This window comes from Lepidochelys kempii, chromosome 6 (assembly GCF_965140265.1).
Source record: "Lepidochelys kempii isolate rLepKem1 chromosome 6, rLepKem1.hap2, whole genome shotgun sequence".
Lineage (NCBI taxonomy): Eukaryota > Metazoa > Chordata > Testudines > Cheloniidae > Lepidochelys > Lepidochelys kempii.
Genome location: NC_133261.1, coordinates 122,259,726 through 122,364,479, shown reverse-complemented (window position 1 = coordinate 122,364,479; position 104,754 = coordinate 122,259,726). Strand labels below are relative to the sequence as shown.

Here is a 104,754-nt window from a genome sequence, read left to right as displayed (position 1 = left end):
GAGCCTGACTTAGCCCCGCTACGCCGCCAACCAGACTTTTAACGGCCTAGTCAGCGGTGTTGACCAGAACCGACAGGATCCATTTTCGACCAAGACTGGACGCCTGGCAACCTTAGTGCAAGCATGTGCAGCATGCTTTGCTGAACAGGAATAGGGGTGTTTAAATTTAAGGACATACTTAAGTACTTTGCTGAATTATGGCCTAGCGGAGTGATCCTGCTCCCACTGAAGTAACAGAAAATTTTTAGGAAATGATTTAAGTGCTTTTCTGAATAGGAATGGTTTTAAGCGTGTGTTTATTACTTTGCTGAATCAGGGCCCTAATGAACTGACCGTAGAGTAAGCTAAAGTAAAGTCCTAATGAACTGGATGTCTGCACTAATTCACTGAAGTCAGAGTATAAAACTGGGCCTGGCTCCAAAGCTGCTCTTTCCCACCCATGGATGTGACATGATACAGCCTTTCAGAAACATGTTTGTTTCTGATGTTCCATCCTCCTGCATGTCTTTGCAGCATTAATTTCAAATTCACCTTTCATTTTTTCCATACATAGAATAAACCGCTTGGTGGAAAGTTAATAGGTTAATAAGAGGCAGTTTCTGCCATTTTACTGTAAATATGTTGCAATATATGTTTAAATGCCTGTCGGATCTTATCAATGGCACCTGTTTTTCTGAGGAGGCCTATGATATAGAGGGGAAAAAATTGCAAACAGAAGCATTGTAAATGAAATGGCAAATTTAGCCCGTGTAATGTATAGAATACTAATGAGCGGTCTGATGGGGCTGCTGTGCATTCATGCATTACAGGCACAGAACAATGACCTTGTTGAAGGCTCTAACAGAAAAAAGTCCTTGCACTTGGAAACACATAGATGACTCTGATTAGGCTACAGCCACCTAACCTCTCTGGGGACCTTCACATCCAGGCAGTGTGAGATGAAAGGGCTTGCGCTGTAAACTAGCACCTGAATTCTGCTCACGTTCGGTGACACTTTTTTGCAAAAGCGATTGCCTTCGTTGTCACAATATGCTGGGTCCGTTTTCATATTAATAAAATACCAGATTGACGCTACATTCCCTGCTGCAAATGCAAGCTGGTCAAGTAATCTGCTTTAATTCTGCTTCTCTTAAAGAAGTGGTTCTTAGATGCATCTGCGGACAATGAAGTAATGTGGTGGTAAATTACTGCTTTCCTTTTTTAAAAAATAAGTATGACAGCTGTTTCTGTATACGTGGTGCTGTAGCACCATTGAGCTTTTGAAAAAGCAATTTTTCGAATGCCTTTGTTTCTAGCATTGGTGTTCAAGTGAATTACATGTTTTAGCATGTATCATACTAGCTTGCCACATGAACTTCTATTCTATTTTGCTGTGGTATATGAAAATGCTGCAAGTGTCCTCATTGGGCAGGTTCATTTTTCTCACTGCTGCTCAGAAAGAGATGATCATTTAAGAGAAGAGAATAAAAATCACATTGGGGAATATTAATCGAGCAGGAAATATGTTTACTAAAGGTGCTTTTTAATTTCTTTTACTAGAAAATTGAATGTTTGCATTACCTGAGATGAATAATATTAATGTTTGTTTTTCAGTTCATGTTTGTCCTGGATCTTTTTATAATTCCTGTAAGACACCTACTCCAACTCAAGGAAATTATTATGATGTCTTTCCATATAAACAGGGCAACCATGCCTTTCCAGTGAGAATGACCTTTATTTTATATTGAGGAGAACAAAACAAGGAAGAACAAAAGGAAGGTCTCCAAAAGAGAGCATGGTGTTTGTGTGTCTCTCCCATGTGGCATGCTGTATCGCTACACAAAATGGCATCCAGCTCTGCTGGCAGGGAGAGCAACTTCTCTCAATTGAAAGGTACAACAAATGTCTACAAGCTACGTACACCACCAAAGTGTTATGTGTACTGTCACACCTCATGATGGTGGCCTTTGGTCATCAGCCATTACATTAAGTTCTGCCATTATTCAGCCTGCTCTATTTAACCTGGCTGCTTAAAGAGAGGGATGAAAATCTCATGGTTGGTGCGGTGTTGCTGCAAAAATCAAGCAATTATATCTGTCTGTTTAGGTTCCTTCTTCTTTGCCTACTGGTTTTTGAGCCTTTTGAGTGCACTTGGGTCTCATGTTCATGTTTTTCACCACAACAAGGGCTAGACATTTACTTTTTAAATAATGAAAGTTAGGATTCTCACACATTCACAGTACTCCTGCAGCTGGGGCTGTAAGAATAAAACCACTTCCTGCTGCCTTTGTGATAAAACAGTGACACTTGGCAATAACTCTAGGTATCTTTAATTGGGGCACCTGGAATTACAGGCCACTTTCGAAAACAAAGGATTTCCCACACAGGTTGGGAACCATGGGATTGGTCAGAGTTTGGACTTGAGGAGGGATTTGAAGGAGAAAAGAGGTTTTACTGATCCATTCAGGAAGACTTTGGGCAATTCACTTAGTCTCTCTGCACTTCAGTTCCCCATTTGTAAAATGGGAACAATAGCACTGTCCTACCTCACAGGGATGTTGCGAAGATAAATCTATTAAAGATTGTGAGGCACATGGATACTATGGTGATGGGGGCCACATAAATATCTTAGATAGATAAGATGAATGTTCGACACCTAAGGGGTAGTGTGGAAAAAGACATGGAGCAGTCAAGCCCACTCAGAACCAGACATGGCTGACCTCCTTGGTTGGAGCAGAAGAGGTACAATGTGAGACAAGAGAAGAGGGCCATTGTTGCAAAAGGAGAGCTATCAGAATGTATAAGGAAAGTTTCTTTTTTTTTTTCCTTTGGGCCAGAGTGAGTTTATAGGATTGTTCCTTTTCATTTGAGATCTATGGGGAGGGGGGAAGCATTGTATAAGAGTTGGGTATTATTATTACTGATTATTATTTGTCAGCACATTCAGTGACTGTGCGCATACCCTTCTAACCATGCTATGATGGTATGGAGCATTGCTGGGTTTGGTATAGACTCACTGGATGGACTTTAAAAGCTGGTTAAAAATAAGGAAAAGCTGGGTTACCCTGGAGCCAAGTCAGAAATTTCCCTCAGAAATAATATCTGAATTCCTGCTTCTCCCGCCCACCCCTGAGCTGCTGAAAGAAGCTCTGTGTTTAAAGGTAAGGATGTGGCAAACAGCTATTGAAAATATGCAATGTTGTTGAAAATAAATGGTTTAGAGACGCAATAATCTCGGATCAGTTTATAGTTTCTTGAAACAGTCAGTTCATCATCATGGGGCACTGAGTGTCTCATTAAATTTACATCCACAGTATGTAGCTTTTCAGGGGGAACACAGAGGGGTTAGTTAGAAAAGAAAGCCGTGTGCGGCTGGGATGTGAAATGCTGATTCTTTGCAGTGTGAGTCAAGGGCATGAAATGGGAAAAACTGTCCCTCAAACTAATCGCTCTTTGCAAGTGCAGTCAGAGGGCTTAAGCAGGTGACTGGAGCTCTGAAAGCTAATCCCAATTCCACTCCACAGCTTTCTGAGAATGGCTCAGCGGTACGCACCAGCCGAACTCGGTCGCTTTGCACTTGGTGCCCTGCACCATCTGACTGCACGTGTTTATACACAGCCTTCTGTTTTATACTCCGGTGATTGTAATCGCTGCAAGTGTCCCTCTCGCTTGGCTGGCTGATCAGCTAGACAAAGGGACTTAAAGGCTGGTCTCCAGCTCCTCTTCCGTTGCAAACTTGGCAGGCAAGAAGCAGGAACAGAGGAAGGATGGTCTCGTGGTTGAGGCACTTCTGGGCTTTCCCCCTGTTTTCCTGCTTATTCCTCTCTTGCTCTGTTTGATATCATCACTGTGCTCTCTTCTCTCTCACGCTCCAGGCACTTTGTGCATCAGTGTCCATGCTTCTTGGCAGATAGTTCTCCTGTAGTTTGTTTCTAACTTCCTCATCTTCAGCTTTTAAGTCCCCCCTGCCTGCTCCACCTCCTCGCCCCTTCCTCAGGCCTTGTTCCATTTTTGACAGGAAGGTAAATTTTGTCAGCGTCCGGTGCCATGGATAGAGCTTCATCTTCAAATGATGATTTAACTAATTGCCTGGGCTGCTTTCTCTTCATCATGGAGACTCTGAACAGGGATGGGGAGGAGTTAAATGGGCCTGGGCTCCTGGCCAGCCTGCATACTGCGTTGGAGCTTGCCTACAAGATGCACTGTGTGGCATAGACGGTGATGGGTAGTGTTTCCCCTGGAGGGGGAAGGGGCGGGAGAGGTGGATTTTCCAGGATAACGCTGTCCAGTACCATGTAGGGCAATGAACCTTGTCCACTAGGTGTTTGTTAGGCTTTTCTGAGATCTAGGCTTGGGGGAGGGGAAAGATGAATAGGGAGACCAGGCCACACAACCCAACAGATCCTTTTCTTGAAGTGCAGCGGCCCAGACCATGCTGATAGCCCCACAGGGGTTGGATGTGGGAGGGGAGGAGCGGAAGCAGGCAAGATGGCTGCCACCTGAAAAGCTATGGAGGAGTCTGGCTGGTCAGGCCAGGAAAACTTCAAGAGGAGAGGTGGGTAGTGGCCATTGACCCTGTCCTCCAAGCGATGCAGTGAGCAACTTGGGGGAGAGGGGACTGTGAAGTAAAAGAAGTGAGCAATGTTGTGTGGGTTGGCCCCCTGGTTCAAGGGGGAGATATGAGTTCCATTGAAGGGGTCTGGGTCGGTTTGCTGGGTGCAGGGGGAGGTTGGAGCCCATGCCTGGGAGCAGCGAGGGCTGAGCTAGTGGGTAATGGGGGTTAATTCTGGAAGCAGTGTGGTGGGTATGGGGGGTGCTGGGAGGCCGTGTGCCAGCCGTATCCCTGGCAGCATTTCGGCTGAGTCAGTCCTAATGATTCTAGGGGGCACGAGGGTCATGCACTCCGGGGTGGGCGATGTTGACACACTTTAACAGGGTGTACTTACCCCCTGCTCATCACGTGTCCAGTGGGGCAGGGTTGCCATCTTTCCAATGGCTGGTAACCGGATCCCCGCAGCCCCAACCCCGCTCCACCTCTTCCCAAGGCCCCGCCCCCATTGCTCACAGGGTCTTCGTCAGCATGGCCGAAGCCACTGGGCTGCGCAGGGCCACACACTGCCTTGAGCTGCACAAACAGCCTAGCCCCAGAGGCGGCTGCTGTGGTTGCTGCTGCATTGCCCCCTTCCTTCCGCTTAGGGTTGCCACTTTTCCCCCAGACCAAAATAAATGGACATCAGGGCTTGTCAAATGGCACCCAGACACACAAATCTAAACTCAGAGTGTCCGGGTGAAAACCCGACAGGTGGCAACCCTCCCAAAGGGGTCCAGCTCGTGCCCTCACCGTACTGCTCCTTCATGGGGGCACTGGCATGCTGAGTCCTTGGGGACCCAAATCTCCCGGCATAGGATACAAGTAGCTTTCATTGACTTCAGTGGAGCTCTTCACATCCTGCAGTGGGGGAAATAAGGTCCCAAGAAGGCAAGACCTGGGATTCTGGCTTGTCCCTGTACTGAGATAAAAAAAGTCTGAATGGGCGGATGCAGCTTTTACCCTCTCCCCTACTTATGCAGCCGTGCAAGGCCAGCCACCATCTGCCCCGAGGCCCTGTTCCATCAGACTGCAATTTTTATTCAGCCCCTTCCACTGTTCCCCAAGAGTCCTTTCCTTTCAGTAACACAGTGTCAGTCTGCGTATGTCTGCAGTATTCGTAGATTCAGGGTATGTCAATCACTGCTAAGTCCTCTGAGGTCTTTCCCTGTCTTTTTTCAAACACAGCAGACTTGTGATCTGCTAAACCGTCTCCAGTTTCCACTACGGCTTGCTGCAGAAAACCCTTTTTCTCTCTACATGGTAAGCCTGTGGCAGGAGCCCTGAGGCACTCATTTGATTTAGCAAGGTCAGCGTCTCGGCCGGAGAGAAAAGTAGACTTCACATTGTTTGTTACTTCTTCTTTAAAGCATCTGGTTATTTGTGGATGCTTGGTTCCTGTGGAGGGGGAGTGCAAACCTGTTGAGATTACATATGCTGCTCATCATTATGGGTGCAGTTTTGAAGGTACCTCCATTGAATGCTATTCTACAGAAGCAACATCAAGCACAGCCTTTGCTGACACAGTGCCAGCAAATGAGAAGCCAAACTTGTTCCTCTCCACAACACACAGGAAAACCAGTTCCGGCTCATTTGTGATTTTCTGCAGAACAGGAAAGACCTTTTTGTTGTTTCAGAGTAACAGCCGTGTTAGTCTGTATTCGCAAAAAGAAAAGGAGGACTTGTGGCACCTTAGAGACTAACCAATTTATTTGAGCATGAGCTTTCGTGAGCTACAGCTCACTTCTTGGCTAGCTGGGAACTTAAAATGCTTTACCTGCCTGTTTGTAGAGGCAACAGATCCTGCTTGCACTGCTACTTTGCTCCTGTTGATTTTGGAATGGGTAGGACACCTCCTTTAATGAGAGCTATTCATAATGGCAGCCTTAGACATAGCTTTCTGTGGTCACAGAGTCCTGTGCATACCAGGCCCCTGCCTAGTTTAGGTGCTGAGCATCAGCAGAAACAGAGCAGCTGTCAGACCACCCACTCTCTCAGCAGCCTGTGATAGGCCCTTCTCTTTACTCATCGACCCTGCATCTTGCCTGTCCATCCGTGGGCACTAGTGCTGCAGGGTTCCTAATACCTCCTATCTCCATTTCTTTTGGTGCATTCTTGGAATAAGAACATAAGAATGGCCCTATTGGGTCAGACCAAAGGTCCATCTAGCCCAGTATCCTGTCTTCTGACAGTGGCCAATGCCAGGTGAATGTTTGCATACGCTACAGTAGCCTTTCATCCTGCACCACTTTTAGTAAATAGGAGCTTTGTCATTGACCTTAATGGGAGCAGGATCAAGTCTTCATTCAGCCACCATGAATATCCTGCAGCAATTGGAGGCCTAGGTCACAGGCAGGTAGCTAGACGGGAATCTGCATGTTTCACTCTGTTTAAGGTTCCACTGAACCTTAGGCCAGCCCAAAGTACCCCTTTGTACAAGAGGTGTTTTCAGAGATGCATATTGCACCCTGATGGTTACAACCTGACCTGCTGTGGTGCCCCTAGTATTCCTGGGGGGATACTGCACACAGGCAGAATTCATGTCCCTTGAAGATTTTTTTGTTTGTTTCCCCGCAGAATAATAGATTCTGACAGGGAAGCAAAGGGTCACCACAAAAGGGATCACGAACCCCTCCCTGGAAGAGGTCCTGAGTGGATGCATCGGTTCGGGTGTCAGGAGCAGCCGGGAGAGACATAAATTCGGGTGAGGGGGCTGGGCATGCGTACTAGACTCTGTCCCTCTCACTCATTATCGTGGTTTGCCTGGCATGGAACGACAGGGTCCCAGGGTGTTTCTGGGGCAAGCATGGGGTATAGGCCTGACCCTTGTGCTGCGTCAAGGTCGGTTGCAGCCTCACACCGAGTCCATGTCCTGGCGGGCGGTGTGCGGGTTGCAGGGGGATCCTCCATCTCTGTGTAGCCAGAGACCTGTGCTCTCCACTGGGAGGCAGGCCCCGTGTGTGCCCCTTGCCCCTGTCACTGCACCTGCCTGCCCCCCCGACCACACCCCCGGTTTTGCACTGGAGGTCTGCTCGTGGTGCACGGCCCAGCCCCAGCTCTTACCTGTAGCTTTGCGCAGCTAGGTCCCCTCCTCCAGGAGTCGGGGTTCTCTGGCTGTGGCTCATGTGGTCAGTTTCTTCTGCAGCACTAGGGCCTCTGGGGGTGGAGCAGCAAGGAAGGGGTCAGTCAGGGTGTGAGGGGGGAGCACAGAGTCTCCAGTGGTGGTGGTGGGAGCATAGGGTACCACGTGGTGAAGATGGGCGGGAGCAGAGGGGACCCGGTTGGGGTGGGAGGAAGAAGCAGAGGGTTCCCAGTGGTGGGAGGGGGTGTCAGTGGGGTGGGAAAGGGGAGTTAATCTCCCAGCAAAGGGAGAGTTGAGGGCCTAGGGCTGTGCCCTGAGGGAGGGGGCAGTGAGTGCGGGAGGAGCAGCTGAGGGGGAACAGTCCCTGGGGGAAGGATCCTGAGGGAGGGGGAGCTGAAGAAGGGTGGGGGGCTAGGAGCAGCTAAGTGGGTCTTGGGGTCCGTTTGTCCTCTGAGAAGCAGGGAGCACCTTCCCCTCTCACTGGGAAAAGACTGGGGACAGACCCTACTAAGCTAGTGCATTCTCTCAACTGGCTAAACTGCTTTCTGCCTTCTTCCTCATTTGTCCTACTTTAGGGTAATTCATACCTTGATCCTGCAGTAATTCATACCTTGATCCATGTGGGCATAGGGGTTTCTTTAACTCTGTACCCCTGGGGTAGAGTTTTTGTTGTCTATGTTGTTACAGATCTACTTGCTCACAGGTGTTTTGAAATTTCCAAAATAATCGAAACTGGCATGATTATTTTGTGTTATTTTGATTAAAATATGCAGAATTTTGCAAAATTTTAAATTTTTTACCACAGAATTCCCCCAGGAGTACAAAAGTACCTGGTTAATTACCTGGGCAGGCTACGTCCAGAGGCTTTACTGAGAATTGATCAAAGATCCTAAACTGGTAGGTGATATGAAAACTAAAGGAGATTATACTGGATTCTGGATAGCTAGCTGAGAACACAGCCAGTTGGACGTAAGAAAGGAAAAGTAATACAGTGTAGTTATTTAAGAACAACATGCACATGTTGCAAAGTGAGTAAATTAAAGCATTCAGGACCCTAGGGAACTCTGTGGAATGCATGTGAAATTCAAAATGCTTTCCACACACTCTGCAAATGCATAGTGTGCGGAGTATATCCCAGGTGTGCCTCGCCTGCCTTTGAATGAGCAGAGTCACCACATGTGTGCTGGACATTTCTGACGGATGCCAAGATCCCATAATTTGTGCAGATAGCTTATGCTCTGATCTGAACTGCTGTGTGACTTGGAACAGACTGCACATCTTTTGTAAGTGGGAGGTCTGAGTTGTCTGCAGACAGTCTAACTGGAGAGAAATCTTATTCTTGGAATATATCTCCTATATATCCAAAGTTACTTTGACACCTATGTGTATGCTGGAGACAAAACTTCAAAATACATCACTAAACCAAAGCGAGAGGGCTGATATATATATAAAAATGCAGAAAACTTCCTCCTTGCAGCGCACTATGGGAATCTGTCCTTTTATGGCTTTGCCCTGGTTGTATTAAATGGGTGTGTTTCTTTGAAAAATCAGACCTCTAGAGTGGAGTGCAGTTGAAAATGACCTTTGACTGGAGACACAAGCACCTTAGTAATCAGATGGGCAGTGAACATCACATTTGTGAGAGTGAAAACATTCCTTAAAGGTGACTTGCAAAGAAAAAGAATGGCCTTGTCTTTGTTTGTTTATGATGTATATAGAAGGCCTGAAAAGTTTTTCTAAAAACCAAAGCGGGGGGTGGGGTGGAGGGAAGCCTGCATATGTTGATTGATTTTTAATTGAGCTATGCTGATTTATACCATAAATTATTTATACCTGGCCCTGCCCACCTTTTATTTCTGCTTGGGTTTTACGTTAGAGATTCACAAAAAGAACAAGAGGACTTGTGGCACCTTAGAGACTAACAAATTTATTTGAGCATAAGCTTTCGTGAGCTACAGCTCACTTCATCAGATGCATTCCGTGGAAAATACAGTGGGGAGATTTATATACACAGAGAACATGAAACAATGGGTGTTACCATACACACTGTAATAGCCCACCTTAAGTGATCACTCTCGTTACAGTGTGTATGGTAACACTCATTGTTTCATGTTCTCTATGTATATAAATCTCCCCACTGTATTTTCCACTGCATGATCCGATGAAGTGAGCTGTAGCTCACGAAAGCTCATGCTCAAATAAATTGGTTAGTCTCTAAGGTGCCACAAGTCCTCCTGTTCTTTTTGCGGCTACAGACTAACACAGCTGCTACCCTGAAACCTGTCATTAGAGGTTCAATTATTTTTCGACACAGTGTTGCCTGGAAGATTCTATAGACAACTGGACAGCTAGTAGTTTTATTACCTCAGAAATGCCAAGCAAGGAGAAAATATTTTTATTCAGACTGTTTGCGTGATTGTTAACAGCAAGAATACTTGTGTCATTACACAAAGTAAAACTATTTCCCCATGTTTATTTTTCCCCCCTACTGTTCCTTACACGTTCTTGTCAATTGCTGGAAATGGCTCACCTTGATTATCACTACAAAAGGTTTTTTTTCTCTCCTGTTAGTAATAGCTCACCTTAACTGATCACTCTCATTATAGTGTGTATGGTAACACCCATTGTTTCATGTTCTCTGTGTATATAAAATCTTCCTACTGTATTTTCCACTGCATGCATCTGATGAAGTGGGTTTTAGCCCACAAAAGCTAATGCTCAAATAAATGTGTTAGTCTCTGCGGTGCCACAAGTACTCCTGGTTTTTTTGGGAGAAAACCTCTTCGTTAAAGCTGCAGTACCCAAATCAATTAAGGGCTGAAAAAACCATCAATCTGTATAGTCTTTCAGCAAGCTAGAATGTAATATTTCTGACATATTAGAAAAATAACATAGCTAGGGTATTTTTTTTTTTAAAAAGTCCACCTACATTATAAGAAGAACAACAAAAAGGGCACAAACCCAAACGTAATTTCCCCTTTGTGGGTTGCTTCTAAGGAACCAAATGTTAAAGGGCCAAATTCAGCTCAACTATACTGATGTATAAATCCCGATTTAACTCCATTGACTTAACTGGCATTAGTCTGTATTTATGCAGGTGCAGCTGAGGACAGACTCTGACCTAGGTTTTTGCATTGCGGTTTATATGAACTCATTGTTTGCAAAACAAAAATATGTAAGACATGTGACATGTAAGACATGGTGAAAAATAGTTAATGACTTAAAATGCAGAATTAGTATGCTTGAGATGGACTCTTTTAACAAGGCAGAGGTGGAGGTGTAATTATAGATAATAAAGCACAATGCAATTTTTCAAACAGAGAGTGCTCTGTTTTCCAAATTTCATATTGATTGCATCTGGCCCCAAATCCAGGGTTGTGTTTGTTTGTTTGGAGGGAAGAGCTGAGTAACCAAATAGTCCACATAAACATGTCACTAACATGCCACTACGATAGGAGCCTCTTCCTCTGTTGCCCTCCATAGATATGCACATGCCAAAAGCAATTTATTTTTCCTTGCATAATGTTTTTTAGACTCTTGAATGTGGGGTTTTTTAGCTGCTTCCTGGCAGTGGTAGATAAATACACAGCCATTGTTGGCAGACTTTCCAAAACTGCATCTGTTTTAACTCCATATAGAGACTCTATCCTTGTGGAGGACACTTTGAGGCATGACAAGTCTTTGGCATTTGAGTCTATATTCTGCGTTTAAAATTAAGGCCAGATTCTGCTACCCGTAACTCATGTTGAGTGGTACTTTACTCCAGGCGCAGTTCCATTCACTACACTCAGAGTAAAATGTTGCTCAGCATGGGTCCTGTGCTGGTAAGAAGGGCCCGATTGACAACACAGGTACCTGAAGTCCTCTCTGCGTCTCCAGAACAAGGAGAGTCTGGCCAATAGCAATTGTTTTTCCCAGACAGCTTCACTACTGTGCCTCACTCTTGCCCTGAAGGGACTATTGCTAGGCAGGAATCATAGAATCATAGAATATCAGGGTTGGAAGGGACCCCAGAAGGTCATCTAGTCCAACCCCTGCTCGAAGCAGGACCAATTTCCAGTTAAATCATCCCAGCCAGGGCTTTGTCAAGCCTGACCTTAAAAACCTCTAAGGAAGGAGATTCTACCACCTCCCTAGGTAACGCATTCCAGTGTTTCACCACCCTCCTAGTGAAAAAGTTTTTCCTAATATCCAACCTAAACCTCCCCCACTGCAACTTGAGACCATTACTCCTTGTTCTGTCATCTGCTACCATTGAGAACAGTCTAGAGCCATCCTCTTTGGAACCCCCTTTCAGGTAGTTGAAAGCAGCTATCAAATCCCCCCTCATTCTTCTCTTCTGCAGACTAAACAATCCCAGCTCCCTCAGCTTCTCCTCATAAGTCATGTGTTCTAGACCCCTAATCATTTTTGTTGCCCTTCGCTGGACTCTCTCCAATTTATCCACATCCTTCTTGTAGTGTGGGGCCCAAAACTGGACACAGTACTCCAGATGAGGCCTCACCAATGTCGAATAGAGGGGAACGATCACGTCCCTCAATCTGCTCGCTATGCCCCTACTTATACATCCCAAAATGCCATTGGCCTTCTTGGCAACAAGGGCACACAAGGAGAAGGCCTTCAGGCTCCATGCCTATTTAAGCCTCGGCTTCTCTGCTTGGTCTTCCAGCAGTGGCACCAAACATGACAATTTTTTGTGTGATGTGGGCACTTCTCCACACAAAACATGGTCAGAGTCCACCAACTCACCCACCTCTATACATCACCAAACAGCCATTAGATGGTAACCAACAGTCACTGGTGACCTGGGTAGGATTTGAAGCAGTGAGCTGGCAGTACAAAGCTCTTGTAGTGTATTGCTAATCCTCGCTACCCTCCTGGAAGCACTAGTTTGTAGAGTTAAACAAGCCAGAAGCATACCTGTATGTGTGAGCCTGATGCAGAATGAACTCCATTTAAAAGGAATGGCTTTATCACTATCAAGGAACTAAATTTGCAGAACACTGTTCAAAGATGCATGAGCAAGGCCATGGTGTGTTACTGATGTAGGAATATCTCAAAAGTGGCTTATGTTACTATTATGATGTTTGTATTGAGCAAAGTGGCTTATGTTACTTTGCTCAATACAAACATCATAGGGAAAATGTAATCAAATCTCCTTGCACGCACATGATATTAATATTACCATAGCTCCAGGAGCCCTCTGTTAAGAGCTGGGCCCCATTGTGTACTACATTCTGTACCTACACATAGTAAGAGATGGTCCCTGTAGAGCTTACACTATAAATAGACAGGCAAAGGATGGGGAAAGGAAGTATTATCTTTTCCATTTTCAGTGTGGACCTCAGGCAAAGAGAGATTAAGTGACCCGCCCACTGTCATAAGGAAGTCTGGTGCAGAGGTAGAAATTGAACTCAGACCTCCACTGCCTTAACATCAAGACTACCCTTTATCCTGAAGCACTTCACAAAGCAATGAGTTAATATTAGGCCTAGAGTAGCTATATAAAACAAATGTGGTAGTCATTATATCCTGAGTGGTAGTTCATAGCTTTGGATACTAGAAGCTTTTTAATTGAGAGGAAGAATATTGGCCAGAAGACTAGGATTATAGATCACCTCTTCTTGTCACAGTGCCATGGAATATCTAACTTTTCTTTGGCCAGCCATCAGAGAGATGCTACAGGGACTTGGTTTAACATCTCCCAGGATGACTCTCACTTGGGAAATACTGATTGGTTCTTCTGCAGACAAATAAAAGGGAGGATGGTGGTTCCTGGTCCCAAATGTGGAGAGATTAAAAAAACCATTGGTTTTTTGCACTATTCAGAGTGAATTTGGGAATTATTTTTTTAAGTTGTTTTTAATTCAGTGTCACCTTACCTTATCAATTCCATTGAGAGACAAGCTAACCCAGTGTGACCCTCCCTCCCACCCCCCGATTCAGGCCAGTGTCTCAGTGGTGGGGTTCTGACCAGTCTGGAAAATAAGTGCCTGGTGGAGATTGTTTTAAACAAAACATGGAGTGGAGACAGGCTGTGAAAAGAATCCTTCAGGAGTAATAAGTTCTGTTACCACGCAAAGGCTACTTGCTGCTTGTCCTCGGCAAACAGTCTCAGTGAAGCCAGAAGGACTACTCATGTGACCAAGGCAAGCAGGACATGGTGCTGACTCACAATGTTTGAGAGAAGGTGCAGGGATACAAACTTGGTCCCCAGTAAACAAGGGATTAATGCCAGCTCAACTTCCTCCTTCCCTTCCACAGGTACTCAGGGGAAGGGCTGTAGGCACAGTTTACCTACTTTGGGCACCACACCTTGGAGTTATAGTACTGGGATGAACCCCAAACAGGGCATTTTTCATGTTTCCCAGGGGCCAGCTTGTCCCTAACATGTCTCCCACATCAAAGGCTAGCACTCTAACCACTGTCCTATCCTCCTCGTCGCAGTCACGGGGGCAGGTGAGCGCAGGAGGTGTGTACCCGATACTCCCCAATGGGAGTGGGCAGGGAGAACTGGGCCATGAATCTGTCTTCCTCCAAAACTGGCACTAGTGTCAGGAATTAGGTGTGACGGGATCCCCAGGGTGCAGCCTGGGACCGTGGGACCGCTGTACCCCCTTAACTTTCTCCAGCCTGGGCTGCCTCTCACAATGCCTTGCTAGTGACAATCAGCAAGCCCCTCCACTCCAGGTGCTGTGATCACTCAGCACAACAGCATGTGGTGCCCCTCTCCCAGATAGATTGCATGAATGCTCCCAGAGCCACTCATGAATCACACAGGGAAAGGCACCAGCCAAATCCCCCCAGCTCCCAGCACGGTACCTCAGGGCTACACCATTTTGCACGGCTCATCTTGAGCCGTGCAAATTTATTAATTGGTTTGCCACTTCATCAGTGGGAAGTGGATTATACACCAGCTTTTGCAAAACTGAGAAGATTACCAAACACTTCAGGCAAACTCACTGGTAATGACAAACAGTTAAACAAATTTATTGACTACAAAAGATAAATTTTAAGGATTATAAGGCAAGAAGTCAGAGTTAGTTATCAAAGGAAAATAAAATATAAGCCCGTAGTCTAAACTTTCAACCCTATTAGACTGGGCAACATCTAGCTTAAGCAGTTTTTGTTACCCACTGGATATTGCAGTTCATAGAACGCAGATTTCACCCTTGAAACCTGGGCCAGTCCCCTCTGTTGGAGTGTTAAGTCTTCTCAGTGTCCTTGTTGCTTGCAGCATAAGTGGGGGCAGGAGAAAGACCAAGCATGGGGCTCCTGTGTTCTGTTTTATACCCTCAGTCCCATGTGTTTGGAGAACACAAGTCCATGTCTGGTGGCCATTGCTGAGTCCCCAGGCAAGGTTGAGCAATTCCCCTCGTGTGGCCTCATGCGGGTGAGTCACTGCATTGTAGCTCCCTTGCTGGACAATGGCTGTTGATGGGTTGTTTGACAGCCCGCTTGGGCGTTGGTTACTCTCCTTGCTGGTCTCTCTGGGGAGCTAATATCTGGGCTGATTCCCAAATTTACAGCATGTTTTAGTGACAACCGTACAACACACTTCTCATAACTTCATATGCATTAAGGATATACAAATATGGATAGAGAAATGACTTTCAGCAGATCATAACCTTTCCCCTGATACCTCACATGACCTGCTTTACATGCAAGATCACAATTATATAGAAAAATGAGGACTATGGGAGTTACAGGGTGCTCCCCCAAGGTACAGAATGTCACATCAGGGCCTGCAGCAGAGCCAGTCTCCGGACAACCTAACGAGCCCAGCTGGCCTGTCGTAAGCTGCCTGATTGGCTATACTGTCTGCCTGTGGGAAGAGTCAGCAGACCAGCTCTTCAACCCAAGTGCAGCAGCAGCAGCAGTTCTGTGGCTGCTCAAAGCATTTGACCACAGCTGGGATTGCTCCTGTTTTGTTCCTAGCCCTGTTCTTGCCTCCGATCCAGCCTTACTTCATTCCAGGTAACATGCTATGATCCTCCGCTCTGATATGTGACTTTGGCTCTGACTCTTGGCTCAGGCAGCTGGCCACTGACTCTGATTTCTGAACACTGACTCCTGCACTGACCACTTTGTATGACTATCCACATCCTTGTCACTGACAACCATCCCTTACTTGGTTCTTACCATAACTTGTTTTACTTGGATGCTATAAGTGCTAGCCCTTGAAGAAGAAACTTTGCTGACTGCAGTTGGCTTTTTCTTTCTTTTGCCCAGGCATTCCACCATCTTATGGGGCGGGGAGGGGAGGTTCAGTCAATTTTATAGCCGGAGTGGGACTTTAGTAAACAGTGAAACAATTTGAAATAGGAAATAAAACCTGGAATTAAAAGAATTGGGAGAGATTCTGCAATAATAAAATGCCATCTGTATTCCTCATTCATAAGCAGGAGAAGATTATTGCTATTTTTAATAACAATGTCTATGTTCTTTGACAGGAGGAGAATTCTAGCCGATTGACATGATACAAGGCCTAAAAGCATTGCTCTGGTACAGAGCGAGTATAAATCTTGCTATAAATTAAAGATGAACCCAAATGAAAATCGCAGGTCCAAATGTCATTGAACTTTGGCCAATGTTTGAAATCTGACCCAGGCTGTGGAACTGTACAATTTCTCACAACTGTACAATTATCTCACCATATAATGTGCCCGTAAATATGGGGTCTGGGTGTCTAATATTTACAAACATCCCTAAATTTTTGGGATGTTAAACACTGGTCAAAATTATGTGAATTTTAACTCTGCTATTTCAGATGTTATTACTAAAAATAGTTGGATTCTCTGCTTAGTAAAGGTGCCAGAGCAGTCCAGGCAGAGAAAGAATCATTCTGGAGGAATACAATGAATTGGTGGGTCGAATGAGATTGACTTATGTTGGAAAAAAAACCTGAGGCCACTGAACAGGGCTTGGCTTGGCACAACTGAATTAAATCTTCTCTTGATCACCATTTCTGCTCTCCTATCTTGCTTAAAACAAAAAGGTGGATTTTTTTCTTTTTTTATTCAATATGCTGTCTTCATATAAAGCTGTAGGAAGCTCGTTAGTCACCCAGAGGCAAACTAAAGGTTAAGGTGTGCCTACATTAGCAAGAGCAAAATACAGTGGACCAATGAGGGGAAGAAGAAGATGGGCCTTATTCACTGAAGTCAATACAATTACTTTGCCTTATGCCAGTGGTGAATGTGACCCCAAATCTCCGACACACAATTCCGTACGCTAGTAATTCAGGAATGAATATGGGATCTATTTGCATTTCAGGCTGCTGGGATTTGTGAGCATGGCTCCCATTGGAGTCTACTTGGAATGATGCCCGCAAATCCCTACTGAGATACATATAGACCATTGTGTATTGCACATTAATGCAATATAATTACGTTGCACTGGAAACCTTTCAAATTGCCATTCATCATTCAGAAATCATCTTAAACCAGTTTGTGCTGCTCCCCTGCTTGAAAGCGAATTGTGCAAAATTGGCAGCCATAACTGCCACCGTTATTAAGCATATAAAGGCCCTTTCATTGTAGAGTTAGTGGTTTTACTGTAGCTGCCTTAGCTCATCAGTGAGAACCATAATTCTTTGCAAAGATCTATAAATCTCCGGCTGGAACATCCTGAGGGTCTGACTCTCCAAGCATGTGTGACTCTGGCCATAGCTATAGGATCACTGCTCTATTCCCCCAGTGTACAATAAAGAGCCAGACAGCTGGACTAGATTGATAATCTCCATGAAACTCAACTCGTATTGCATTTGCACACTTCCCAGACAGTAATATGGCCCAAGGAAGAACCTCAGCAGGAGTGTTGACTCCTGACTATGAGTAATACTTGCAGTGGTGTTTGGAAAGGTCTGGTTGTTGTGCTGGGTAAGCTCATAAGGGACATAATTACAACAGCAATGTGAGAGAGCTGATAACTAATATCTCTTCTTTCCCATGGCCTTTGGAGGTTCCTGGGTCTATGGCAGAATTACAGTGGTTGCAGAGCAAACCTCTGTCCTCATGTGCCAAATTACGTGTTTAAAAATAATTCAATAATGACATAGTCCAAGCACACATTGGTCATAATTTTTTCCTACTAGCCATAGGGTGCTTGAAACAAGGAGGATAATCCCAGCATTTGCTAGGAAACGGTAAAAATAAAATACTAATTCAAATATTTAGGTAGGCATTGGTCCTCTAGTTCAAGCAAGCTTGAAAACAGATTCTATTTGTTCAATTTCCACTAAATCAGTGAACAAATATCCATATAGGTAACTAATAGTGAGAACTATAAAACTGCACAATCACCTCCAAAGGGAAATTGTTGAAGCGTCTTTGGTAATTTAAATGGAAAAATCACTATAAAATATACCCTATGGATTATATCCTGGCCCCATTGACTTCAGTCCCTGATTATAGTGGGACTGTTCACTTCTTTAAAGTTAAGTATGTGCTTAAGAGTTTGCAGGATCAGGACCTTAATTCACTGTCCCAGCTACTGGGGGTGGAAAAGATAAACTAGATCAGTGGCTCTCAACCTTTCCAGATTACTGTACCCCTTTCAGGAGTCTGATTTGTCTTGCGTACCCCCAAGTTTCACCTCACTTAAAAACTACTTGCTTGCAAAACTAGCCATAAAAATACAAGTGTCACAGTACGCTATTACTGACAAATTGCTTGCTTTCTCATTTTTACCATGTCATTATAAAATACATCAATTGGATATAAATATTGTACTTATTTTTCAGTGTATAGTATATAAAGCAGTATGAACAAGTCACTGTCTGTATGAAATTTTTGTTTGTACTGACTTCGCTAGTGGTTTTTCTGTAGCCTGTTGTAAAACTAGGCAAATTAGAGATTAAGTGATGAGTTGATGTACCCCCTGGAAGACCTCTGCGTATCCGCAGGAGTACGCATATCCCTGGTTGAGAACCACTGAACTAGGTCACCAAGTCTAACTTCTTGCCATGCAGATGACTGCTCTCTACACCACATTAATAGATTTTTGCCCAGTGTAACAGGATTCCATTTGCAGCAGTTCAGTATAACCCTGTAATCTGAAGAACATTTGTTTATTGTTAAAATGGATTCATGCCTTTAAAAAATGAGAACTTCCGGGGTGTGAGCATTGGTGATGAAGAGTACATTTCAAAGCTTTCTGTGCTTTGATTTGTTCTGCAGCTTACAGCAGGTCCTGATCAGCACTCTGCTGTGGCTAATGTGTAATTTAATTTCAGCTCTAGAAGCCTGAAACAGCAGGGACTTTTCATTATACATCAGAAAATAGTGGGTTGATTATGCTGCCTGGCGTACTCTCTCTCTCTCTCTCTCTGTGCGCACGCACTTATAAGCATAACTGGTAAATCTAACAATAGAGAAACGTATAAACAGCTGGGAAGTGTCTTGAGCACATGCAAAATTCCAGAAGAGAAAGAGCAACAGTAATAACTGTTGTGTTGACAATCATGTCAGCGTTGCTGCTTTCCCACAGCAATGATGAAATGATGGCACGGAAAGCACATTCTTAAAAAATCTTCTTATAATCAGGCTCCACTGTCTAGAATGCTTGCCACAGCCACCTGAGTAGTACAAGCACCTTTAACTGAAAGGATGGGAAGGACAGTCTAGTGGTTAGGGCCTCATCATTGCACTCTAGGAGCCTTGGGTTCAATACCCTAATCTGCCACAGCCTTCCTGTGTGACACTGGGCAAGTCACTTAGCCACTGCGTGTCACAGTCTCGGTGGTTCATTAAATAACAAACCACTGAATGTGAAAGTAATCAAACAAACGGGAGAGCATCTCTGGTGAACTGCTGCATACAGCCATGTGGTGTTCCCATCTCCAAATTCCTATATTCATAATACCGTCCCTTATGAGGGATCATCTCTAAATTATAATCTTCTACAAACATATCTCTACATCTTCCTTCTTTAAAAAAACAAATTAACTCTTTATCTATAAACAGCTAACAACTATCTAATAACACATGCATTAAATTCTCAACCCATATAGTACATTTCCATAAAAGCAATCTGTCAACTACCTAGAGAGGAGAGGTTACCTGCACATCACTCTCGAGTGAATCTTTCCCACTCACTTTCCTCAAATACCCCTTCTCCAGCCAGGTCAACAGGTTTCTATGAGACTTTCAGGATATGTAATCTCACGCTCTGATCTTCTCAGTATCAGCCTTTCATTAGAGTCTGAGTTGTTCTCTTGTTCCTTGACCGTTTCTCCTTTGTGCTTTGATGATAAAGGATCAGTCAGACGGGAAATGAGAGTCCACATCTACTGTCAATGTGTTGGAACTTTCTGGGATTACTCGTAGGTCCCTTTGACTATGTCTGTCTGGACTACAGGTGAGTCGTATTATACGCGCATTTAACTTACGCTAATTCAAGTATATGTGCTCGGCAAAAATAAAGAAAAATAACAAGATACCTGTAAATAGTTCCACCCACCATTCCACTCAATGAGCGTATGCCCCGGAGTGAGCGTGAGATGGGAGACGTGAATCTGCTGTTCCCTCAGTCAGTCTCAGTTCTTGCGTGCCTCTGATAGTGCGAGCATCTTGCCGCACTGAGTGTGATTCTAGTGTTTAAAGATACTGTACATATTTTTCATACAACATGGCCCCAAAACGCAAGCCAACTACTTCATCTGGTGCTCAACCGAAGAAACAGCGATCTGTTCCAATGCTGGAGATAAAACTGGCTGTGCTGGACTTATGAGAGACGGTATGTCGGTCTCCAACGTGGCGTGTAAATGTGGCTGCAACAAATCTAGCATCTGTGCCATCAAGATTCGAGAGAGAGAAATTCGTCAAGCCATGGCATCAAGTGCTCCAATAACTGCTAAGGTGACGAGCCAGGTACGTGATAAGACTTTAGTGAAGACTGAAAAGGCACTAAACTTATGGCTGGAAGACTTGAACCGTAAACGTGTGCCTATCGATGGCAATATGTTGCGAGAAAAGGCTCTTAGCCTCTACGCGTTGTTCAAACCTCCCTCCGAAGAGGGACAGCCTTCTGATGAGAAGGAATTCAAAGCCAGCCAAGGTTGGCTTAACAGTTTTAGGAACCGCTTCAACCTCAAAAATGTGCAGACTACTGGTGAAGCTGCATCTGCCAATGAAGAGGCAGCAAAAGCCTACTCCGAACAGTTACAGAAAATCCTAGAAGAAAAGGGCTATCTTCCGGAGGCTATCTTCTGGAACAAGTTTTTAATGCTGACGAGACTGGGGTCATCTGGAAAAAAATGCCCAACCGCACTTACACTTCAAAATCAGAAAGACAAGCCCAATTTGCTGAAGTGTTCCAAGCAGCGAAACACGTGAATGATTTAATTTCTGAATACGATCCCTCTATGGAACGAAGCCTCAGAATCACACGTAGTATTAAGGATGATTTGAGACCATATCAAGAAATGTTTGAGCAGCTCAAGAGACAACAGCAACAGTTGCCAATCACCATGTTTTTCCAGGAAAAAAACAAACCAGCAGCAGATGAGCCTATGCAATCGACTTCTTGAGCTGAACCAGAGTCAACCACTTCGTCTATGACTCGCAATCTGTCACCCAAGCTCTCTGTCACCTCTGTCTCCTGGATTGACATCAAGCCCTGACACCCCCACCCCCTGTAATTATCCCTCTGTAATTACCCCCTGTAATTAAAAATGCAGTACTGTAAAATTATATTTTGCATATGTACTCTTTATTATATACTGTACATTACTGTATACATTATACATTTATACATATTACTGTACAGGGTTGTATACACAAAACCATGTACAGTATACTGTACTTTATGGGCGATTTAAGGGATTTTTAAGGTTAATTTTGACTATACGCAATTTTAACCTTACGCGCTGACTTTAGAACCTAACCCCACGTAAGATGCAACTCCACTGTACATAAGACCTTGGAGATAGCTGTTCTTTAGTGGTACCCCTTTGGTCCCAAGTATTAGAGGTGTGATTCTTCAGGCACGCTCACCAAGGTTGAGAAATGGAAGATCACCGGCCCTTTGGTCAAAATAATATTTCTATTTCCACTTCTGATTTTCTTTCATCTTCTGTATGGCTTCATTGTTATGAAATTTCAGCAGGTTCTCAGTAATTGGTAAATTAGATCTGATCCTTCTTCCCATTAACAGCTGAGCTGGAGAAAAGCCATTCTCCAAAGGCGTACTTCCGTAAATCAGTAACGCTTTATACAAATCACCCTCACTGTAAAAAGTCTTTTTCGTAAGGTTCTTTACTGTCTATATCGACTTTCCCACAAGTCCATTTGATTGGGGGTAATTTGGACTTGATGTTTTGTGATGAAAATCCCAATCTATGGCAAATTGCCTAAAATCTGCACTGAAAAATTGTGGCCCATTATCACTTCATCTGGAATTCCACATCTGGAGAAGATTTCCTTCGTGCCGGGTATCACTAACTTACTGTTAGTACTGTGCAGCATGCAAATTTCTGGATACAGAGAATAATAATCTGTGACTATTAAATAAGCCTTTGATTGCCTTGTAAACAAGTCAGTGCTGACCTTCTCATAAGACCTTTGTGGAACTGGATGAGGTCTCAGTTGCTCTGCCTGTTGGCATGGTTTGTATTTCAAGCATGAAAAGCAGTTTCCTACCATATTAGTAATGTTGTGATTGATCCATGGCCAATACAGCACCTCTCGTGCTCATTGTTTGCACTTCTCAATTCCTAAATGACCCTCATGGATCTTCTGTTGCATTTCTTTTCAGAGGCTCGTTGGAATTAAAACCTTACTGCCCTTGAAAAATCACAGTAAGATCTTGTCTCAGTTACAGTAGTCTCTCATACTTGGACAGTAACTGCTTATTTCTTCAGGCCACGGGGGCAGGGTTCTGCTGGAGAATCCCTTAATCAGCTCCTGCCACTCCAGCCTCAATCCATTCTCCCTGATTGGGGCTGAGTGAACCGCCCTATGTTTGCCTGGTAACTGATTGCACCTGCCAGCCTCATTAGCAGGAGCTATAAAGGCTCGAAGGAAGTGAGAGAAAGGGGTGCAGAAACTAAGAGTGGGAGGTCAAGCTCAGAGGGAGTAGGAGTCGTCTAGTCTGTTGCTGGCCAGGTTTGTGGTAGGCCAAGCAGTTCTAAAGCCTGTATCTAGTTATAAACTGGTGGTGGGAAACTGATAGTGAACTGGTAGTGATCAGTGGCTCCATGTCTAGTTGGCAGCCGGTATCAAGTGGAGTGCCCCAAGGGTCGGTCCTGGGGCCGGTTTTGTTCAATATCTTCATAAATGATCTGGAGGATAGTGTGGATTGCACCCTCAGCAAGTTTGCAGATGACACTAAACTGGGAGGAGAGGTAGATACACTGGAGGGTAGGGATAGGATACAGAGGGACCTAGACAAATTAGAGGATTGGGCCAAAAGAAATCTGATGAGGTTCAACAAGGACAAGTGCAGAGTCCTGCACTTAGGAAGGAAGAACCCCATGCACCGCTACAAACTAGGGACCGAATGGCTCGGCAGCAGTTCTGCAGAAAAGGACCTAGGCGTTACAGTGGACAAGAAGCTGGAATGAGTCAACAGTGTGCCCTTGTTGCCAAGAAGGCCAATGGCATTTTGGGATGCATAAGTAGGGGCATTGCCAGCAGATCGAGGGACGTGATCGTTCCCCTTTATTCAACATTGGTGAGGCCTCATCTGGAGTACTGTGTCCAGTTTTGGGCCCCACACTACAAGAAGGATGTGGAAAAATTGGAAAACGTCCAGCGGACGGCAACAAAAATGATTAGGGCACTGGAACACATGACTTCTGAGGAGAAGCTGAGGGAACTGGGATTGTTTAGTCTGCGGAAGAGAAGAATGAGGGGGGATTTGATAGCTGCTTTCAACTACCTGAAAGGGGGTTCCAAAGAGGATGGATCTAGACTGTTCTCAGTGGTAGCAGATGACAGAACGAGGAGTAATGGTCTCAAGTTGCAGTGGGGGAGGTTTAGGTTGGATATTAGGAAAAACTTTTTCACTAGGAGGGTGGTGAAATACTGGAATGCGTTACCTAAGGAGGTAGTGGAATCTTCTCCCTTAGATATTTTTAAGGTCAGGCTTGACAAAGCCCTGGCTGGGATGATTTAGTTGGGGATTGGTCCTGCTTTGAGCAGGGGGTTGGACTAGATGATCTCCTGAGGTCCCTTCCAACCCTGATATTCTATGATTCTATGATCACAAATAAAGAACACGGGTGTGGCACCAGACTGAAGTGTCCCTGATTCACGAAGTAGAGGGGCCAAGGAGCTGAAACCGGAGGGGTGCTGTGAGTACTCTCTTTAATTTTCACTTCTTTAATGATTCCCAGTGATTCATCTTTCTCTGTTTCCTTTCTTATTTGTTGCAGTTTCCTGTTAGCTATGGGAATTGACTTTACAATCAAAACTATGTAGGCATGTATCTCTGTTTCTAAAGTCTTCTCTGGTTTCATTCCTTTATGGCATACAATGGTCCTCAAATTTAGTCAGTATTTTACTTAACTTCATGCTTTCACCTTCTTCAAACTTAAAGTTGTTATAAATATCCAGTGCTTCCTCCCCAACAACATGCAAGAAGATTGATGATTTCACTTTATCATTTTTTCTTCTCTACCCCTATAGCTGCTAAATACAATTCAAATCTGTCTGAATGTCTTCCAGTTCTCTGCAACATTGCCTGACAATTGCAGATTGGATGGAGGTTGCAACATATCTTTGGCTTTTTTCCCCTTCTTAAGCTAGTCAAACTACTATTGTGCTCACTAAATACATGCAAAAGCCTCTGTGCCTGGTCTGCCATGTGCTTCTCTGGTGCCTCCCTTGGTCTCTGCTTTCAGTTGCAAACACAGGAGTTAACTTCAAAATGACTGCAGTTTCCCTCCCATTCAGCAATTCTGACACCATGTGATGACCTTGGGGTTCATTAATAACAAACCGGTGAATGAGAAACAAATAAAACTTTACGAAAACAAACTGGGGAGCATCTCTGGTGAAATGCTGCATACAGCCATGTGGTGTTTCCAACCCCCACCTCCAAATTTGGGTACATCTCCAAATTTCTACATTCATAATACCATCCCTTATGGGGGAGCATTTCTAAATTATATTCTACAAATATCTCTACACTGTGTGCTTTAGTTCCCCCTTTATAAAATGGGAATGAGTATTTCCCTACCCCACATTGGTATTATGAGGCTAAATACATATGATAAAGATTGAGGTGCTCATGGTAAAAATAAATGCTTGAGATATATAGAAAATGAAAGCTCATTAGAATGACCTTAAGAAACAGGGTATTTTGCTGCTAAGACATCAGAACGGTTGCTCAGCTGTGGTGATGAAGAGCAGCATGTAAAAACTTTTTGGGTTTCAACTCTGTATCTCAAAGCACGTCACAAATTTTTCCTAGCCTCACTAGAGCCATTTTACAGATGCGGCAACTGCAGCATAGAGGGCACGTGGCTTCCTGGTGTCACAGCAAGTCATTGGCAGAGCTGGGGAGAGAATCCCGATCTTGACTCCCACTGCAGTGTTCGATCTACTGGGCCACATCGCTCCAAAGCAGAGAGGAGCCAAACCTGCTGCAAACCGTCTGACGGGTACAAAGGAGGAGAATACACCGGACCCTCGCTAGAACACATGTCTATATAGCGTGAATCTGCATATAATGCGGTCGTGGCCATGGATCCCAAATTTAATTACTTTAATTGGAATTCATTTTAACGCAGTCCCCGCTTTAATACTCCCCAAATAATCCCCGAATCCTGCCTTCTAGCAAGGGTGCGGTGTAGTTCCTTTCCTTCCCCTGATTCTGTGACAGTGTCTCCATCCCCTCTCCATGGTAGCTTGCCAGAGCGTGAGGATGAAGGCAGGGTGGTGGCGGAGGGGAGATGGCTACTGTCCATGTTATCATCTGCTCTTATGTTTCCCCCTTGATAACATGGGGGTGTTGGGTATAGGGGAGCAGCCACTGGTTAGGCTGTTGAGGGTGGGGTCAGGTAAGTGGTGTGGAGGTGCTAAGTCTTTGGGCAACCTTCCACTTTTCTCTGTGGGTGCCCTGAGCGGTGGGTGAATTCCTCAAAAATCTGAGGACATCCTGTTGTAGGGGGGGGTTTCAAACCGTTCTTTGTTTCTCTTCCATCAGGGGGGAGAGAAGGATTGTTCAGGAAACACTTGTGGCCTCTCCTGGTCTCTTTGAGGGTCTCTTCTGCTCTGGGGACTTCCAGAGAGAACAAGAAGGGGGTGGGGAGAGTATGGCCGAACTATGGATGATGGCTTCACTTGGGCAAAACCTCAGTGCTTAGGACTTTAAGCCAGCTGGACTCCTGGAGCTAGGGGGCACTTTAAATTTGAACCCCAAAGTTCTGGATTCAGGATCTATTGTTCTAGTTTGGGTCCGTCTCTACTTGAATTTTTTTTTAAAAAAAATGAATAAAATGTGTCTAAGAAACAATGTTAGAAATCCTTTAAAGAATGACTGTGTGTTTGCTTAAGAAAGTAAACTCTTCAGAAGAACAAGCTGTGTGTCAGAGGACACATCTGTAGAGTATCTGGCCATGGTTGCTATGCTAAACACTGCAGTGACTTTTAATGATCAGCAGTTGACTGAAACACACAGGAAAGTGGGGGTGTGGAAGGTGGGGGCTGGGCTGTCAAGCAATGTTATTTTTATTTTTATTTTTTTTTAATAAGTGCATCTGAGCCAGGAAAGTTACTTTCTTGGCTGCTTCTCCCTTTGCCCTTGAGTGTTTAGTCTTTATGTAGCCACCTGTATGGAGGGATTTAGTAAATAGTAACCACATCTACTTTCCATTGCATCCTACACATATTAAGGGGGAGACCGTCCCCCTCAGCAAATGTTCAATGCAGCTTTTATGCATTGGGTCCAGCATGTACAGTAAATATGACACAAAAGCACATTTGTGTTTTGCTGCCCTCAGAAGCGTGTTTTCTGTTTTTTGTATTTTTTTTTAAACTAGAGTTTCAAAGCTTCCTCCTATAGGCTGTCTTATTCCACATGGGATTCTGGGCACCGTGAGGCCTAGCTGGCTCAGGAAATGTATTTACTTTTGTAAACCAGATAGCCACAAGGCAGGAATTCAGAGTAAACCCAGCTTCTTAGTATAGAACCAATAAAATTATGAGCACCTAGGGCAGTTGCAAACAAGGGCTTCATTTACAGAAGGAAAAGTGTGATTTTTTTTTTTTAAATCTATCATAGCAATACTTGCCCAAAGGAAAAGGGAAAATAGCCCAGATGAATGTGGGGTAGGAACAGTGAACTGGAGTCTTTCTGGAAAGTCTAATAATCCTGCATTATTTTGCTAAATTATATTACCATAATTGGTCACTTTGCCTTCCTTTATTGTGTTAACAGTAATAAAAATCCCCCCTTTGTTTCTGGGTGTTAGACTAGTTGGACACAGTACAGAATGTAGTGTTGCTTGGATGCATCTCTTGCTTTCGTGGGGTTATTTTTCTTATCAGTGATGTGTTTAATTGAAACCTAGATCAAATAATGAGATATAATCAACAGTAATGAACTGGTCACTCAATCTGGTTTTGTGGCATCACCAACAAGAAAACTTGTGTTTGGAAAAACAATACATGAAAGTAAATCCAAATAAAAATTCCTAATACAAGAGGTTTTAGGTCGTTTTTTTTCCATAATCATTTACAAAGATCAGTGCTGTAAAAGCTTCTGAATTGTGATAATTGTCGTGATGGGCCAGTGCAAGAAGGCATAGTGTGTTTGCATTACTAAATGAGATTACACAGAGATCACCAAAGCAAAGTCAAAATTGGCTGGAACAAATGGCTCTAATATGTTTCCTGTCCCCTAGTTAGTCACAAAACCAGTATTGCCAACTTCATAGAATCATAGAATATCAGGGTTGGAAGGGACTTAAGGAGGTCATCTAGTCCAACCCCTGCTCAAAGCAGGACCAACCCCAACTAAATTATCCCAGCCAGGACTTTGTCAAGCCTGACCTTAAAAACCTCAAAGGAAGGAGACTGCACCACCTCCCTAGGTAACGCATTCCAGTGCTTCACCACCCTCCTAGTGAAAAAGTTTTTCCTAATATCCAACCTAAACCTCCCCCACTGCAACTTGAGACCATTACTCCTCGTTCTGTAATCTGCAACCACTGAGAACAGTCTAGCTCCATCCTCTTTGGAACCCCCTTTCAGGTAGTTGAAAGCAGCTAGCAAATCCCCCCTCATTCTTCTCTTCTGCAGACTAAACAATCCCAGTTCCCTCAGGCTCTCCTCAGAAGTGTTCCAGTCCCCTAATCATTTTTGTTGCCCTCCACTGGACTCTTTCCAATTTTTTCACAGCCTTCTTGTAGTGTGGGGCCCAAAACTGGACACAGTACTCCAGATGAGGCCTCACCAATGTCGAATAGAGGGGAATGATCACGTCCCTCGATCTGCTGGCAATGCCCCTACTTATGCATCCCAAAATGCCATTGGCCTTCTTGGCATCAAGGGCACACTGCTGACTCATATCCAGCTTCTCGTCCACTGTAACCCCTAGGTCCTTTTCTGCAAATTTGCTGCCTAGCCATTCAGTCCCTAGTCTGTAGCGGTGCATGGGATTCTTCCGTCCTAAGTGCAGGACTCTGCACTTGTCCTTGTTGAACCTCATCAGATTTCTTTTGGCCCAATCCTCTAATTTGTCTAGGATCCTCTGTATCCTATCCTAACCCTCCAGCATATCTACCTCTCCTCCCAGTTTAGTGTCATCTGCAAACTTGCTGAGGGTGCAATCCACACCATCCTCCAGATCATTAATGAAGATATTGAACAAAACCAGCCCCAGGACCGACCCTTGGGGCACTCCACTTGATACCGGCTGCCAGCTAGACATGGAGCCATTTATCACTACCCATTGATCCCGACAATCTAGCCAGCTTTCTATCCACGTTACAGTCCATTTATCCAGCCCATACTACTTTCACTTGCTGGCAAGAACACTGTGGGAGACGGTGTCAAAAGCTTTGCTAAAGTCAAGAAACAATACATCCACTGCTTTCCCTTCATCCACAGAACCAGTAATCTCATCATAGTAGGCGATTAGATTAGTCAGGCATGACCTTCCCTTGGTGAATCCATGCTGACTGTTCCTGATCACTTTCCTCTCCTCTAAGTGCTTCAGAATTGATTCCTTGAGGATCTGCTCCATGATTTTTCCAGGGACTGAGGCGAGGCTGACTGGCCTGTAGTTCCCAGGATCCTCCTTCTTCCCTTTTTTAAAGATGGGCACTACATTAGCCTTTTTCCAGTCATCCGGGACCTCCCCCAATCGCCATGAGTTTTCAGAGATAATGGCCAATGGCTCTGCAATCACATCCGCCAACTCCTTTAGCACTCTCGGATGCTTCAAGAGATCAAAAGTCATGAGCTGGACCCCCCCACAAAACCATGACATTTAAAAAAAAATTATATTGTGCTTTTAGGTCAATCTCTTGATTTTTAGATCAGTCTCCCCCTAACCCATCCCAGGGTGTGTGCATGTGACAATTAGTGACACCCGCTCTCCCACCTGAACTAGATAAGGTGATTTTGGCCCCCGCTGCAGGAGCTCTCACCCCCACATCTGCCTGTATCCGGCCCAGTCCCCCTGTCCCCCAGACCCGTATCAGTTCTCTCTTCACCCAACCCCCTTCAATTCAGACCCTGCTCAGTTCAGTCCCCCAACCCCCACCAGTTCAGCCCCCTACCCCATTGAACCCCACCGCCCTCAGTTCCCACACCCCATCTGCTCAGAACCCACCATCAATACAGCCCCCCTACCCAATCGGCCATCACCCTTCTCACTGCAGCCCCCAGCCTCACCTCTGCTCCTTAGGGTTCTTCCCCCTTGCCAGGCCTGAGGGGTAGGGTTGCCAACTCTGACTGAAGCTATACCCGGAGATTTTTTTCCCCCCAACGTGACGTAAGTCATTTTCTGCAAATATCCTATTAAAATCTCCAGGATTGCTTTCAATAGTCACTGGGAGATCAAGGCTGATTCTGGGAGACTCCAGGCCAATCCTGGAGGGTTGCAACCCTCCTGAGGGGGCTGCAGTGGGGTCCCCTCTCCCACTTCTCAGGCTAGCAGGGGAGCAGTTGCCACGGGCTGACAGCTGGAGACCTGGCCACAGCCGGGGGAGCTGACAGAATTTCTGAGTAAAATTAAGCCTCACTTTTAGAACTCTCAAATGTCAGGATTTTTTTCCAGTTTATTCAATTGCTTTTTTGAGGTTTACCAGACCCTCCCTCCCTTCTTTATATCTCAGATGAAGTTTCTCTTTTCTACTGGGATGTAGCCATGCTGTCTCTTCTCTCCCCTCCACCCCCCTTGTTAGCTCAATAGCTTTGTTTATCTGACATGTAGATGAATTTTCATTGTCTTTCAAAGTACTTTGGAAGTAACTGTCTGGTGGAGAAATCACATTCCTTTATTTAGGGTGAGATTTGACAGGAAGTACATTTTAAGACTGTGCCGCGGCTGGGGAATTACCTGACATTTGAGTTCTATCGTGAGCAAGGCTTAAGTTTACTCAGAAATCGCGACTCTCTCAAGCAATTTGTGAGAGTTGACATGTCTGCAAAACCCATTCCAAAATGCAGGGAGAGCAGGGAATATTATGTAACCTTCTAGGGAGCATTCAAAACCAGCCTTACGTTGACTAGTAGAAGAGGTTGAATTGAATTGCATTTTCTCTTGCTGCTTAAGCAAAGGGGGATGAGGTGTGCACCAAGTCAGCTGCTCTTTGTGAAGCTGGGAGCTACTGCAGAAAGGCCTGGAACTTCCACCCTGTGGAGCGATGCAAACAAAGGAAATAGTGAAAGAAGCAAGGATGTGGTGCTGGAGAAGTTCCAAAGGAGGGGGGTGGGGGCATTGTCCAGCAGTTAAAATAGAATGAAAAAAGAGGAGGAGCTCTAACTACACCAGCCAATAAGGAGGGAGAGGGCTGCTTATCTAACCCAAAGAGAGGAAGGGGATCCCTTCTGTCCTTTTCAGCAGCTTCCTGACCTCACTCCCTTAGCTTAACTCCTGATATTGTCTGGTTGTCTATCTGGGCAGTTTACACTAGCACCATCAGTATCTAATACCTCCTATGTATTTTTTTTTTAAAAAGACCTCTATAGTGCTTGTGGGAAAAGCTAGGTCAGACATGAGTCTTGCATTTGGGTCTGAACCCAGTGAGAGTAGTAACCAGACTTCTTCTAGTAGTTTAGGTCTCACTTCTGTGAAGGCCCTGTCTCATGCACTCATGGAGAGCATGCTGGAGAGATGACCATTTCACTTAGCCCATGGAGTGTAGCTAACATGAGAGGCCATGGTTGGGGAGGGAGATATAGGGCCAATCCTGTCAAAAATCAGGACTAGGCCTTAGGCTGCACTCTACTCCACAGGAGCCAATGCAGAGAGTAGAGCACTGGGGTGATGTGTTTACTGGTGACCTGTGTTGTTAAGCAGACAGACCGGAGCTTTTTTTTAGAATATGTGATTTCATTGGCACTCCTGTCTGGAAACAATCCTGGAGGTCACATGTGCATGGATCTGCATGACTGACTGTGCCCAAGAGGATGGGATGTGGTTTTCCAGCTGGAAGTGGGCAGTTTTGGCTGCTGTGGCTATCTAGACTTCTGATAGCAATGGGAAATCTAAGCAAAAAACCCAGGGTGCGGATTGATTTAACAATCCAAGGGCAGATGACCTTGATAGAAGGAGATGTTGCTGATTAGGCAAATTCTTCCGAAGGTCTTCCTCTTCCCACTCACATCACTTCCATGTTGCCTAGGTTCAGTGATAACCAGCTGCTCTTCACTTAGGTGCTGAATGTCCTTTGTCCAGCAAAGAACACCCAATATCAGAAAGGCGCCTATTGTCCTTAAAAAGGTGAGAGGAAAACCGCTAAAGTGATAGCAAGTTTCAAAACCTTACTTGAGGAGAAAGAAGGTGATGAAAAGTGACAAGAACTAAACTAAAGGATTTCAATGCAAAGACACCTTTCCCCTCCTTCTTTTTAATGTTGTTCTGGAGATGAGGGGAGGAAGAAGTGAATTATATTTTAATAATATTTTATTTTATTTTTTTGGACCTACATGAGAGTGAAAATTTAAAAATATAAAAAGTGTTCATGCAACGTATGTATGTGTGAATTTTCCACTGTGAAAGGTTTTGAAGTTACTCTTGTCAAACTTACGTTCCTGTGTTGTATTTCAGGGTCTGAAAGGTCCAGGTTTTGGATACAGTCATTGGCTACAGTCTTGAGTTAGTTTTCTTTCTTCTTTTTCCAAGGAGAGATTGCTGTGTGTGTTTTCTGTATTTCTTGCTATTATCAACGATCGCTTTCTCTGGAAACATTTAACCCAGGCAACATCTTGTTTAATAATTAGCTATAAAACCACTTTTTTTCTTAACCTGGTGAATGCCGTATCTGAACATGCAATAAAAGGAAGCCAGATAGCTACGTATTTGTTAGTTGGATTTTACTTTACAGTAAGAGTACATTTAGAAGCAGTTTCTCAATGGTTAATAACGGAGTAATGGATGTCTTGATAAATGGTCAATCAATTGTTAGAATCCAACAATATTGTCTGTAGCTGTAACTTGGAACCATCTGTTACGAGCCTATCCGTAGGAAGTGTTATAATCTATAACATATGCTATTTATGACTATAACATGCTTTTAACCTCTAATCATTTTAACCCTCTATAAGCTATTTATAAGTGTAAACTTTATATTTAGTGACCTTTAATTTTGTGTGTCACTTGTGAGTTTTAAATTGCTGTGTCTACTGCTGTTATTCCCACTATTTCAGAAACTCTGTCGTATCAAGTGTTAGAGCAGGATGCTTCCTTTTCCCAATTACTGCTGACAAGAGCTGAACTGTCACTAATAAATGTGTTATTAAAGAGAGACATTCTTGGAAGGCAACGTCACTGAGACCCTAAAAAAATATAAGTAGGAAGACTAAAGCCAGTTATCCACCTGATTTGATCCACACTTGTCACAATAATCTTGTGGCAATCTCATTACAGATTAATTAAAAAGCTTCTTAGATTTCCACCTCTCCAGTATTGCTCACATATAGATATATTTTCACTGTTTACTGCAGCAATAGTCCATTGTAAAATATTAGGTACAAAAACTATTGTATTGACACCACGTCTTAAAAAAAGTTTTCCTCTTATAATGGCAAATACAGGAGAAGCTTACTCATAAAGCCATGTTGATGAGCATTCCTTAATGTGTATATCTCTGTTAATGTATTTTCCCCATGTCTTTAGGAAGCATTGTTGTTCATGTTCCCATAGGTGACATATTTATATATTAAACACACAAGCCATGTTAAAAGAGCCCTATTAAGGTTCCAGCGTCAAGCTCTCAAAAGTTAGGAAATGCCAGAATTTAGGCTGCATGCGTAACTTTAATTTGGCCCCCATGTGCATATGCATTATAATACAGTCTTTAATTACATGATCACATTCTACTTTTCCTCCCAAAGGACCCTTGCCTCATTCAGCACACAGAATGGACATTAACTGAGCAATGAGCATCTGACAGTGTGAAATGTTATATGGAGAGGAGAGGAGAAAAAAAACAAAAAAACCCAAGCAGCTGACTCCTATTAACCACTCCTCTCAGAGCCTGCTGGGAGTGGGAGAGGTCTGGGGTCTATATAAGCCAGACCTGCCCCATTTCAGGGAGTGGGGGTGGGCATCCACACCCAAACCCCAGAGTCTGTATGCTGAAGGAGTGCTGGGGTTGGAGGGAGAAGCAGTTCCAGAAAGTGGCAGAATGAGAAGTAAATGCCTATCGGGGGAGGTACTGAGTTTGGGGAAAGTTGGGCACCAGCTTGGGTCTGCCTCCCCAGGAAACTGTGGGCTTGCCTGAGAGGTAAGGGAACGCCTGGGGAAATGGGACAATAACTATGGGTATAGATAATGATAAACTGAATACTGAGGCACACCTTTTATAAATATTCCTACAATCTCTCTAGCATCCTTCCTCCCCCTGTCCCCCCTGCAGTGGTCAGATTATCGTGGCTCACCAGGCAATGGCTTGGTGACAGAAGTTGGGGCTTAGCTGAAGGGCCAAGTCACCTTAGCAATCATCTGCCAAACTCCCTGCAGCTGGTGCACCAGTTACTGCAACATATTTTGTTTTTTCCTCCATGTTCAATGTGTGACCCCAGGCCTTATTTACTGTGCACTGTCCAAACCCTGTTCTGAGGACAGGATGACTAATTTCCATAATCGCTTTTCTATGGTGCTCCTTGCTATAATATTTGAGTGCTTCAGAAACACCCATAAACGTATCCACAGAACACCTGTGAGATGAGGGGATGTTAGCCCCATTTGACGGATGGAGAGCTGAATTACGGAGAGATTAAAGTCAGCAGTGTCCACTAATTTTGCATGCTCAATTTGCCTAAAACCTGATTTATTTTTTTCCCCACGAGTACTTAGCATGACATAGCACTTTCTGGATTCAGGGACAGCTCCTACTGGGTTCATTTACAGCTGTCAGTGCTAGGCACTTCTGAAAATCAGACCCCAGGGTCTGAAGGTGGACACCCACTGAGAGTGAGACCACCTAGGAAAAAGATCCATTTCAGTGACCTGCCCTGTATCCCACAGGAACTCTGTGGCACAGAGTCTTGTGTCCCTTATGGCTCCTCATCCCATCCAAGTCTCTGCCGCATCGGCTGGCTCCCAGTCAGTCCCTCCCCCCATTTCCCATGCCAGTCTCCCCACAACTCCCAATCCCAATTTCCCTTTCCCACCAGCCTTCAGTCCCAGCTTCTACTCTCCACTGTTCCTCAGGTCTGGCTCTTGTTCCCTCTGCATTTGAGCTGGCCCAATGTGGGGCAAGGGGCAGACACTTAAGAGCACAGGAGGGAGAGGATCTCAGTTCTGGTGCAAGGACCTAGCATGCATGTCCCAGAGTAGTCTTGAGTTGAAATTGCAGGGAAAAGTCCTGCTCAGTCCCAGGCTGGAGCATGCCCAGTGCAGCTAGACTCTAAGGGGAATTTAGCTGCTAAAACCTTAGAAGTCCTTACCAAATATGTGAGATATGTGATTTTTTTTCCCCCAAAGGCTCATAACTTGGCCAAATGCTGGTGGATTTTCATGGGGATGGCAAAAAGCACAGCCTGACTCAAAGGCCACCCCTTGCCCCCAAGCTCCTGATCCAAAACATGGGGGCATTAGAACTTTTTTACCTGGCAAAACAAAGTATTTTTCCCTAGCCACCACCTTGGAAATGGCTGAACTGTTTTTGGCTGAGATTTTCTCAAAACATGCAACTGGAGGCAGACACAGCATGGCAAACTTCAGCCAAAACACTTAAAGCTTGGTAAAGTTATAAACAACTGAAGACAGGGACTTATGGAAAACTTTGGGCAGCCTTAGTAATAGGTGGTGTGGCTAGCCATTGCGTATAACCCACAAGTTTTGTGGGTCTGTAAAGCGTGTTGACAATCTACTCTTGGTCTTTGTTTCTTCCACATAGAAGGTGAAATGTCTCTTTGAATTCCCTGAAGTGTTTTGCCCAGTATTGTAATGGGAAAGGAGGAAGTTGACTCTAGGTTGCTGGCAGCTCTTCTGCCTTTTCTTGAAATAGTAGTGTCACTCCGAGTCTCCAAATCCTAATACATTTCCCATGTAAATACATTCTTCTACGGCGACATTCAAGTGCTCAGTGGCTCTTTGAATCAGCCCCAAGGTGTCTCAAGTTAGACATCCAACTACTGAGGTATCCCAGATCTGTGGCCACTTTTGTAGAATGTTGGGTTTAGTGCCTGAAGTTCAAAGGTGCTGGAACAATTTGTACAGTAGGGGTGCTGAGAGCCATTGAACCAAGCTGTAAATCCTGCATGTGATGGAAACCACTTCAAGTCAGGGGTTGCGGCAGCACCCCCAGCTCCCCTAGTTCCAGCGCCTATGGGTACCGAGCAACCACAGCTCCTGTTGAATTAAATAGGAACCGTGAGGCTCAGCACCTTAGAAAATCAGACCAGAGCTGACTAAATCTGGGCACCCACAATTTTGCAGCCTCCAAAAATAGTAGCCACTTTTGAAAATGTGGATATAAGTGACTTGCCCAAGGGCACACAGGAGGTCTGTGGCTAAGTTAGAAATACAACCCGGACCTTCCAGTCTTCTTTTAAAAATATGACACTGTTCTGCCCTCCATTCCAGGATTTTATCTCTTGCTCATCAGCCCCAAGAATCTGCACCTCTGCTTTCTGAGCACTGAGGGAAGTTTTAAAAAAAAATCCAAGAAGGTTTTAATTCAGTTAATAATTAGAACTGGCCAAAGGATGATCGCTCCGGTTCTTCTGAAGGATTTCAGAGTTTGGCTTTGCTTCAAATCAGAACAAAGCCTGAAAATTTCAAAATTCTATGTGAAGGGCAATTCCAAAAATAATTTAATTTGGGATTGATCGAACTGTTTCATTTTTGACAAAATTGAAACCTCTTAATTTCAACTTTTTTGGTTTATATTCTATAATACAAAATTTTAAAAAATTCAAGCGGATATGTCATTTCAAAATTAAAAAGCCAAACATTTCATTCCAAAAAGTTGAAATGGGTCCTTTCTACATTGTCAGCACTTTCATTGATTTCCTGAAATGAAATTTTGCTAAATAAACACTGTTTCATGAAGTATTTCGATGTCAACAGAACGCTATTTGCCTGTAATAGCATGTCCTAGAATTTTAAAAAAGTCTTTAAAAACAAATGTAAGGGTTTTTTCTGCTTTCCTGTTGATGTTGAAAAAAACCTTATAAACAAGGAAGAAAGCAGCTGGCTAAGGTCTTAATCCTGAAATTGAAAGTCAGTGAGGCTTCATGCTAGCACAAGGGTCTACCTTCGCAAATCTGATTGCAGGATCTAGGCCTATCCAGCTATGCTGGGGGAAATGTGAACATGAGTATACAACAATGGTATGATTTTCACACTTGGCCAATGCTCAGTGCTTTTGAAAATTCCATGTTAAATGTTGTCAAATATATTATGAAAACAAATTAAAAATATAATGATTTCCCCCACTAGCTTCTTTCCCTTCCAGTCCCTTAGGTGCTATTTGTACTAATAGTAGGCACACAATTTTCAGACACAAATGTGAATCAAACTGACAATGTCCCTTTAGGCAAGATGACATCAAAAATCATTTTAAAGCAGATTCTGGATTTTAATAATGTCCACATAGTTCAAAATATCAATATCCTCCTTCCAGCTCAGCTGCAATAACCCTGCTCCTCCATCTGGATTTGAAAAGATCTGATTTTTAAAACAACCCTCCAGATCATTAACTTGGATTTTTCACAATAGAGATCTTTCTCTCACAAGAGAGACATTAAAGAGCACTCATGCTAAATTACTTCCATCCATTATACGCCACGCATTAGATTTGTTGTACTTTTGGAGTTGTAATATTACGTTTGCTATTACTAGGCAGAAATATAAAAATTCTAATAACACCCACATCCAACATTACCTTCTTGTGGCATTTCTCTCTGAAGTTGCTTTGTCTAGTATCCGGTCACAAATTGATTTAGGGTCTTCATATACATACTCTCTGCATTGGTGTACAGTGCCTCCTGGGAGAAATGGAAATTCCCAGGTCTGGATGAATCCCCTGCTCTGTTGCATTTGCACTTGTATTATCTGTTTAGAATATACCAGCCTTCATCATCATCTCCTTTTCCCAGTGGTCTGGTTGGGTAGCACCAAGATTCTGAGCAGATCCCATCCAAGTCTGCTGTGAGCTGCCATTTGAAGGGTAGGGGCCTCAGGGAAGGGAGCAGGGCAAGGGTGTTTGGGTTTGTGTGATTAGATAATTGGCAACCCTAAAGTAATGCAGTGTCTACACTGACACTGCATCGCCCTAACTACATTGACCTAAACCCTGTGCCTCTCGTGGAGGTGGAGTTAACTTGGCATAGCCAAGCAGTTACGTCGGCAGGAATAAAATTTTTAGTGTCTACACTAACATACTGAGGTCAGTGTAAACTGCCTTGTGTCAGCCTAACTCTGTAGCGTAGACCAGGCCTATAGTTTGTAACTTAAGTGTTTGAGACAACCTCAACTCTAGTGATAGTGCACTAATTGTCATGAAAGAACATATTAGCAGTAGTTGGGGAGGCGGGAAACAGCTGAAGAGGGAATGAAAAGCAGACTGTTAAAATGCAGTCTAATTGATATTTTTATTAAGGTGGCTCTAAACTGGAAATATCCAGTCTTCTTCGCATTTATCTAGAGATGATAAAAGTTACCCTCCTCTCAGATATTTGATCCAGTCATTAACTACTAGCAGAAATTTGAGATCGGATGTGTGATGGTTTGACTCCTTTATTACCCACTAGAGATTGTTTTTAAAGGGATTTCCTGGAGAGGGATATGAGATCTTTGGGGAATATTCTGAAGCTTGAAAGCAAAACTTAAAGTTTCAGTTCCTGCCATGAACCATGTATGTCTTTCATCAAGTGCTTACAAGACTGGTAAAGGGTCAAGGAAGTGAGATGAAGAGGAGAAAAGATCAGAAAGATGCCAATGTTTATTGTGAAGCGATGGGGTTGATTTTTTTTTCATATATATACATAACAAGCTAATGGGTCATCTTATGACACAGTCTAGAAAATAAGTCAGTACATGTCAGAATAAGATTTCTATGTGTTAGCATTCAGAAAGTTAGTTAATGTTTGGTTTTGTTGGTTTTTACCTTTCCACCTCCTTAGCAATAGCTCAAGAGCTGTTGTTCTCAACTCTCAGCTATTGGAAGAAGAATCTGGGGCAATTTCCATTAGAGCTGAGGGTCAAAACTGAAACATCTTCTCAACTCAGGGGACATTTTGCTCTCGATACAGATTTGGAGCCAAACTTTGCAACTTGGGCTCCATATGCTTACAAAGGATAATTTCTGTTTTATCAAACCTTACCATTGTTTTTCCATGACTTTTTTTTTTCCTCTCTCTCTCCCTCTCTCTCAACTTCCACACCATCTCTGCTCCCCGATTTGGGTTCCTGAACTGTATTCAATTAATGTCATTTAAGCACTAATTCAAAGGAAACAAGATTAGAGGGAATTCTAAATCCTGCTAATCAGAGGGAATATATTTTAAAAATGAGGCAATCCCATTTTAACACTCTCTTTAAAGACAGCGCCTACAGGAACTTCAAAGTCAGCATTTCCTTAACAAATCCCCATTTCCGAGAGCCTATAACACATGTATAAAAACATGATTCAGTTGAAACTCAACATGCACAGATTGTGGGGTCTGGTCAGGAGACTTGTTCGACCATGAATGGAAGTTTCACTGTTAAATCACTGGGCACCACAATGAGCATCCAAAGGGGTCCAAACATAGGAGTGAGGGAGTCTGACTTTATAATGGTGACTTCTTTAGTGCTCTCATTTTATTGTGCCAAGACCATGGCTCAATGAAGGACAATCTTGCCATAAAGGAATTTCTTTAACTTTGTCCAGGCTTTAAATCAGAATTGGGATTACTCGGTGATAATTCTCTTGTTCAGATTTCATTTTCTTTAGAGATAAGTGTCCAGATCCTCAGCTGAGGTAGATCAGCATAGCTCCATTGACTTCAATGGAGGTTCACTAGTGTATGCCAGCTGAAGACCTGGCCCTTAATTTCATTTTCTTTTGCTTTAGATAATATAGTACAGGCATGTTTTCCAAAACATTGCCCAGGTCCTGCAAAGACTGGCATGCTTTCTGTCCGTGCATTTCCTGCTTAACACTTTGAAAATTTACCCTAACATGAAGAAATCTAGGGTTCTTCCCCCACTGATCCCCTATCACATCTTTGGTTGTGATTTCCTGCATTTATATCAAGTGAGACAAGGTCTTAGTTAGACGACTCTGAATACATTTCCTTAATGCCATTACTGCTCTAGAATTGTTCTCTAGTTTATTACTAGAGGGGGCAGTGTAAGCAGGGCAACAGGCAGGGTGTTCATGATCATTTGTGTGTGTGTGTGCTTGTACTTGGTTCACAAATACACACAAATTATTTATATCTATACATCACTATAAGGTTTTAGTGAGTATGTAGCATAGCTCTCGGACTCTGAACATAGGAAGGCCATTTCTTTTCGAACAAGTTACATGAGCAAATCCGTATACTTTTTAAGAAGTAACCCTTGGAGTATTTTTCTTTAAAAACAAAAAGTGATGTGGCTTTTAAAAAACAAAACCAAACCACCACCAGTCCATCCAGAAGTTACAGTTAATTGCTAGGAAACAATTTAAGTTGGATACAATAGAATGGAACTTATTTTATATCAACATATTTGCTTCACATTTCGATACTTCAGCTATTTTCTAAGGAAAGGCCACTGCCTCAACGACTTCGTCGGCTGATATTCCTCAGAGCCAAATTGTAGGATGGTGCACATGTTCCTGACTCTTGCATGTCAAGCAGAGGAAGGAAGCCCTGACCACAGGCACCAACTTTCATTTTTCTGGGGGGTTGCTCCCCCCCATCTCCCCAGTGCCTCGCCTTTGCTTCGCCTCTTCCCACCTCCATTCCACCCCCCCCCCAACACCTCCCACCTGCCGCCAAAGAGCTGATCGGCGGGTGGCTGGTGGGTGCTGAGCACCCACTTCTTTTTTTCTTCTGTGGGTGCTCCAACCCCGGAGTGCCCATGGAGTCGGAGCCTCTGGCCCCGACTGTTTCACTTCACAAGGGACAAAATTTGTCGTGCAATTTTGGAAAAAGCTTCTCTACCAAATGAGCCCAGAAAGCGATTGATTAAAGAGAATTCCCATTGGCTGCGGGGAGAGTCAGAGCTACACCAATACTGAACATATTTGCAAATCCCACCCTTATGCTCTTGTGTAACTTCACTCATGTAAGTAGTCAACCCTTGATTCCCGTTCCAGTGTCTTGACCACAGGACATCCTTCCCCTATGTAGATTTAATGCTGAGAAAGAACTTCTGAGACTTGGATTGTAGTGGTTCATAATCCTCAGAAGGGACTGTGGATTATGAAACATTACTTACCAGAACAGTTGTGTTTTATGGTTTCAGGAAGAGTATTTCAGAAAAAGATTCAGGAAAAGAAGTTTTAGGGCTGGTTTAGCTGTAGAATCACTTAGAAGTAGCTGAAGAAGCAAAATGTGAAGCAAATATGTGGCTGTAAAATACAGTTCAATTCTATCCTATCCAATTTAAGTACCGTAGCTTATTGATGATGATGTATTTAGATTCAAGTTCCATTTTAAAGGCTATAATTTAAACAATCTTGGTTACATTGTAGCTGTGGAAGGTTTCTTGAATTATTCCCTATCAAGTAGAAATTTCTTTCCTGCTGTAAAGGCTGATGTGGACAAGTCAGTTCTAACGAGAATGATTGCTGCACCTACAGTCATAAAACAATTAGCTTTCTGCAAGTAAAGAATGAGCTCAGCATTTTAATGTCAACTGGGGCAGGTCCGTCAAGTTATTATTGGTCCCACCATAATGAGCATTGTAATATCATTTACCTGGAGACGAATGGCACTCCATTCTCCACTGTACTCAGAGAGACCTTTTGGTGCAAATGTTGAATAATTTGGGCTCTCAGTAGGTGAAAGGAAAGTTTTCTGTAATAATTCAGGTTGAAAATACTGTTTCGGTGCCAAGAAATCAAAGCAATTTTACGTGAAGCAATTAGGAAGCATTAGAAAGGCAGCAATTTCCTGCCTGAAGGTGGTAAAGTCTGTGTCTCTTATTATGATTTCTCTGGGGATGTGAGTAACAGGCTATCATGTTAGTAATTCCACAAAACCAGCAATCTTTCAACTGCCTGCCAATTTCATAGAGTCATAGAATCATAGAATATCAGGGTTGGAAGGGACCTCAGGAGGTCATCTAGTCCAATCCCCTGCTCAAAGCAGGACCAGTCCCCAACTAAATCATCCCAGCCAGGGTTTTGTCAAGCCTGACCTTAAAAATATCTAAGGAAGGAGATTCCCACCACTAATAGATATGACTGATGATCTGAGTGTGAAATGAAGTCCTTACTCTTTTCTGATGGCTCAAGTACCGTCTGTAACTAAAAGTCAAGTACATGTATTTCTTATTTTCTTATTAATTGCGTAGAAGCATGTGATTTTTTGTGGGGTTGTGGGCGGGGGTTGGTCAACTAAAAAACATTGCTTCATCTAGTCACCACTTTTGGGATCAGACACTGAGGATGGTACAAAGTTGCTTGCTTTAGAATAAAAGTTATTCGTTTAGGCAGAGCTGTCCCTTGAGTACGGCGAATCGGAGCAACTGCCCTGGGCCCTGTGCTTTGGGGGGCCCCGCACTTTGATAAAATTGGAACGGTCCTGATATTTAGCCCTTTGTCCCGCGTCCCAACCTATGTACGATCGGGACCCCATTTGTCCCAATATTCAGGCGAACGGGGAGGCGAGCGGCAGGTGGGTAGGCGGACGGAGAAGGAGAGCGGCGGGGGAGTGGGTGGGAGTGGGGGAGGTGAGTGGTGGCCAGGCAGGCATGCCAGGCGGACAGCAAGGAGACTAGCAGGGAGGCTGATTTGTCCTGGACCCTGCACCCGCCCTAGGGACGGCCCTGAATTGAGGGCACGGGAGCAGCAATTTTGAAGAGAGAGAGAGAGAGAAAGAATGTGGCTTGTAGCGCTGGCTCTGGTTGTGGTATTAGGGGATGTGTCTTTAAGGGCCGAGCTTCGCGGGGGGACCAGCCACAGAATGCGGAAGTTTCTTGCAAGCACCGTGATCACTGAACACCACATTGGATTGTGTAGAGAAGGAGGCTGTTGTTTGTAGGACCCCTGTCTCATTTGTTGCCCAAGTTGGAAGGTGTGTGCGAAATGAGGCAAGGATTGTAGGAAGAGAAAGGCTGGTGACATGGTTACGCCGTGGTGCTGGAACTAGGGGTGATGGGGGTGCTGCTGCACCCCCTGGCCTGAAGTAGTAACAAACACCAACATATGGTTTCCATCACTGGCACCTCCACTATCAACATTGTTCCAGCACTCCTGTGGGTAAGGAATTAGAACACTACCCTGGAGAACTGGATCCTTTCTGTGCTTCTGTTCCCCATCTTCTAACATGGAGATAATACCATCCTTGCATCACAGAGGTATTCAATCCTTTCATGTTCAGCACTAGTGAGGCTACGTCTGGAGTACTGCATCCAGTTTTGGGGCCCCCACTACAGAAAGGATGTGGACAAACTGGAGAGAGTCCAGTGGAGGGCAACGAAAATTATTAGGGGGCTGGAGCACGTGACTTATGAGGAGAGGGAACTGGGGTTATTTAGTCTGCAGAAGAGAAGAGTGAGGGGGGATTTAATAGCAGCCTTCAACTACCTGAAAGGGGGTTCCAAAGAGGATGGAGCTAAGCTGTTCTCAGTGGTAGCAGATGACAGAACGAGGAGTAATGGTCTCATGTTGCAGTGGGGGAGGTTTAGGTTGGATATTAGGAAAAACTATTTCACTAGGAGGGTGGTGAAGCACTAGAATGGGTTACCTAGGGAGGCGGTGGACTCTCCATCCTTAGAGGTTTTTAAGGTCAGGCTTGACAAAGCCCTGGCTAGGATAATTTAGTTGGGGATTGGTCCTGCTTTGAGCCGTGGGTTGGACTAGATGACCTCTTGAAGCCTCTTCCAACCCTAATTTTCTATGATTCTATGAAGGACTCAGACCCAACAATGAGAAGACAGAGAAAAGTTCAGTCAAGGGATGATGTGCATTAAATAAGGCCTGGGGAAAAGGGGCTCAATTACGATTGAAATATAGATACATAAAATGAAAGAAATGATCAGTTCTAATGTGGATGGCAGCAATTGTGAGGCAGTGATTTAGTGGGTGCGTTTAACAGTGAGTCTGCCAAAAGGAGGTCTCCTGATGATTGTGATGTAACATAGGCACTTGTGATACTGATGCCTATATTTTCCATACAGGAAATAAAGCAAAATGATAAAGGGAATTTTCGAATCTGTTTACAAAAGTTGCCTGTGCTGCTAAAAGCCACAACAACAACAAAAGCCACAACAACAACATCTCTAGTAGACAAAATTGCAGGGCACACAACCCAGCACAGGACAGATTCCCTCCAGTTCCTGACTGTTACATGATGACAGTAACTGAAGTAGTGAAGGTCAAACTGCTAAGTTTCAGAAGTTCACACAGGCATCTGAACTTCTGCGGTGTATCTGTCCTGACTGTCTGCTCAGAGAAAGACACCCTCAGTACTTCAAAATCCCAAGTTTTGGGATAGGTCTTTGTCTTTGCTTGGCCTAACTAGTATTTTACTAGCAACAGCATCACTATTCAAGCATAACGTTATAATATCACCTTCATTAATCAGCGCTAAAAGGACAAAACTGAAATATAGCCAACCCCAAGCATGCAAAGATCATGAGTCAGGCCCTGCAGATCATGAGATTGCCTTTAAAAATCGTAAGTTTTGAAAAATAATACATTGGGTTGTTTTTCTTTGCCTTCTGGGTTTTGAATCTCCAATTGAAGTGCCCATGTTTGAAAATTGGATCCTGTATCACTTCAGTCGTTCTATATTTGCTCCACTGTCTTTCTGTCTACTATAAGTCTTTCTAGAGCCTGGTTGCTCCTGGTCACCTTTCCATTAGGTCTGGCTGATCCCTGTTTAAAGATATTTAAAAGTGATGGTTGGTATGGGTTACCTACACCCTGTCCTCCTGCCTTCAGTAATGTAGATTTAAAGACTCAGGAAGCTGTGACCTTGAAGGCTTTATGTGTATTTCATCTTTCCACAGATACAGGGATTTGCTGTGATTAGAGCTAGTCAAATTGTCTGATGATTTTATTCATTTTTTTTTCTGTTCCCAGACCATTCAGACTAATCCTGATTTCTGTGACTCTGTATTTGTTGAACAGTTTGGAAGAATAGCTTTTCACTGTGTGGGGTGATCTTTTACTATTTGCGGTGTGTGGACTCATCATAATTTAGGTCACATGTCTCAGGTTCTGCTTTCTGATTGGTGCCTGAAACTTTTAAGAGGAGAATAACAAATGACCAATAGTAAATTATGAATATGATTAGCAAGTACCATAGATCACACATGGGTGTCATGTTTACATGCAAAATTAATATATTTGCACCGTGGGCAGCCATTCTCCAAGCATTGACACCTCGTAAAATTCCATTTATATGCATATTAGCAAATAGTAAAGGCGGTACAAACAATGGTTGAACCTCAGAACCATTCAGAATTCAAGTGAAAGTTCATGAACACTGTTTTTTCCAGTATTTAGTCTGTTGGACTTATGCTGTCGGCTGTACTGCAGTAAGCGTGGACTTTGCGCTAATGAAGCTTGTAGGAGCTTTCGACACTATGGGCGTAAACAAAAGCTGCATTCGATTTTAGCGGCTTCTGAGTAGTTTGGGCTTTTCAGAAATGCTGAGCATCCTCAGCTGCAGTCGAATCAGGTGTACGCTGGGAACTTTTGCTGCTAGAGCAGCGCTGGTTAAAGAGGTGATTGTTTTGCAACAGTTTATATCAAGAAAAGCCCTGGGGGGGTGGGGGGGGTTAACTGACATAAAAGTGCTTGTGCTGGTGTAGCTTATTTCACTAGGGAACTGGTATAAGTGATAACAGCAAAAGCACTTTTTTGGTCAGCATAAGGTGCCTCTACATTAAAAGGATTTGCTGGTGTAGCTGAACAGGCAAACCTTTTCTAATGGAGAAGAGGCCAAAATCAGTGGGAGCAGATAGGGTTTGGTACTCCAAAAATCAGTCACTTGGTGATTCAGTGTTTCAGAGAAATGCTTTGCAATGCTGTATCTTTTTTTTTTTTTTAAGAACTGAAAAGTAAGATTATTTTTTTGGCCCTGAACTTTGTAAATAAAATCCCGATTGCAGAATTAATGGAGAAGGCAATGGGCTGCCTCAGCCGGCAAATAGTTTCATCAAATGGTTTTGGATCAACCTATTGAAAATTGTTGTTTTTACATTCTTTGTGCCCCCAAAATATATCGCAGCAAATTAGGTTACATCGTCGTTTGAACTCTTCACATAAAATGCTAACATAACTAATCGTGGGAGAGACTATTACGCTACGTCAGGCTCTCCATAGCCAAAGGCAAGTCAGATCGCTGGCAGATCTGGGTAACATTTGCTTGAAACATGTTTAAGCCTGGTCTCCACTGACCTTGCTAACCAAATACACAAAGCTAAAAATAAATGTGAGATGATGTAGACAAATGGGAGCTTTTTGGAAAAGCAAGAGAGTGCTTCTGCTGAGTTCTGTTTGTCATAGGGAGATAAGATCTAGCATCAGACTGTTTGAGTGGGGAAATTTTCTGGACTCACTCTTCCAGACAGTAAGTACCCCATCCACGTCCTCTCAAAATCCCTAGTGTTCTCTCAGTTCACATTTCCCAAATGCTCAAGGCCATTATGGGTTTTACAGCTACATAAGAAGAACGGACCAAATCTGCCATCTGATCTCTGTGCTAATGTAGTACACGCATTGCCTTAATCAGTTTAAACAGGGATTTGAAAACTCTTTGTGATCTCTACAGCCAATGGCTGGGGATAGGAAACTTCCTTTTCAATTAGATCTAAAGCCATGGCCAATGCTGTGGGCTTGTCTGTTGTGCTGTATGAGTTCACTTGAAAATCAATACTACAGTGCTAAGTGCTTGAGTTCAGCGCAGTAATAAAGGACCCAAACAAAATAAATTAGTCACAGAGAGGAAATTAATATTCATGACTGCTTTCAAAAGCAAAACGGTCATGCTACAGAAATGATACGCAGCTTTGACATGTGTTTTACGTTCAGCATTGTGATTTTTTTTTTTTTTTTTTTAAATCAAACTCCCGGTGAATAAGGAGTGGTTAGATGTACTACACTAAGGAAGTTAGAGATATTGCTGGATGATCTACCAGAGATTTGGATAACCTTGTTTTATAATGCTACACAGAGCTGAAACAGGATAGTGGAGGTCTTGGACCCAGGTCTAGGCCAACTTGGAAGAAATCGTAGAGCTGGAATGCCTGACTTCCTGGGGTTGATCTGTGTCCTAACAACAATGAGAATCTGATCCATATCTTTTCATATACTGAAATAATGGAAGGCCTGCGACATTCCAGGAGAATTTGTAACCTTGGCAAAATATCCCATCTTGATTAGGCCTTGCCTTTCAGTTGCCAAGCTGTCAGATGCAAGTAAAGATCCTGTGACAGGAGACCCTGTGTGCTGGGAAGGTAGATCGGAGCTCCACTTGGGCCCGAGAGGCAGTGCCGCCTTGGCCAGTTTGGGGTGGCTTGTATTAACGTTTCCTTCTCCTTTTTGATTTTAATTATTCTTCCTAGACATTCTGAGTAGGTTAGACCCTTCCTGTGCCACTTTGCCTGCTCCCTGTGGCCCCTGGCATGAATTTCCTTGTGAAGAAGAGCCTTGTTTTTGTATTTTGACTGAGTCCACCCTAGTTTCCTGGCTATCAGCTGGAAAACGTCCTAATTCAGGGATCACGTGGAGTTCTTTCTTTACAGCTTAGCCAATGTGCTCTTGTGTTTAGTGCCCCTTTTGTGTGAGACTAAATGGCTTTCTGCATTTGCTTCTATGTTTGGCCTTGAACTTCTTGCACCCCCTTGTCAGTTTACAGACGTAGCGATCAAATTATTTCAGTGCCTCACCGCATGCTCTTTCCTTGGGTGACACTGGAATTCTTCAAATGGCCAGTGATCGGTTCTGGGATGTGCGTGTTTGGAGAACCTGATGCCTGCTTGGAGGGGCTGCAATTAAGCCTCAGAGCCTGCGGACAAGTCTGACTTGGCTCTGGGATTTCTTTGGGCTGCACTGCTCCAGGCTGGCCCAGAATGAGGGGGAGTTCAGGATCCAGAAACACGACATCACCCTTAGCACGCCTGTAGGGCCAAAACTCTAGAGTTTGTGCAAATGATATAATGCACTCATGTGCATATTTAGAATAGACTCATAGAATTTTAGGTTTGGAAGAGACCTCAGGAGGTCATCTAGTCCAACCCCCTGCAAATAAGTCAAGGCATATATCCTCTCTCTGTCTGTGCCCCAGAGATTTCTCCTATTCTTCCCCTCTTTCTCTCTGGTTTCTCTCCTGGAGTTGCCCCATACCCCATCCCTCTAACTGGCTCACCCTTCCTTGAGTTTTCCCTGACCACAGATACTCTACAGCATGGCCCCCAGCCCCCTGTGGCCATAGAGATATGGCTAGAGTGACTTCCTACATAGCGCCACTCTATCCATCACAGTGTCCAGTGCTCTAATGGCACCTGTCTGTAGGAAAATTGGGAGCTAAACTCCATAGTTCGAGGGGACTCCTTGGTGTCTCTATGGTTGGGAGTCCCAGGGCAGCCCTCCCTCCCCCCTGGACAGAGATGCAGTCTGAGTGCCCCCATAGCTCAGCTGGGCTGTCATGCTTGTCTAATGGAGCTGCAGTTTGGAAGCCCAGGAGAGGTTGTGAACGGCACTTTGCAATTTGGCTTCTCCCAGTTGACTGGTTTCCCCCTCCCTGCATTGATTTACCCGACCTGCCTTGGTGCTCAGCCTGTGCTAGGGGACAAGCCTCAATGCTGGCATTTCAGGGGCTGGTAGCCCTTCACACCCTGACTCTCCCGAGCCATAGCTCTGTGAGGCAGGCTCCTGCAAGGGCCTTGCTCTGCAGCGCCTACGTCCGAGGCATGCAGCTTGCTCTGCTTTGTAGCAAGCCAGCTTTGTTTTCCCTTCCCTAAGCTGTGACCCGGAGCAGGGGTTTTTTTTTTCGCTTGTCTCCCAGCCTGGGAGTCTGTAGCTGTGGAAATGAACAGAGGAACAGGCGCATTGTGGCAGAGCTCCAGAGAGCTGTGGTGGAAATGAAGGTAGGGGTGTGTGTGTGTGTGTCTTTTTCTTTCCACGCTGAAATGGAATCTTAATCATTTTACCATCTGCTCCTTTCTGATCCATTTCATCTCAGCTTTACAGTCCACCCCCAGTGGCAATGTTGCTCTGGGCAGCATTCATAAAATATCGCCATTATATTCCTAACCCCGCTGCCTGTAAAAAATACTGGCGGGGCTGCGTGGGCCTGTGCACACCGCAGCTGCAGCACCAGGGAGGAAGAGGCCGTACACTTCAATGCTGCAGGAAACAAACGTGTTCTCTCCAGGGGAGAATGTTTGCGTTAGAAATGGGCTGCGGAGGCTGCATTTTGGTTTAGCAAAATCTTGCAGTGGGGGTGGCGGGGAGGGGGTCAAGGTCTGGTTTTTACGAAACCAAAGCTAGGGGTGGCTGGGATCCAGCTTCCATTTTTCTCCCCGTTTCTGAGGGTGGCAAGTCAGAGCAGAGCGTCCTCTCTTCAGCTTAAATGACCGAGACGGTGAATAAGTCGGAGAAAACAGTGTAGCCATTTAGAGGGAGGAGGGCCCAATGGTTAGGGGCATGTGGGTTCAAGTGTGTCCTCTGCAGCAGACATAGATACTAGGGTGATACAAGAGATTAAATAAGCATAATGAATCCTTAGCAGTGACGTTCCGGCCTGGCATTGGAGTATAGCCTGTTGCTGCTTCCTGTTGAAGGTTATCATTCCATGAAAGCAAAAGGGAAGAATGCATCCAGTATTATTGGTTAGCTCCGACCTCCTACATAGGATGTGCTGAGCTGCTTTAAAATGCCTAAGATAACTAGAGTGATGACTGCGTTGTCAATGCTCACAGTTAGGCAGACTTGGGCCGGATTCTGGCCCGTGCTAAGGTCACGCTGTGTCACTGGCATGGCACACTGATTTTAAAGCTGCCTTCAATGATCAGCAAAGGATGCCACTGGCAAGAGGCCATCCTTGGCTTGGAGTAAAGGTAAGAATAGCTAATTCTACGCAGGCCACTCCTGGTCCTCCCTGTTATAGGGCTGGGAGGGCACATGTCAGGAGTGGAGGGGGCAGCATCAGAGAGCACAGCCTGGCTTACTGGCATAATCACCTAATTGCCTGGCCCTACAGGTCAGAGGAAGATACAGCAACACTTAGGTTATTCTAAGTTTGGCTGGGGGCTGGTCTGCCCCCTATGCAGCCCCAGGATTGAGGAAGGTAGAAAGAGGGTTTGGAGCCACCTTTTCCTCGCCTTCTTCAAACATGGGCAACCGAAGACGGGATTGGCAGATTGCAGATGGTCTTTTCCTGCCAGTGGGAAAAGAACGGTGGTGGAGCTTAGTCTGAGGAGAGACTCCGGTGATGAGCGCGGAGTTCGAACCTGTATCAGATACAAATTGGCTAGGATAGGAGAAGAGGGTGGAAGCAATCAAAGAGCCTTGAGTGGCAGGTGCTCAGGTGAGCTTCCATTTGTTCCTGTTCGTACACTTGATGGGCTTTTCTGGCTCCAGCCCTCACCCCCTCCCAGACCCCAACCACATGAGCCAGCCCAGTGAAAATGAGCGAGTGAGTGAGGGGGGGGAGAGCGAGTGACAGAGAGAGGGGGGATAGAGTGAGCAGGGGCGGGGCCTCAGAGGAGGGGCACGGCCTTGGGGCAAGGGGTTTGGTTTGTGTCAGTAGAAAGTTGGCAACCCTACCCACAGCCTGAGACCTGCCTGCAGTATTGCTAATTGTACTGAGCCCACTCTGCCTTTCCTCATTGCCTCACAGTGGGACAGTGGCTATCCAGACTAATTCAGTTCGGTTCTACGTTTATTCAAGGGTCAGCAGGGACAGCAAAGGGTCTTGCACCATATTAGGGATGGAGCAGGCAACTCTGGTCAAATTTGACAAAGACTGGTGCATGGTGCTCTGCAAGAAACATAGCGAGCATGTACTCCAAGAGAGACCTGTTCTTCTGCATGCAGGCTTTGTAAGAAACATAACGATTCCTCTTAATATCCTGGTTGCAGATTGAGTGTTTTTACAGTGTACATCTGCTCCTGCAATGGATCATCCAGAGGGCCAGGAGGATAACTGATTCTCAATGAGTGGAATTTACTCTCTTTTGAATGCTGCCCCTCGGGGCTTAAATTCTCAGAGATTATTTCCCGGAGCCTCCAACATCTTCCGCATTCAGAGCTCTGGGCTTCAGCTGCAGGGCTGGGGGTCTCAGGGCTTTAGCCCTGCAGGGTGGGGGTGGGAGAGATGAGCTGGGGGGGTAAGCCCCCGGGGATTAGGGTTTCTGTGGGGGTGGGCTGCCAGGGCTCAGGGCTTCTGCCCTGAGGGGGTGGGGGGAAAGGAGTGCGCCACCGGGGCTCAGGGCTTCTGCTTTGAAAATATTTACCAGAGCTCCACTCCGGACAGCTCTGGCTTAATTTAAGCCCTGCTGCCATTCAAAATGAATCCGTGTCCTGAACGGATGGTGTATCTGCTAATGCCCTCTTATAACACAGTGCTGGATGAGACCCCCCTGATCCTTCTCCAGCCCATGCCATGTGCTAATTGCTGAATTTGGTGGGCTTAATACTCCTCTAGTTTACACCTGTGTAAGCCAGGAGCAACTCCACGGCAGCCAGTGGAATTCCACCCCTCTAAACCCAGCATGCAAATGCAGAATCAGATCCAGAGTGTTAGAGTACCAGGGCCTGATCCAGAGCCCATTCCAGTCAATGAAAAGATTCCTATTGGTTTCACTGGGCTTTGGATCAAAGTCCTCAGCACAGCTATGACACTGCTTCTGAACTCTGCAGGAGGCAGTCCCTGATCAACGCCCAGTCGTCCTACTGGATCTCTGCACGCCATGCTCCCAGCCTGCAGCTTTTAGAAACTAGGATGGCCGTGTTACTTGGCCACATCTGGCTATTGTAGTGGCAGCTGAGCAGGTTGGGCCCTTCAATCATGGCCTGTCTCTAATGCATATTATATGCAGATTCTGTCAAATATGCAAACGAGTTGCTGAGTTCTTTCCACCAGAGCTGGGCTGATGTCACTGCCGACTAACACTTCTACTCCCAGCCCATCTGTGCCTGGTGATAGCTTCATGCATCATACATGGATCATTTGCAACGAGGAAAAAAGTCAGCACTTTGTCTAGCATCTGAATCCGAGCCACGTCTCCACTAAATCCTAACCTGCCCTCAGCTTCACTGACGTTCCATCTTTGGCCTGACAGACACAATGCCAGAAGATGTCGGGCTTCCTGTCTGCAAAGATACCTCTGTGCTTTGAGAGACTGACAGGCCCAATCCTCAGCTGGTGTGACACAGTGCAGCTCCACCGATGCTCAGGGAGCTATACCTCTTGGCCTGCATATATTTGTTTGTGTAGCCTGGGCTTTTGAGACACACTGGACCTGATTCTCCTCTCACTTCCCTCAGTTTAACACCCAGGAACCCCCACTGATTTCAGTAGAGTTACTCCTGGTTTACAGTCGTAACCAAAAGAATTGGACCTATCCTTCTGGAAAAATAGCTCTGTGTCCAGGAACACACACTTTAACCACTAGCTTTTTAGACTCTCTCAGGAAGGCTTTGAAAACAAAAGCTCGAATTCCATAATGAGCAGAAAGTCCTTCTTTCTTGGTGGTGAAAGCTTCCTCCCTGTACTAGTCCCAGATGCAGTACAGACTCTGCATTCTGCCTCCTCTAAATGCATTAGGCACGGTATTAAATTTCACATCCCCTGCATGTTGATGTAATGCTCCTGACACGTCTGTTTGCACCATTATGAAATAAGGGATTTTCTTTCTCTTTATTTCCACTTTTCCCCGCGTCTCGAGGGAATCTTGAAGATATGATCCGTTGGCATATAAGGATTAGGCCTTTTACACAGAGGACTTAAAAACAGCTCCATCCTGGTGCTAATAGTGCTCTTAGGACAGCATCCGGCGCTACTAATGCTTGACGTGACAGAAAACCTGTGGGTGAAATGGATCAATTCATCTTTTGTGCTGTGGCGCAGCTAACACTCCCAGTCCCGTCGCCGTTGGAAAGCCTGAGCCTTGCTAAACGGAATTCTCTTAGGTGGGTCTGGACCAGCACTTTAATAAACCAGTACAAATGTGTAACGTTTTGTGGTTCATTTCTTTTGAGTGAAAAATGCTCCGATGGAGCGGTGAGATTTCAGCAAATGGCCTCTGATTTTCCTGAATTGCTTTGCTGCTTATATCAGCAGGTCCAATAATAATGTTATGCCGAAAGGTGCTAATGGCTGACAGCAGATGTGTCTGATCCAAAGACTAATCACAGACCACATTTAACGCCAATGGGTGCCAAGCACTCTTTTGCAGCCTCAACAGAAGAAGCAATCAAACCCTTTTATGTAATAGAAACAGCTGCATCCCTTGGGGGGACTGCCTATGGCATTAGGTTCTATGGCGGGTCAGAACTGAGTCATGCAGACTTGCGGGTTTCCCTAGTTGCAAACACAGTGAGGGGGCTGGTTGATGAAGGCAGAAAGCCAGTAGCAGGAGTTGTGAGTGTGACCCTAAGAGGAAGCACAGGGACACTGCTTCTTGGGCACAGAACAGGAGTGGCAGACCTAGAGATTTCTGAGCCAGGCTGTTGCTTGTTTTTGCTGTGCTCAGGGAAAGAGGACTTTGTGGACTTTTTGTAAACAAACAAGATGACACCAAGGATATATCTGACATACAGTAGAACCCCAGAGTTACGAACGCCTCGAATGGAGGTTGTTCATAACTCTGAAATGTTTGTAACTCTGAACAAAATGTTGTGGTGGTTCTTTCAAAAGCTTACAACTGAACATTGACTTAATACAGCTTTGAAACTTTACTATGAAGAAGAATATGTTGCTTTTAAACATCTGAATTTAAATGAAACAAGCACAGAAACAGTTTCTTTACCTTATCAAAAAAATTTTAAACTTTACCTTAATTTTTTTAGTAGTTTACGTTTAACACAGTACTGTACTGTATTTGCTTTATTCCCACCACCACCACCCCACACCCTCTGTTGCTGCCTGATTGTGTACTTTTGGTTCCAAATGCAGTTTGTGGTTGACTGGTCAGTTTGTAACTATGGTGTTTGTAACTCGGAGGTTCTACTGTATCCATGATTTCTCATCCTGATGAAACCAAGCCTGCAAGGCTAACCCTTGGGCCAAAAGGGCCAAGAATAACATGTTGCAGTTTCACAGAGCTTTTCATATAAAAATCTCAGCTTTTACTATAATAATAAATATATAGCTCTTATCACACACTTTTCATCAGTAAATCTCAAAGCTTTTTACAAAGTAGGTAAACATACAAATATCATTTAATTTAACTTCCTAGCTCTCCTGACAGGTAGAGAACTGACGTTCCCACATTGTAAACGAGTAAATTGAGACCTGGTGCTAGGAGTACTCACCATTTGACCAGTGGCTCCTTCATCTCAAGAGCCCCATTTTGCATAAACTTTTTGGAATGAATTTTGAATGCCTCCAAAAACTGGGTGGGAGGACGGGTGGAAGAAACACCCTAAAAGTGGGGGAGGGCACTGGCACCTGAACCATGGCACCACCCTCCCATCACCCCTTCCATCCCAAGGCCCCACTCCTAAGCTGCCTCTCACCCCCCCCCCAAGATCCTGCCCCCAGCTCGCTCTTCTCTCCTCTCCCCCCATCAGTCTCCCCAGTAAACAGAGGGAGGGCATAGTCCCCCCCTCCACATTCCAGTACCCCTGGGGGAGGAGGAAGGTTTGGATTTTGTCTTTTCAACATGCACATTGACACTACCATTAAAAAAAATAATGAAAAGTGAAAATTTGCCAGATTAAATGTAAAAATAGAAGCAGGCCAGTTCATCTGCTGCTGACAATAGGCATTGTTACATTGCTGTCGGCGCAGCTATGCTGCTGTGCACCAGCTGAGGATCTGGCCCAGAATATTTCCCCCTGTGCTTTAAAATCCTTTATCCCCTGGGCTCATCCTCCATCTCTTAAATGGCACAATAGGAGTGAGTGTTGGGAGAAATGTATGGAGCTGGAAATGGGGCTTGAAACTATAAAAGCCTAGAAACACTTTCCTGTAAGGCTGCTGGAAAATATCCTTGTTCTTCTATGCTGAAAAGCCAGAGCAAAGCATGTGTGCTTGTATCCCATATGGTTTTGTCTGAACTGAACATTGTTTCTGGGTTAATCAGAAGCCATCTATTTATTAATTACAAAACCAGATAGCAATAATTGTAATGCATAATTTTAAGAAGAAAAAGTCAAAGGGGTCTAATTATTCTACATGTCAGAACATTCATTCTCAATTACTTGTCTGTACTGACATCTAGAGGCAAAGCAGTGGCATTGTGCAACTGAATCCCAGCTGATCTGTGAATGGGGGTGTTGAACAAACCAGTCTCTGCACAAAGTTATGTTTCAGAGTAACAGCCGTGTTAGTCTGTATTCGCAAAAAGAAAAGGAGTATTTGTGGCACCTTAGAGACTAACCAATTTATTTGAGCATAAGCTTTCGTGAGCTACAGCTCACTTCATCGGATGCATACCGTGGAAACTGCAGCAGACTTTATATATACACAGAGAATACGAAACAATACCTCCTCCCACCCCACTGTCCTGCTGGTAATAGCTTATCTAAAGTGATCATCAGGTGGGCCATTTCCAGCACAAATCCAGGTTTTCTCACACTCCACCCCCCCCCACACAAATTCACTCTCCTGCTGGTGATAGCCCATCCAAAGTGACAACTCTTTACACAATGTGCATGACAATCAAGTTGGGCTGTTTCCTGCACAAATCCAGGTTTTCTCACATCCCCCCCACCCCCATACACACACAAACTCACTCTCCTGCTGGTAATAGCTCATCCAAACTGACCACTCTCCAAGTTTAAATCCAAGTTAAACCAGAACATCTGGGGGGGGGGGGGTAGGAAAAAACAAGAGGACACAGGCTACCTTGCATAATGACTTAGCCACTCCCAGTCTCTATTTAAGCCTAAATTAATAGTATCCAATTTGCAAATGAATTCCAATTCAGCAGTTTCTCGCTGGAGTCTGGATTTGAAGTTTTTTTGTTTTAAGATAGCAACCTTCATGTCTGTGATTGCGTGACCAGAGAGATTGAAGTGTTCTCGGACTGGTTTATGAATGTTATAATTCTTGACATCTGATTGGTGTCCATTTATTCTTTTACGTAGAGACTGTCCAGTTTGACCAATGTACATGGCAGAGGGGCACTGCTGGCACATGATGGCATATATCACATTGGTGGATGTGCAGGTGAACGAGCCTCTGACAGTGTGGCTGATGTTATTAGGCCCTATGATGGTGTCCCCTGAATAGATATGTGGACACAGTTGGCAACGGGCTTTGTTGCAAGGATAAGTTCCTGGGTTAGTGGTTCTGTTGTGTGGTATGTGGTTGTTGGTGAGTATTTGCTTCAGGTTGCGGGGCTGTCTGTAGGCAAGGACTGGCCTGTCTCCCAAGATTTGTGAGAGTGCTGGGTCATCCTTTAGGATAGGTTGTAGATCCTTAATAATGCGTTGGAGGGGTTTTAGTTGGGGGCTGAAGGTGACGGCTAGTGGCGTTCTGTTATTTTCTTTGTTAGGCCTGTCCTGTAGTAGGTAACTTCTGGGAACTCTTCTGGCTCTATCAATCTGTTTCTTTACTTCTGCAGGTGGATATTGTAGTTGTAAGAAAGCTTGACAGAGATCTTGTAGGTGTTTGTCTCTGTCTGAGGGGTTGGAGCAAATGCAGTTGTATCACAGAGCTTGGCTGTAGACGATGGATCGTGTGGTGTGGTCAGGGTGAAAGCTGGAGGCATGCAGGTAGGAATAGCGGTCAGTAGGTTTCCGGTATAGGGTAGTGTTTATGTGACCATTGTTTATTAGCACTGTAGTGTCCAGGAAGTGGATCTCTTGTGTGGACTGGACCAGGCTGAGGTTGGTGGTGGGATGGAAATTGTTAGCATCACTTGCCCCATAACCTCAGCCATGCGGAACGCAATGCCATCCACAGCCTCAGAAACAACTCTGACATCATAATCAAAAAGGCTGACAAAGGAGGTGCTGTCGTCATCATGAATAGGTCGGAATATGAACAAGAGGCTGCTCGGCAGCTCTCCAACACCACTTTCTACAAGCCATTACCCTATGATCCCACTGAGAGTTACCAAAAGCAACTACAGCATTTGCTCAAGAAACTTCCTGAAAAAGCACAAGATCAAATCCGCACAGACACACCCCTGGAACCCCGACCTGGGATATTCTATCTACTACCCAAGATCCATAAACCTGGAAATCCTGGGCGCCCCATCATCTCAGGCATTGGCACCCTGAGAGCAGGATTGTCTGGCTATGTAGACTCCCTCCTCAGGCCCTACGCTACCAGCACTCCCAGCTACCTTCGAGACACCACTGACTTCCTGAGGAAACTTCAATCCATCGGTGATCTTCCTGATAACACCATCCTGGCCACTATGGATGTAGAAGCCCTCTACACCAACATTCCACACAAAGATGGACTACAAGCCGTCAAGAACACTATCCCCGATAATGTCACGGCTAACCTGGTGGCTGAACTTTGTGACTTTGTCCTTACCCATAACTATTACACATTTGGGGACAATGTATACCTTCAGATCAGCGGCACTGCTATGGGTACCCGCATGGCCCCACAGTATGCCAACATTTTTATGGCTGATTTAGAACAACGCTTCCTCAGCTCTCGTCCCCTAAAGCCCCTACTCTACTCGCGCTATATTGATGACATCTTCATCATCTGGACCCATGGAAAAGAAGCCCTTGAGGAATTCCACCATGATTTCAACAATTTCCATCCCACCACCAACCTCAGCCTGGTCCAGTCCACACAAGAGATCCACTTCCTAGACACTACAGTGCTAATAAACAATGGTCACATAAACACCACCCTATACCGGAAACCTACTGACCGCTATTCCTACCTGCATGGCTCCAGCTTTCACCCTGACCACACCACACGATCCATCGTCTACAGCCAAGCTCTGCGATACAACCGCATTTGCTCCAACCCCTCAGACAGAGACAAACACCTACAAGATCTCTGTCAAGCTTTCTTACAACTACAATACCCACCTGCAGAAGTAAAGAAACAGATTGATAGAGCCAGAAGAGTTCCCAGAAGTTACCTACTACAGGACAGGCCTAACAAAGAAAATAACAGAACGCCACTAGCCGTCACCTTCAGCCCCCAACTAAAACCCCTCCAACGCATTATTAAGGATCTACAACCTATCCTAAAGGATGACCCAGCACTCTCACAAATCTTGGGAGACAGGCCAGTCCTTGCCTACAGACAGCCCCGCAACCTGAAGCAAATACTCACCAACAACCACATACCACACAACAGAACCACTAACCCAGGAACTTATCCTTGCAACAAAGCCCGTTGCCAACTGTGTCCACATATCTATTCAGGGGACACCATCATAGGGCCTAATAACATCAGCCACACTGTCAGAGGCTCGTTCACCTGCACATCCACCAATGTGATATATGCCATCATGTGCCAGCAATGCCCCTCTGCCATGTACATTGGTCAAACTGGACAGTCTCTACGTAAAAGAATAAATGGACACAAATCAGATGTCAAGAATTATAACATTCATAAACCAGTCCGAGAACACTTCAATCTCTCTGGTCACGCAATCACAGACATGAAGGTCGCTATCTTAAAACAAAAAAACTTCAAATCCAGACTCCAGCGAGAAACTGCTGAATTGGAATTCATTTGCAAATTGGATACTATTAATTTAGGCTTAAATAGAGACTGGGAGTGGCTAAGTCATTATGCAAGGTAGCCTGTGTCCTCTTGTTTTTTCCAACCCCCCCCCCAGAGATGTTCTGGTTTAACTTGGATTTAAACTTGGAGAGTGGTCAGTTTGGATGAGCTATTACCAGCAGGAGAGTGAGTTTGTGTGTGTATGGGGGTGGGGGGGATGTGAGAAAACCTGGATTTGTGCAGGAAATAGCCCAACTTGATTGTCATACACATTGTGTAAAGAGTTGTCACTTTGGATGGGCTATCACCAGCAGGAGAGTGAATTTGTGTGGGGGGGTGGAGTGTGAGAAAACCTGGATTTGTGCTGGAAATGGCCCACCTGATGATCACTTTAGATAAGCTATTACCAGCAGGACAGTGGGGTGGGAGGAGGTATTGTTTCATATTCTCTGTGTATATATAAAGTCTGCTGCAGTTTCCATGGTATGCATCCGATGAAGTGAGCTGTAGCTCACGAAAGCTTATGCTCAAATAAATTGGTTAGTCTCTAAGGTGCCACAAGTACTCCTTTTCTTTTTGCACAAAGTTATGTCACTTTTTGACGCAGCCACTTTAACTCCATCTGGTATTCCTTTTTATTACTCAACTCTAAGGCAGACATAGTAATCAAGATCGATTTCCAATGGAACCAGTGTGAGCTGTTAGTGATTCAAGTAGCACCATTATCCCCCTTCTCTCAACCAGTAATTCCCTCTTTTCTCTAGAAGTCATATCACAGAATCATAGAATATCAGGGTTGGAAGAGACCTCAGGAGGTCATCTAGTCCAACCCCCTGCTCAAAGCAGGACCAATCCCCAATTAAATCATCCCAGCCAGGGCTTTGTCAAGCGTGACCTTAAAAACTTATAAGGAAGGAGATTCTACCACCTCCCTAGGTAACGCATTCCAGTGTTTCACCAGCCTCCTAGTGAAAAAGTTTTTCCTAATATCCAACCTAAACCTCCCCCACTGCAACTTGAGACCATTACTCCTTGTTCTGTCCTCTTCTACCACTGAGAATAGTCTAGAACCATCCTCTCTGGAACCACCTCTCAGGTAGTTGAAAGCAGCTATCAAATCCCCCCTCATTCTTCTCTTCTGCAGACTAAACAATCCCAGTTCCCTCAGCCTCTCCTCAGAAGTCATGTGTTCCAGACCCCTAATCATTTTTGTTGCCCTTCGCTGGACTCTCTCCAATTTATCCACATCCTTCTTGTAGTGTGGGGCCCAAAACTGGACACAGTACTCCAGATGAGGCCTCACCAATGTCGAATAGAGGGGGACAATCACGTCCCTCGATCTGCTTGCTATGCCCCTACTTATACATCCCAAAATGCCATTGGCCTTCTTGGCATCAAGGGCACACTGCTGACTCATATCCAGCTTCTCGTCCACTGTCGCCCCTAGGTCCTTTTCCGCAGAACTGCTACCTAGCCATTCAGTCCCTAGTCTGTAGCGGTGCATTGGGTTCTTCCGTCCTAAGTGCAGGACCCTGCACTTATCCTTATTGAACCTCATCAGATTTCTTTTGGCCCAATCCTCCAATTTGTCTAGGTCCCTCTGTATCCTATTCCTGCCCTCCAGCGTATCTACCACTCCTCCTAGTTTAGTATCATCCGCAAATTTGCTGAGAGTGCAATCCACACCATCCTCCAGATCATTTATGAAGATATTGAACAAAACCGGCCCCAGGACCGACCCCTGGGGCACTCCACTTGACACCGGCTGCCAACTAGACATGGAGCCATTGATCACTACCCGTTGAGCCCGACAATCTAGCCAACTTTCTACCCACCTTATCGTCCATTCATCCAGCCCATACTTCTTTAACTTGCTGACGAGAATACTGTGGGAGACGGTGTCAAAAGCTTGCTAAAGTCAAGAAACAATACATCCACTGCTTTCCCTTCATCCACAGAACCAGTAATCTCATCATAGAAGGCGATTAGATTAGTCAGACATGACCTTCCCTTGGTGAATCCATGCTGGCTGTTCCTTATCACTTTCCTCTCATGCAAGTGCTTCAGGATTGATTCTTTGAGGACCTGCTCCATGATTTTTCCAGGGACTGAGGTGAGGCTGACTGGCCTGTAGTTCCCAGGATCCTCCTTCTTCCCTTTTTTAAAGATTGGCACTACATTAGCCTTTTTCCAGTCATCTGGGACTTCCCCGGTTCGCCACGAGTTTTCAAAGATAATGGTCAATGGCTCTGCAATCACAGCCGCCAATTCCTTCAGCGCACTCGGATGCAACTCGTCCGGCCCCATGGACTTGTGCACGTCCAGCTTTTCTAAATAGTCCCTAACCACCTCTATCTCCACAGAGGGCTGGCCATCTCTGTCACTAGGTTGCCTCCCTCATTCAGTAAGGGGCCCACACTTCCCTTGGCTTTCTTCTTGTTGCCAACATACCTGAAGAAACCCTTCTTGTTACTCTTGACATCTCTTGCTAGCAGCAGCTCCAGGTGCGATTTGGCCCTCCTGATTTCATTCCTACATGCCCGAGCAATATTTTTATACTCTTCCCTGGTCATATGTCCAACCTTCCACTTCTTGTAAGCTTCTTTTTTATGTTTAAGATCCGATAGGATTTCACCGTTAAGCCAAGCTGGTCGCCTGCCATATTTACTATTCTTTCGACTCATCGGGATGGTTTGTCCCTGTAACCTCAACAGGGATTCCTTGAAATACAGCCAGCTCTCCTGGACTCCTTTCCCCTTCATGTTAGTCCCCCAGGGGATCCTACCCATCTGTTCCCTGAGGGAGTCGAAGTCTGCTTTCCTGAAGTCCAGGGTCCGTATCCTGCTGCTTACCTTTCTTCCCTGTGTCAGGATCCTGAACTCAACCAACTCATGGTCACTGCCTCCCAGATTCCCATCCACTTTTGCTTCCCCCACTAATTCTTCCCGGTTTGTGAGCAGCAGGTCAAGAAAAGCTCCCTCCGTAGTTGGCTCCTCTAACACTTGCACCAGGAAATTGTCCCCTACACTTTCCAAAAACTTCCTGGATTGTCCATGCACTGCTGTATTGCTCTCCCAGCAGATATCAGGAAAATTAAAGTCACCCATGAGAACCAGGGCGTGCGATCTAGTAGCTTCTGCGAGTTGCCGGAAGAAAGCCTCATCCACCTCATCCCCCTGGTCCGGTGGTCTACAGCAGACTCCCACCACTACATCACTCTTGTTGTCTGGAAGAGACATTAGAATAGGGTGACCAGATGTCCCGATTTTCTAGGGACAGTCCTGATATTTGGGGCATTGTCTTATATAGGCACCTATTACCCTCTACTCCCCGTCCTGATTTTTCACACTTGCTATCTGGTCACCATACCTAAGAAGCAAATGTGCTATATCAAACCATACATGGGTGGAACTGGATACAGAATCCTCCACACTGGGACAAGCCTGTTGCTCCTTGAAGGCAATGACAAAATTCTTTTCAGTATCAATGGAAACAGGCCCCAATGCCAGGGAAAATGGGTTCCATTTCTACAGAGGGGGTGAGGATTTGAAGTATTTAAATGCCTGATTTCCCCCTCCTCCTTACTGACCCAGCCCTGCCCCCTATTACCTCACAACATCTCTTTTGCTTAACAGTGATACCAGCATCGGCACCATCAGAGAAGAGAGAAATCACAAATGGGGCAATGGGAGGTGAGCCCTTCAGTGGGGGACAGAGAAAGTAGTTGGGATGGGGGAGGGGAAAGGATGAGAGAAGGAAAGAGAGACCTACTCTTGGGGGAAGGGAAGGCAAAAGGGGAAGGAGAATGAGCCCCAAAATGGGGGAAGTGGGTGAGGGGAACAGAATGGTGCACAGAGTAGGGGCTGAAATTTATCTAAAATACCTAGGGTTAATACTGATGGAAGGTTTCTATTCTGGCCCTCTCTGATATGTCATCTAGATCTCTCAAGTTTCTCCTGATCTCTTCTGGTTTCCTCATCTCCCTATTCCTTACTTTTCCTCTCTAGTGCTTGCCTATCTTTGCCTGACCCTCACTGCTCCCCTGACCCAGCCTGTTATGAGCTTATGAAAATTTGGAGGGGTCACCGGCATTCACCTCTGAAAGGCAGCTCACTGTACTGTGGATATGTCTTATCAGTAAAGACCCCAGGACAGACGTGTACTGCTGTCAATATTCACTTCAGGAAGACTGCATCTCCTCAACTGATTTTGCAGATTGCAGTTCCACATAACCTTTGTTCACCCCTCCATCACTCTGATTGATAGATAGCTCTGGTGACTGTGTGATGGTCTTTCAACTTGCAACCTGGGAGTTTCTCCCTGGGATCCTTGTGGTGACAGTTTCAGAGCATTAAGTCATTGAAACTACTTCCATCCATTCTCAGTATTCGGTGCAGAAGCACCTTTAGCTGAGGGAGAGGTGCTGGGGTGGAAACTTCCAATTGCACATTTCACATCACACAAGTAAGCATAACAATGTTCCGGACATAGCAATAGCCTTGTTTACCCTGACAGTGTACAATGTATGTTCACACATGATCAACTGTTGACACACTAGTTTCCTTGCACAGAAAAGTATGCACCCCTAGAGTGGGATTTAAAATAAAGAGCTTGCACCCTGCCAAGCCTGGTTTCCAAGCTCCCATGCTAAAACAACTAACCAGAGGTGTGGATCCAATTCCCATTGACTTTAATGGGTGTTGGACTGAGCCCTTGATCTGTACAAGTGACCCCAACTCACCTGGTATTTTGGAGATTGATGGATGCTTTCCTGCACCTCACAGGTCTGTCCTTGAGTAACTTCTCAGGCACAGAGTATGGCTGAACCTTTCCCTTTCGGCCTGTGTTCAGAAACGTCCTCTTAGCTGAATACACCTCTCTCCCCATTCTCTGCTGGGGCATTTCCTCGGGCTAGTTCTTCTGCTTCCCGGTCTTAGTGAATTCTGATTGCCTTTGTCCCCTAATAAATCTGTCTTTGTTTTATATGCATACATGATGCTTGTGGGCAGGGAAGTATGGCCTGTTAAGTATGGCCCAGGGAAGGTATTTAGTTTTTCCCAGGGTGCTAGGAGGGGGTTTGAGGTGGTGGTGGTGGTTGAAGCTGAATGTAAAGATGATGCGTAGGCTCTTGCTGGTACAGAATGTGACCACCCACCTATTCCATGGTTTAGGTTGGAGCAGGCCTGTGCTCATGTCCCTTCACTTGTTCCCAGTCAGCTTCTGTTCCCAATTTAAGACACTGATCCTCACTTTCAAAGCAATTAATAGATCAAGCCCCAGCTATGCCAAAGACCAAATTTTGATATGTGAACCTCTGAGCTCTCTGGGACGATGCGGATCTCAAAGCTCAGGATGAAACTTGGGAGAGCTGGGAGCAAAGCATGCTCTGTCAAGGAGATCCAGCCATGGAACAGGCTTCTGGAGATCCAATGAAGCCAGAATCTGACCATCTCTAGGAATTATTGCCAAGCCTTCCTCTTTGAAAAAGCCTTTCCACTATAAGGGACACTCCCAATTCAATCAATCTCTTCTACTTCCAAAACCTTAACAAGTCCCGCCCCCCCCCAAAAAAAAACCAATCCCAAACTCCTACCCCAGCAGAATTTTGACCCCTGAAAGGGAGAACAGCCAGCGTCTCCATGAAGTCCTATTGCTATCGACTACACGGAAGACACTCCAACACTACAGTGATAGGCTGCAGTATAAAACCCTAAGCTAGATAGCTAATATGGAGGTCTCCTAATTGGTTGAATTTCCTATTTTTAGTACAGTTTTAAAATTTAAAAAACCTAATATATTGGGGCAGGGAAGGGAAATGTGGTGTGACTTTTGAGGGGGTTTCAGCTAAAATGCTGACTTTTGTGTTTTGCCATAGCAAAGCCATGGTTTTTCCAACCTTTTGCTCTGGCAAACAACCAGCCTTTACTTTGTCTGGGACTCAAGGTTCATCTCAAGCAACATTTGTTCTCTCTGCGATTTTTGGCATCCTTTCCGTCTAATCCTTCTTATATAAGATGTTATCTGAATCATGGGTCGTACCTCCCGTCAGTTTTCAATGGCATGTGATTTTTACTCCTTATCATTCTACTTAATGTATTGGCTCTCTTTCTGAGGGGGGGGGGTGTGTTATTTCATGCTCTGTTGCCTTGCTGCAAAACTACTTCCATGTCTTCCAACCACATTTGTGAGAGCAATTGGAAGAAAAATCAGGATTTTGCAGGAAACATGGCTCCCAAATTGTATTGAACTGGCAATTAAATGAATGCAGTAATTGCCTTGATTTTTAACTCAAATGAGCCACTCTGAAGTTTTTGGTAAAGGATTCCTACAGTACTGTCCAGAACCCTCCAGGAAAGAAAACCTTCAGGATTTCTAAATGGATTTGTTCTGGTTCACATTCCAAGTTAAAGGTGCAGTTAACCACCGGGATTAGATTCTGGCAAGAGTATATTTCAGAAGCTAGAATCGATAATCATCTTAAAACCCTGTAATGTGCCAAAGTTGCCAGGGCCAATTCCAAACTGCATTAACCTGTCCCTCCACAGGGGCTCTGTAAGTGGGTGAGGGTGGGCAGGGCTGGGGCCAAAGGGACACCTGATCTCCAGGGCGACCCCAAACTCTTCAAGGGATCCAAACATAAGTTAATACTTACACTTGCCATCATTAACCTATGAAATTTCCCTCATTGCAGAGAAATCCTCTGCTGCACAAGGTGGATACTCACAGTGGCAACCTGACTCTTGCTGCCCTGAGAGGGGATAGGTCGGGGGTTGAGAAAACAGGTGGAGACATCATCTTTTGCAGATTTCCCATGGCCCTGTGCTGAGTGCAGCCATCTAATGGAGCAGCCATGTAGAACTGCTGTTTGCAGAGTTGTTGTAGTTGTGTGGGTCCCAGGATATGAAAGAGACAAGGTGGGTGTGGTAATGTCTTTTATTGGACCAACTTCTATTGGTGGAAGAGAGAAGCTTTCGAGCTCCACAGAGCTCTTCTTCAGGTCAAGTCGTCCTCTTCTCACTCACCTTGTCTCTCTCACATAGATGCTCTGCAAGCTCAAACTCCTGGGTTTTCTAGCCCCTCTCAGGGGGAATAACCTGCAGGTGAGACTTCCCCAAATGATCATTACAAACCTATTGTCTGAGATTTAGCATCCACCTAATAGAGCCGCATGTAGGGCCAAGGTACATGATAATTATAATGATAGCCATATAGTAGCCTCCTGATACAGATGGAAGTTTGAACAGTGGGGCCCTAACCCTGAAGAAGGGGTTTCTTTTGCAAACAGGCCCCGGACAGTTTGCACCATCTCTAAACATAGCCAGGGTGCAGGCGACTGGTTCTAGTTTTTTTCGCTGATGGCAATGACTCTGCTTGGTGTTTCTAATATCCCAGGCTCTGTTCCAGCTGTGGTTCGGTTTAATGGAGAAGCTTGTCGCAAAGTAAAACCAGAGCGAACTGTGAAATATATTTCAGCAGCCACATGTTTCTTCTGGTCGAATCAAAGCACTCATGCCAATGATTCTTTTAAGCCAAACAAAGTATTAAGAGCATGAGCCTGCAGGCTGCTGACCGTCCCCGAGGGTACATCTACACTACCCGCCTGGAAATTACATCTCCAGCTGCAAAGGTACTTGCGCTAGCTTTGATCAAGTAACCGCACCTAAAATAGCAGTGTAACCACGGTAGGGTGGGCTAAGCACCTGAGTATGATCCTATCTGAGACCCCGAGTATGTACTCGGGTGGCTAGCCCACGCCACCACAGCGCTCTAGCTTAATCAAAGCTAGCGTGGGTCCATCCACCCGAGACGGAATCTACACCTCCAGACTTCAGGGGGAGCTGAGTGCTCAGAACCTACTAAGAGCAGCCCCAAATCCGTTCAAACCCACTGAAGGATAAACCTACTGTATTCAGTGAGTCTCAGGGTGTGAAGCAAATAGCCCTGTTGAATGGATGAATTGCGTGCATGCAATAGCTCGATGTAAAAATAGCAAGCAGTAAAACTGTGGATGGGACAATCGCTTTATATAACATTTCACTTGCAAACTCTCCCAAGGAAGATGACAGATAAACTTGGTTCCAGAGGGATCAGTCCCAGCTGGTGCAAACTGGAGCAGCTCCAAGGTTGCTCTAATTTAAGCCAGCCCCATAGGCACCATTCTGCCAGTTGGAGATCAGTGCGATTTTGCGCCAGCCAGGCCCCCGGCTCCTACAACTGACCCACACTGGAATAGCCTCTTTAGGGTTGGGAGCAGTTGGCCTAAAGCCAACAGGGGAATTTCTGGGACAGCTTTAAGCCCTGTTGGACTGGTGCAAGGAGGACTTAATGTAGGCCAAGGATCTGGCCCTTCAATGTCTTTGGTTGTGACCTAAAGGCATGAGGAGCAGGTATCTTGGATGCTGGGTTTATATATCGTTTGTTTTTTAAACCAAAGTAAAAAAGATTTTCCTCTTTGAATTCCATGTTTTCTAACATGAGTCCAGCAGAGAATGCACATCTCAGTGTGATGGAGTGTGTGGCCTCAACTTGGAAATAACCGCAATGCCTGGAGTTAAAAAATGATACCCCTGGCTATTTGGAGTGTGATGTTGCATAAGCAAAGAACACATCTCAGCTGTTTCACTGCTTTAAACAGTCCTTCCATTCCACGTGAAAATAAATCCTCAGCAATTAACAGGCTATTAATTGAATGAGACCTCATGAGATCCCCAAACAATCACCTGTTTGTCTGCCATGTACTAATTACAACTGCTCAAAGTGCAGGTCTGGGTCTCTCAGGAGGAAGATCTATTAAACAAAACATGGTGGCTGCTTCCAAAATGTGCAGGGAACTGTATTGTCTGGACTGTTTATTTATTTCCAAGTGCAGGTATTACACAGTGTGTTTGTGTTAGCACACAGCAAAGACTTGGTGGGCAGATGGGAATTGTAATTGCAGCATAGACTCAATGCCGTGAGACCTTGTTGCCATTTACTCTGTCATAATATTGTTCATGATCCTTCTCCTAGGGTATTGCTGGAACTGATTTCATGGATGGGGAAGTAGTTAGAAATGCTTCCCTTTGAAACTGAGCAGCAGTGGGAGAGCTGGAAATTGCATGGGAGGCTTGCCTATGAAAATTGGATTCCATTAGCTGTGCTGGGGCATCGGGTTGGTAAGGAGATTTTTGAACTGTTCTTTGCCACCACTCCAGCCAGCAGAGATCCCTCAGTGGAGAAACCACTCTACTGGTCGCCTGGGGAACTCCTGCTGCCTCGCATGATTGGTTTTTAGGATGGATTTGATTCCTGCTTTCCGGGCTTTGGGCAGGTAGGTCCCTTCAGTAGAAGCTGCTTTAATAGTGGAATCTGGATTGCATTTGTTTAATATTTCAGGACTGTTTCAAAAAGCCTGTGGCACTGAGGCGAAGCCTAGGTCTAGTTTTGATTTTGAGTAAGATTTGCTGTCAGAAGGAAATATCGCAAGACTCCAAGGGCTATTTATTGTGATCCACTTGATTCCTGAACAGCGGAAGGGCAGATGGGTCTGTTACCAAACTGCAAGATAGGGGTCAGGTCCTCCCATCTCCCAGGGGTGTTATGAGGATGAAATCCATTAATGACTGTGAGGGGATGAGGGCAGTATAATTTACCTGGATAGAAACAGGGAAGAGGGGTAATTTCCTGATGATAAAGGTACTGTGGGACTAGCAGCACACAGCCACAAGAAGGTGCAGGGGGGGAGGATGAAATACCAAGAGGTAGCTCAAAGAAGCCACAGTACAGCCCTATAGTGGCTTATGAGAACTACATTTTTCTGAGATATTTGTTATAATTCCCTTTTGAGAAATTACTTGGGTTAGGGGTGTGATTTTTTTTTTAACTGAAGTGGTCACACTGTACAATCCCTAGTGTGGACACAGTAATACTAGTATAAGGGTGCCTTGTACAGCTAGAGCTCGTAACACTTCTAAAGGATATTTATACCCACACAACTGCATCCGCACTGCAGGGGTGGGGGTTCCTACTGCTTTAACTTGACTGCTATTATTAAAGTGGCACAACTAGTATGTGTGGTAACAAGCCCGTTCTTAGGGTATGGCTGCACTACAGAGGCTATGCCGGCATAGCTGTGTTGCCGTAGTAATGCTGGCATAATCCCATCATTCAGATGCAGCCTCACCAACAGAAGGGGTTTTTCGATCAGTGTCAGAACGCCGCCTCCCCCATACGATGGTAGCTAGGTTGACAGAAGCATTCTTCCGTTATATAGCTGTGTCTACACTGCGGGTTAGGTTGGCATTGCTACATCAGTCGGGCGGGAGGGGTGCTCAGTGGTTTGAGCATTGGCCTGCTAAACCCAGGGTTGTGAGTTCAATCCTTGAGGGGGCCATTTAGGGATCTGGGGCAAAAATTGGGGATTGGCCCTGCTTTGAGCAGGGGGTTGGACTAGATGACCTCCTGAGGTCCCTTCCAACCCTGATATTCTATGATTCTATTCTATGAATGTTGACCTAACTTCTAAGCGTTGACCAGGCCTCACTAAAGACAAAAACCCAGTTCAAGGCTCCCAAAAGTTTGAAGTTCCTGAGGCCCTGGCCATCCCCTGTACCCAGGAGATGTGTAGCTTAAATGAACAAAAACTACCCAAAGTTTTGCTTCTGTTGACAAGCGCTTTGAACCCACAAAGTTCAACTAGCTATGAAATTCCCTGAAATGGGCTCTCCTGACCCAGGGCTTTGGCTGTGTCGTGTGGTTTGGAGGGTTTTTCTTTTCTTGTTTTAAACCAGCAGAGTCACACTGATTCTACAGAGTGGGCCGAACTCTGCTGTCAATCACAGCCTGTGGGTTGAGCTGTACACGTCAAACTCCACATTCCCATTCAGCCCCAGTGGAACTCCCATGAGCTCACAGAGGTGTTTGCACAAAGAGCAAGGGTAAAAAGTCTTAGTGCCGTAAGTAAACTCTCAGTATTTCACTGTCTCATTCAGCATCCCTTTTTATACCTCTGCTGTTTCTGCCCTTTATTTCTCTTTCCTCCCCATCCTCATTTCTCTCTCTTCTCTGTCTGCCTTAATGCACAGGGAGGAAAAGAGCAGTTTCTTCCTTGCAGCTATTCCCACCCATCCATCTTCCAGACACTTGACTCCTCCCCCTTCCCCTTTTCAGCTGCAAAAACGCACACAGCAATTAAATAGTTAATGTTGACATCATAACTGTCATCGTTGGGCTTTAGGGTCAACAAATAATGCATAGATTATAAAGCCAAAAGAGACCTTGTGATCATCTAGCCTGATAATACAGGCTGTAGGACTCCCCTGAATTAGTTCTTATTTTAACAAAAGTATATTTTTTAGGGAAAAAAACTTCCAAACCTAAAATTGCCAGTGACAGAGAATCTACCACAAAGCTTGGTGAGTTTTTCCAGTGGTTGACCACCATCACTGTTAAAAACTTGTACCCTATTTCTTCTTCTTCCTTTATGCCGCTTTTCCTGGTGAGGGTCGCAGCGGCAGCATGGAGAGTAGGGAGAATCAGACCGCCCTTTCCTCCGCAACAGGTTCCAGCTCCTCCTAGGGGATTTCCCAGTGTTCCCAGGCCAGCTGGGGGATATAATCCCTCCAGTATTTTCCTGGGTCGGCCTCAGGGCCTCCGCCCAGTGGGATGTGCCCAGTAGCGTTCCAACAGAAGCATCCCAGGGGGCATCCTAACCAGATGCCCGAACCACCTCCAACTGGCTCCTCTCGATCCAGAGGATCACCTTTTCGGGCTTGGCCCAGCCAGGTTACGTGAGTAGCCTGAACACCAGACGCTCGCCTGACACCACCCCCAGGAGAAGGTCCCAGTATTGCTAGTCCAGGCAAGGTTTGCATGGTCATTTTTGGGCTTTCATGAGGGTCTTGAGGTGGATCCTTTTTAGGCTGGAACCTTCCCCAAACTATTTGCCTCGGGTGACCCTACCAGGTGCACTAGGCTCCAGGTGGCATAGTGGGTTCGTCGGAACATGCAAGCCCCTCCACCACAACAAGGTAAACACAACAGAGGGAACTTGCCCCCTATTTCTAGTCTGAATTTGTCTAGGTTCAACTTCAAGCCATTGGATCTTGTTATACCTTTGTCTGCTAGATTGAAGAGCCCTCTGTTATCAAATTCCTGTGCCCCGTATCAATACTTATGGACTGTGATCACCATCCCTTAACAATTCTCTTTGTTAAGCTAAGCCGATAGACTCAAGGAGCTCAAACATTAAAAAATTGGAAGACAGGCCTTCTAATCAGTCTGGTGGCTGTTCTCAATCGGGGCAGGTTAGGGAGTCCAGACTCCACCAAGACAGTGTTTTCACTGTTTGCTTGCAGGCTTGAGAGGACCAGGCTGCATCCTGTAGACTCAGATCAAATTTGGAAGGTTCTCCTGGCACCCAGGAGGGGCACAAATGCTTCTGCAGAACCTAAATGGGCCAGGTAGGCCCACGTGTACATCTAGCATGCATGGTGCTTGATGACACCTCCATTTCAAACAGCAACGTTTCCTCATGAAAAGCCACCCACTTCCTTTTACAGCAAGAAACTGAATCAAATCAGTGGTGATGTACTCAGTAAGCCAGAACTGTAAAGCTCTCCTAAACCAAAGGGTTGGGAGGAGGAACTGCCCCCAGCTTTGCGTGAGACAGGTAGAATAACCCATTTTCAAACAGGACCAACACCTTTTCTAATCCTGCTCATATAATGTTCTCCTACCCCAGTGATTTGCTTCTTATGTGACCTTTGATCTTGTCACTCCTTTTTTAAAGTCAGCCAGCTCATTATGGCATTTTGGTTCATATCGGGCAGCCACTGAAATCTAGCCATTTGTGATCTTTATCCAAAGGCACTACATCAGCTAGCAGTGACTCAAAGAAGCTAGAGAATGTTTGACACTTGGGACAGGCAGAATTTTGCCAACAGTATGTGTGGCGGGGGATATGATGTAAATCATGTCATCGTGGGTCTGCTGCAGATAAAACAGCTGGGAGAGCAGTTTTATCATCACTGTTACTCCTGGTTTGTATCACTTTTGAGCTAGAGTGTAGGGAAAATCACATCTCAGTGTGGGATGCAAGAGAAATGATATTTCCACAGGACTTTCTCCTTTCGGTCTAGTTCTTACAATACTGGACCAGTGTAATCTGCAATAAACAACTCTGATCCCAGTGGGTGATTATAATATTTTGCTATAAGGAAAAAATAGTTTCCCCTTGTTTAGCATCTCCAAGATGTGTTGCTAGAGACATTGTCTTCTGTGCATCTCCTCCAGAACCCAGTAATGATGGTTCTTCTGCAGAAACAAATCCAGTGGGCTGATATCTTTTCTGGTTTTCCTCGTTGTCTTTACCTGCCTTTCTCATTTTGTGAAGATCCCGAGCAATTTTTTTTTCAGTGTCTTCCAATAATGTTGTCAATAAATTGAACAGAAGAGCAATCCAGGCCAGGCCAAAGATAATCCAAATGGCAACCAAAGATCGGTAATAGGAAGGATAATTCCTGTCAGGCTGTTTACCTGAATACAAGGAGAAAAAATAGAGAAGAATCAATTAAGAAGTTGAATTCAATTTGCCTGACTACAATTGGTTGAGCTAGTGTATTGGTCAGAATATTTCATGTTGAATACTTTGAAAAGGACACTAAGATGTAGTGCGTTGCCTCATCTTTCCAAAAGGAATGGAACTGTGCTACATTTTCCACTGGAGAAATGCTTTACTGGATTGGTGTGTAGGAGCTAACACAGGCAAACCCAATAATTTGCAGTGATATACCACAATGTAACCATATTATATTAGAATTAAGATACTCCAGGATATGTTTTAGTAGCAAGCACAAGGACAGAGTGCAACTGGAGGAGTGAAGCTGAAATGTACCATGTCTACCAACTTATGCCATCTCCATAGACTTACCGAGCAAAGTGTGATTGTGACCTAATAAATAGCTGTCACAAATAGCAGACAACCTTGCATGTATAGGAGAAACCTATAATTCATACGTTACTTGCTGCAGGGCCTACTCCGCTAAAAAAGAATGAAATGCAATGAAAGCAACTGTTGAAAACTCTCTACCACATACTGAAAACTGAAGGCACAACTTTCCGCATTTGAAACCACTGGATTGATGTGTATTTCATGCAGTCTAAACCTTTTAACATCACTGGGAGTTCTCCACCTGCTGTTCTACACAGGTCATTTAGTTTGGCTTCTCAGACATAAGCAATCCTCCAACAAGTGAAGCTTTGTTCCCACTCTGTTTAGTCACGTGTAACCTTAATAGTACAATGCAGCCAAGACGGCTCACTGAAATGTAAACTTCTGCTTGGCTAACACATAAGGTCAAAACATCAGCATGGAATCTTCAGAGTAACAGGCCTCGACTCTGTAAGTGTAACTGCACCGTGTGCAGTTTACATTGTGTGAATCCAAAACCTTGGCACTCAAAACTCTGCTGTTTTGCTACATTTTTGTAGCAAAATTAAAGGGGGTGGATTTGGGTAGGGGTTTGGGTATCTGTGACACTCTGCACCCCATATTCACCATAGTAATACGATTATGATATGATTATTATATAATTATGATGCATCTTGTACGAGGTATGTCATGTGAGGTGTCTATAGAAGTTATGGTTTGCTGACTATGATTATCCTATTTGTATGAATGTATCATTTTTGTATCTGGAGTTATCAGTATTGACTGTATTTGTATTTCAAATGTACTTGCACTTGGGTAACACTCGCAAATTTTTAGGCCTTGTTTATACTGCCACTTTACAGCACTGAAACCTTCGCGCTCAGGGGTGTGAAAAAACGCCTCCCTGAGTGATGCAAGTTTCAGCGCTGTAAAGTGGCAGGGTAGATGGTGCACCAGCCCTGGGAACCGCGTTCCCAGCACTGGTAGCTACTCCCCTTGTGGGGGTGGGGGTGTGATTATACAGCCACATTAAAGCGCTGCCGTCTGCCAGTGCAGTGTGAATGGCCTATTCTAGTTGAATGGCCTATCAACAAAGACAATGAGTCATGGGGAAAGCTTATCTTCGCCTGATGAACTGTCCTGGGGACGCTTCAGTCAGCCTCTGCATAATAGCTACCATGACTCACCAAAGCATGCAAGGGCATTTGACTAGATCACATGATACTGAACTCCATTTTGGTTCCTGTATTTTTCCACAAACTGGACTAGGAACTTGGCTTGGAACAAAGGGGTTCCCGCCACATGGAAGAAGCTATAAAAGGGGGATGTGAGATCACCAATTGGCCTCACTCCCCACACAAGAGAACACCTGGAAACACCTGAGGAACAAAGACTGAACTGGATGAATTGCTGGTCCCAGGCAGGAAAGAAGGAAGTCTGTGTATGTGGACTGTTTACACTATGTAACAGGGTGAGACACTGCTTAATTCAAATCCTATCTAGTATATTAGGCTTAGATTGAGTTTTTATTTATTTGCTAGGTAATCTACTTCGATCTGTTTGCTATCCCTTATAATCACTAAAAATCTATCTTTCTGTAGTTAATAAATCTGCTCTTTATTTTACCTAAAACAGTGTGGTTTGAGTGACGTGCTTGGCGAGAAATCTCAGCTCAGCAATGAGAGTTGGTGCATGTCCACTTTCCTTTGTAGAAGTGGTGGACTAGGTAATAAATCCATATTGGTCAGGACAGTACAGCTCCAGGGTCCTAGGCTGGGGAGCTGGGGGTATTTTGGTTGAAGCCTCTCTCTTGTTAGTTCATGAGTGGCTCTGGGTGCATTCATGCAATCTAGCCGGGTGTGGGGCTCCACATGTTGTTGTGCTGAGTGATCACCGCACCTGGAGGGGCTTGCTGCTTGTCACTAGTAAGGCATTGTGAGAGACAGCCCAGGCTGGAGAGTTCAGAGGGCAAAATGTGAGAGGGAACCCAGATTGGTAAAACAGAGGGTTCAGCAGTACCCCAGGTCCAGGTTGCACCCTGGGAGGCCCATCGCAGTTTCTGTTTATCTTTTCTCTGGGACAAATATGGCCCTGCAGACATGTGACAAAGCAGGAGAAACGTGCAAAAGTTTGCCTTTCTGTTCTTGTCCCAGGTCCTAAGTAGCTGTGCAGTTATGGCCCTGATGTCTGCCTGAAAACATTGTTCAGAAGGGAAGTGTAGCTCTGAGTACTGGGATTTACTCCGAGGATCATTTTTCATGGATAATTCCATGTGGGTGGAATGGAGAGAGTAAGAGTAGCCCCTGGAGTGGAAGCCTGCATGGGTGTGGAGGAGCCCTAACCATTATGAAACTGGAGAGGGGCAGGATGGAGGGAACCTTCCTTGAGGCCCTGCCCCTGTCATGCTTCTTCTCGCCCCCACTCGCTCCATCCCCCTTCCCTCAGTCGCTCGCTCTCCCCCACCCTCACTCACTTTCACTGGGCTGGGGCAAGGGGTTGGGGTGTGGGGGAGGGGGGGTGAGGGCTTTGGTGTGGCAGGGATGAGGGATTTGGGGTGAAGGAGGGGGCTCAGGGCTGGGGCAGGGGGTTGGGGGTGCAAGCTCCAGGAGAGAGTTTGGGTGCGGGAGGGGGACTCCGGGCTGGGGCAGGGGGTTGGGGTGCGGGGGAGGGGGGCTGAGGGCTTTGGTGTGGCAGGGATGAGGGGTTTGGGGTGCAGGAGGGGGCTCAGGGCTGGGGCAGGGGGGGGCATAAGGGCTCTGGCTGAGGGTGTAGGCTCTGGGGTAGGGCCAGAAATGAGGGGTTCAAGGTGCGGGAGAGGGCTCTGGGCTGGAGCAGGGGGTTGGGGTGTGGGGGTGAGTGTGAGGGCTCCGACTGGGGGTGTGGCCTCTGGGGTGGGACCAGAAATGAGGGGTTTGGGGTGCAGGAGGGGGCTCAGGGCTGGGGAAGGGGGTTGGGGGTGCAAGCTCCAGGAGAGAGTTTGGGTGCGGGAGGGGACTCCGGGCTGGGGCAGGGGGTTGGGATGCGGGGGAGGGGGGGTGAGGGCTTTGGTGTGGCAGGGATGAGGGGTTTGGGGTGCAGGAGGGGGCTCAGGGCTGGGGCAGGGGGGGCATAAGGGCTCTGGCTGAGGGTGTAGGCTCTGGGGTAGGGCCAGAAATGAGGGGTTCAAGGTGCGGGAGAGGGCTCTGGGCTGGAGCAGGGGGTTGGGGTGTGGGGGTGAGTGTGAGGGCTCCGACTGGGGGTGTGGCCTCTGGGGTGGGACCAGAAATGAGGGGTTTGGGGTGCAGGAGGGGGCTCAGGGTTGGGGCAGGGGGTTGGGGGTGCAAGCTCCAGGAGAGAGTTTGGGTGCGGGAGGGGACTCCGGGCTGGGGCAGAGGGTTGGGGTACAGGGTGGGGTGAGGGCTCCAGCTGCGGGTGTGGGCTCTGGGGTAGGGCCAGAAATGAGGGGTTCAGGGTGCAAGAGAGGGCTCTGGGCTGGAGCAGGGGGTTGGGGTGCGGGAGGGTGTGTGAGGGCTCCGACTGGGGGTGCGGCCTCTGGGGCAGGAGATGAGTGGTTTGGGATGCAGGAGGAGGCTCAGGGCTGGGGCAGGGAGTTGGGTGGGGAGGTGTAGGGTACAGGCTCTGGGAGGGGGTTGGGGTGTGGGAGGGTGTTTGGGGTGTGGGGTCCCGACTAACCACAACTCCCAGGAAGCAGCTGCCAGGTCCCTGCAGCCCCAAGTTGCATGGACAGCCAGGGAGGCTCCGCACGCTGCCCTCACACCTGCAGGCACTGCCTTCACAGCTCCCATTCGTCACGGTTCCCAGCCAATGGGAGTTGCGGAGCCAGTACAGGGTGGGGGCAGAGCACGGAGCCACCCTGTGCCTAGGGGCCGCATAGACCTGGCGGCTGCTTCCGGGAGCTGCACAGAGGCAGGGCAGGTAGGGAGTCTACCTTAGCCCCGGGTCCCCACTTCGCCGCTGACCAGACTTTTAATGCCCCAGTCAGCGGAGCCAACCAGAGCTGCCAGGGTCCGTTTTCGACCAGGCATTCAGTTATTTTAAAGTACCCATTTAATTTGGACCGGGGCAGATGTCACAGCCAGTTCTGTTGCTGCCTGTGCCTTAGCCCTTTATCTTGTGAGGTGCGGAATATTCTCAACCCCACACTGACTGTGATGTTCCAATCAGAATTCTCTCTCTCTCTTCCTCTCCCTCCCTCTCTCTCTTTTTTTTTTTTATTTTGGGGGTGGGGGCGGAATTAAGGGCTTGTGAAAGAAGCTGGATTGTCAGCCCCAGAGACAGGAGTTTATTTACTCACAAAAGAGGTAGAATATAGGCAATGTCAGTGCAAGTTTCCCCACACCATTCTGCCAACACACCTCAGCCCTGACCTGGAGGGAGTCCTCACAATGGGTGAGAAGGAAAGACAGTCAGTCTCCATGCCCTTCAGTTCTTGGCTGAATTTAAGCTTGCCGGCAGAGGTGGTCTTTTTGTGCTGTGAATGGCCTGTCCACTGAGAACTGGAGTGAGACCTCCAGACTCAATGCACTTAAGCCACAGATCTTCTAGTACCAATGCAAATGCTGTTTACTTGTCATTTCTCTGTGGAGAGGACGTCTGGTTGCCAACATATTACCAGGACAGGCACTGTGGAGGAATCTGTTCACTTTGACAAAATCCAAATATTGGATCATTTCTGCTGACAGTGGTTTGGACTCTGGAGTTCTCTTGTGCGGGGCCTCTTGAGGGGTTCATTCCAAAAGCAAACAGAGAGAGAATATTTTGGTGAGAAATACCTGAAGGTGTTTGTAGAATGACTTTGCCTAGCTAGGCTGTGTTTTATAGGGTTTAACTTCAGGAGAACTTTTGAACTTGTGTGATGTCCAGGAGGGTCTAATGACACATAGGGGATCCCAGGAGTTAATTTCTATGGTGACTCATGTTAGTGGAGGAATAGGTCTCCATCCCCAGGATAAGCTTTCTATTGCTCACTCTTCATCAAAAACTGAAGCTGTGAAGAACGTTGCTTAAAAATTAGGCATTTTAAAACAAGCCCTGATTATTTCTTCACTAACTAAAACACATGAGTCAGATATGCACATAAGATTTTGTAGTTGGGACACCCCCGAGTCTCCTTTCTTGCTCCCCAACTTCCTCCCCCCGCCAACCATGGATAAAGCACCATGTTTCATAGTGTCTAGGCATTTGGGCACCCTGAGCCATTCTGGGCTACCCCCAGGAAACTGGTCATTCCTCCTAGAATTACAAAAGCTAGAGCTGGGAAAGACCACTGAATGCAGCATTGCTTCCTAAAGTGCGTTCGCTTGTGCTTTGTCCCATCTCCTTTTAGTCACGACCATGGTAATTCTGCCACCTTTTAATTCAGAGAGAAGTACTGTTGTCTTTACCTACTACGTAGTCTCCAAAGCCAATGGTGCTCAGGGTGATAAATGCAAAATAAACTCCTTCACTGTAGGACCAGCCCTCCACCACCTGGAAGACAAATGACGGCAGACACAGGAACACTAGAATGCCCATCACCAGGAAGAAGAGAAGGGTCAGAAACTTGATCTTCTTCTGAAAAATAAACCAACACAAATTGCGGTCCACTTGGACACATGAGGAAATCCTACACAACGTGAGTATTTTGGATGAATAGCTGGACAGGAATTTCTCCCAGGTCTGCAGGAGTTAAAGGTTGACACAGTCACACAAAAGGACTATATTTCCCATGAGGCACCATGGCCTCACTCTGTGGTGAGGAGAGGTCACCTATTATAGCCATTTCATAGCCACGGTGCATCATGGGAGATGAAGTCCAGCCCCAGAGATGAATGACAGCATGAAACACTTGAACTACAACTCCCATGAGGCATCGTGCTGACATTTCAGAATCAAAATGTTTGTTTTCAGCCAAAATATTTCAGATTTAGTTGGATTCTGGGTGTTCAGTTGTTTGACCCAAAAAAATTTAAATTTTCCATGGAAAATTTCCAACCAGCCCAAATAACTGTCATTAAGGCCCAGACCCTTAATGGCTGGGTGGCGCTGGCTTTCCATTGGGGGAGCACCCCGAGGCTGGGGGAACTTCTGGTGGTGGAGAGACAGTGCAGCAGCTTCGGCACCATCCCTTCTCTTTGCAGTCAAGAATGGGGGGGCCTCGCTGGGTTTGGTATATGCTAAAATTTCTCTTTTCTTTTTGTAGGTATGACATTTACAAGTAGAAATTGGGCTAAAGGAAAGGAAACCGGACAACCGTGGTACCCACACTGGAGAGAGCGAGGTGAGCTGTGTACTCCCCAGATCCCTGGTTGGTGCAATCCTTCCATTCCATGTCTATGGAATTTTTGCAGGCCTGGGGAGGGAGGTGTATCTGTTTGAAGGATGAAGGGAATTGGCTTTAGTGCTGATACCGCTTTTTATGGAAGAACTCAGATTACTCATTAGCCCCAGAAGAATAACTCCCACCACCTCAAAAGCAGCGGGGAGAGCAATAGGAGCTGCTAGAGACTCAGGGTATGTCTACACTGCAGCTGGGATCGAGCCTCCTTGTGGTAACGGAGCTTGGGCTAACATGCTAAAATCACTGGGTGGGCATTGCTGCCCCGGCAGAGGCTCAGGCTGGCCACCTGAGCTCTGACGAGGGGGGTGGGGCAGGCTTGAGCCCGGGTGGCTAGCCTGAGCCTCCACTGGGGTGCCACAACCACCAGGCAGCTCTTTGTAGTGCTGTAGTGTGAGCCCTGCTAGGACAAGCCTGTCTGCCTGGAGTGGAAGGCTCGCACCCGGCTGCAATGCAGACTTATCCTCTGGGGCACAATCAGCCTTGAGAGCCCTTGCCTCCAACTCCGAGAGACCCATTCCCATCTTTCAACACGTTGACTAGAATGGCCCTCTTCTGGTGGGCTGTTCGTTCTTTGTCTCTGACCCCGTGGAGCGGCTGGCTCGTGGTGTGGCAGCAGGCAGTTTAGGCCATTAGGATACAGGAGGAGAGGGGTGGGGTACTTGGAATCTTGGAACTAACAAGCCGTGCAGTGCACCTTGCATCACCCCAGATATTTTGCTCAAATTTCTCATATTTTTGTAGGTGTGGAAGATATTTTGCATGTATGTCTTTTTCCCCACACCCTTGTCTCATCTCTTTAGAGTATAAAATGTTTAAAGCAGGGACTCTCTCTTCATATGCATTTGTACAGTGCCTAACACCGCTTGGGTGCATAAGTAGCATATAAAGTAACTCAGATATATCTGGAAGAAAACCCAATAGCCAGCATACAAACAATCCTGGAGAGAATGAAACTGATTACCTTTTTCATTCCTTTCTCATACAGCCATCTCCCAAACCTTTCACACAGCAGAGAAAGCATCTTACTGACCCGGTGCAGGAAAACGATATTAAAAGGGATTCCAAATGAAGCAAAAAAGACACAGAAGATCTGGCCAGCAGACGTTTTAGGACACAGGGTACCATAGCCTATTAAAAGACAAAAAGGTGACAGGGAGCATTCCAGTGAGCCTTGTCCTTAGAGCTTGGGCTTCTAATCAGGTCACACATATAGACACATTCACACGTGTCCCACTTCTTGCATTCATGCCAACACAGCTTTAGCACATCACGAGCATTCCTCGTGCTCCAAAGTCAGACTCACGCTCTTTCCAATCAAAGCAGAGAGACTGATTAAATGACATGTTCTGCATATTCTTAGGGTTCAGAGAGTGCTGTGTTTGGCTCCAGCCTGGCCTTCATTTGAACTACATTATAATCTGAAAGCAATCTACAAAAACACACTATCCACTGCTACAAGTATGCAAGTAGATACAACATGGAAAGAGAGAAACCAGAAGTTAGGGGATCTGGAAGATGTCAAGGCTGGAGTTTGGGCTGTTTGCCGCTCAAGGATCAGATAAGCCCCATTCCTGAATCTTAACTCCCATCTAATTTCTTGTCACGCCATCCCTCAAGGATCAGCGTACAGCACTGCACTAAGAAACCCACTGATAATTTTGGAATATGTGGAACTGGCATCAAAATCCTGTGCCTTCTCTTAATTTAGTGACTCTAAAATTTGCAGTCCCACAACTTCCCTCTTATTTCAATGGCTCTGGGAATCCCAACTCTTTAACAGCTGTACATAATATAGTATCACCTTATAACAACGCCCTTCATCCCAAGGGATTGTAAACATGCCATGTATAGGTGTCACTTCCCCCCACCACTGAAGTGCAGCCACCTCTTATATCCAATTGAAAACACAGAGATCAATTACATAGGCAGAAAGTGGAATTTGGCCAGGACACCGGGGCTAATAACCCTCTGCAAAAGAACCTTAATGGTTATAAATGGCCAGGACTTTAACCTTAAGTTTCATTAGAAAAATGGGACATTCCAACATCACAGGCCTCCTCCCACCCCCGCCTGAGTGTAAGGCCGACAGACCCCAGCCTTCTGCAGGCGGGATCGAACCTGGGGCTTCTAGAGCTTAGTGCATGAGCCTCTACCGCGTGAGCTAAAAGCCTCTTAGCTAAGGTTGTAGAGCAGACTCATTTTCTCTCTCTAAGTGGTCTCGGTGCCACTAGATGGGACAGAACCCCACACCCAGGAGGTGTGTGGGTTACAATAGCACCATACTAAAGTACTGGCTCAAGTACAGGTCGGAGGGAAGCATGCCACCTAGGGAATGTACAGCATCCCATTCTGTAGCACAGTGGGTTTTCCTTGAGGGAAAGGGGACCGTGCTCAGCTTGTGAGATCTGATGAACCGGAGCCTGGAATGGAATGGGCTGCTGGGAATAAACACACAGCCATTAATATAAACAAGCGAGCAACACCTGGGATCCAACATGTTCCTGGTGTTCCGCTGACGTCACCGAGAATGCAGCACCATTCTAATGGAGAAGAGTGGACAAACGTAGCCACGCATCAAACCCACCCAGTTAACTCAGATCCAATGAACTACGGCCTGAGCAGCTGAGTTACAGTGGTACAATCCCTCTACTGTGGACACAGTTATATCAGCATGAGGGTATGTCTACACTAGAAACGCTACAGCGGTGCAGGTCTATGCGGGAAGGAGAATAAGCTCTGCAGGTGAAAGGCATTGTTATACCAGTATAAATGCATCCACACGAGGGTTTGTACTGCTATAACTACATCCGTTTAAAAAAAAAAACCCACACCTTCCTGACATAGTTGTAGCGGTATGAAATCGGTGTGTAGACCAGGCCTTTAAAGATAAAGAATTTATTTACACCAGGGTTGAATTTGCTATCAGGTGTTTTTAAAGGGGAGCAATACCTGAAAAATGAGACAATGGCTGCATAACTCTAAGAATTTACTGTAGCATGTCCCCTCCCCCATAGCCATTCAGCTGCTGCAAGGCGTGTGTCATATAGGGATAGTCCCAGGTTTTGTTTGTGTCCTTAGTGTGTCAGTGTCCCTGAGAAGTGGCGCTGTTCCAGCACAAGTCAATCTCTGACTGATAATACAATGGTCCTATTTACGGGGGAAAGAAAATAAGACAGTGCCCTAGTTCATTGGCCTTTAGGCCATGGGAACTTTCACTATTGTCTGCCTGTGTTACCAGAAGGTTGTTGCATTCTCCGTTTGGATGAGACAGAGCTATTTGTCTTCATCTCACTGCACTTTTGGCCTCTTTTGGCCTCTTTCATCCAGATCAAACACCTTCGTAATAAGGATGTAAACATCGGTTAAAAAAGTTAACCAGTTAAACGATTAAAATTGTATTGTTTAACTGGTTAACTGTTAACCAAGGTCACTCCAGCCAGCCTGGCAGGGCAGAGGTTGGGGCTGGGGACCCTCCGGCCAGCCAGCTCAGGGCAGCCAGGGCTGGGGTCCCTGTGGCCAGCTGGTGCCTGGGCTGCTCTGGCCTGGCTGAGGCTGGGGTCCTGCTGGCTGGCTGGCCCGGCATGGACAGGGCTGGAGTCCCTCTAGCCGACCAGTACGGCCAGGGTTCCTCCTGCCAGCCCAGTGCAACCGGGGCTGGGGCCCCTCCGGCCGGGTTAACCGTTAAGGTCCATTAACAGTAAGCCTAATGCTTACCCGGTTAACCGTTTAACCTTTTACATCCCTACTTCCTAGTTAAGCACTGACCAGGCCTCTCTCTCTAACTGTCTGTGATATCCTGGGTCACAAGATGGTTCTACCAGGTTGGTGGAAACCTCTTGGCCACATGCGATTTTGGACACTATTTGTTTTTTGTCTCCAAGTCCAGCAGCCTCAATTTCTGTTAGCTTTAAGGACAACACTGTGCTTGAATTGGCCATGATGGTATTCACCTTGTCCCTCCCCCATCTTTTCTCCTGGCAGCAGTGAAAATTGTGAGTATGCTGGTGCAGTATGTACTATAGTAATGGCCTTCTACAGCCCAGCTGCGTTCAGTTGTTTCCTATCATTCTTTGTTGCCTTACAGCTGCCTTGGAAAAGATTTACAGTTAGTTTGACCTAACAATGAAAACCAGGGAAAGTCAAGTCCTATGACTGGCGGCTCAGCTAAGGTTTTAACAGATGATTCTATGGCTAGAAAGAAACAGACAGAGAGGGAAGGGGAGGTTGAGATGTAAAAGGTCGTTGTCACGTTATAAACTAAAATAATACTGTGAACGATGAATTGTGCAGCTGTAAGGCCTCAAGGCCAAGTCAGTTGCTGCTTCTCATCCTGGCCCATGAAAAGCGGTAATTCATAGCCATGGCTTGCAAGGCCATGATAATCTATCGTGATCATCTGCCTGTGTAGCATAGGCCAGAGAACGTCCCCAAAATAATCCCTAGAGCAGAGCTTTTAGAAAAACATCCCGTTTTGATTGTAAAATTGTCACTGATAGAGAATCCACCGCCACCCTGGGTAAATTGTTCCAATGATTAATTACTCTCACTGTTAAAAACATATGTTTTATTTCCAGTCTGAATTCATCTAAAGCACAGTCACTTAGAGCAATAATAACTATATTTGGCAGAGGGGAAAAAAGCACCAAACCTACCTATGGTGGATACCACTGCGCCCACAAAGAAGAAGGAGTTACTCAAATCCCAGTTGCTGACCTCAGTCTGTGATTCGTTTCCGACGGGATATATTCCTCTCTGCACAGCGTCAGTCAGGTTCTGCGAGCGAAACCCACGTTTGATATGAACACCTCCCTGTTCTCACAGTCCATTGTGATAAAACAGAGGAATCAGCCCGCCACGACCCTTTTCCTGTGAGTATCCATAGATCGTATGCATCAGTATGCAAAGTTATAGGCAAACTCTGCTGCCAGTACGAGTAGCACTCCTGCTTCCAAGGAGGCCACCGACTCACCAGCAACCAATCAGCATTTCAGATAGTGCCATGTACTTACCTGATCGTTTAGGTGGGAGCTGGAATGGGCCCTATGAGAGATCACTTGGGTTTTTTAGAACTAAGTTTACTGCCACTGACCTAGCATTATAGTGTTTTATCCTAAATTATTTGCATCAGAAATGCAGAATCATGTAAAAGGCTTGTGTAGGCTAAAGCAATTCAACCTGCTGCATTTTTACATTACTGCCCTGTTATTTTCCATCCCTTGGTCTCTTTGGTTGGTTCTTCCTCCTTGTGTCCCATAGCTGGGCCCTGGCAGTTTGGGAGATATGGTTCTCCATGGTGCAATTGTAAGGAACACTCCCCAGCACCTCAATCATTCCTCTGAATTCTTTGACTTTATTTTAGGAGACCAAAGCAAAAAAAAAAAAAAAAAATTGATGGCCTACTAGCTGTATGTTTTCCCTCCCTTCCAGATTCTAACTGTTCAGTACTCATTAGGGATTGTAGCTAGTCTGCCAAAAGAAATGGAGACAGCAGTTGTTAAAACCATAGGGTGATGACAATTATGGTTCAAGGCTCACCAGCGCTTTGGAAACCTTGTTGACTTTCACACTAGAAAAATAAAGGGAGAGAATTTATCACATGGGATTTCTCCTGAACGTGAGGTTTTTTTCATGTGATCTCCCAGGTTTACATTTTACTTACTATTTGTAAATAACCTGCCTGCAAACATACTCTATTTTGTGAAGATAAATTTGAACACTGTGAATCCTTTAAGTGTACAGCCAGGTTTTCAAACACCAACCCTGATCATTTAAAACGAAACAACATGTAACGAGAAATCCTCACTTTGGGCCTGTAAAATATCCTGGGCCAATGCAAAACAACACAGGCAGATGCAAAATATACTGTCTCCGATTTTCTGATCCAGCTGAGCTGCTCTCAGGGCAGGACCAGAAATAAAGGTGGCTTTATGCCACGTTTGTGGATCCCTGATCATGGTCCCAGCTTATGTCCAATTCAGGCCATGGCGAAACTTAGAACAGCCTCAAAACTGCTCTAAGTTATGCCTAGCTGCCAGTGGCCCAAAAGGGCAGTTCCAGCAACCCAGGATTGCCAGAGCAAACTCTCTGGCCTTGCTCCTCTCATCCAGCCACAATTCTATGCTAGGAAGTGCAGAGCTGTTCTGCTAGGCCTATATCATTTAGGGATTCCCATTGTACACCGAGAATCTGAAGGAGAACTAAGCCAGCTTTATGGTTGCTGTGCACCACCAGAATGAAATAAGACCACTGCATCATCAGTGAGACTCAGGGCCACTCTGTTAAATTCTGACAGGTTTCAGAGGAACAGCCGTGTTAGTCTGTATTCGCAAAAAGAAAAGGAGGACTTGTGGCACCTTAGAGACTAACCAATTTATTTGATGTTTACCGTGGAAACTGCAGCAGCTTCATGCAGTTGATAGATTTCCACTCCATACGGCTAAATGCAGTGCCTTGCATAATGTGCACTGTTATATCCAAGCAGTCCCACTGAACTCAGTTGTGTGCGGACATGGGTGTGAGAGCAGAATATGGAAATTGTATCTCTTGTTCATTCAAAAATACTTAGGAAGGAAAAGGTTTTCCTAGTCATAAAGTAACAACAATAATATACTTTATTCTTAGGGCATCCATACAAATAGAAAGCTAGTAACCTCTGTATTCATGCAAATCAATATACACCACTCTTCAAATGTATTTTGCAATCCCCTACCTGACAAAGCAACAGAAAGGCTCAATTTAATTCCTACTTTGACATACATGAGCTTACATCAGGGACACATTTGGCTCTGTATGATATCCACTTAGCAAAATTTTATTTTAAGGCAAAGGGCCAGATTCTGCTTTTTTACCCCAATATAAATCCAGAGGAACGCCATTGACTTTGGTGAAATGTATCTAGATGTACAGTGGTGTAATCGCAATCGGAGACTAGCCCAAAGTGTGTCATACTATCCCATTATTAATTGTTCTCCATGTCCGCTGAAGGTAGGACAAGAAGGAATGGGCTTAATCTGCAGCGAGAGAGTTTTAGGTTAGATATTAGGGAAAACTTTCTAGCTGTAACGATGGTTAAGTACTAGAATAGGCTTCCCATGGAGGCTGTGGAATCCCTGTCATTGGAGGGTTTTTTGAAGAACAGGTTGGACAAACCCCTGTCAGGGATGGTCTAAGCGGTTTAGTTGATCCTGCCTCAGCGCAGAGGGATAGCTTAGATGACCTCTTAAGGTCCCAGAAAGCTCCAGCCCTACATTTCTATGGTTCCATGAATATCCCCCTCCCCCCGCGAAACACACACAGGATATTTTCAAAGATGAGTTTTCTGACACCTTCCATCTTTCTCTGTTCTAATGCTAAGTGAGGTGCATCTTTTAAGATAAAGCTTTAAACAAAAGCTGCCTCTAGCTGAGCCTGCCCTTAGCAGCCTTGGGAAGCAGGGCTGGACAACTTGCTCTATGACTGATTTGATACAGACACAAGCCTAGATACATTCCAGAGATGAGACTGGCCAGAGGCTAGACACAAGATCCAATCAATTGCACCAGAATGATCTCACACCATGGCTTCGCTCCCCTGTCCCCAAGAGTCAGGAATGGCAGAGGTGGTTTTTATTTGTTTTTATTTGTCGTCTTGGTTTTGAACCTTTAAGGGGTCACATTTTCTGGCTTTTCTTCCCAAGCCTGGAGGGCTAGAAACTTACATTTTTATTTCAAATGAAAGCTGAGATTCTCATGTAATCACATGACTCCAGGTCTGGGGCTTTAAGAAATGCACCAAATGGCACGGGATTCATGATAAACTTGTGAGAGTTGGTGATGCGGGGTGGTGCTTCTGTGGAAGGTTTTGTGGGGAGCCGCAGCAGAATTTAGGGATCCATGCTGGGGCTGCGAGCCCAGCTTTTTGTGCATGGCAGCATGCCCAGGGGTGGGTGGGAGCAGGCCCCTGTAAGAATGGGGTCAGAGAAGCCACTGCTATGCAGATGCCCCAGTCCTTCTGGGGACGGGAGCCGTTGCTGCTCTGGCCAGCTGCCCAGTGTCTGGCCTGTCTACGCAGACTGTACGCTGGGCTCAGGATTCACCCATCAGTGGTTAAATTAAATCTCCCCAACGGATGCACAAGAAAAGGCACAACACTCGTTACCTGCATGCGGCACAGAAAACACCACGTAAGTGAAAAGCAGAGGCTGGGTTGCATGGACGGCCAGAAAGGCCACCAGCCTACGCTGCTGCAGCATCCCTTACCTTCACAAACTGCTCAACCTCTGCCACAGTGAGGTGGGTGAAGTTCTGCAGGAACGCCTCCTTCATTTGGATTACTGCCATTTTCAGTTCTTTCTCGGCATTCTTCTCCAGAGCCCAGAATCCGATTGTACCCAAGAGTAGGTAGGTGGCGTAGCTGACCACCAGCAAACCGGTGTGGATTCTGCCACCGCACATGGTACTCTGCAGGCAAATGTGAGGGAGGATGGGGAATGGTCTCTATTTGCACATAACTCTCTAATGTAAACTCCCCGTAGATCAGAGCCCGGGAGTCCGGGCCCCGCCCAGCCGCGAGAGTTTCCCTGGGGATCACACGCAGACACAGACAGCAAGCTGTTGAAACCATTTAGGGGGAGAGAAAATCTCCAGCTCCCTTGATGTAGCGCTAGTCTGCAGTCTGTGAAACTTTGCCTTGCTGAGTTCTCAGAAAGTGGGTCAGAGTGCAGGAAGCGGACTGGCTGGATGCCACCTCCTTCTGCTGAAATGGTGCTGGGGAGGTGCGGGGGATGGAGAGGAAAGGGAGCAGGTGAAAACAATACCCACAATAATAGATCAATGCGTTGCACCTCATGGTAATTGTCTTTGACCTTGTTGAGACTACAAGGTTCTCACTCCACGTACTTCGGTTCAGTGAGCTGTTGATCAAAACACTGCCGCACAAGCCTGAGTTTCCACAACACCAGACCCTGTGGCCAAAGGGAGATGCTTGGTGATGGGGAAGCCTGATTGTGGGACATGAGGTAACAAACTGGCTGTCAGGAGAAGCTCGTCCCAACTGTCTGAAGTCAAGCAGAGCTCAAATCCCCAACCCGGCAGTCACTTTGTAATGATCTCACCACCACAGGCTCCGAGCGGGGAAAAGAAAGTAGGGCCTTCATCCCCAAAAGGACATGGTTCTGCCACATGAGCTAAACCAGGTATTCCTTTCATTGGGAGCAGTACCTGGCTGTTATTGTCTGCGGGCCATCTGTTAGAGGGGGATATGACACGCACTTTGCCCGTGTGTTACATATTAGGACCTGCCCTACGTTCGCACGGTGCTCCTGGCCATCTCCCCATTTGTTTCGAGGAGAACTAGCATGTAACAGAGTCTCCACTCAGCCAGTTGATGTTAGCTCAGTCAGACCTCCTCAGAAATTATGTCCACAAGCCCAATCTCCAGCACTTCCCTAGCTACGCAGCCTTGCCAGCAGTAGGTGATTACATCAGTGACTTCACAGAGGCTTGGGGGCAGGTGAAGAGTCCCAACAAGGGGGGTGAAGGAGGCAGTGGCCCTGTCCCCAGAGCAGTGGGCTTCCTGGAATGCCACAGATGGCTCTGCTGCTCTGTGTGTCTTGTTCACATACAAGACCTTGAAATTATGTCCCTCTGAACCCTTCTAATCTCGCTATTGTGCAGCACCTTCATTTATGTTTTACCCCACAGAACTACAAGATGTTTCAGCCCCGTACATAGACATTCACACCAACTCGTAGCGGAGTGCTCCCTGCCCTGCCTTTTGCACTCGACTGAGTGCCACGTGAAGGCATGGTCACGCTGCACTGGTAACTCAGGATCAGACTCAAGTTTAAGCCCGACCATCCACACACAAATCTTTCTGACTGGGTCAGAAAGCCCTTCGGACCTGAACCCATGGATCCACCTGGAGGCGGGCAGGAGGTGGGGGTTGAGTCCGAGTCCTGCTGTGACAAAGGTCCAAGCCCCTCTCTTTTTTATTTGTCATCTTGTTTTTGAACCTTTAAGGGGTCACATTTTCTGGCTTTTCTTCCGAAGCCTGGAGGGCTAGAAACGTAAATTTTTATTTCAAATGAAAGCTGAGATTCTCATGTAATCACATGGCTCCAGGAGCTGAGGCTTTAAGAAAAGCACCAAATGGCATGGGACTCATGATAAAATTGTGAGAGTTGGTGATGTGTCATGGTGCTTCTGTGAAAGGTTTTTGGGGGAACAGCAGCAGAATTTAGGGGTCTGTGCCTGGGTGGGGCTTCCCAGTGTGGAAGTAGCTCAAGCCACAGACCCAACTCAGGAGGTCTGTGTAGTGCAATATGAATGTGTTAGCATGTCTCTGAGACCTGGGTCCAGCAATTTTAAGCCCAGGTTTACAACGCACTGTGAATGCTCGAACGTGGGCTTAGAAACAAGTGCGGCTCCCACAGCCCCAGATTTACAAGGCAGTGTAGACATACCCTAGCTCTGCATATCAGTGTATCTAGCGTTCTCATTGCACTCCGTTCCAGTACCGGGTTTACAATGGCACCATGGTGCTGGGCCCACGCTCAAAACAGGCCCTGGCCTGGCCCATTCCACTTGCGCTGGGCTCGGAGCAGCTGGCTCCTCTCTACCCCCCAACTCCTCCACCCCCACTGCTCGCTCATTTTAGCCGGCTGGACTGCTGGCCCAGGGCTCCTTTCAACCCCCGGCCCTGCTCTCCGGCTCCTCCCTGCCCCTTGGCTGCTCCCGCCTGCCCACTGCTTGCTCCTATCAGCCGGCATGGCAGCCAGCTGAGGGCTCCTCTCTGCCCCCATCACCAACAGGCAGCCGCCAGCGGAGCTGAGGGCAGAGAGGAGCCCCCAGCCCTGCCGACCTGTGACCGTCCGCTCCCCGGGGGCAGTCCTCTCCCTGCCACTTTGCGCAAGAGCAGCAGGCTGGGGAAGTTGGCGCCTGCCTCCCCCCACACCCATGCAAGGAAATGCCTCCTCCGTCACGGGCACCACCAGCACCAGGCGGGTAGGGCTGGGTGGGGCCCTGGGAGACGGGGCCACTCTGTGGTCCCGAGCTTCAGCTGTCCTGCCCCCTCGCACTGTGCTGGGATGGGGAATCCCTGCTCTGCACTGGCTCAGCAGGGCCAGGGGACAGGGCATGGGGGAGTGGGTCTGTGGCGGGGTATGCTGGGCAGTGGGGGAGGTTTGTGTGTTTTGGGATGCTAGGCGGTAGGGGTCTGTTAGAGGGGTGCTGTGTAGTTGTGGTGGGGCTGTGGGGAAGGGCAGTGGGGGTGGGGGAGATCTGTGTGCGTTGGGGTGCTAGGGAGTGGAGGTTCTGTGTGGGGTTCTGGGCAGTTGTGGGGAAGCTGTGGGCAGGAGGCTCTGGGCAGGGGTGCTGGTGTGCAGGGCACTGTGCATTTGTGGGGCGCGAGTGCTGGACATAGCAGGGCTGGGGGGTGCTGGGTGGGGGGGGCCTATGTGGCGTGGCATGGACCCGACCCCAAAGGGAAGGGGCACATGCGCAGAACAGGGCCGGGGGCCAGTGTCCATCTGGCATCTGCCAGTTTGTAAACAGTGCCCTCGTGCTGGGCGGAGTGGGACTGCCCCCGCCACGCCATGCCCCATTCCCCTGGACGGCCCCTCGCTCTGGGGACCGACCTCCCCACGCCATGCTCCACTGCCCCCAGGGGGGCCCACAAATATGTTTGGCGCCAGGCCCACAAAAGATTCATCCAGCCCTGCTCTGTTCCCGAGTACCTGGGCACCTGTGCTGTGCATTCCCCATGTTAGAGATGGCCGGATGACCTTTGGGCCTCCTGGAGACAACGTCTTCTGTTAAAAACCTACCGGGGATCCCCTCTTCACCTTGCACGCTATTCTCTTCTAGCTGGGTTCTTTCACCAACCTTTCCTATTCTCCTACCCTGCCCAGAACCCCAGCTTTATGATGACTCTGATTCAGCTACTTCAGCACATGCTCAGCTTTAAGCACATGCCTAGATCCATCCCGATTCAGCAAAACACTTAAGCAGGGGCTTAGCTTTAAAACACATTGAAGTCCCTTTGAACTCTGCATGTGCTTAAGCTTAAGTTCTTTGTTGAATCAGAGTCTGTGGGCCCAATTCCAGACCTTACGCAGGCAAAACTCCCATTGATTTTAGTGGGAATCTCTCTCTCTCTCAATAGATCAGACCCACAGTATTATAGCAGCTGTTTTTAAGGTTTTGAAAGTACTCCAGCTCGGAGCTGGCTTGGCAAAAGACTTATTCACTTAACACAACCGGCGAGGTGTTCTCTAAATAGCCAGTGATATCTGGTCGCCCTGACGGTTTGCTTTAGGCCTATTATTTCTTAATGCATTTCACTCCCATGATGCTCTTTTTTTACACCATCAGAGGAGGAATGTTTCCTGAAGATGGTGTATTATTAGATGAAGGACAAAATTAGTTGCTAATCCTGCTGCTGCTATTATTGGCTGGCAAAGCAATATTCACGTGGGACGTGATTGATTCATAAGTAGTGATCTGGAAAACAATGTTTCCAAAGCCAAACGTGTGATGATTTGCTTCTCCCAACAGCATTCTGTGCAGCGTCTGTACCGCCCGACAGTTATGTAGACCTTGGCAGCCTCTTTAGTACTTTCTCACTTGTTGCACATCATATTAACTGACCCTCTCTGTGTATCTGGCAGTGGGATCATTGCTTCATTTCCCCCCATCCCCCTGCACCCAGTGGCCTCTCTGTTTTAAAGCAAGGGTGGAATTGGTATTTCACTGACCCTTGCAGTCTTCTGCCTGGGCGCACACTCACCGTTCCTCTCCCTGTGTCCAGAGCGGCCCCTCTGTTACACTCACGGCTCCGCTCCTTGTATCTGACAGCTGGGCTACTGCTCCTTCACCTTTGTATTAGGTGGGGCTGCTTAGCTGCCCCATGGCCTCTGTGAGGTCACTGCTATAGTCACCCCCTGTATTTGGTGGGGCTGCTTAACTGTCCCCCTAGGTCTCTATGAGGTCATTGATATACTCACCCTCTGCTCACCTGCCCCATCCTTTAGCACTCATATGGAAGATAAGCTTAGATTCCCTTGGAAAAATGATAAGGGCCTGACTGTGTAACCTGTACTCCCATTGATTAGCACACAGTTATGCAAGGAGTTTCTGTTGACTTCAGAGGGACTATTCACATGCATTCAGTGCTCACCAGCATAAGTGAAGAATGTGGAATTGTGCTTAGAGGGTCAGAATCTGTTCCTACCAAAGTCACTGGGAGTTCTGCTGTACTTGAGAACTTGCTGACTGGGAGGGGAAAGCCCCTGAAGGCAGGCATTGTCCTTGGACAGCAGGACAGAAGAGAATTTGGCTAGGCTAAGCCAACCCATGTATCATGTACATCCTTAGAGACGTTTCAAGTGAAGTTGCTGAGTCTTAAGGTTTACAACCTTGATGGCTGAGTGTGCACAAGCTCTTTGGCTGCTAGGCGGCTGTTCTGTTTTTGTCTTAAAATCATAAAAGTAAATCAGCTGCTGATGAAGGATTTAAGCATGCTGTCCGGTTCTGCTCTCCAAGGCCCCATGTTTTCAGTGAATTTGAGAAATGCAAAGACTCTGGGCTTGCTTCCAGTTCAGTGGGATAAACAAGAAGTGACAGACGGGCTATCGTCTGTGGAGTGCTGATTGTCCTTTAACACAGAAACCTGCAGCTGACTCTGGACAGAACAGAAAAACAGGAAAACTGTGAATGGAGATGGCTTTCTTTGAAGGGCTTGCAAAATGCCATGGTTTTTTAAAGGTGGCCTGTAAGGGATTAGGGAAAACATAGGGCTAGTTGACCTTTTTCATCTTTAGGGTGTATAAAGAATGCCTGAGGTTTTGTTTTTCAGATATTTTCCCCTCTGTTTTTACCTTGGCAATATTATTATTAATTATTGATTTATATTAATGTAGTGCTGTCAAGGTTCCTTCCCCACTCTGAATGCTAGGGTACAGATGTGGGGACCCACATGAAAGACCCCCTAAGCTTATTCTTACCAGCTTAGGTTAAAACTTCCCCAAGGCACAGATTTCTTCCTTGCCTTGGGAACCAGCTTAGATTAAAACCTGGTACGCTGCCACCACCAAGCGATTTAACGAAGAATCTGGAAAGAGACCACTTGGAGACGTCTTCCCCCAAAATATCCCCCCAAGCCCTTACATCCCCTTTCCTGGGGAGGCTTGAGAATAAACAAGATGAGCACAAACCAGCCTTGGATTTTTAAGACCCAAAAAAACCAATCAAATTCTTAAAAAATAGAACTTTATTAGAAGAACAAAACAAAGATAAACGAAACACTCTGTAAAATCAGAATGGAAGATAATCTCACAGACAGTCAGATTCAAAACATAGAGAATCCCTCTAGGCAAAACCTTAAGTTACAAAAAGAAACAAAAACAGGAATACACATTTCCTCCAGCACAGCGAATTTACAAGTCAAAACAAAGAAAACCTAATGCATTTTCTAGCTAGATTACTTACTAATTTTACAGGATTTGGAGGGCTTGCATCCTTGATCTGTTCCCGGCAAAGGTATCACACAGACAGACAAAAGCCTTTTTCCCCCCCTCCAGATTTGAAAGTATCTTTTCCCCTTGTTGGTCATTTTGGGTCAGGTGCCAGCGAGGTTACCTTAGCTTCTTAACCCTTAACAGGTGAAAGGATTTTGCCTCTGGCCAAGAGGGTTTTATAGCACTGTATACGGAAAGGTGGTTACCCTTTCCCTTTATATTTATGACAAGTGCCCAGAGGCCCTAGTCACAGAGCAGGACCCCATTGTGCTAGGCACCACACAAAGACAGTCCCTGCCCCTGATGAGCTTACAAGCTAAGTACAAGACAAGAGACAGCAAATGGATACAGACAGACTGACAGAGGCTTACCAAGAAACAATGAGACAATATTGAGCAGCAGTGGGCTCTGCACATTGGCAGCCTAGTATCAGGAATGCCAAATTGAGTCTTCCATGGTTTTTCCAGGACCTCTCTGGGAGGTCTCAGCAATGTTTGCGATAAACTCTAACACTTTAACTGAAGGTGCATGGGTGATAAATCTTGAACAAAGACTCTCTTTATCCAAAATGCTAATTAGGCCTTGGAGTTTAATAAGTGTAAACTAAAGGCTAAGGGCCACCTCTGGGGTATTAGTAAAGAGGCCTAAAGCTTTCCATGCAGGTGGATAAGGAGTGTGCAGAGGCTAGGGCTCCCCATAGCCCCTACTAGTATTTGGGCCAGCACAAAAAAGGGTAGAGAATAAGACGTAGAATATCTTATTGCCCTTATATAAATGCCTGGTACACCCTCATCTTGAATACTGTGTACAGATATGGTTCCCTCATCTCAAAAAAGATATACTGGCATTAGAAAAGGTTCAGAAAAGGACAACTAAAATGATTAGGGGTTTGGAATGGAGAGATGAGGAGAGATTAAAGAGGCTAGGACTTTTCAGCTTGGAAAAGAGGAGACTAAGGGGGGGATATGGTAGAGGTATATAAAATCATGAGTGGTGTAGAGAAAGTAAATAAGGAAAAGTTATTGACTTGTTCCCATAATATAAGAACAAGGGGCCACCAAATGAAATTAATGGGCAGCAGGTTTAAAACAAATAAAAGGCAGTTCTTCACTCAGCGCACAGTCGACCTGTGGCACTCCTTGCCTGAGGAGGTTGTGAAGGCTAGGGACTATAACAGGGTTTAAAAGAGAACTGGATAAATTCATGGAGGTTAAATCCATTAATGGCTATTAGCCAGGATGGCTAAGAAATGGTGTCCCTAGCCTCTGTTTGTCAGAGAGTGGAGGTGGATGGCAGGAGAGAGATCACTAGATCATTACCTGTTAAGTTCACTCCCTCTGGGGCACCTGGCATTGGCCACTGTCGGTAGACAGGATACTGGGCTGGATGGACCTTTGGTCTGACCCAGTGTGGCCATTCTTATGTTCTTAACTGGACCAGTGCACTGGCCAATGTACATTGCCCCAATTATAGGGATGGCCCAGGAACAGTCCACATGGAAAGCTGTAGGGTGGGGGGCAAGAGACAGATTGTGATTCTCTGAGTCTTGATTTTCTTCCCAATCTGTTCCATGCATGGGACCTAGCCTAGCAAAGCCACAATTTAGCCAACATTCTTTTAAACTCACTAAGAAAACCCTTCTCTCATTTGCTCAGATTTCGCTCTTTCGGCTCTTGTGATGTCATCACTTCACTTGCCCACTCGTCTTCACTGAGGTGGATTGTCAGCTGGTGTATCTTGTCCTAGCTCCATTGCCTCCAATAGCAATGCATTACGCCAGCTGTAGACCTGCTCCCTCCTGCCCAGACAGGCCTGATTTCTCATGTAAAAAAACAAGCCAAAACTAAAATCTTTGAAAAAAACAAAGCACCCATTTAGTCAGCCAACCTTGTAGCCTTCTGTAGCCATCATATAGAAACGACACAGGGATGAAAACCCATTTTTCTTTTCCTTTACTGGTCTGCTTTAAAGCACTTTGAATGACCAGCAGGTGCAGGTTTCTGATCTGCACCCAAATACCGTGCTTTTACATACACAGACATACCCACCAAGGGCCTGATTCCAATCCGACATATGCCAGCAAGGAAGCATTGCTAAGTAGCTTCAAAAATGCCTCCATGCCAAATCCTAGGAGATGTTGAGCACTCAGTATCTGGTCCCACATAGATGAGAACAACACAAATAAAGCGGTCCAAAATCTGTCACATGAGACAGTCTGAAAATGGTTAAACTAACAGATGAGAGGAGACACGTGGGGTGCATTTGACCATCACGGCAACAACTAATAGCAATGAAAAATGCAAACAATAATCGAAGCAGACAGGTGCTGACTTGTATACTGTACAAGTGAGCCATTCTGTATTAATGAGGGTGTTGTGGTGAAGGTGCTGGCCTTGGACGCAGGGGATCTGCGTTCAATTCCCTGCTATGATCTTTGAGCAAATCTCTTAGTCTCTGTGTGCCTTACTTCCGTCTCTGTAAAATGGGGATAATAGCACTTCCTTCGTCTGCCTTTTCAGCTTAGATGGTGAGCTCTGTGGGAGAAAGGGTATCTCTTACCCTGTGTGTGTACAGCCCTGTGACCCAAGGACCTCTTATGCCAACTGGGTAGAAGGCATGGGGGTACATAGGAGTTACCTGGATCCCCTGGGTCTGGTATCTACATACTAGCCACCCAAAGGGTCATGTAAGGTCTCTAATGAAAGCCTGTTTCACACTGGTCATCGCAATCATTTTGAGATGCATGGGTGGAGAATATGTGAAGAGTTATGTATACATACTACAAATTATGTTCTCTAAGATCTGTGAGGTCAGACAGGTCACCAAAAGGCAAGCCACATACTTCTGGCAGAGAAAGGGGAAGAAACATTTGCCTCTCTCTGGCTGGTCCTGTGCAAATTAAGGATTGTATGGTTCCCAAGGCATGCCCAAGTACGGTCTGAGTAAAATGTTGATCAATTGATTGTGGGGGCTAGAGGAAAAGAAAGCAGCAGGGGGGTTCCTGTCTCAGAGTAAGACAATGAACTGTTGGAACTGTATCTGGGGTGCAGATGAACCCCCCATTATCCTTCCATCTGTGAAGACAAGCTGCCAATGGGGTCCCTTGCACAGTGGGGCCCCAATCTTGATTGGAGCTTTGAGACACCAATGTCATACAAATCATAAATATGGGTCTGTATTCAGAGTAGCAGCCGTGTTAGTCTGTATTCGCAAAAGAAAAGGAGTACTTGTGGCACCTTAGAGACTAACAAATTTATTTGAGCATAAGCTTTCATGAGCTACAGCTCACTTCATCGGATGCATTAAGTGGAAAATAAGTGGGGAGATTTATATACATAGAGAACATGAAACAATGGGTGTTACCATACACACTGTAATGAGAGTGATCACTTAAGGTGAGCTATTACCAGCAGGAGAGCGGGTGACGGGGGAAAAACCTTTTGTAGTGATAATCAAGGTGTGTCATTTCCAGCAGTTGACAAGAACGTCTGAGGAACAGTGGGGGGGGAAGGGGGAAACAGTTTTACTTTGTGTAATGACCCATCCACTCCCAGTCTCTATTCAAGCCTATGTTAATTGTATCCAGTTTGCAAATTAATTCCAATTCAGCAGTCTCTCCTTGGAGTCTGTTTTTGAAGTTTTTTTGTTGAAGAATTGCCACGTTTAGGTCTGTAATCGAGGGACCAAAAAGATTGAAGTGTTCTCCAACTGGTTTTTGAATGTTATAATTCTTGACATCTGATTTGTGTCCATTTATTCTTTTACGTAGAGACTGTCCAGTTTGGCCAATGTACATGGCAGAGGGCCATTGCTGGCACAGGATGGCATATATCACATTGGTAGATGTGCAGGTGAACGAGCCTCTGATAGTGTGGCTGATGTGATTAAGCCCTATGATGGTGTCCCCTGAATAGATATGTGGACACAGTTGGCAACGGGCTTTGTTGCAAGGATAGGTTCCTGGGTTAGTGGTTCTGTTGTGTGGTGTGTGGTTGCTCGTGAGTATTTGCTTCAGGTTGGGGAGCTGTCTGTAAGCAAGGACTGGCCTGTCTCCCAAGATCCGTGAGAGTGATGGCTCATCCTTCAGGATAGGTTGTAGATCCTTGATGATGCGTTGGAGAGGTTTTAGTTGGGGGCTGAAGGTGATGGCTAGTGGCGTTCTGTTATTTTCTTTGCCGGGCCTGTCCTGTAGTAGGTGACATCTGGGTACTCTTCTGGCTCTGTCAGTCTGTTTCTTCACTTCAGCAGGTGGGTGTTGTAGTTCTAAGAATGCTTGATAGAGATCTTGTAGGTGTTTGTCTCTGTCTGGGGGGTTGGAGCAAATGCAGTTGTATTGTAGAGCTTGGCTGTAGACAATGGATCATGTGGTGTGGTTTGGATGAAAGCTGGAGGCATGTAGGTAGGAATAGCGGTCAGTAGGTTTCCGGTATAGGGTGGTGTTTATGTGACCATTGCTTATTAGCACCATAGTGTCCAGGAAGTGGATCTCTTGTGTGGACTGGTCCAGGCTGAGGTTGATGGTGGGATGGAAACTGTTGAAATCATGGTGGAATTCCTCAAGGGCTTCTTTTCCGTGGGTCCAGATGATGAAGATGTCATCAGTGTAGCGCAAGTAGGTCTGTATGGATTTTTTTCCTCAAAGTGGCTGAAGAAAGGAATGGGGTGAAATCCTGGCTGCCTTGAAGATAATTGTGAGTTTTGTCTTTGACTTCAATGGGGTCAGGATTTCACTCCTGGGGGTTAAAGCCCCAGGAAACCATATCTTTCCCTTGCTGTTTCCACTGAGGGATGGATTCCCTTTCTCTGGGTGATTAACGGAATTCGTCACCACCAGCTCTGATGCTGAGAAAGCAGATCTAATGTGTGTATAGGAGACTCTGTAGAAGAAGCAAATTGAGCAGCCCCGGAATACGAGCAGCCTGATGGCATGTGACATTCATCCTCCCCCGGCTCTGGCAATAGATTATGTATAGTACAGATGCATTATTCTTTCCCGGCATGTTTCTTCACACCAGCCTGAGATTCTTTAAAAGCTGCAAAACGTTGGCTTGGCACAATGTTACATCCAATAACATCGCGTCATTTACATGGGGAGGGGGATGTCTGCTAATAAAAAGAAGTCATCGTGGAGAGGCAGCAAAGTATTGGCTCACCCCTAGAAGCTCTGTAATGATCACAAAAGAAAGCTGGAGGGTGGGGAGAAGGGAAAACCCCACTTTGCCTTCTTGCTCAGCTATTTGGAAACGTTTCTCAGACACTTTGGAGTCACTTTCACCGTGCTGGGCTGTGCTCCTTTCCTCTGCTATGGCCAGGAGGGCCTAGCATTGTGCCTTTCAACCTTTGTTTAAACCAAATTGGATTGCACGGTATCAGCAGACCTACTGCCTTGGAACACACATCGGGGACGTCTAAGCTGACCCCCCTGGCAATGGTGCGTAGGGTACACGTCGCCACCCGCTGCAGTGGAAAGCAGGCTGCGTCCATACTGCAGTGTGTAGCCACGTGTTAGTGAAAGGCTCTGGCACGGGGGAGGCAGCAGGGAAAGGCTCAGCCCCTGCCAGAGCTTTTCCTCCCACTGGAGCCTTTCCCTGCAATGGGGGATGGGCTCGGGAAGCAGTGGGACTCTGCTAAAAACAGTGTGGCTGGAGAGGCACCGCTTAGTAGAGAGCTGCATAGGCAGGTCCCTCACGCGTGTCTTTACTTGCCTAAACAGTGCCAACACCGCTATGTATACCTGTGCTGGGGGACTATCCATGTATGTACGCTACATGCTGCTGAGAGAAGCCTTAGAATAGACTAACTGAGAGAGAATGGTGTGGCACAGACATGCCCAAGCCCGTGCGTCTGACCATCTTCTCAACATTTCACTGAAGGAGGCTGTGTGTGGTCTCTGCCGAAAGCTAAGGACTAGCTGATTGTGACGGTTATTGCAAGACGGTTGTAGGCGACAAGGGCGCCGACTCTGTGGGTGCTCCAGGGCTGCAGCACCCACAAAAAAAAAGCGGGCCCCGCCGATCAGCTCCTCTCCCTCCTCCCCAGTGCCTCCAGCCTGCTGTTGATCAGCTGTTCAGCGGCAGGCAGGAGGTGCTGTGGGGGGAGAGGGAGAAGTGGGGCAGGAAGAGGCAGAGTGAGGGTGGGGCATGCTCAGGGGAGGGGGTGGAGTAGGGGTGGGAAGAAGTGTGGTGGGGCTTTGTGGGTAGGGGTGGACTGTGAGCGGGACCTGGGGCAGAGCAGGGGTTGAGCACCCCCAGAGAAATCAGAAAGTCGGCACCTGTAGTAGGCGAGACAATTTTAGAGCCATGGAACATGCAGGTGATTGCGTTCCAAAACTGTTAGAAGTGAAATAGGCCCCTGAAATGGGCGAGTCTCAAAGCTGAATCAGTCAACACTGAGAACAATCTACATCCTTTGCCCCAGCGGAGCCCTGTGTTTATAGTCTTGGGCAGAAGCAGACTTGAGCATTTACGAAGTCAAAAGAACCTGAAGAAAAGTCTCTGAGTCGGGGGGGCCCCCTGGGCTGAGAGACAATAGTCTGTAACTGTATGTAAGCAGGGTCTGAATGAGCTTTCCCCTGACATCTAGTGAGGAGCTGGGGAAGACGACTGCAGGAGCCGACCTTGTTTGCATGGACACACCCACGCTGCCTGATGAGATTGCTTTGCCCAAATGATCACTTTTGGCTGGTGTTGGATCACAAATCACTTTGTTATTGGGGCAGGAGTACTAAAGGGTTATTATCCTTGTTATGTGAATCAAGGGCAGCAGAACTCTGCTTGGCATGCCCTGATTGAGGGAATCACCCTCAACTAAATAGCACTTGCTAGGTAGGGGACAAGGGTGCCACAGCCCAGTGAAGTTGAGAGAGGGTGGAGGTAGGCGTTTGTCTGTGGTGGGTTTGGTCATAAGTACTGTTTAATCTATTTTCTCCTCTCCCTCTATGGTATAATAGTAGTGCTGATTAAGACTCAGTTGAGGGTCTTGTTACATGACTATAGAGCTGAAATCATGGATAACCAGGTGTAAGCATTAGGGACGGTGTCTCTGATGCATAAGGCTGCCCAGTCTGCTCTAGTAGTGAGGCTTCCCTACTGACAGCTGTGATAAGTGGTGGGACCTCAAGACATCCCATAGGGTGGAGCCGTGAGTGGCTGGCAGGGCAACTGATGCCACAGTGAGCACCTGGACAGCAAAGTGAGCAAGGTGGGTGGGAGGTGAGGTCACGCAGATGCACCTCTGAACTCTGGGTCTTCATTGACCAAGGACAACAACTGTGAGTGGAGTGGAGTGGGGTGAGGTGGGGTGGAGGGAGAAGGGAGGGGCATGTTAAAGGAACTTTTGGTTGCTGGACTTAAGAACCTGAGGCAAAAGGATACTACCCAGCCTACTCTGGGGTGGGTCTTAGAATCATAGAATATCAGGGTTGGAAGGGACCTCAGGAGGTCATCTAGCCCAACCCTCTCCTCAAAGCAGGACCAATCCCCAATTAAATCATCCCAGCCAGGGCTTTGTCAAGCCTGACCTTAAAAACTTCTAAGGAAGGAGATTCTACCACCTCCCTAGGTAATGCATTCCAGTGTTTCACCACCCTCCTAGTGAAAAAGTTTTTCCTAATATCCAACTTAAACTTCCCCCACTGCAACTTGAAACCATTACTCTTGTCCTGTTATCTTCTACCACTGAGAATAGTCTAGAACCATCCTCTTTGGAACCTCTCAGGTAGTTGAAAGCAGCTATCAAATCCCCCCTCATTCTTCTCTTCTGCAGACTGAACAATCCCAGTTCCCTCAGCCTCTTCTCATAAGTCATGTGTTCCAGACCCCTAATCATTTTTGTTGCCCTTCGCTGAACTCTCTCCAATTTTTCCACATCCTTCTTGTAGTGTCGGGCCCAAAACTGGACACAGTACTCCAGATGAGGCCTCACCAATGTCGAATAGAGGGGAACGATCACGTCCCTCAATCTGCTGGCTTTGCCCCTACTTATACATCCCAAAATGCCATTGGCCTTCTTGGCACAAGGGCACACTGTTGACTGTTGTCTTTTGCTTGTGGTTTTATGTTTATGAATCCTGCTTGCAGCATTTCCCCAAATTAATGTCGGGTGACTTCCCTCCTTTTATTAAAAGTTTCTTTCTACACTCAGACTCAGTGCTTGCAAGAGGGGAAGTATTGCCTCTTAGAGGCACCCAGGGGTGGTGTGTAATTGTTCCAGGATACTGGGTGGGGGCTTGAGCCAGTTCTGTGCTGAAGAGGAACCCCTAGGTATTGAACCCGGCCCTGGTTGCTGCTGACTCCAACTGGCAGATGGATTACACGTAAAAGAAAAGAGGGCACAAATGTTACCCATTATGGAGGACATACTCTGCCAATTTGAGTGTCTCGGCTCTCTGGACTGGACAAGCACTGAAAGGTCTGACCACTGGGTGAGAAATACATTATTGGACAGGAAAGCTACTTGTTAATACATATAGGCAGTGATGAGCTGCCAAAATCTTAATGCATTCCCTCCTCACCGCACAAGGGGGTCATTGCCCACCCCCGCCACCCAGGACTCCTGCCCCATCCAACCCCCAGTGTTCACTGACCCGCCCCCAGGACCCCTGCCCCATCCACCCCTGTCCCCTGACTGCTCCCAGAACTGGGCAGAAGGGTCTCGTGGGCCACCGTAGTGGATGCCCACCCTACCCTAAGAGCCAGAGGCACCTGCCGGGGGGCGAGGTGGAGAGTTCCGGTGGTGCTTACCTGGGGAAGCTCCCAGGAAGCATCTGGCAGGTCCTTCTGGCTCCTAGGGGTGGGGGAGCATAGCTGGGGGGGGGAGCAGGGGGAGTGGCCGCTCTCCCACTGATCACATCAAAAATGGCGCCTTAGGCGCTGACTTCCTGGGTGCTCTGGGACTGGAGCACCCATGGGGAAAATTGGTGGGTGCAGAGCACCCACCAGCAGTTCCCTGCCCCACCCCCGGCCCCAGCTCACCTCATCTCCTCTCCGCCTCCACTTTCTCCCCTGAACTCACCGCCCCGCTCTGCTTCTCCGCCCCTCCCCCGGCTTCCCACGAATCAGCTGTTTGACGGGAACCCGGGGAGAGCTGAGAAGCAGGCCGCGGCTTCCCGCTCAGGCCGAGGGTGGCGGAGGTGAGCTGGGGTGGGGAGCGGTTCCCCTGCACGCCCCACCCACCCCAGGTTACCTGCTGCGGCGCGGGCAGCCCTCCTCACCCCCCCCTCGCCCAAGCTCACCTCCGCTCTGCCTCTCTGGGCCTGAGTGGGAAGCTGCCGCTTGCTTCTCAGCCCACCCCGGCTTCCTGCGTGAACAGCTGATTTGCGAGAAGCCTGCAGGGGCGGAGAAGCAGAGCGGGGCGGCGCGTTCAGGGAAGGAGGCGGAGTGGAAGTGAGCTGGGGCCAGGGGTGGGGCGGGGAGCTGCCGGTGGGTACTCTGCACCCACCAAATTTTCCCCTTGGGTACTCCAGGGCTGCAGCACCCGTGGAGTCGGTGCCTAAGGCGCCACTTTTGGCCAGTTAAAGCTAGAAGCCCTTTTAGAACCGGTCGTCCCTCGCGGAACAACCGGTTCTAAAAGGGCTTCTAAATTTAACAACCGGTTCTAGTGAACTGGTGCGAACCAGCTCCAGCTCACCACTGCATATAGGCTACAGATTGTGAGTTACATTTTTCTTTTACCTATATCATTGTTTCCAAATCCTTCCTTTTATTTGAATCTTTCTCTCAAGCTCTGTTAAATAAATTTCAATTTGGTTTTACTATAGACATAGCTAAGTGCCTTGTGCTCAGGAGAGAGTTGCACTGAGGTGAAACAAACCAGTAAGCTGGGGTGCTCTGTTTCCATGGAGGCAGGAGATAGGTGTACATTTTGGATGTCCAGGAGATCAGGGACTGGGCACTCAAGTGTAAGAAGAGGTGTGCTAATTGCCAGGCTGTAAAGGGAAATAACGGCACTCACAAAGCCTGGAGTGGAGCACAGGTGTTGCCAGCAGTCAACTGTTGGCGTTCCCCTGAGATCTCATCCACGGGGTTCCATAAGAACTCAGTTGGACTCCAGTCTTATGATTCAGGTTCATCACAGCAAAGCTACCGTGTTGGCCTATATAAACCCTACGCTGGGCTGTAGGGCATTAAAGAACAGTACTGGGACCAGCTAGCCCTGCCCCTGCAACACTGCAGAGCATGCTCCAGCTGGAAAAGAGGTTGAAAAGGGAGCAGCCCAGCTCAGAAGGGGGAGGTGGGAAGACCTATCCTGACGGCTCCTGACAAGGGTGCCGGAGGAGTGTCCTTGAAGGAATGCGACTATATACTGGACCTAGTTGGGGCTGATGGTTTGGCTGCCTTATCTTTTCTTTTCTTTTCTTTTCTTTGCCTGGATGCTGGGAGAGGAAAGCAGCAGTAGGAAGTGACCCAGGAAGCGTCACTCACAGGGCACCTTTGGGGACCAGACTCTGTTAACCCTCCTTGGGCCCTGGATCGGAATATGATGGAGTGGGTGGACCCGGGATCCCCTGGCACTACAGGAGGGACCCAAACCACCTGCCTATCTCACCAGAACACTCATGAAAGGAAGACCGGGACTGCAAGACCTACCCACTGAGAAGGGGCACTATGTACACTAACCACTAGGCTACCTAACCCACCAAGAACTCTGTTACAGCTACACTGAGTTGCTCAGACTCATGCATAGGGGATCGGTATAGGACGTACCGCACGTCCAAAGTTACATGGCAAACCTTTTCCTTTATACACACTTACCCATGACATTGCATTTACTATACACTACATCACACGCTCTGTGATTGGCTTGGTCACTTTGTAGGAACCAATTGCTGTGCAGCACGCACAACTTCCTCTTTACCTCATCTTATATTGTGGGCTTATCTTATCCATTGTTATCTTGTCCACTGTAAATGGTTCCCTGGGTGTCCCCCCTTGTCTTTGCTAGTCCAGACATTCTGTTTCCAGTCTGCTGATTCCCTTTACTCCCTAATCCTGTCTCCCAAGAAGTGAGGCCTCATCCATGTCCAGTCACCCATGTCAAGCCGGGCCTACAGCAATCTGTGGAGAGAGTTTTCCTTGGTGAGCAGGTGGTCGCAACTGACCTGGGTTAACCCTGAAAAGTGTCACCAGTGGGTACGTACAATGGGTACATTTCTGCAAAGGGACCTGCGGCGTTCCATCGGTGTGCATTAATAGGTAACTGTGTTTGCAGTGCCTATACCATATACAGCTCACCACTGCTCAGCACAAAGGGATGTGTTTTGCACATGCTGATGCATGGAGTGCAGGTGTAGCGGGGTAGACACCCGCTCCTGCCCTGAAGGGCTCAAAAGCCAGCCCTTGGAGTGGGCTGGGTCTGTGGGCTAGAAGCTGGGCTGATTGGGGGAGTAGCCGCAGCTGGGCCATGCCCCAATCGGGCCGCAGCTGCCCTGTATAAGAAGGCCAGGGCAGCCAGGAGTAGTAACACACACACTCACACTCTCTCTGCCTTTAGAGGAGATAGGGCCTGGCTGCTGTGGTGCTTGAGAGAGTACTTGAGGTGGAGCTGGGCTGGGGGAAGGCCAGAGGGGCTGGGGAGCTCTGGCCTGGAAACCCTGCAGGCCAGATAGGCCCTGGGATTGCAGGGGGCAGCCCACGGGTAGGCAGAGGCAGCAGGTCCAAACCCCTTCGTCTGTGATGAGTGGCTGATACACTGCAGTCTGCCCAGGGAGCGGGGCTAAGTAAGGACTGGCAGTAGCCAAGACTGAGGTGAAGTGGAGATAGTGGGTGGGGGGTTCCTGTGGG

At 46.3% G+C, this 104,754-nt stretch overlaps 1 protein-coding gene and 2 long non-coding RNA genes across 3 annotated transcripts; 2 read left to right on the top strand and 1 right to left on the bottom strand.

The window, feature by feature from the left end:
* The first annotated feature begins 48,300 nt into the window (after window positions 1-48,300).
* LOC140913933 (uncharacterized) lies at window positions 48,301-81,809 on the top strand. The gene is made up of 4 exons (XR_012159702.1): window positions 48,301-48,518; window positions 77,614-77,775; window positions 78,343-78,420; window positions 79,466-81,809. It is a non-coding gene; the product is annotated as an uncharacterized lncRNA (long non-coding RNA).
* On the bottom strand, window positions 71,442-86,912 carry LOC140913932 (potassium channel, subfamily K, member 16-like). The gene is made up of 5 exons (XM_073350742.1): window positions 86,718-86,912; window positions 83,133-83,253; window positions 79,442-79,608; window positions 77,546-77,714; window positions 71,442-71,767 (listed from the first exon to the last, which is right to left on the bottom strand). The coding sequence occupies exons 1-5, from the start codon at window positions 86,910-86,912 to the stop codon at window positions 71,442-71,444; spliced, it is 978 nt and encodes a 325-aa protein (XP_073206843.1).
* LOC140913934 (uncharacterized) lies at window positions 81,817-101,081 on the top strand. Its single transcript, XR_012159703.1, has 3 exons — window positions 81,817-82,472; window positions 83,055-83,348; window positions 100,854-101,081. It is a non-coding gene; the product is annotated as an uncharacterized lncRNA (long non-coding RNA).
* Window positions 101,082-104,754: the final 3,673 nt, after the last annotated feature.

Bases quoted from the DNA above. Each gene is read 5' to 3' on its own strand.
- LOC140913932 (XM_073350742.1), bottom strand. From the start codon at position 86,912: ATGTGCGGTGGCAGAATCCACACCGGTTTGCTGGTGGTCAGCTACGCC. The intron at 79,609-83,132 runs GTAGGTTTGGTG...GTCTTTTAATAG, and splicing joins CGCAGTGGTATCCACCATAG to GCTATGGTACCCTGTGTCCT. The intron at 77,715-79,441 runs GTAATCAGTTTC...TTTATTTTTCAG, and splicing joins ATGAGAAAGGAATGAAAAAG to AAGAAGATCAAGTTTCTGAC.